The sequence below is a fragment of the Canis lupus genome, chromosome 16 (assembly GCF_003254725.2).
Source record: "Canis lupus dingo isolate Sandy chromosome 16, ASM325472v2, whole genome shotgun sequence".
NCBI classification, from domain to species: domain Eukaryota; kingdom Metazoa; phylum Chordata; class Mammalia; order Carnivora; family Canidae; genus Canis; species Canis lupus.
Window position 1 is genome coordinate 53,927,914 of NC_064258.1, and position 128,349 is coordinate 54,056,262.

Below are 128,349 nucleotides of genomic sequence, written 5' to 3' on the forward strand. Positions count from 1 at the left end.
GAAAGGATGGAAGGAAAGAAAAAAATTTCCATCAATCACTTTGGGCAATAAAATCCTTGGCTCAGATTCCAGAAATGCCATTTAAAAGACTAATGAGTCACGTTTCTAATACGTTAGTTTATTGTTGCAACAAAAAAATAGGCAGGAACCGAAAGTACTGCTGTACACGCTTATCCTCAGTTTTCAACGTATCCAAAATTGCATATATTTTCCCTACTTCCCTATTTTTTCAAATGGTTCTTCTGTCCTGACTACACCATATGAGGTGGTTAGAATAATGAGAAACTGACAGTCATATGAATTTTGAAGAACAGTGTAAACTCAAGCAAATTAACGTTTCTCATTCAGTTTCCTCGCTGAATGGTTAGGATAAAATGAGTTGATATTTGTGAAAACTCTTATTATCCTGCCTTTCACACGGTAAGTGTTCAGCAAATAAAAGAATCTTTACTTACTCTTTACAGTCATCGCCATGTTGGTTTTATTTTAAAGATTTTATTTGAGAGAAGGAGAGAGAGAAAGAGAGTGCGCACACAAGTGGGAGGGAGGAAAAGGCTCCTAGCTGAGCAGGGAGCCTGACACAAGGACCTGACACAGGACCCTGGGATCATAACCTGAGCCGAAGGCAGACACTTAACCAACTGAGCCACCCAGGCGTCCTGAACATATTATTTTTTAAGTTCAAAATGACATAATCTAGTTCCTTACCATCAGTCACCTACATCATTGGAAAAGTTTTTTATCCTGTTTCTCTACCTTCAATCTCATTTTCTCCCTCTCAACGCACCTTTATTCTAGCTGAATAATGATAAAAATTCATTCTCCCCAACACTACTCTCATGGCGTCAAACATCTCTGTTTAAAGCCTGTCAGTGGGTGGTCACTGCAATCAGATTAATAGCCAAATTTACATTGAATCTCAAATATATTTTCAGTTTCAGCTAACTCTAATCTGCCCTCCCCATTCTGCAATTCCATCTTACTTTTCTTCTATACACATCTCCATGTAGCTACCCCTGAACTCTTTCTTCTCCTTCCTATCCACATCTTCTAAAAGCATTTCTTATACTTGTGTCTATTTCCTTGTTTCCCCTTCTCTTCTCAGCCTATTGAAATACGACTTATGCTTCCAACACTATACCAAAATATTTTAATGAGGTCAGCAGTGTTCCAGTGAGTGTTCCTCAGAGCTCATTTTATTTACTTTCTTGGCAGGATTTGACACTGCTAGTAGATACCTCTATTGCAATATACTCTCCTCTCTTGACTTGACAATCCAGTTTCCTAGCTTCCTTTCTAATTTGTAGACCACTCCTCAAGTTCCTTACACCTAGTCCTATTCAGCATTCATATCTTGCTGAATAATACCATCATCAACCCAATGGTGAATGCCAAAATCTGAGATTTAGCCCCAAAACTTTCATTTTGTTCACCCAATGCTCAGTAAAACAGAAACTCTTGAATAAAACTCTTTTGAGTTGATCCACCTATTTCTGCTTCTAATGCTACTATCTTAGTTAAACTTATGGTCTTCTCTCTTTTTTTTAAAGATTTTATTTATTCATGAGAGACAGAGAGAGGCAGAGACAGGCAGAGGGAGAAGCAGGCTCCCTGTGGAGAGCCCGATGTGGGACTTGATCCCAGGACCCAGGATCATGACCTGAACCAAAGGGAGATGCTCAACCACTGAGCCACCCAGGCATCCCACTGATGGTCTTCTCTTGACTGAACTGTTATAATCCTACAGCCTCTTATTTGTTCATAAACTCTCCCATTCCATTTTCAGCACTGTAGTAAGGATATTAATTTAAAAGTCCATGAAGCCCAATATGGCATTATGTGATCTGGGTGGGGAAAGTCATAAGCCATCAGCTGGAAAGTAATGAATCCATGCAGTTCAAGAAACTGCAGGTATAACACCCCCACTGATACAAGGGGTTTCAAAAGAACCACAATATCCAAAAAGGTTCTCTCTTTATAATGTACAGCACAGGGAACATAGTCAATAGTAATAGTAATGTCTTCGTATGGTGACAGATGGTAACTAAACTTATCATGGGGACCATTTCAGATTGCATAAAAATATTTAATTGCTACGATGTACCCTTGAGCTAGAATATTGTATGTCAATTACACTTCAATAAAAATTGCAACATAAATAGGTACCCCTAAAAAATGACAAAAAGTTCCTCAACAACCAGAGACAGTTGGCTCTTAACATTCTCCAAGCGCAGAAAATCCTGAAAGTTGACCATCAGGACAGTAAGTCAAAAAACAATTTTTTTCATTCTATCTCCTTATCCTTTTACTTTCAGCTTTTCCTCTGTACTTCAAAGTATCAAAACTGCATCTAGCAAGAAGGATTAAAGGAATAACAAATGTAAAAGCAACTATAACCCCCTAACCCCCAGCCCAATATTGGCAGTAAGACTTTGATAAGACTAGTATGGAGTGCTGCAATTTTTAATAAAGACAGGGGTTCTCTGAATTGAAATAATAAATTACAGCATTCAGACTGTTTCTATTTATCACCTCATATAGATTCATATCATGTAAGAAAAATATATAGAGTTTTATATAGAGAGAGTTTTATATATATAGTTATATCTGCCATTTTTTAAGTAGATTGATGTATGTACCAGGAAAATCTAGGTTTACAACCATTGTTACAGTGTCATTGTTATTCAAACTAGTTTTACTCTCAAAAGAGTCTTATTTTGGGGATAATATATTACACGGCACACATAACTGAGATTGCAGATAGAAGGAAGAAAAGCTGATACAAGTGTAAGAGAGATGGGCAAACCCAGCTCGAGGTACAGTGTCCCTCTCTCAATAACCCAGAACATGTAGGCAAAAAGTCAGAAGGGATATAGGAGAACTGAAGAACACTATCAATCGGCCTGACCTAATTGACATTTATAGGAAATCCCACCCTGCAAACAAAAGAATATGCATTCTTTTCAAGTGCACGTGGAACATTTAGCAAGGTAGATCATATTCCAAGCATGAAAACAAGGCTTAATAAGTTTTAAAAGATTCAAATCATACCAACTACATTCTCTGATCACAACATAAATTAGGGATAACAGAAAAATCTCTGGAATATCTGCAAGTGTTTGGAACTTATATGACACAATTATAAATAACCTATAAGTCAAAGAAGAAATCAAAAGGCAAATCAGAAGATGCTTTTCCCTGAATGGAAATAAAAGTACATGTATCAAAATTTGTGGTATGCTGCTAAAGAAGTACTCAGAAATTTGTAGCACGAAAACTATACCATGAAAGGCAAAATGTCTCAAATCAATGGCATCTTCTATCTTAGGAACTTTTAAAAAATACACTAAACCCAGTCTAAACATAAGAAAATAATAAGGAGTAGAATCAATGAAATAGAAAACAAAGATTGAGAGAACTCCATGAAATAAAAAGTTGGTTCTTTGAAGAGATCAATGAAATTGATTAGCCTCTAGGCAGAGTGATCAGGAAAGAGAGGAAAACAGAGAGGAAGGATATAAGCCACTAATACTGAGAACAAGAGAGGTAACATCATGACCGACTCTACACAAACTCAAAGGAATGAGGAAATGTGAAAAATTTCATGCCAATGAATGTGACACAAACTCAAAGGAATGAGGAAATGCGAAAAATTTTCATGCCAATGAATGTGACAACTTAAAATGAAAGAAATCCTTGAAAGGTAAAACTACCAAAGTTCATCCAAGAATAAGCCAATAATCTAAATAGACCTATATACCTCTTGAAATTGAATTCACAGTTAAAAATCTGACCACAAAGAACACTCAAGGTCCAGATGGCTTCAACTGTGAATTCTACCAAACATTTAAAAAAGAAATAATACCTTTGCTCATTTGTTTTGTTTCTCAAGTTCCACATATATATTGTACACCTGAAACTAATATAACATTCTCAGTTAACTATACTGGAATTAAAATTCTAAACTTAATACAAAGTAAATAAATAAAAAGAAAAAATACCAAGTCTATGCAAACTCTTGGAATTATTCCAGCAAAAAATGTTGGTTTAATATTTGAAAATCATTCAGTATAATTCACCATATTAAAAAGCTAGAAACGAAAAAACATGATCAAGCTAGAAATGAAAAAACATGATCATCTCATGAAAGCTTTTGTCCTTTTGCCACATAAAGTTCTTTACAACAATGTTCATATAAACTTTGCTTGTAATAGCCAAAAAGCGGAACAATGTAAATGTTCATCAAGAGATGAACAGATAAACAAATTATGATATATCTATACAGTGGATACTAATCAGCAACAAAAAGGAGTGAACTTGTCATGCTGTCAATACATGGATGAATTTTAAAATAATTATTCTGGATAAAAGAGATCAGACCCCAAAAGAGTATATACTATATGGTTTCAGTTATATGAAATTATAGAAAATGTAAACTTATCTGTATGATAGGAAAAAGTTCACTGGTTACCCGGGCACAAAAGAGCAGAAGGGAGTGACGTGAGAAAACCTCTGAGAATGATAAATATATTCACAATCTTGATCGTGGTGATTATTTCATGGATGTGTAAATATGTCAAAATTTATCAAATTGCATATTTTAGGTATAAGCAGTTTATTGTACGTCAGTTATATTTTTTTAAGATTTTATTTATTTACTCATGAAAGATACACAGAGAGGCAGAGACATAGATAGAGAGAGAAGTAGGATCCTCACAGGAAGCCCAACGTAGGACTCGATCCCAGGACCCCAGGATCATGCCCTGAGCCGAAAGGAGATGCTCACAGGCTGAGCCACCCAGGCGTCCCTCAGATATACCTTTTGAAAGCAGTTACCATAATAAATGAATAAAGGTCTTATCTCAAATTCCTTGCTCACTTTTAATTAAATTCAATAAACTCTTGTGCTTGATGCTACAATAAAGACACTGATGAGTGAAATCCAATCCTTACGCAGAGAAGCTGGCTAGTGTTAAACACGTGGCTAACACAGGTGGTAAATATGATTTTTATCAGATTGTGATTTGGAGAAGGTTGGAGAGGAAGAATGGGAAGGAGGAAGAGAGGAGAAGGAAGAAGGAGAATGAGCCGAAGAAACATCTGTGCTTTGGTCAACCTGAGAAATAAGAGATTAGCTCATTGTCCAAGCATATACTAAGTATTTAGAAGATTCCAGGCACCATGCTTGTCACTGAGAAAATACCTTTAATAAGTAAGCATATGATGAGACAAAAAACGTTTAGATCATGAAATATACAAAAATAATGAAGCACAAGGTAGGAAAGAATTCATTCCGATGGATTAGAAAGGAATGTTTGACCATGATGATAAGGAAATAAACAAAAACAAAAATATTTCAATGAACATCAAGACTGGAAAGAATTGCTTCTCCTACCAAAACAGTATTAAAAATGTGCATTGGTAGATAGTTTATTTGGTGTGACTGAGGAACAAAAACCCCCTAGTGGGGTTGGCAAATAGGACACATAGTAGAAAAGTAATGGGGAATTAAGCTAGAAAGGTGGGGCTGTCACAATATTGTGAAAGAAACTGCATCCCATGGTAAGCACTTTGGAATCAATTCTGTATGCAAATGAATATTTAAAAACAACAGCATGACCACCAATTGTTGTAATCAGTTGAAATGGCTTACTAGTAATTTGTTAACTATAACAATTCTACCACTCATATTTATAAATAATGCAGTTTTAAAAAGTCGATCAAGATTTTTCCCTCTAAAAATATCATACTCAGTAACTGGCTTTCCAATATTCTTTTTTTAAAATATTTTATTTTTAAGAATTTACACCCAACGTGGGGCTTGAACTCAAAACCCCAAGACCAAAAATTGCATGCTTTACCGCCTGAGCCAGCCAGGTGGGCCTCCAATATTCTTTCTTGAATATGAGGGTTAGATGTGCAATCACAATTGGTTAAGGGGTAGAATTTAAATAATCCTTGAAATAATCACAGGAAAGTGTGAAAAAAAGTGAATTATGAAACATATATATTATGGCAGAAAAAATACATATGTTTATAAACACAGGGAGAAAGAAGAATCATTGATATGAACAATGGGGGGCAAGTTCAAAATAAGGGGGGAATTTTAGGAAAGGATAAACACATGGAGTGGAAAACAATAAAAGTTAACACAGAAAAATAAAGGTAGAATCTCAACATGTATACAAGACATTCTAGAAAAATATAGAGGAAAAAAACAGCTTGTATAAATTACTTAAAGACGTATGACCCATTATTTTGCAGAAATCACACCCACACACACACACAAATACAAACTCGGATTGAAAAAAAAAAAAACAAGGGTGCCAAAGAAGTTATAAATAAATAATTGTGGATATTTACAGGAACATTGAATAATAGCAAAGACAAAGGAGGCATTCCAAAATTTCCTAACAAGAAATGGCAGATCATGTAACAAGGAAAAGCATCACAGCAATATTCAAAAGGAGGCAGTAAGTAGGGGGCAGCAAGTGCTTCATCTCCTGGTCTGGAGCCACCTGCTTTGAATCCAGGGTCTGTCAAAAACTAGCTCTAACATTAAACAGGATATTCAGCTTCTCCATAGCTCAGTTTCCTCATTTATACGATACACATCATAATAATTTCCATGTCCTAAGATTGTTGGGAGCACTAAATACGATACTATATGTAAAGCCCATGAAAACACAAACACATAATAGACATTATATGGCTATAAACTATTATTGTTTTCAGATTTCTTGGTAGAAGTAGTTGATGGAGGAATGCAAGGAAATAACATTTTTTAAGTGCTCAAGAAAGTATGAGAACTTTATATCCACCTGAACAATTATTTAATTCTAAGGGTAAACAAATAGGAAAAATATAATAAATATAAGGAAGGAATAAAGAGTAATATACCAATGTATTAATAGCATACGATTAAAGGTTAATTCATAATCATTAGTCACTCTTTATCCAAAATTTATTCAGAGTATCATGTGCCAAGTATTATTTTAATTTTTTTTACCTATATTAACTAATTTTAATATTCACATAAACCCCATGTGGTGAAGAGAGGTTCACCAAAGGTCACTCAGGGTAGGTCTGATAGGCAATCAAGAGTATCTCCATACTAAGCCTTCTTTGTAAGGTCTGTAAATGTGAGACAGATCTTAAATACAAACCATCTGTTCCTTGTTCCCTTTCTGAGTCTTTCCTCCATGAAAGCTTGTTTACAGACGTTATCTCTAAGAAATGGTCCTTGAGTGTGGTTTCAGGGAGGCAGAAACCTTTCTTTCTAAGGAGTTTGGATTTTGGTTACCTGTCCTGTTGTGTTCTCTTCCACATAAAAAGCCAATTTGTGGTTGAGTCCAATTATGGATGAAACCAAGTATTTCATAACAAACGACTGGCACTAGCCAGTTGGCACTCATATGCAAATGTGTGCAAAACACAGAGCTCTATTGTTTTTTCTGGATAAATCATGCACACATTTCTCCCAGTTTTTGAGTCATAGCAAGGAATGACTAAGGGCAGAGAAAGCAATATTAGAGACCTTGACTTTTCACTGGTTAAGAAGTCACAGTCGTTGGTTACCTATCCAGCACCTTAAGCCTACAATCATAAAGGAAAATTGCTAAGAGGGAAAAGAAAACAAGCATACGGATTCCAGCATGGTCCCAGTCATCTAAATTGAGTTCTGTAGGTCTCTGCTGGAGGCTGGCCATGTCCTGTGGTTGCCATCTTGCTGTGTTGGCACAAAGCTCTGTAGTGGAAGTTCTGTCCACCAACAGACCAACTGCTTCTAAAGAATTCTTAAAAATTTCTAATTTCAAATTTCCTAAAGGAAAATCAATCCTGTTGTCAGTGGATTGTGTTTTTTGTTTGTTTGTTTGTTTTAGTTGGGATATAAGAATCTAAATATTGACTTTCTTGAGTTTAAGCGCTGATCTAGTGTCAAAAATTACTAGAGAGTTCCTATCCATTGTGGGTCCTTGGCATTTTTTATGGTGTCTTTTCCAGCTGACAGTCTGAGGTTTTTAGGTCACACAGAGGCCACTTGGGAGAAGATGAAGGAAATGCAACTCATTCCTGTTAGTACTAAGACTGATTAGACTGCCTGAGTCTCTTAAAGTGTTTTGTCACATCTGTCCAAAGTAGAGTCCAGAATTGGGGTAGAAATATGCACCCTGAAAGGGAGACCTCTTATGGGTTCTTAGGGTAAGAATCAATGAGTGCTCATTTGAGTTTAAAAATGCTACTCACCTTCTCTGTTTTTCATGAGGTTTGAGAATATCATGAACAATGCAATTTCGTAGTAAACATCAAGGCTTTGTAAAGTTCTCTAGCGACTATCCCAGTACATTAAGTGCCTCTGTTACTGGAGAAATAGGTTGGAATTCTCCAGATCGAAAACACAAGGTCAAATAATATTTTTGCTACTATACGAACTACACCTTTCCAGCAAACAAAAGTTTTCATTTCACCTTGAAAATTAGCAAATATTAACTGGGACACTCAAACTCCATCACAAGGTGTAATTGTATGAATCCACCTGTATGTATTCAAGGGTACCCTAAAATTTGGGTTCTTCCACGTTCCATCTTTATAGTTACACCACGATTAATCTGATACAGATGAGACATGCAACCAGACATGCTCAGCAACTGTAATAAAATTTTCTCACCAATGCTCATAAAAGTATAGTGATCAATTTGTTTTCCTTTGGAGTGAAAGTAATTTCCTGTTAAATGTTTGCAAGTTTCCATTTGAAGGCTTTTGGTGATGCCAAGCAGCCAAGGTGATAGAGATGACCCCCATGTTTATTTTCCCCCAAAAAATTCTTCATACTCTAAAACAGCTGTTGTGCCACAAAAAAATATTCCTCAGTAAGAGTCATTGGGAGTTCAAGGGCAAATGAGAAGTTGAGTGTTTGACCATCCTTTGTGGCAGCTTCACTGATTTGCTATTTCCTTTCTTCCCTTTAGTTTTACTCACAAGGGTTTAGAAGTCTAGCAACAGGACTATTTTCCATTCCAGTTTCTGCTTGCATACTAAATCCCCTATTTCTGACTTAAGGCCATTCAGTGAGGAATGAGCCATGGTCATATCTGCTCCAAGAGCTACACCTAAATGTTTTCCAGAGAGGTTAAAGAGCCTATTCCCAAAGTCTCCAATGTATTCATCTATTTATTTGTTTGTGGGCATGGTCTCCAAAATTTTTGTCTAATATTTATAGTTTTTCTAAGTTCCTCTAGTTTTATTATGGAATTTGGGGTGTATTCAATCAGAATATTCACAGTATCTTTCAGTACCCACCGAATTTTATTACATATGAGGTTCCTAATAACATATAAATCAATTGATACAGGTCTGGGAACCCTGAATTGAATGTTCTAAGGACCACTGCAAATTGCTCTGTAAATTTCCGCCTACCCTGCATAGGCTTTGGAAAGCCTTTGAAAATCGCTCTCAGCTCAAACCACAATCAGGGCTTAAGTTCGACCATAAGGGGCTTGTTCTGATCTGCTTAACTTTTAAGAGACAATTGAGCTTTCAGAGTGGCTGGCTGGCCAGCTGGAAAAGAGAGCTAGTCAGAGTGTTGGAGGCAGGGGATAATGGAGGGTTATAGGATAGAAGAAGAGTAAGATCAAAACTTTTAGGTTCAAGCTGTGGTTTGAGCAGATCTAAAAGAGAGATAGCCTTTCACATTTTTTCATTTGTTTCCTTCACAGAATTTAGAGAGGCAACTGGGGAATCTGGATTTCTCTAGCAAGCTTTTGCATACCAATAAAATATTACGAGTCATTAAATGTTTGCAGTTTTACTCCCTTCCCATTCTACGTTAAACTAGTGTTGGTAAAATTATGCCATTTAGGAGGCGACTCGCAAGTATTGGTTACAGTGTAAATATATGCGAGAGGCCTTCAGGAGACACACACTTGAGGTTAGGCTGAAACAAATGTGACAGTCAGGCAATGGTCAGTCACATCAGTGCTTTGTTGGCTTTATTATGTCCTGGGCACCCCAACCTAATGACTTAGGCAGCCTCCAATGGCCAACCTGGAAGATCTTGGAAGACCTATCATTGAGACATGAACTTCCCACTAACCATTAGCGACAGAAGATACTGAAAAGAGTAGCTACAAACAAGCCATGTTGCTAGGAATGAGGCAGCTTTCTTCCTGGGGTACACAGCTACAAATCTGATCAAATAAGCCAAGAATTCCTGAAAGGCAATCTTCCAGGACCAAATACACTCAGCATTTGATAGTGTGATGAAGAGAAACTGGGACTGAGATCTCATGTGAGACTTACCTCATCATTGCAGGCCACGGTGGCTCCCCATTTCTGAATTGAGGGTCTCGGGCTTTGGCACAAAGGGGATCTTCAATAGGGTCTCGGTGGGACTTCCAGGTTATTGAACTCCCCCAAATATCACCAGATAACCCTTTAATGAACAAAAGTTACACTTAGTAGAACTTATGGCAATAAGGGGGAACACCACTGTGACAGTTTTAGCAACGTCTCAGAAGGGGTAAGTCAGAAGTGGAATAATTGTAGGACTCTGGGGGCTAGACTCAAGTAGGTTAAGGTGGGCCTTTCAAAGGGGAGAGCTGGATAGGATTGGACAAAAATTGTGATGTCATAGTTTAGGATTGGTTGACACATGTAGGTGAGGGTCTTGACCATGCTGTTATTGATAAAAAGGCTTTTTGCCAGAGTGAGGTTATTGTCTTGAATATATCGATTTGTTGGCATTTCCTGAAGTAAACAGTGGATTTGATTACTGGTTTGCAGTATCTTTCCTAGGCTAAAGTTCCCTAGAAGAAATAACTAAATCACTTTGATATAAGTGGGTTTATGGTTTCCTACAACTCATGTTCACAGATGGTCTCAATTCTCAAAGACTCTGATTTTGATACCAATAAAGTAGAATTTAGAATAAAAACATCAGATGTCACAAAAATGGGCATACACCACTAAAGGAAAAATTCGATCAAGAAAAAATTATGAACATCTCATTTTAAAATTCATTCAAGACAAATATTACAATAAGCTCAAACTTAACATCCAACAAAAAGAGCACACATAGAATTGGTTCCAAAACTCAACCATGTACAAAGTCACCAAGAAAGCCTCAGTGCAGCTGTAAACTCAACATCATCTAGAGTACAACTAAGTATAATAAGATTAAAAGCTACTAGAAAAAAATTTCATACATCTTCCTCCAACCAAAAAAAAAAAAAAAGAGTAACTTCTCAACGAAAAAAGTCCCAAGAAAATTAAGATAAATTTACAAATGCTCACCAAAAAAAGCACAAGAGCCAAAAGTGGCAGATAAAGGTAGAGCAGAGAAATTCTCCTCTTTTACAGTGAAGACACTCCAACAACAAATGCAGGATGGTCTTCTGAGATTGCTTTTTTTTTTTCTCTCAACTATTCTTTTTGCCAGCATTTCCTTGACTTAAAATAATAAGTGGTAAAAACAATACCATTTTTGAGAGGGGGAAAAAAAGGCCTGTATGTGCTTATAGCTGTATTTCAAATAAAATAAATCAGTTAACACCATACAGTTTGATACATTTTGATTCTGTTGATTTGCAGTCTCCACTCTAAGCCAAGCCCTAGGAGTGTGGCAAATGCCTGAGACTCTCAATGGGGTTGCGTATTGGGGTCTGAAGTGCACATCTGACCCCCGGCCACTTAAACCAGAATCTTGATGGTGCACTCAAGCATGTGTTCTTGAAATTCCCTCTCCGTATCCGAAGTGCAAAGTTGAGAAGCACTATAGAAAGGAATGGTTAAAAAAGCAGCTCCATCTTCTTCAGTCCTACTAGTCTGGTCTTAGCTCTTCCCCTTTCACAGCTTTATCAGTATCTGAAGACAAATGTGGCAAACTGATGAAATATGAGCAGAAGGACAGCGAGAAGCATAATAGACCCGGAGCACCAGCATCCCAAAAACATCTCAACATGCTGTGATCTAGGGCCGACTCACTGGGTGGACAGACCTTAATAAAGATAAATAACAGAGCTCAGATCTTGGAAGCCCTAAGCCAACTTCACAAATGCTGGGTAATGTACATGTGACTGAACTGCAGTGCACATGAAAAATTCTTGAGGAATTTAGTTGATTTTAAGCGTCGTGTGAGTCAACACTCACTTGGCTGCCAGAAAATAAACTCCATTCGAGGCTGCATCAACAAATGCACAGTCTGGACGAGGACGACCCTTTCTATGTGCTTGTAGAACACTTTCAGGACTGCGTCTTGTTCCCAGCAGCATACTAGAGGAAGAACGTGGAAAATCAGACTAGGGTTGATGAGGGAACTTGGAGCTGTCCTTTCCGTTAAAAAAAAAAAAAAAAAAAAAAAAAGGATATTTAGCCGGCAGGAAAGCTAGCATAGGGGGAACACGACAGATGTTTTCAAAATATTCGGAGCACTCACATGTGGAAGTTAGATCAGATTTATTGTGTAAAGTCCAGAAGTCGAGAGCAATGGATACGTGGAAGGAAATGCTTTTCGGCGATGTTGATTTAAAAAAAAAGAAAGAAAGAAAGAAGAAAGAAAGAAAAAAAAGAAAGAAAAGCACAGAGGACTCCCTGTCCCTGGAGATATGAGCGCCTTCCAGTGCGTCCTGGGCGAGGGAAGCTCGAGAACTCAAAGAGAGGTGAATCTGAATCGGGCAATAAAGTGTCTTCTCGGTCAGAGATGCTAGGATCAGTGTGTTTAAAGGTAGCCCGGGTTTTTCACGTTCTGCACCCCGCGGACCCCCTGCGGCCTGCTCATCCGCAGGTCCCCCCAGTGCGCGCCAAGGAGGGCCACGCCCGGGCAGCGGGCGCCACGACGCGGTTTTCCAACCGGGGAGACGCGGGGACTCCCGTGCAAATGTCACTTTGCACAATGTGATGCACACACGTGTGTCTTTACCCCTCCCCCTCTCAGGCGAGCCCGACTTGCCCCGCAGAAACCGACCCCGTGTGTGTGTGTGTCCCGTCGTCGGTGCAGAGCTGGGCCCTGCATCCCCACCGGCCGGGGCCGCGTGCACCCCGCGCGCCCTGCACCCGGGGCTCCCGGGAGCGCTCGCTGCGCAGCCCGTTAGCGGGACGCGGGGCCACAGGGGACCCCGCCCGGGCGGCCGAGCTCCCCGCGGGCCTCCCGGGCTCCGGGGCCGCGCGCCCTGCAACCCCGGGCTCCCGGGGGCGCTCGCTGTGCGGCCCCCACCCCCACCCGCCCCGGCGGCCGAGCTCCCCGGGGGCCTCCCGGGCTCCGGAGCCGCGTGCACCCCGCGCGCCCTGCAGCCCGGGGCTCCCGGGAGCGCTCGCTGCGCAGCCCCCACCCCACCCACCCCACCCCCGCCTGGCGGCCGCGCTCCCCGGGGGCCTCCCGCGCTCCCTGCACCCGGGGCTCCCGGGAGCGCCGGCTGCGCAGCCCGTTAGCGGGACGCGGGGCCACAGGGCCCCCCCGCCCCGGCGGCCGAGCTCCCCGCGGGCCTCCCGGGCCCCGGGGCCGCGTGCACCCCTGGCGCGGGGCGCGGGCGAGGACAAAGGGTCGGCCTCCGGGCCCCGCCGCGCCTGCCCCGCGGGCCGCCTCCGGGGGCGGGGAGGGGCCGCGGGCGCCGGGGCGGAGGCGCGGGCCGCGGGGAGCGCGAGGAGCGCTTCCGAGGGAAAGTGAGAGGGGAGGGCGGCCGGGCTCGGCACGCTCCCTCCCTCGGCCGCTTTCTCTCACATAAGCGCAGGCAGAGGGCGCGTCAGCCATGCCCTGCCCCTGCGCCCGCCGCCGCCGCCGCTCGGGCCGCGCTCCGCAGCCGGCCGCCGCTCGCCGCGCCGGGCAGGGGAGGGGAGGGCGGAGCGGGCCGCGGGCCCGGGGCCGTCGGAGGGGCCGAGCAGCGCCCGGGGGCTCGGCCGTGCCCCCCTCCCGCCGGGGAGCGGCGCCCGAAAGGCGAGCGGAGGAGCCGTCCCCCCGCGCCCGCGCCCGCGCCCGCGCCTCACCTCGCCCGCCCCGCATGCGGACCGCCCGGGCGCCCGGCTCCCCGTGACGCTCCCACCTGCCCCGCGCCCCGCGCCCCCCGCGCCCCCCGCGCCCCGGCCCGGCCGGCGTCGAGCCGCGCGGGGAGCGTGGGCCGCCGCCCTCGGGGTCGCCCGCGGCTCTCGGCGCCGGGAGCGCAGCGCCCCCCGCCCCCGCCCCCGCCGCGCCCCCGCCGCGCCCGGCCGCGCGCCCCGCTCCTTCCACCATGCACTTGCTGGGCTTCTGGTCTCTGGCGTGTTCCCTGCTCGCCGCTGCGCTGCTGCCGGGGCCCCGCGACGCGCCCGCCGCCGCCGCCGCCTTCGAATCGGGACTCGGCTTCTCCGACGCGGAGCCCGACGCGGGCGAGGCCCAGGTAGGTGCGCGGCCGGGCTGGGGGTCGGGCTGGGCGCGGGGGGCTCCTGGAGGGCTCCTGGAGGGCTCCTGGGGGTGCTTGGAGGGGCTCCTGCGGGCTCCAGCGGGGCCGGACTGGGGGGCTCCTGCGGGGCTCCTTGGGGAGGGAGCTCCTGAAGGGCTCCTGCGGGGCTCCTGGGGGCTCCTGGGGGCTCCAGCGGGGCCGGACTGGGGGGCTCCTGCGGGACCCCTTGAGGGCTCCTCGAGCTCCTGGGTGGCTCCTGCGGGGCTTCTGCAGGGCTCCTGCAGGGCTCCTGCAGGGCTCCTGGGGGCTCCTGCGGGGCCGGCCTGGGGGGGCGCCTGCAGGGCTCCTGGGGGCTCCTGCGGGGCCGGGCTGGGCGCGCTGGGGCTCAAGTGTGCTGTGACTGTTTCACCTTCTGGACGTTGCATCCAGAGTTGACCGAGTAGACTGCGCGCTTTCTGGGAGAAAAGTTTTCTTTCTTTTTTTCTTTCTTTCTTTTTCTTTCTTTCTTTCTTTCTTTTATTTTTTTTTTTTATATATTTTTTTTCTTGCATAAAGTTGTTACCAAGTAGGAAAGCAAGTTAGGAGGGGAAGCAGGCTGGAAGGCGCCGCAGAGGGGGCTGGAGGTAGAGGTCGCTGAACCTGCTGAGAGCAGCCCCCGGTGCGCCCAGCGGGCTTGCACCCTGGAGGGGAGCGCGGCTGCGGGGCGGTGCCAGCAGGTTAGGGGGGCCGGGGCCGGCCCGTCGGCCCAGGTTCCTAGTTGCGGAGCTTTCCTCTAACTCGGAACCCTAGGCGATTTTAGGGAAAGTGGAAGAGGAATTTAGTCACAGGCTTGAGGGCTTAAGACCTGAGACTCACTTGGAGAAGTTGGCCACACTTGAGCTGCAACAGGATCTCATGGAGATCACTATCAGGCATGACTTTTCAGCTGCATCCACTTTGCCTTTCTGAAATCTGGTAAAATACCGAGAAGTAAGGTGGATTGTTTTATTAAATAACGAATGTTTTAACCCTTTGCGGGAAAATGTTGCCAAGACACTTCTGAGATATTCTGGTTTTCAAGAGGAGTAACTGTACTTGGACTGCTTCTGACTTGCTCTTCCAAAATGCGTCTCTAAAACATTCAGAGCTGACCTGAGAATGGATATAGGATGCTTAATAGAGTTTGGGAACTCCTGAAGAAGTTTTATATTCAGCTGACAATGAGACGCCTCCTTTGAAAGACTTGCAGGACCCCTGCCTGGGTACAGAATGCAATAGTGCTTTATTTCAGCCGGTGGCAAAGTGGAGAAGTGCCAGTGGTGGGTAACTGTCAAGTGTGAATTCACTTGATTAACATATGTTGAATGTATAGACATTGAATTGCCTTCACAGTTATATTTTGAAATACTTTTTACAATTGAGAAGGCTAAGTTTTTTTTTAAAAAAAAAAATTACCTTTAAATTTTGAATTTGGGGGAAAATTATTTTTAAAAAAGCCTCCCCCACCCCTGAATTTGTAATTCAGTATTTTCAACATAGGGGTCAAGGGAAAAAAAAAACCTTGTGAGTAAAAAAAAAAAAAAAAAAAAGTGTTAAATTGCAGAACACAGTGTATTATGTGATTTGCAAAGTACTTTTCAACACACATACTTACGTTAGTAGAACTAATATCACGAGAATGTGGCTTAAATGCCACAAATGTGTAGCATTAGACCCACTAACACTTCCTGTAATTTGAATTTCATGATATCTATTCACTTTCTGTTTCTGTGAAGTCAAATTATTAAAAGTATGACTTAGTAAGGCAACACCCAGAGAGGTGGCTGATGAAAGACATCACGTAACCTGTTTGAGAGCAGGTTATTGCCCATGATAACTTACTTGAGTTTACAGTAGGAAGTGTGAAGAAGGAAGTAAAATGAGAAGTCTTTCCTGATAAGCCAAAAGTCTGTATGAGAGTCACTTACTGCTGGGTCAGTTTTGAATGAATATGCCGAGGTGTGCGCATGTGTGCGTGCACGTGTGTGTGTGTGTGTGTGTGTGTGTGTTACGCATGAGTTTGCAGTTGGAGGTTAAAGTTAGTTTATTTTTAATCTTCAAAATCGCCTTTGTTGGTGATGTAATCAAATCTTCCCTTTGCTGTGAAATTCTTTACGTATTTTTATTTGCTTTTCATATCTGGCCATCTTTTATATCCTGTATGGTGAATATGAGTTGATATCCTCTATGTGATAGGGACTCTTTTTCACTTAATGAAGCATCATTTTAGGTGTCTGAGTTCCACAGCCCACAAGACAGTATATTATTTCTGTGCCAAAGAGTTCCTGATTGGTTGAGCTCGACAGGACAAATGTCATTAATGCCTTTAGTGAAATTGCTATGTCCTTGCCATGGGATTCCCAAGAGACATGGTCCAAAGACTCCATGTCTCTCCCTAGTGGCCTCAAGTGGCTCAAGTTGTGGAGGTAAAGCTTAGAGGGGAAGTAATTAATTTCCTGTGAACTACAAAACCCCAAAAAGAGATTTCAGAAGGTAAATAAAACACACTAGGTCTACAGAATCTTTGACAGATGAAAAGTTTTGGTAATTTACACTTAGGAAGTATTTCTATAATGTTTAAAATACATGAAACCGTCACAAACTATAAACCATGCTTAGCCATCCAATCCTTCACCCCACCCCAAAGCCATACTAAAGATACGAGGTAAAATCACAAACACAAACAAGATTTCTTTGTTCCTTGACTGATATTTGCATTTATTAGGTTCCTCTTTCTAATTATTCGTGGTTATGTGACTTACTAAAAGATTGCAGAATGTCTCCCTGAAGGATATTAGTACAAGCAAACCAACATTAGAAAAGTAAGGCAAGCAAAGTATTGCTATTATTTAGTTAAAATTAAGTAGACACGATGTGAAAAAGGAAATTTTAAAAATGATCATCCAACTAAAAAAAAAAATGCAAAACCTAGAAAGAGCACTAGATTGCTAAATGCCATTATTTGTCAGCATGAGATTATGTAGAGTTCACTCTGGTTGGTTGGAGTTGAGTTTGATTTTTAAAAGAAAAAGTTGGTTATAATAAAAAATGGAAGTATACTTTTAGTCCAAAAAATGGTTTAGCAGAGAGTATAAATACCTAGATCCTTATATATCTTAAAAGCAATGAATTTAAGGAGAGCATGTCTTATTTTGCAAAGGCCTGTGTTAAAGAGAAAAATCAACAGAAGAAAGCTTAAAGATTTATAATCTTGTATCAATTAAGTGAATTATCTAGAAGGTCAAATATTGAATGAGCAAATATAACTTGTTTTTCATTTTTTTAAGATTTTCTTTTTTCTTTATTTATTTGAGAGAGAGAAGAGTAGGGGGAGAGAGAGAAGCAGACTCCCCACTGAGCACGGAGCTGATGCCTGGATCATGGGATCATAACCTGAGCCTAAGGCAGAGGCTTAACTGACTGAGCCACCCAGGCGCCCATTTTCTGATTTACATAAATAACTTTAAATATCCCTACTTTGCAGTTTAAATGCAAAACAAAAACAAAACAAAACAAAAAACTAAAAAAAACGAGATTAGTTTAATAGTAACGCTAATTACTTAATTTTTTAAAATTTCTTTAAAAGATTTTATTTATTCATGAGAGACACAGAGAGAGAGAGGCAGAGACACAGGCAGAGGGAGAAGCAGGCTCCATGCAGGGAGCCCGATCTGGGACTTGATCCCACGTCTCCGGGATCATGCCCTGGGCTGAAGGCGGTGCTAAACCAATTGAGCCACCCAGGCTGCCCTAATGCTAATTACATTAATGAGAATTTCTATTTTATATTAAAGTAGCAAAAGCACATATAGTTTATAGTTACTATCACAAAAAAACTTTCTAATGACAGCAACTACTTTGCAACATGACAGATTTTCTTTCTCCGCCTTTATAATTCTGCATACTTTTGTACTTGTTTTATTTGTATTTACTGTTTCAAATTAATCGATGATGTTTTTCAAACTACGATCTGTGTGTTAACTGCATTAGAATTCCCTAGAGATCTTTAATTCCACCCCGCCCCTTACCTGAGACCAACCAAATCTCTGGGCTTGGGTCTAAGAATGTACATTGTCCTAAGTCATTCTCATGCACACTGTACAATATCCTAAGTCATTCTCAAGCACAATGACTGCTTTAGAGTCACCGATCTGTGTAACAATGACTAATTTAATTGGTTTAACCATCTTCATTATATAACTGAGCTTTTAAGGTAATCTGTTAGGCATGGGGCATCTTAAAAGACATAAGCCATTTTTCCTCTCTTCAAGGAGTTATACAACTCAGGTAGAAAATAATAAGGCTGAAGCACAAAAATACTGTGAGATATTAGGGGACTGGTATCAAAGCATTGTCTGTGTCCTGAAGTTTGTGCAAGAGAGTCAGCCATGTGGCCTCGTTGGTAGGAGTGCTTGACATAAGGCAGAACTTGGGCTGTAAATTGGGTGAGAATTTCCAGCAGATGACTAGACTATATCAAGCAGAGGAATCCCTTCCGTGTCACGGATGGGGTGAGAAGGTAAGATGGCAAGGGGTTATATAGAGTAACAGTGAAGAATCTTAACTATGAATAAGTTTTAAAAGACGGATGGGGTTGCACTGCATATGACCCAAGCCACTTCAGGGTGGGTTATGGAGGGTGATTCATGCTCTGGGCACCTGAAAGACACAGATAGTAAGAAAAATATTAAAATCATTTATGGGATTGATTAGAGGTCATAAAAACTTTTTGCTGGGGGTACAGTCTAGTGAAGAAGCAACAGCAATATTCTAAAAGGGAAGTGATGAATACCGCACAGCTTAGGCAGTGGGAACAGGAGCCAAAGCTGTCACAGAGGAAGAACCCATAGATTTGGTGACTAATAAATAAGAAAGATTAGGGAGTGGGAGGAATAAACCTTAGCATCAATGTTTTTATCATAGGACAAGTTGGTCCTACTTGTAGGATTAGGGTCTTGCTAAGAAGAGCAGAGACTGCTCTTGGTGGTTCATGGATCATTGGTGGATGATGATACATTATTCCATAAATCAACTTAAGATTTTACTAGTCTAAAAACTCTTCGGAGAAGCAAAATAAGCTTTACAAATTTACATCCCATTATAGGAAAATAATTGCCTAGGATCAACAGGACCTAAATTATGTAATATCCTTAAAGTATTTGAATTTGACAAGTACTATTACAATTCTGAAAGGAAAATTAACAGCCTGCATATCCTACTTTGCTGCATTAAGAATGGAGAGGTAAATTTTATTCCACTGAATTAGGCTATAAATGCAACTATAGTACCTAGTCACTGACTTGTGGCCTTTTCTGTGCTTCATGACATTTCTCTGATGTACTGCAAATACCCATACTTTTTGGCAGCACTCTTTAGAAAGGAGGTTCAGTGGTAGGGAAATATGAAATGTCCATGAAAGTGGAAACTTATGAACTCTCTTGTCTTCACCTCACTCAGCATCAATTTATGTCAGAGGCCCAGAGTTTCACTCCCTAAGAGCCCCTTTCTGAGGAGGGCAAAGGATACATAATGGAAGGATTGGATTCTTATCTCCTTTTCCCAAATACTTACTCTTTAATGGCAAGTCTACAGTTTTTATTGCTACAGAGCACCTTAGAGTGTATGGTTTTAAGTGTTTTGTAAGCCTCCTCTCTTATAAGAGATTTCTGCCCCAACTCTGAATGATGCCTGGGGATCTATGGTTTGGGACATTAAAAAGCTCAATTCATCCTTCATTTTGGTTTCACTTTGTATTCTTTCTTCTGAATTGTGGACACCTGACTTGCAGTCATTTGTTCAAGAATCAATTATCATCAAAATTTCTTTGTAGAAAGCAGTTACTGGTATCAGTGGCACAGCTTTAGGGCCAGTGTATGTGTATTCTTGTTTTAAAATTGATCTGAGAAGGTGGAGGGTGGTGGATTGGGAAGATTTCTTTTTGCCCTTCCAGTTCTGCAGGTCTCAAGATGGAGGTCCTGGTCTCTCCTTATCAACATGGGACCAACCAGGAGTTTTGTCTCATAGCTTTTTTAGGATATTTTGGGACTCAGACTGGTGGGAGAGGAAAGAAAGTTGCCTGTGCTGCTGGCATGGCTGTTGTCTGGCAGCTATAGGGGTATTCACAGGTTCAAATCACTCTGTGGGTACCATCCGTACCTCTGTATCTTGAGTAGGCATTCACATAATAATTAGGTCTCTTCTACAAAATCCTGAGCATCTGTGTGTGCCAGGCATTGTGCTGAGAGCTTAACAAGTCAAGTTTGCTTTTCATTACATCTTTCTGAGATGGACGTTATTATAATTCATTAAAGATAATAGACCCGAGACTCACATGACTTAGCAAGAAGCAAGGATAAAGCTTTTTTCTTTCATTTCTTTTTTAAAGAAAACTTTTGCAGCACATATTTTAGAAGAGTGTGATCATGGGTTTGGGCCTTCTGGGTTTGTGAAAGGCCTGTGATCATATATATTCCTTTCTTGCTGCAAGGTGTAGCTGTGTGCAAGGAGGAAGAGAAAAGAGGCCTACCCCATTACATTTATTTAAGTCCTAATTCCCTACAACTGGGCAACACTGAAATAGACTAGTCCTTTCTTCCAGGCCTAACCATATGGTGCCCCTCTGATGAAAGGATGATCCCAAATGGCCTAATCCATAGAATCCATAGCATTGCAAGAATGACTGCATAACAAGAACCTGAGCCAGAATTCCTGACACAGTTTTTCTGAGTTGCACTAGTATAACTTTAGTGAAAGATTATGGTCCTACCTATCTATATGCCCAGTAGCCTTTCAGGAATAATTGGATTTGGAAGAACAAACTGTGGTTGATAGAAGCATTATAGGTCCTCAGACTTACAGGCACACATCGTTTCAGCTTATACCAGTTACGCTATTTCAGGTAGATGTGCATTCTCTAAATACTAGGTAATCCTACATTTGTTGCAGAGTGCACGATTGTGTGTTCAGATCCATATAGATTGTGAATTAAGGTACCATTGATTTTTCACATTAGAAAAAAAATGATGTAGTAGAGAATTTTAAATGGGGTATGATAGTTTATTTAACAGAACACAATTCTAAAATTTATAATAAATTTAATAAAATATATATAAATTTTTGTATAATTTTTATATAATAAGATTTGTGTTAATTGTTTCTTCTGGAATTTACTTATATAAATTATTCAGGTGGTTCCTATTGTTCATGGATTTACTCTTTTTCAGAGTTTGTAGTTTAACTATTAGAGAAAGAAGACATTGTCTTTACCACTGGGCATCCATCATAGAGTCAATCGAATGGATGCCTTGAAATACCCTCCACTGGTAGATTCGTATTGTTTCCTGATACTGATTGTGCACTAGCGGCTTTCAAGTATGAGGAGGCATTCGTTGCAGTTCTGAAATCCAAAATTTCATTTTCATTAATTACTTGGTGCTATAACCCTGCTCTGCTCTAATGAAACCCTACTTAGAGTATTTATCCTCTAAATTTGAATATTCCTGAGTTTTATTAAAGAAAGGGGCATGTATTTACATAGGAGATGCTACCATCAGCCCTGCTAGGGGTTGGTTATATGTTGGCTACATATAAAATACATATGTATGCCCTGGGTTTCCTGAAGAATCCTGGGATCTGAAGTTAGCACAGTCCCCAGGGCATGGGTAGGGATTGGATTATAGGGTGATTCTTCTCCAGATGCTTCCACCAGCCTCCTGATCAGTCAGTGACCACCTGGAGGAGGCCTTGGTGATGCTGCTAACTCCGCTCACCTGTTCATATCAGGTTTATGGATTTCTTATGCCAAATCCTCCTACTTAAATCTACTTTAATTCAGAAACATTTTAATTAATTCTCACTCGTGGCAGCTTCAGCTCTAAGCAGGAAATGACAATGCGGTGAGTGATGCACCCAGTGTAGGGTGAGTGATTCCTGTCTATAACAAGCATGTGATCCTCTGTGAGGAACAAGAAGCTTACTCATTAGAAATACCAGGAATGGGTTACACTGGAAATGCAGACAGTGTAAGAGCTGTTGTAAGCAAGTCTCCTGATTTACCAGAAGTTGTTGGGTAACCCCTGGAGGCTGCATGGACAAGCATGGAAAGGCTGGATTGGTGTTAGTTCCACTGTTGACACTGGTTACACAAACAAAGGAGGGGGGATATTTTGGATATTGAAGTACAGAGGCAGTAAGGTCAATACAGTCAAGGTTGAGGGTGGGAGCGGGTTTGGGGAGTTGAGTGGGGGTAGAGTACTTTGGTTGAAGAGTCCAGAGCTCTAAGGGCAAGAGGGGAATCTTGTAGAAGGTGTAAGAAACCAAGGAGCAGGACCTAACTTTGGATCTTGGTTGAAAGCAACAGGAACTACTGAAGATTCTTGAGTGATAGGCTGCAATCGGTGTCTTAAGGAGCTTAACTCGACATCATTGTGTAGAAGTATCTAAAAAAAAAAAAAGAGAACTAGAAGCTGGCCACAGGCTTCCCCAAAGCCATTTGCAACTGCAGGCTTCCTTGAAGTGTCTGTTAGGGACAGCTCTTCTCAATCCATCGGCCACCCATATATGGTAGTTGAATTCCGCTATATGCTCCTGATTATTTCTGATGATGGTGGTGATGACCACTGCAGACTTATGTAAGCACCCATCACTGCACTGTCTGGAAACATTTATAGAATATATTAATAACAGACATTTTTTTCTATCATGGCTCACATTCCAAACAGAGCAAGCAGTGTAAACAGTGGTCATGCTTAGATACACACACATACACACACATACATACACACACACTGCCCCTGTCTTCCCCCTTTTTCCCCCCACTTTAATCATTCTTCAAACTGCCAGCCATAGCTTATGTATTCTTTCTTGCCTAGCCAAGTATTTTTGGACAATCCACTGAAAGAAAATATTTAAAAAGTCAGAGTATATGATATTATATTCTCTATAGCTTATACACTGATTTGCTCTTAAAGAGCAAGAAAGCAAGAGTGAGATAGAAACTGATAACCCTAAAGTGTGCTAGTAATTTCTTCTTGCTGTTCTTTTTTAAGAAGCCTCTATGCCCAACATGGGGCTTGAACTCAAGATCCTGAAATTAAGAGTTACACGCTCCACCAACTGATCCAGCCAGCAATTCCTTCTTCTTAAAATCTGCTTACACATATTCCTCCCACCAGTAAGACTAGCCAAGGGAGACAGAAGTGAGCAGCCATATTCTGTAAATTTTTGTTAAATAGATAGGTTTCATCTTCAGAAAAACATCATCATAGTCCTCATAAGGACTGTGGCCGTAGGCATTTGAAGTAACTGTGATATTCTTCAGAGTAATTCTTCAACACCTTCCACCTAACTTATTACATTTGTATTATAAGCTTACTGATGATTTTCTTCATTTCTAAAATACGGAAAGGGAAGGTAATGTTGATATTTGATTTTGAGAAACTTGGAGAAAATGCATGGTGTTTAGTCATTCAGTGTATGGAGGCTACGTATTTTAGATTGGATTATAATATGTTTCTACCTCTCCTGTGTGCCTGGTTTGTGTCTTTCCTTGAGTGTGACAGCTCTGGCCACAGATGACCAACCAAGTCAAGGAACAGGGGATGAGGTTCAACCCATGAAGTGCTCTGTACTTAAGTCATTGAATGAAAAGGATTTTGGTGCACATAGGAGTTTTAGAATGCCATTTAATTTCACATGAACTCATCCTGAATACTTCAAAGCTTAAATACTTTATTTTTTTTAAGATTTTAATTATTTATTTGAGAGAGAGTGAGTGCAAGAGAGAAAGCATGAGTAGGAGGAGGGACAGAGGGAAAAGGAGAAGCAGACTCCACGCTGAGCAGGGAGACCGATAATGGACTCCATCCCAGGGCCCTGGGATCACAACCTGAGCTGAAGGCAGATGCTTAACTGACTGAGCCACCCAGGTGCCCCAAAGCTTAAATACTTTAAAGTTTAAATCTCTATAAAAGAAACAGACTGATATAGCTACTTCAGTGTATAAACCTCTCAAGTCTGTATATTATTAATTGGCATAAGAGAAATAAAAATATACATTCTAAAGTTACAGGGAAACCATTCCAGAATATCTAAAATATTAAAAATATACTTTCAACAAAGAAAATGTGCAAGAGGTCAACTCATGTAAATCTGTCTAGAAAAATGTAATTGCTCTGGTTCTTTGGGGGCACTCTTCCAGAATGGGAACCAGCAAAGTCTGTCCCAACTGTGCTGTCGTTGAGATGAATCATGGAGTAGATACTTTACTTCTGGGGTAAGTCTGATTTACCTGAGTGCCCTAATTTGCTCACTGTAGTTGATCTTGTTTGATGGTTCTATTTGCTCATTTGCCAGATAGTCAGTAAACACTATGAATATCTCTGCGCAGAAACTTGATGGTGATGGAGATGGAGGATGTTGGAGGTACATGAGCAGACGAGGAAGAGGAAATTCAAAATAAGTGGCATTTACAGTTCCCAGCTCTTCAAGAGCTAACAATATATGTTTCTTCAGTAGCATCTTGAAAATTCACTTCCTTAGGATTTAAATACAGATATTAGTTGAAGTATTTTAGGAACTTTTGATCAGAAACTGTACTCCTTAACTGAGAATGTATTCCTGACTCAATCTGAACCAAAAGATTAGACAGACAGTAGATAGCCTGTTGTGAATAAAGAATTTGATAATACATTGTCTATGCAAATCCATACACATCCATGTAGATTATCTATACAAATCTATCTGCAGATACTGCTATCTTTTTTTAAAGTGGTTTTCCAAAAAAAAGTGGTTTTCCATATTTTTATTTCAAGACTAGAACTGTATGTAATGATATAAAATGCAGCTTTTATTTAAGTGCCATTATACTTCCAAATTTAAATTTTAATGTAATTTTCTTCACAATCATCTTTGACCTTATACTATTTTTTCTTTTTTTCTAAGATTTTATTTATTTATTCACGATTGACACACAGAGGGAGGCAGAGACACAGGCAGAGGGAGAAGCAGGCTCCCCGCCCGGGGGGGGGACACGAGACTGGATCCCAGGACCCCCGAATCATGCCCTGGGCGGACGGTAGATGCTCAACTGCTGAGCCACCCAGGCATCCCTATTTTTTTTCCTGTTAAAAGTGCTGTGCTTATATTTTTAGTTAGAAACAAGATTAAAATAACATTGCATATTTAATATTCATTTATATGGAGAGGAAGTGTTTGTGAGATTAATAATATTTTTGCTTCCAACTGGAAGTACTTGTAACAGACAAAAAAATGTCTAAAAAGAAAGAGCACACTTTGACACCGTGATTGTTCTGGAAGATTCCCAAATACATGACAATTCCCACATACATGGCACCCACACAGAAGGGCCACACTTTTGGGGACTACCTGGGAGCAGGGGAGGCTGACTGCAGCCAACTAGTGTTTAATGGTTTAAGGCTTTTTTTTTTCTGATGGCACAAATAATTATCTTACAAAAAAGGATGTATCGCTAAGAGCCCTATAACCCATTTCCTCAAGAAAATAGTGCATTTCTTCTCTTGCTTTACACTGTTACAAGGAGTCTTTTCTACCCATACTTACCTCTCTGCCCTCAAAACAAATTGTGGATAAACTTGACAAATTAAATCAGACTGGTCTTTTTTTTTTTTTTTTTTTTTTTTTTTAGATTCTATTTATTTATGAGAGAGATGGAGGAAGCACATAGAGGCAGTGGGAGAAGCAGATCCCCACTGAGCAGGGAGCCCGATGGAGGGCTCGATCCCAGGACCCTGGGATCATGACCTGAGCTGAAGGCAGATGCTTCACCTACTGAACCACCCAGGTGTCCCCAAATCAGACTGAAGTCTTATAGAAAGTGGCCCCGATGCTCTTTTAACCGGAGGGACCACACAGCTGCCCTGAATCCTATGCCTGAATTCCTATAATGTGGAAAACGGTTTGTTATGTCCTCGCACTCGGAGTTCCTTGGAAGTAGCCGGTTAATATCAAATACCAGATGTGAGGCTGTTTTAAACCACCGCGGTTTACTTTACTACAGTATCATTGCCTACATGGAATATTTTTAATTCTTTCTTTTTGTTTGCATCTGTTGTGTGTATTTAGTTACTTTATCCTTCTGAAAGTCCTCTTCCAAGTTTACATTTTGAAAAATGGAATACTTATTTAGATTCATGTTTGCTTACGGGTCGTGACACTTAAGACTTCCCTAAAAAACAAACTAATCCTTTTGTCTCAGGGCCAAATTTAAGTTTGGGGACGATAGTGAATCATTGTTTGTTCTCTTTGAATCCTACGGCTTTAAAAAAAGAAAATTTGGTGTCCCTCTATGCCAAATTAGAATTTTACCAAGGTCAAAATTACTCATGAGTCATGACCATTACACTTAAAATTGAGTAATTTGAAGCGGCTTTAGATACACAGATTAAGCGAATCATGATGTCATAAATTGTAGGGCAAATGATTTTTTTTTTCCCCTACCAAACATTGGAGGAGCAGGGCCTGCTCTGTTGGAGACCAATTCAGTCCTGCCTTAGAAAAACTCACCTTTGTGTCATGGCCACAGGAGCAGGGCATAATTATATGACTATTATATTGCATATGGTGACACCTACCTTAGTGATAAATGAAAATAATTTAAAATTGGTGTCGCCTTTCCATGTCATGCTTATTTGACCACACAGGCTGTTGTGCATCTGTAAACTAGCGCCAATGCTAGTGACTGCTTCAAATTTCCTCTAGCAGAACATAGCGAAAATTTTGCCTTCTTCTGTCAAGCTCTTTTTTTTTTTTCCTAAATAAAGCTGTCCTTGGCATTGATTTTAACTTTATTACCCCTCTGTAAAGTGTCTGTAGTATGGTAGGAATGAGAACAAATGTGCCTGATTTGCCTAAACTAGTAGCTGTGCCCCTGTCAGGGGTGATTGAGGGTTTTCTTCCTCCCAGGATTGTTATAGATAAATATAAATTTCACTTTCAGCCCCAAGATTAAAATGGTAACTTAAAAACTAATATATTTATGTGCAAAAATTAAATCTGCAATATTCAGGTGAACCGTAGGCTGTGTGCCGTATGCACTGTGTGTAGCACGTAAGCATCAAGTACTTGCTTAGTGAATGGGTTATAAACGAGTTTTAATAGGTATGTCTGCAAACTGAGGGTTGCTGGAGGTGAGGGGGCGGGGGAGGGGGGCACTGGGTGATGGGCACTAAAGAGGGCTTGTGATGTGATGAGCACTGGGTGTTACAGAAGACTGATGAATCACTGGCCTCTATCTCGGAAACCAATTATACATTATATGTTAATTAATTGCATTTATTTTTTTAATTAATTGCATTTAAATAAAATATAAAAATAAAAGCAAAGCAAAACAAAATAACAGATATGTTTAAGTGCCCCACCGTTGGTTGCCGTTAGTCTGAATTTTAAGCGTTCCAGTTAAATATTTACGTTTGAAATTTTTTGGTTTTTACCAGAGTGTCGCCAACCTATCATAAACATGGATTTCAGTACCTGTTGATGTGTCATTTAGACCTATCGGTACCCGACTCTCCGAAGCTGTGATTTCACGAGCACCTGCTGGAACATTGTTTTCCATACTTGAGTGTAGTCTTTTCCAAAACAGTTTCTGATTTTCTAAGCCTAAACGTAAACTATTACCATTTTAGTTAATTAAATCCTTTTTTTTTTTTTTTTTTTTCCTGTCTGGGTGCTCAGACCAACATGAGTTGGTCTGTCCTGTGTGCAGTAGGAAAGATGTGCAGTAATTTCAGGATCACGGTCTCCCTTGAAGGTTAACGAGACTCCTGATTTAGAGATTAGTATTTCAGCCCAATGCCAAGCATCCCATTTGATCATGTGCCCTTGGGTGCCAACAGACATAGTAACATTCCTTTATAAACCAAAATTTCAGACATAGGATACATACTCTTCCTGGTAAGTTACCCGATCCTTTCTTTTTCTTTATTCCATCTTTCTACTCTAGCATAATAGTTTGCAGTTAAATATTTTTAAACACACTTCAAACAACTTTTGCTCATTACAGAATGACTATGTCTACCCCCGCCAAGAGGGTTATTCATTGTTTATACCACCTTGTACGACAGTATATAAATGGCATTCTATAAAGAATGGTAAGGTTTTTAGTGAGGGTAGATTTGTCTTAGAGTCAATTTAAATTTAAGTTTAAATGATGTGGCAAACCAGGTTCCAGGCTCTGTCGTCTTTTTTTTTTTTTTTTTTTTGGCTCTGTCGTCTTTGCACCTCAACACATCTTCCCACGATCTTGATGCATAAATGATGCTTATACATCACAGTTCCTTCCATTTTAAGGTAATATTAGCTGGTTTGTGGCTTGGAAAACTTAGTACCTATACTGCATCCATAAATACAGAAGTATACACGGCACGTAGATGGCCTGTGCATTTAGCGTGAAGAACCAGAGTTGTTTCCAAACTTTCAGGGCTTTTTCTGCATGTGGCAACATGTATACATTGTGACAATTTTGTTAAAGCGATTTACGCTATTACTGCAATTTGAAATCAGAAAATTTTCGAGGATGTAGCTAGAGTTTTTAAGGACTGCAAGAATATTTGGACATGAGACACTCAGGAAATGGAGAAGGTAAGTTCCTACACATGTAGAGCTGAGGGTATTTGGATCAGACCAGATGTTTCCAGCAGGGAGTTGGAGCATGGTTAAAGTATATCTGGGCCATGTTTAATTATCAAAACTTGACTTCAATGAGACTGGTAATTAAAGATAAGTACAGTTTACATTAGCCTTTATAATGCTTTACTTGTTCAACAGAGTAACTTGCTTTCAGGGCCAGGTGATTTAGTCAAAATTATTTAATTAGGTAGTTCCTACTTGGAACTTAAATCTTAAGAACTTAGTCAACATTTGATTATAAAAAAAAATTTAAAAAAACATTTGATTATAATAGATGTCATAGCGCTAAATACTGGCTTAATGATTGTTAGAGAAAAAAAATACTTATTTTCTTTGGTTTAGGGTACCTTAAGGGAATAATTTTCCCTCTGGTAGCATTCTTTTCTAGAAGAGAGTCCTGTTCACTTGCTTTCTTCGGGTGTGTGTGTATCTGTGTGTGTGTGTGGGGGGGGGTTATTTGCCACTTTCTTTCTTGCTTCCAATTATAATTGTGAGCAAATATCACTAGAAATTCTTTGTAACCCAGCATGGCCTAGTCATCAAACTCACCAGCAGTTATGTCCGCTATGAGAAAACAGAGTGGCCGCAACTAGACAATCAGCATGTGAAGTCCTACTGTCCTCTGCTCCCACTCATTCTTTTTTTCTTATGTATGTACTACGCAGGTTAAAGTTCAGTATTTTGGTGATTATAATTCTGGGCAGAAGACAAATGTATTTTATTTTGAGCTATAACTGGAGAAGACCTCAAGTTCTTAGATTTGAAGAATTATTTAGAATATGATTGTAGGGCAGCCCCAGTGGCTCAGCCGTTTAGCGCCGCCTTCAGCCCAGGGCCTGATCCTGGAGTCCCGGGATCAAGTCCTGCGTCGGGCTCCCTGCATGGAGCCTGCTTCTCCCTCTTCCTATGGCTCTGCCTCTCTCTCTCTCTATGTCTCTCATGAATGAATGAATGAATGAATGAATGAATGAATGAATAAATAAATAAATAAATAAATAAATAAATAAATAGAATCTTAAAAAAAAGAATATGATTGTAACTTCAAGCAGAGTTAAGTCAAAGAACTAGATTTCTAGGCATATTCTGACCATAAAATGTATACTTACCGAGGGTAACATTTAGATCTGTATCGGCTTCTGTATGAAATTGATTAATTGATAATAATTGAAATACCTCCTTCATTAGTGCCTTCTGCGTGTCAGTGTTTAAGGTATTAAGTAAAAGCTGAGGAAAACAATTCTATAAAACTCTAAAATGTAAGCTTTTATATACTTAAAAGTTTCGTTTAGAATAGTGACTCATTTTTTATGGGACAGTTCTCATGTACTCAGTTAAGATTTATCAGCTTATTTCCTAGCTTTCTCTGCAGGGAATATTGCCTTAGGATAGTTCTGGCCAATGAAGTATAAGACAATCTAATAAAGACTTAGGGGAAAACTTTTACTTTTCTGGTAAGACACCGGTTTCCTTCCTGTTTTGTTTTCTTCCCTAGAAATAAGAAAAAAATCACATATAATTAAAAAAAAATACTGTAGGCTTATCAAAAGAACACTTTTAGTCTTATGTGGACTAAAATTTTTATGATTATTAATGTAAGCCTGTGGCTGTGGAGAGACTTTATATATTTGTATGAGGTCTTCAATCCGTTGCCCTTAGGGTTAAAATAATTTGTATCTTTATAGCCAACATTTTTTGCATGGCTGATGGATTACTTTAAAATGTTATTTATGTTCATATTTTGTAAATGCTTTAAGAAGCCATATTTCAAATAAATAAAAAATTCTGTCTTTGGAGAAATCTCCACATCTTGTCCCTTCTCATTCTCACTGTTAAAAATGTGTTGGGACGCTTGGGTGGCTCAGTGGTGGAGTGTCTGCCTTCGGCTCAGGGCGTGATCCTGGAGTCCCGGGATCGAGTCCCACGTTGGGCTCCCTGCAGGGAGCGTGCTTCTCCCTCTGCCTATGTCTCTGCCTGCCTCTCTCCGTGTCTCTCATGAATAAATAAATAAAATCTTTAAAGAATAAACTGTTAATAGCTTGTGAGTGACTCCTGACTAACTCTGTTTGCAAGATGGTAGCTAGAGAGAAGAGAGAGAGAAAATTCTCATGGGACTTAGAGAAAGTTGGATGCAAAGTCTCAGAAGTGACAGGAGAAAGTCTGCAAACAAGAAAATATATTCATATCTTCATTCAGATTAATAAATAATTAAACACCTGGACGGTGCAAAAATTGTGTTTGATTCTGGGCCTTTACAAGCCTGAATTTGTCATCACGGCATCAAGATGGGAAAATTAGGAAAGCATGCTAATTTAAATTTAAGGCAGTTGGAAATATAATACATGGCATAGAGGCCCATCTCATCTGTCAACAAGTGCTTACAGATACCACATGAACAGTTTTAACTGCAATTATAAAACTCAGTGGAATGTTTAGAGGTGATTCCAAGAATGTGATTGGCTAACGTACAGGGTACTCATTCTTAAGAAAATCTCTGTTCAACATAAATTTTAAATGTATACAGTCCCTTCTAGATGGATAAAGAGTTTCAGCTTAACATTTGGAGGGAAAAATGCCATCAAATAGCAATATATAACCTTAGTTTACTTCTCTAATAATACCTTATTTATAAACACAATACGGTTCTCTTTTGGTTAGGGTTTGTTTTTTTGTTTTTTTTGTTTTTTTTCCTTAGCTATAAAATTGTGGAGCTGGCCACAGACCAAGCTGTAGTAGTCTGCAATGATTAAAGATGTTATATTTGACAAGCCTTTCTCCCTGAAGGTTACTTGCTTCCCCTTAGAGCTGTGGATTTATTATCCTCCATTCCAGGATGGGTAAATGTCTTAAATTCACTTCTCCCACATTATTTGCCATCTGGGGGATTTGAGGCTGTGAGTTAGCTGTATTCATACAGTGGATTCCCTATTTATGCTCAAGGCCCTTTGACTGTATCTGGTCATTAAAATCTGATCAATCCTGGTTTTACTCTGAGGCTGGACCAATTGATTTCTAAGATATTCTTACCTTACAATCTAGAGAATACAAATCAAGACATGTCCTATGCAGGAAGCAGCAGTAAATAAAGCATGTGATCTCATGTATTCCTTCAAGACTTAATCTAGACCAGGAAGTATAGTTTTGCTTACCAAGTTTCTATTGGCATGTTGTTTTAATTTATAGAATTGGTCATATTTTTCCATTTCTTGCTTCTTTGATATTTAAATTTTTATATTTTACATGGTGTAGCCATTTTGCATCAGGAAAGATCTTCTTTTTTTTTTTTTTAACCACAAAAATAATTGTCTGACGCACCCCACCCATGTCAGGTACTGGCATAATTAGATACAGTTACTGAGTCACAAGCAAGAGTGATTTTTTTGATCTTGGTTTCTAAAGTTATTGACTGCATATTACTTTCTGGCATATTTAAAATGTAACACTTATAAAGTTAATTTTTCACAATTACTAGTGAATTTAATAATTCAAAATGTCGACCAGAATTCATATTTAACATTCAGCGTCATCCTATTTAAAATCATTTGATTAATTATGTAGTAAGTAGTCCTATGCCATAAATTATTCAAGAATTATAGCCAGTTGCAGGTCATAAATCAACTGTATATTATATAGGACTAATTTTATTTGTATTTTCTTTTTTCCTAGCAACATGCTGGGAACATGTAAATTCCATGAGTATATACACTTGTCAGCTATCCAGTATTGTAAAGAAATGAAGGTGTCCCCATAAGTGAATTTTCTGGACTCCTGCAAATTAGCACTTTTAAGTATAATACCTCATATTTTTATTGTGTTGATTTTTTTTATTGTGTTGATTAAAGCAGGTTAAATATAACCTCATTTTAATAATCCAGCTATAAAATAATTATGGCTACTACCCATGGCTCTTCCTGCCACCATTACTTACCACTCTTACCACTTCTATTTTCAGTGGTCTTTGTTTTTGTTTGTTTTTTAGAATTGTTTTGTTTGTTTGTTTGTTTCCTTCCCCTAAATACTTCTAAACTTCTGTTCTTTGATGCTAAGGAGGGTTTTTTTGGTTTGTTTTTTAGTTTTTATGTTTTTTTTTATTTTTTTTATTTTTTATTGCTGTGGCCACACCATAAAATAATTTTATTTCAGCCTCTGGTGATCTCACCAGCTACTTTAAGAGTATCAGTTAAAGTGGGATTTGGCTGAATGTAACAAAAATCTAACCACAATGGCTTGAGCAAATAGGAGTTTATTCTTCTCCCCAGTGGACAGTTAAGGGCTGGTACAACATAGAGTTCCATGATGCTATCAAAGTATCAGACTCTAGTGTTTTTCTCCACTCATAGCTGCAACCAAGCTGCTTCCTCTTCAGCATTATGTCTGATGTCCAGAAAGGAAGAATAAAGAGGCAGGATGTGGGTGCCTTAACAGGAAAGTGATAGCTTTCTCAGAAATCCCCAGGAGATTTGCATTTACGGGTAGTAGAATTCTTCTGGCCATGTCTAGCTGCAAGAGAGGCTGAGAAATAAAGCGTATGTGCCTTCAAATAATATCAGAACTCTCTTTCTAAGGAAGAAAAGTATGGATTTTGAGTAGCAGTGTTCGTAACATTGTGTCAATATGATTTGTAGATTTTTAACCCTCAAATTTTTCACTTTTGTCCCTCATGCCTACAAAGTTGTTGTGTCGCTTATAGACTTATCTGAAAGATTGATGTTATTGAAGTACTGATTTTTAAGTAATATGAATGTATCACCTAAGACCTTTTGACTCTTCAAAAGACTTAAAAGTCTAGTTTGGAGAGATAGTGCTTATATGAAATGTTTATAGAGTGTGAAAAATTAAACTTGCTAATTGTACTGTGTCAAAAGCAAGTGCCATAACAGAGAAGGGAAAAACTCAGAGAAGCTAGTGTTCTTGAAAAATCCTCCAGTAGTGTCGATTTAAGTATAAGACAAATAATATCACATTAAGTAAATATAACCTTTTCTATCTAAAATTTGTCTTTAATATATTAGTGGTGATCTTCCTTTTACTCTATTGCCTGTGACTTTGGATACAGAAAAATGTCAAATTTTACATGATTCAAGACTTAATCTCTCTTCTTTCTAATGGCATCATCATCTCTGTTGCTGAATGCATAAACATACTGTGTGTCCCTTCTTTCCCCTCCATTGAGCTGTACTTTTCATGACACCAGTTTGGTATTTTTTTTTTTAAGATTTTATTTATTTATTCATGATAGTCACAGAGAGAGAGAGAGAGAGGCAGAGACACAGGCAGAGGGAGAAGCAGGCTCCATGCACCGGGAGCCCGACGTGGGATTCAATCCCGGGTCTCCAGCATCACACCCCGGGCCAAAGGCAGGCGCCAAACCGCTGCGCCACCCAGGGATCCCAGCCAGTTTGGTATTGATGCTGTGATTTCTACTCTTCCTTTCCCTCCCATGAATCTGTTTGGAGAGTGGAGAGCAGCTATTGTCAGATGACAGGCTGCTCTGATAAGAGAATACCATAATCCCAACTTCACTGTGTTGATTTACAGATAACACACTCTGAGATAAGGCGTGTTATCTGCAAATCAGGGTGTGTGTCTCCAACCCTAAGATGGAGATGGATGATTCAGATTGCTTCCCATTACCAATAAAACACATGCAGATCCAGCTGTGTCATCCTCACAGAGGAAAAACAGCCATCCCTTCGCCCAGGTAAAGGGTGCACAGCATCACGACAGATAGGAGCATCTTCCAGAACGTTCTACACTGCTATTCTTGGATGGTGGAGGGGCAGTGAGAAAGTGCTCATTGAAGGAGAAAACAAGATTATATGATAGGCCTTCATGTGCACTACCTGAGATGGAAAGCCCACAGCTTTTAATTGAACTCTAAATCCTAATTGCTTTAAACCAACTCAAGAGAATCTGTTGCTAATGTAGGAGCCCAGTGATTTTTTCAGGGGCAGTAGTCCAGAGGACACCATAATAGGAGTAGGTCATTTCAAAGCTGAAAATATATTAGATAACATTATTATTCTGTTTGGAAAGTCTGCATTGAGACTTCATGCCATTCTCCTTTCTCAGGGAAATAGCCTATTCAGGTCACTGGAAATAACATGTCAGGGTTGAAAAGAGACTTCATCTGTGGCCAAATAAACCTGCTAAATATATTTAGAAAATTATTCTAGTGACTAATATATTAAACTTTTTCCACAATAATAATGTTGGTAATATTAGGATTGACCCTTTTTCATTGGAAATGACTTGTCACGCCCAGAAAGAGACTTTATGGGTAGCCAAATATACTTGCTCAATGTGTTCAGATAAGATTTTTACCAACATTTAAAAAATATATATAGCCTGTTAATTTGAAGCAGTAATACGGATTGAAGTCTTTGGGTACCTGAGCTTCTGTCAGTTGAACTTTTCTAAATATTTTCAGTTTAATGGGAAAAGAGGAATAAGATCTAGTTACAACTGGAAATTTGAATGTTCAAGCTAGTTGAATTTTGCTTTTCAGAATTAACCGTTTTCAAGATCATGAATAGTTATCAGATATTTTTTAAGTTGCCTGAAAACTTCTTGCTAATTAAGTAGATGTTTCTTCCCAAGCCTTGTAGGAATATGTTTTGTGGATATTTTTTAGCAGCGGTTACCAGAAAATAGTATTTGGGGAAGTACAGGGCCCCATATTCTCAGAGAAGTCAAGTGTGCCTTCTTTAATCATTTTATTTTGTTTTATTGTTGGAGGGTAATTGAAACAGCTTGGACTTTGGGATCAGAATTGATTAGAACTGTACTTTAGTAGTTGTATGATCTTAAGACTTCTGAGTCAGGTTCTCTACTATAAATTGACAGAAATAGTGTATACCTTACAGCATTGAAAAGAGCTCATTTAAAGCACTGCCTCATGTTAACTACTGATAAAACACTGGTTCCCTCTCAGGGCCTGTCAAAACCTTTACCTCCACTGTGATTCACACACTTGTCTTCAGCATCCTTAATTAAGGTTCTGTGATCAAAGGCCCACAAATGGAATAAAGTTCATCTAAATATCCATTTATTAATGTAAAATCTACTGGCTAAATACATATTAACTAAATATACATAATACATTGCTCTTTTCAAGATAGCAATGACCTCCAGGTTGCTAAAGCCAATGTACAATTATCAGAACTTTTTGTTCTGTGTTTTTTTTCTGTGATAGTCAGATGTGGCCACAGGAGGAGTCACAGGAGAAACACAATAAAACAAAATCTATCGTATCACAGGAAGAGGTCATTGCATGCTATGCTTGATCACAGGGTAAGATTTGAGGAGGTGGAAAGCAGGAGTGAGGGGAAAGTGGAGACTAAGACCCTTCACTTAGAGTTTCCAAAAGAAAGCCATGGCAGGGCAGAGTGAATGGGTTAGGATTGGCTGGACTCTATACTGGAGGGATGGTCCCTGCCTACCAGGTAACTGGCCGTGGCATCATGAAAGCAAAGAGGCAGTGCCTCAAGGGATGTAAGAACCAAATAGAGAAGATAGGGCTCTGGGCTTGTTAGTTGGCTAATCAAAAGCAGACTCTTTAAACCGCTAAGAAATGGCCAGCTGGGAGGGGCACTCCCTTCCTACCAGCCAGTACACAAGTGTGGAGAAGAGTTAGAACCTGAACTGCTGGCCATTCTTCATCCCAATTTTTTTTTCATCTTCTTAATTTTTAATTAATATTGAAGTGCCCACAGCTTCACCTCATGCCCTCTGTTCTGGTATCCACTCACTCTCTTGGTGATATAACCAGTCCCATGGTTCTAAATATCCCCCAATTTAATGTCTTTAGTCCAGATCCTCCTTTTTAACTCTAGAACATGACCAACTCTGTTTTCAACTCCCTGTTGACACCTCCACTCAGATAGATGAGAGACATTTCAAATATAACATATTTGGGGACCCAACTTCTGGTCTCCTTCACTCCGATCAGATTACTCTATCCACCACTTTCCCAAACTTAGTCAATGACAGCAAAATGCTTTAAGTTGGACAAGTCAAAATCCAGGGAATCATCCCTGACTTTTTTCCTACTGCATATCCAAATATATTTGGGAATCAAGTCTGTTGGGCTAACCCTTCAAAGTCTATCCAGAATCTAACAACCTCTTCTCACCACATCTGCTGTAACCTGTCTTGATCTGAGCCTCAGTTGTGTCTCACAGGGGTGACAGTAGTGGTATGCTCACTGATCACGTCAGTTGTACCCTTCACCCCCTCATAGAGTGTTTTCAACAGAGCAGAAGAAAATAATCCTTTTAGAAAGCAAGTCATACTGCAATCCTCTTCTGTTGAAGGCCCTAGAATAGCTCCCTGTTTCACACAAAGTAGAAACCAAATCTCTACAAAGGAATAGCAATCAGGATTCTGGAAATGTTCTAATCAAAAAGAATTTAATGATTGGTATATTTTATTTTTTTAAAGGTTTTATTTATTCATGAGAGACAGAGGCAGAGACATAGGCAGAGGGAGAAGCAGGCTCACTGCAGGGAGCCCTATGTGGGACTCGATCCCGTGACTCCAGGATCACACCCTGGGCCAAAGGCAGACGCTCAACTGCTGAGCCACCTAGGCATCCCAAGGTATATTTTAAAGAGGTGAGGGTGTTCATGAAACACCCAGGGACTTAGCCACAGTGGGAAGTCCTAACCACCTCCATCCAACAGGGTCGGAGGAGGGAATGGTGTCATCTGTCCTGGAAATTCTTGCCACTGTGACAGAGGGGCTTTCAACAGGATCCAGCATGAGGAATGGGTGTACTTTTATATGTATGATGAGGCAGGGGAGGGAGTGAAGAGAATAAATGGGCCAACCCATTTTTTTTTGTTGTTCATATCCCAATCAAACACTTGATATTGTCAGCCTTTTCCATTTTTACCATTCTGGTCATTACGTAAGAGTATTTCATTGTGGTTTTATTTTGCCTTTCCATGGAGACTATAATGAAGTTGGACACATTTTAATAAGATTTTGCCCATCTGGATAACCTCTTTGTAAAGTGCCTGCTCAAATATTTTGCTCAGTTTTCTTTCTGGCTATATATTTTTTTAAATCGATTTTTAGAATTTCTTTACCTGATTTGGATACTAGAGTTTTATAAGATATAGCAAGTATTTTCTTCCACCTACTACCAGCTTTTTTTCTTTTATTTAATGGCCACAGTTTTAAAGTTTTAATGTTGAGTGACTTTTCCTCTTTTTCGTTTATGGTTAGTGCTTTTGTCACGAGCACACTTGTGAAGGCGCACACACAAGTTGGGTCTTTGCACAAATCAGCTTATTCGGTCATAAAGCAGAGTTAATCACCATTATAAAGCAGGTCCATGATTCCAAACTAAATGACATTTCACCATATGATTAAAGTTGGCTTCTTACGCAGCACACAGAGTAGAACACAAGACAAACCACACAACAAACAGGAGAACAGAAGGGTGTAGGACGTTAATGTACCAAATGCAGAGCCAGTCTGTGGATGTGCAGTTGAGATAAAGCCTGGGTCTGGTCTAGTCAGCTCTCGAAACTTTCTGCTTATTATGTTCAAGCAGGGGAGGATCTCGATTCTGTTCGGAGATCCATCTGCAGAGCCTTCCATGGCACTGCCTTTTCTAAACAGACAGAGAGGGGTCGTATCTGAAGACTCTGACAGTTTGCTGCCCCAATCCTCCCCCCTTTAAAGGGATTTCATTGGTCCTGGGCCCCTGCAGACCCTCTCTGCTTCTGCTTGTTATCTGTTCTGGGGTGTCAGCTGATGCTGACCCCCGAGATATGTCATAGCTGCCGAACCGTTAACTGCTTGGTCATCGCTTGGACACAAGAGACTCAGTTTTGGTGTCTCCAGCTTTTCATATCTTAAGAAATCTTCATCTACCCAATGTCATGAAAGCGGTCTTCAGGAAGCTTTATTGTTTTACCTTTCACAGATCAATAATCAACCTGGAATTGATATTTGTATAGCAAGAGGAGTATGAACAAGGATAAATATGTTCTGTTTAGATATCTAGTTTTGTATTTATTGTTTCCTCACTGCTCCTCAGTGTTAACATTGCCATAAATGTTCTCTGTACATTTGCCAGTCTTTTCTGAATTGTCAGTTTTATTATTTTACTCTGACTTGTGTTAGTGTTATGTTGTCCTAAATTCTGTAGTTTCATAGAAGGATTTGGCACAGATACTCTGGTTTCTTCTTTCATATTGCCTGAGCTATATATATTGGGATGGCATTGAATTCAATGACTGATGAAAGGGAAACTGGCATATATTGAGCCTTCTGTTTAGATCTTTTTTTTTTTTTTTTTTTTTTTGTTTAGATCTTTTAAAGTATCTTTTAGTTACATAAAAACTTTTTTTGCTTTGGTGGAGAGGTCTTGCACATCTGCCTTATTGGTACCCAGAGATTTGGCTTTTTTTGTTTGTTTGTTTAAGATTTTATTTATTTATTTATTTATTTATTTATTTATTTATTTATTTATTTATTTATGAGAGACACAGAGAGAGGCAGAGACACAGGCAGAGGGATAAATAGGCTCCCTGTGGGGAACCCTGATGTGGGACTCAATCCCAGGACCCTGGGATCACAACCTGAGCCAAAGGCAGACAGCCAACCATGGAGCTACCCAGGCGTCCCAGATTTGATATTTTTGACACCATGCATTGTCTAACTTTTTTTCTGGGTATAGTATTCTAGGTTGGCATCTATTTTCTTTTCCATATTTTAAAGATTTTTTTTTTCCTCATCTTGTTCTGATTTTCATTGTTTCCAATGTCAATCTTATTATCACTCCTTTGAACAAGGAATGATTCTCCTTGTTGGTTTTTCAGGTTTTCTGTCTTTGGATTTCAGTAGTCCTGTTACACTTTAAGAGGTACTATCTTCCTTTGTGTTTAATATGCTTGGAGTCCATGGCAGTTCTTCAGTCCATAACTTGATTTATTTTTAAATTATTTTAGAAAATTCTAGATAATTTCCTCAAAATTCTTTCTGCCCTGTAGTCTGCATCTTCCAACTGAATGTATGTTAGACCTCCCTGTCTCCTCTCTGTGTCGCATCTCTATATCGTCTGTATCTGTTATGTTTTTCTTCTCGTTTCTTCTGGATGTTTTCTTCTGACCTATCTTCCAGTGCCCCAGTCCTCTCCTTTCTCTGTCTAATATCATTAATCCAGTCTATTGAGATCCCTATTTTCAGTTACCATGTTTTGCTGTTCTCAAATTTCTGGTTGTTGTTTTTTTAATACAATTTCCTCAGTAACATTCTTCATCTTGCCTTCTGCTTTCTTAAACATACCAGTCATAGCATATCACAATAGCTGTTTCAATATCTGGCTTCTCCTATTTTATTTTTATTGTCTAACTTTACTGTGTTTTTGTTTGGTTAGTCTGATTGAACTAACCAAAATACAGTTGAACATTTTTGATTAAATGCCTGACATAGTATATGGAAAATTATACCTGGGTTAGGCTTGTTCTGTCAGAAAGGGTTTACCTCATCCTCTGGTAGTCAGTTAAATGGAAACAGTCAGTCCAGTGCAATCAGAGTGTGACGGGTGTGTGGGTCAGGCTGCTCTGGTTCAACCTTGTTCCAGTGGAGTTCACTCAGGAGATTTATTGGAGAGCAATCCTTCCTCTTCAGTGGGTCCCAGACTCCACTTATGGTTTCCTCCATACCGTGATACTGCTAAGAACATCCTGTACTTTTCAGATTTTTGGTTGGCTACTTTGCTTCTTGCCCTGGACAATTTGAAAAGTTAGCAAGTGCAAGAGGAAAACTGTAAATGTCAGACTGTTTCTTTCATCTTACCTTCTCTCCAGAATCGGAGCCGTTCAAACCCTGGCTTCCCCTGCAGTCCCAAACTTCAATGTTTCATCTCTGAAACCCAACAGAATGCCAGAAGTCCCCACATTTAATCTCGGTTGTTTTTTGTCTGGATGCTCAACCTCTCACCCATTCAAGGACTGGCATATTCATCCAAAGGTAGTGCTCAAAATGTCAGCCCACCTTTCTGAGATTTTTCTACCCAAGATCTTGGCATCTGAAACCTTGGCTGCCTCTGCAGTTAGATATTCGAATAGGTGTTTGCTGTTTTAAATTTTGTGAGTTCTAGTTCTGAGCAGAAGCACTTTTTTTTGGTCACAAGCTGCCCCATCATGGTTAGCAGTGGCATTCACTAAGTAAGCCGTCTAAATAATTATCTGGTTAGGATGGCTTTAGTGATTAAGGGAACAAAGTGTTGGGTGGACTTGTGGTTTGAATTACGCTTACTCTGTTTGAAATACTTAACTACTGAAAACTCAGTTTTATCACCTGTAATTAGAAAATCAGACCTCTGTCATAAGATTTTTGTTCCCTTAACATCAGGCTCTGCAGTGCATCCACAATAATATTTTTGTAGCTGTAACTCCTTTATCCCTACCTCATTTTTCAACATAGTAAGATTGTATTATAAAAATATCCCAAAATATGTATTTTCCTATGAATGGAGATATGTTTTCTGATCTTTCACTTTGGACTCTCTTTTTTTGGAACCCTATTTAAGTGGATTGAGGATGAATTTCTATAGAGCAAATTTGCGTTAGGCACCTGCAGACTCCATAAGTACAGGCCAGTTTCAAAGTAATTTGGTTAAAGGCTGCTTGAATTGCACAGGTTGATTATTTCAGAACACAGACCAGGGTAAGAGCTTTTTTCGTGATTATCTCACAAGGAAGAAATTTCTTCCCCTCTTACACCCAGAACAAATGTTGAGGTGGCAATTCCTGGTGTCTCTGTGGACATAAGCTTTTTTCCAGTTTGCCCTTGTATTGAGAGGGTGCTATAGACTTTGGAGGGTCTAGCTTAGCGCCAGGATTTTCTATTAGACTCCCAACTCTGGGAGAATTCTGGGCTCTGTCTCCTGTGACCCAATCAGTTTCAAAGCCCAAGTTCACCACCCAAAGCACCTGTTTCCAGAATAAATATGGCTTACTTAGTCTGTGATTTATTTCCCTCTTTCACTTCATTTTTGGCTTCCTAGGAATCTTTATTTTCTTACCTGGTTTTCATTCTATATGCACACATACACACACACGTGCACTTTTATATGTACATATGTAGGTAGGTAGGTAAATAGCTAGATCAATAGATACCTTTTTAGAAATCTCTTCTACCAAACTGTTAGAAGTGACTAATCCATTTTTATAAAAGATTTTAGGATTGTCCATAACACTTGGTGATTTTAAGAGCTGTGTTCTGTGTCTGTATCTGATACCAACTTGCAGTGTGCCAGCTGCATAGCCATGGGCATCTTCTGTCACAGGTACAGGATAAAATAGATGATTTTCACTTCCTTCCTGAGCTTAGCTGGCATCAAGGCATGGGAAATTGCTTGGTCATAGTGAATAAATTTATTATTCTAAATAAAACTAACATATAGGTCAGAGACAGCTGGGTTTTCCTTACTATCATTTTCTTACCATTCTCTCTGACCAGATTTTATTCTCATGTTGATGATTTCTTCCAACTCTGAATTCTTGCACTTTCTGTCATCCTATTTATACTCCATGCCTTTCCCTCTTCCCTCTGATTTTTCTGTCTGCATATGATGAGCCTGCAAGTACTTCCTCTCTATCATTTGTGTGTGTCATAAGATATAATTACCATGAGTGCTAAGTATATGTTTTTTTTTTCTAGCATTACATCGGCATGTATATGATGTGCACAGGGAAGCTGTCTGACAAAGGTAGAGACCACACACACACACACACACACACACACACACACACACACATTAATTCATTGTTGTCCTTGATGCAGTACTCAATATTACACCTTCCTATAATCTTACTAACTCGGTGACATAGATGTTCTTGTTTTAAGGATCACCTATAAAAACTACGTATTTGTTCCCCCAGAAAACTCACATGTGTATATAGTCACTACAAATGGTATCAGCTGTTTTTATATTCACTGATACTAGGTTAAAGATACCTATATTAGAATGTTCACTGATATTTGAGGGAAAATCTGTACCAAGAGGAGGTAAATATATTTCCTTCTCAATATTGTTATTTAATTTCATAGCAAGTTTAGGACAATCCTATACAAGATCTGTAATTATACACTTTTTTTTTTCCTCAGAAATTGTCACTTGCTTTTGTTCTATAGCAGGAAAATATAGAACTTTTTCATCTTAGCGAACAGATCACTTTAAATTCCTGGGAGCCCTAGCCTTACTCACTGGCAGACTTGCAGCATGCCAAACTTGTTTATGCTGACTTTGACTGATTTTACCATGATCAAAACAACGATTGCTGGCACTGTGAGTCGTAATAAGCCTAGACAACATCCTAACTGAGATTGATGCCGTTTGGAGCTGACTCAATGTGGTGTTTGTTCAGTTCTTTAAAAAATAATTCTTTGTTTTGGAATCAGAAGATTGTTAATGAATGGCACATTTCTGGGAAATAAATGGGTCTTTTTCAAACCCTATGCATGGGAAAAAAAATTGGGTCGGAGAAACCGGCCAGACAAAATGAAACTCTTTCATTCTCTATTTCTCAGAGAACTTGAGGTTATATGAAAATAGTTCTGGAGTAGACTTCTGAGGATGAGTGTGGGCTAAGAAAAGGAAACAGTAAAAGCTTGTTACAGAGTAGAATTCTTGCCACATTCTCTACTTACCTGTAGCTCTGGAGGGTCTTCAGTTAGCAGGTTGACAAGTATTTGTTACAAATATGTAGATAGTAGAGCCAAAACATCTGAAAATATTTTAGCTACTCTTAATTGAGTCTGCTTAAACCCTCCAACCACTAAAAGATAGTTTTGCTTGGAGAATATTTTTTTATTCTTTGGGGATAAGTATGAAAGGAAAAACTATTGCTTAGTAACCTAATTGAAATGTATGAATAAAATTCAATTAAAAATAACCTCATATTTTGAATTGTTTCTCTAAATATATATTAGAACTTTGAAGGTGATTTTTAAAAATCAAAAATATATTATAATGACTATGTGTAACATTACTATCAGTGCTTACCATGTTTTGCTCTATATTTTCCCATGTTATATTTGAAAAAAAAATAAAACTGTGCTTAAAATATGACTTCATAGCGTAATTTTAAAATATAATATTCTCTATTTCTCATCTCATGAGCTATTCCATAAAAATATGATTTTAATGATTGCATTACCTCATTTTTTATTTGTTTTGGCTCTTCCTTGCTATTAACTATTTTCATTTTTCTGTGTAATAAACAAATACACAAGTACCTTTTTCATCCCACTCTCCTAAATGAATCAGTTCCACCTAAGAAATGCCAGATCTAAGAAGTCTTTTCAAAGGGAAGCCTATTAAATTTAATTTTTAATTATAAATTAAGAAAAATTTTATTCTGACAATTCTAAATTTTAGTAGATAGTATAGTTACTGAGTTTTTACTTTGGTCAGATACTATTGTAACTTCTTGTATATTTATGAATTTTTACGATTCATTTGTGACCTTTTCTCCTTTTTTTTGGAAGTTAGGAAATTCTCATGACAATGAAAATTGTCCTTCTGGGCAGCCCAAGTGGCTTAGCGGTTTAGCAGCACCTTTGGCCCAGGGTGTGATCCTGGAGACCCAGGATGGAATCCCGAGTCGGGCTCCCTGCATGGAGCCTGCTTCTCCCTCTGCCTGTGTCTCTGCGTCTCTCTCTCTCTCTCTCTTTCTCTCTCTCTCTCTCTGTGTGTCTCTCATAAATAAGTAAAATCTTTTTTTTAAGAAAACAAGTCTTCTGTTTTTTTCGATAGGAAACTCTTCTAGTACATTTAAAATATAATTCAATAGCAATGAACTAGAAGATTAGTGATCCTGGTTCGGCTATCCCTGGATGTGGATACAGTGGGATGAGCTCAGAAAGGTTGGGGTAACAGCCAGCAAATGCCAATAAAGACCAAATACATGAAAGAAACCACAGGTCTGTTCTTCTAGGAATGGCCATGTGATAGTATTAAGTGCAGAAAAGAGTTAGAAGCTGAGCATATAAGGAGAAAAGATATTGGCAGCTTGGATATAACTAATGTCTGGTATTTGAGCACAGCGTGGAGAATAGTGTGGACGTCATGGAGAGGTTTCAGACTTTGGATGCAAGACATAAACTGTACTACTAACAACCACGGTTTGAGAAGGAGCCCATTTTCTGGGGACGAGTTACACAGAACAAGAAAAAGAAATTCCAGAATGGTGTCTATTTGGGAAGCTACTTACTGATGTACTTTATATCCTCTCTGACATGGATCAAGATAGATAACCACATTTAATTCAACTTTAGTCAGCAACAAGGAGGTTTTCTAGCACTAGCTGCCAAGATTAAGAAGATGTGTGTGCGCTAGCACTACAAAGTGTCTGGTGTGATTGATGTGTGGTACTTGTTCATCTAAATATGAATTTACTACTGGGAAATACATTTAATTTCAGGATATTCATTCCGTATTCCAGATCATCAAGGTAACTAAAGTGTGGCATCTCAGAGTGATGAGGAATAAACCTTAGTGAGAAAAACGGAAGCAATTAAGCTTATCTGTCCTCTAAAAATGGGGCCTCAGCTATATAATGGGGTTTTATTTGCTGCTGGTAACCAATCTTTTCTTCCTTCTACTGATGGCTATTATTTGGGAATATTTTTTATTTTTTGGGAATATTTTTTATTTCTCATCTTAATAGGACCATGCCTAAATCATTTATTTGCCTCCCAGAGTTTATTTTTATTTTTTTTAATTTTTATTTATTTATGATAGTCACAGAGAGAGAGAGAGAGAGAGGGCCTCCCAGAGTTTAAAAACTAAGCTTTTGCACATGATTGAATGATCAACAAATATCTGTTATTGAATAAATGAGAAATTTACAAAAGATAGTTCTAAGACATAGGATATAGAATTTTATGAAATACAGAACATGTCCAGTGAAATCATGCTTTCATTTTTTTAAAAGATTTTATTTATTTATTCATGAGAGATACACAGTGAGAGAGAGGCAGAGACACAGGCAGAGGGAGAAGCAGGCTTCTCACAGGGAGTCTGATGTGGGACTCAGTCCCGGGACTCCAGGACCATGCCCTAGGCCAAAGGCAGGTGCTAAACTGCTGAGCCACTCAGGGATCCCCCATGCTTTCATTTTTATGGAAACTTAGGAAAATGCAATTATTTGAATACAATAAATTAATATTTCCCTTAAAAATACCAAATCCATAATTAGGCTAATTTTCAGGGAGAGCAACAATCGTCTTTGATCTCAGGAGTATACATGAATGAGACATATGAGAAAAGAATTGAAACCTGATGAAATACTTAATGTATTTTTTTTTCTTTTTTCCTTTTTTTTTTTTAAAGATTTTATTTATTCATGAGAGACAGAGAGAGACAGGGACATTGGCAGAGAGAGAAGCAGGCTGCCTGCGGTGAGCCTGATGTGGAACTCGATCCCAAAACCCTGGGATCATGCCCTGAGCCCAAGGCAGGCACTTAACTGCTGAGCCACCCAGGCATCCCTATATTTTCAACTAGGAGAAAGAATTTAAAAATTGAGCTCAAATGATGACTAATCATAGGGAATGTTAATAAAGAGCATAAAATATAAAGTATTAAATGAGGAAGTTTTTATTTAATATTCCATCAAGTCCTTTGGTCTTGTTAACACATACCTTAGAATTTATATTAGAGTGTAGCTAACTGTGATTTAACTCTGATAAAAGTATGAGTCTTACTTTCTATTATTGTCTATTTAAAATAGCTGTTAACACAGGGCATCTGGGTGGCTCAGTGGGTTAAGCACCTGGCTCTTGCTTTGGCTCAGGTCATGATCTCAGGGTCTTGCGAAGGAGCCTCATGTTGGGCTCCACTCTCAGCACAGAGTCTGCTTGAGATTCCTCTCACCCTCTGCCCCTTCCTCACACTTGTGTTCTCTTTCTCGCTCTCTCTAAAACAAATTTTAAAATCTTAAAAAAAAAAAAAAAAGGTTCTCAACAGATCAAACTGTCAATTACAATTGAATTTCTTGTGCATGGCATTGGGTGACTTAGAAGTAGGTAATATTATTTCTGTACTGAAATTCTGAGTTTATGTCACAGATGCAGAGATCCTCTATCTTCTGAACTCCTGTGTGGCCATCATTGCCTATTCCATTCATTTGCGTTTAATATATATTAACATCAAGACTGGTACCATATGCGTGTCCCTTTACAGCCCTTAAGATTCAGTATCTAGTTATGTGCGTGTGGATTATAAAATGGTGCTCAGAAAAAAAATGTCTATTGTTAATGAATAATTGATCTACACATATACTTATTTCTGCTTCCTGTTAACATACTCTTTCCATTTATATTCCTCATTTTACTGATTTAAATTTAAATTATTTTGTCTATCCGTCAAGCCTTATCATGTAGCTACCATTTACTGAGTGCTTAGTATGTGCTAGTCATCGAGCAAAGCACTTCATGTGTAATTTATTTTTTTATTGGAGTTCAATTTGCCAACATATAGCATAATACCCAGTGCTCATCCCGCCAAGTGTCCCCCTCTCATGTGTAACTTATATAATGAATCTGAGTAACATCCCAGATTTTTTCATTTTACCTCATTGTCTAAACTTCCAACAATCTATTAGCAACTCAAGGGTTCTCTTCTTCTAAAATACATCCCAAGTCCATCTATTTCTCTGCACTTCAGCCTCTATCGTGCTAACTTAAGCTGTCATTATCCCTTATTTAGATGATTGTAATAGAACCTAGTTGTCCTATGTCCACTCTCCATGTGCTTTGAATCTAATCTACCCTTGGCAGCTAAGGTGTTTTTAAAATTCTAAGGGAGATAATACCCTTCCTAAACCTCAACCCACCAATGACTTCTTCTCCTTACATTCAGCCTAAAATCCAAACTCCCTGCAGTGGGTGGACTATGAAATAAGACCTGGCCCCTGACTACCTCATCAACTTCACCCCTGCTACATTTTGTCACACCACCCCTTTTCAAACCCCCCCCCTTTTTTTTTATCTACCATGTAAACACATTCTTTCCATAGAGCCTGGAATGTTCTTCCCTAGAGAAGCATGGCTGGCTCTTTTGTTGTGGTTGAGGTTTCAACTTCAATACTGATTCTTTAGGAGTCCTCGTCCTGGTTTCTATCATGACATTCAGTTTACTGTCATCGCCATTTCATTTCCCTTTGTATTTATTGCTTTATTTCTTAATTGATTCTCTAGTGGAAACTCTAAGGGCTTTAGTGTTTTGTTCACAGATGCCTGGAACCTAGAATAATGTCTGGCATTCAAAAACTGTTTATAAGCATTTAGTACATTTTATTAAATAAGAAAATATAATCACACATAACTGAGATCATTATAAGTTTAATGCTGTTACTGCCATTTACGTTTTTAAAAGTCAAAGATTTTAGAGGTAAGTACCTTGCCCCCAGACATCCAGTAGGTTCAGTAGCAGAATCAGAATTTGAACTCGACTCTGCCAGACGTTAGAACTTTACCCGTATTCTTCACTCTCTATGCCATGTTATGCCCTTGTGCCAAATTATTTTCTTATGTTACAATATCAAAGAATGGATCTACAAAATAATCTTTGGCATAGGAATATAATCTTTATACACTAAATCATGCATAAATTAACTGGATACATATCTGTTTACTTGAAATTACCAAACTAAAAATATCAGACTGGCCTTGAAATAATGCAGTAATATGTTCATGATAAGGATATAAACTCATGGACTGGGAATTCATTGTTATATGACTATGAATATGTGTGTATCAATGGGATCATTAATTTGGATTTCCCTAGAAGTAGACTTTGAGATAGGGATTTGAGCAAGGAGTTTATTTGGGAGATGATTCCAGGGTACATGTACAAGGAAGAGATAAGATGGCACAGGATGAGAGAGGAGCCAATGAATGGTAACTTATCCTTATCAGGCAAGCTACTGCTGTAAGTATGAGTTTCATTCCACTGGGGAATTCTGGGAATCAGTGTAGGACATGCACCTCAGAGTTATCCCAGCCCAGGGGCAAGGGAACTGGGGCATTTATATTTGCACAGAACTTCTTGTTAATCTTTGGCTGAGGACTTCCCTGGGCAACATAATTCCCAGTATATCCTAACTGCCTTCAGTGGGCAGAATGAGTTCTGGCAGTAAAAGCAAGCACTCAGCAACAAAACACAGATGCAAATGGAAGTAGGACTGGTATTTATTGAAATAGCGAGGACATAGACATATAGGCAAGGTATTAACAGGGTCTTTTATAAACCACCCATATGCATATGGTGATTTCTATGCATTTGTGCGTGTATGTGTCTATGTGAATTGAGAACAAGAAAAGAGAAGTAGCTGAATGAAAACTAAAATATACGAATGACTTAGGTGTAATTGCAGAGATAGAATTTACAGATAATACTCTAGGTAAATTGGTTTCTCTCTCAATGTATATGCTGATGGAAACCATGTGACAGCCTATGTTTTAGGAATTGTTGGTATATTTCAGAACACTAAGTATTTATTTAATGTAGAACAGTCCTCTTTGGGATAAGGTATGTAGATAAACCTAAAAAACTTGTCAGCATTTCTCTATATATTTATCCACCCTCAAACCCCCAGTATAAATACATAGTTTTTTTGAGAACTCACACGTACCTCTGGTAGGCAGAATAATGTCTTCTGAAGATGCCTACATCCTAATTCCTGGAATTTTACTTTACATGGCAGCAGGGACTTTGCAGATTTGGTGAAGTTAAGGAACCTGAGATGGGAAGATTATTATCTGAGTGGGTCCATTGTAATCACAGTAGTCCTTCTAAGTGAAAGAAGGAGCCAGGAGGGTCAAATTCAGACTGATGTGGTGTGAAAAAGACTCTACTGACCATTGCTGTCTTTGAAGGTGGAATGAGGACGTGAGCCAAGGGATGTGGGCAGCTTCTGGAAGCTGGAAGAGGCAAGAAAATGAGTTTTCTTTTAGAGCTTCTTAAAAATAACCACAGCCCTTGACTGTAGCCCAGTGAGAACCACTTTGGACTTCCTATCCCCAGAACTATAAAATAATGCAGTTGCGTTGTAGTGACTTACTCTGGCAGCAGTGGGAAACTCACACACTACCTAACCAAATGCATAGATGTAAGTTCCCCTCAAGTAAGAAGAAGTGTTGACCTGTGTTTTGTAAATCATAGAAATTTTCATATAGGTAGATGGATGAAATGGTCAAAAGTGCTATCCTTTGAGTAAGGAAGATCAGGGATTAGTAGAAATAAGAGAAAGGCAGGTTTTCCATACATTTTAGTGTATATTTCAACCAAAGTATGAAAAGTACAAAATCTACCTAGTAATTTTTTTTCTGGTGTATTAAAAAGTATTTTAATCAGTGATGGCTTCGGGGTAGTAGATTGGTGTTTTATGTAGTAGGCGTTTCTCCCCTTCTGTGATCTCGTATCCTGCCGTGCTAGCTTCCATCACATGAATCCTGCTGCTAGGATTCAGAATACCACACTCCTTTTCCCTTTTGCTGAACAGGTGACAGTGGCTTCCAGCTCTTGCTGACACCTGGGTTACACATTCCCTGTTTGTCTTCATGACTGTTCCATTGTTTTTGTCAGCAGTGGCCACAAATTTAATTCCTTCTATGTAAACCATCTAGAGTGGATTTTTTTTTAAACTTATTCATGAGAGACACACACAGAGAGAGAGACAGGCAGAGACACAGGTAGAGGGAGAAGCAGGCTCCCTGCAGGGAGCTCGATGTGGGACTGGATCCCAGGACCCTGGGATCACGACCTGAGCCAAAGGCAGGCACTCAGCCACTGAACCACCCAGACGTCCCTAGAGTGGATTCCATTTTTGTGACTGGACCCTGACTCATACAATGACTTTTTGCATCTAAAGGCCTGGCTCAGTCGGTAGAGCATGTGCCTCTTGCTCTTGGGATTATGCGTTCAAGCCTCATGTTGGGTGTGGAGCATACATATATATATACATACATATATACATAAAATAAAAATAAAAACAAAAAAAGGAAAAAGGAATGCTGTGCTTTGAACATTGGAAAGAATTTGGAATTTGAAAAAAAGAAAACTGATTTGGAGTTTGCCTCATTATTCTCTATTTCAGTTAACATGAAGTTTGTCCTCTGGAATGTAGGGACAGTATTAACATTCTTCTTTCAGGAGTTTATTGAAAGATCAGTGTGGCTAATTTATGTAAAAGTACTTTCTAGACTACAAAATGGTATAGGCAGCCTCACTTGGCTTTGTTAGCAAATGTTAGTGCCAGAGAGTTCATCTCAGAAATCAAGGACTCAAAAATACAAAGTAAGCCACATAATTCTGGTCCACCTACAGATTTCTTAGCATTTCTGAATCAAATGAACAAGTATATGTATTTACAATCAACCGGTTAGAAGTCTGTGGTACATGATTGAGTACTTACTGGGAGTGACAATGTCCTCGTTATTTTTATCTTACATTTTAAGTTGCCTTTTTCCACCTCTCAACTAGAAAAGTGTCAAAATAGTTCACTTATGTGGGAATAAAACATTTCAGTGGACTGTCAGAGGTTGAACTGTGCCTCATCTCCTTCAGCATGGTTTATAAAACTGTGTTCTCGTGTTTCTAAAACTTTGGCAAAATAGTGTTTTCTGAGTCTTTCTTTGCATCTGTCTCAATATTAGCAAAGATCCTTTGGGGGCACAGAAAAGGACAAACCAGCTCTGATGAAAGGGTCATCCTTGCTGCAACCAGACGTGCTGCCTGCCGAGCAGGACGGCAGGTTGCCCTGGGCGCATGGGTGAGGAATCCACCCAGCTAATGAATTCCATAAGGTGGGGGTGCTGGCTTCTCTCTTCTTAAGCCCTAGAAGTGAAGCACTGGGGCGCGGGTTTTTTATCCTGCAGCCCATATATCATTCTTTGACACCCCCTGCCTTTTCCTGCCCCGACCAAAAATAAGCTTCAAGCCAAACAATAATAAACAGTTTGCTGTTTGGTTACAGATGGCACCACCATCAAACAGCCCTTGAGAATGTCACAGCTGCAACCTGTCAGCGTCTGAGCGGCATCAGCCCGGAGGTGGAAGAGAGGCAGGGAGGGTCCGGGTGTGTCACAGTTTCTCTTAGGGATTTCAGTCTGTTGCTGTCAATGCCAGCTAGTTGTTTTGGCCCTGTTTCTAGGCTCCTACTTCCCGCCCCCCATCAATAAACGGTAATGTGACCCACTTTGTGAACCAACCGTATGCTGTCACCTGTCGCTGTGGTCTTTAAAATAACATCAGACCAAAGGTATTAACGTTTTCACTTTGCAAGCGAGGAAGCCGAGGCCGCCAAGTCACCCCCGTAGCTGGTAAGCCGGAGCTCTCTTGCCATAAGACCTCGATTTTTATTGGCCGTGTTCCCATTCTCCTGCAGGGCAAGTCGTGTTTCCTAGTACTGTGTGAGAAGCACCCTTTCGGTTATGCAGCACATGCATGGTCCATCTTACATGGGCAGCTTTCACTGGAGGCTGTGCTCATCTTTGTAAGACCTTTGAACTGCCAAGAGACTCAGAGGAAATTTCCATCTTCATAGCGAGTAGAAGGAATGATTCATTTTGCATTTCATCCCTTCACAGCTAAATGCCTTTGTGCTGTCATAAAGTGGCAGGGTGAAGGCAAAGCTGATTGGGTTTGATTTGGTTTTGTTGGCAGTGGCATTAGTGTCTTCTGAGTCACAAGGTCTTGTCTCCTTTGCACTCAGGTTATGGAAAGTCAGCCCCCATTGCCCGTGCCAGTATGGGCTACGTGAAAGCCACGCCGCTGCTGGAAGAGGAGTTACTTGTCAGGCCTCTGTTTTCCACATAAATTGTGCCTGTGCTATCCTGGCACGCCCCAGCAAAGATCCAGTTCAAAAGTTTTAACGCAATTTAATGAAATTTTTCCCAAAATCACATTTTTATATTTGAAACAACCATTTTTAGTATCAAACTTTCTAGGAGGTAAATAGGGGTTATCTTTTTAATCTATTTTATAAATAATGGAAATTGACACAAAGAATTAACATGAGATGTGAAGTTATTCATCTACCTGTTTTCGCTTTCTCTCTCTTTCTCTCTTTTTTCTTTCTTTCGATCCACATGTATGCCATACATATCCAGCCACTGTACCAATTGCCTTTTTACCTTTAATTCACAAGCAACCAATTGCCTTTTTACCTTTAATTCACAAGCCAACCTTTAATTCTGTGTTCAAAGCTAATATATGGATATTATTGTTCACATTTTATAACTGAAGAAATGGAGACTTAATGAACTTAAGTAACAGCCAAATATAGATTTCATAGCAGTAACCTCTGAAATTTGGGTTCAGATATTTGTTTATTCTAGAACCAATGTACAACTTCTATGTTGATTTGCCTTGTATATTTTTTAATAGTAAAGTAATAATTCATCAGCAGTTATCTATGAGCTGTTATTGAAACACACACAAAAGATCTTCTCTTAGTTTAAAATTAATTCTACCTATGTCATCATATAGTAAAGTGACCCGTCACATAATAAAGGGATCCATTCAAAATCAGTCTGGTGCAGTCTTAACATAGTCTAAAATTCCCAGGATTTTTGACTCACATATTAAATGCCTCAACACATATTTAAAAAGCCTTTGCCAACCCCCAAGGAATCGTTTTAATTAATTAATTAATTAATTAATTAATTAATTTATGATAGACATAGAGAGAGGCAGAGACACAGGAGGAGGGGGAAGCAGGCTCCATGCCGGGAGCCTGACGTGGGACTAGATCCCGGGACTCCAGCATCGCACCCTGGGCCAAAGGAAGGCGCCAAATCGCTGAGCCACCCAGGGATTTATATTTTTAAATATAAATCGTTTTAATATTTTTTATAAAAATGAGGTTGAACTCCTGATATATCAAAGCCAAATAATGCTTGGTCTAAGCCAGCTTCTCCCTTCCTTCTGTCCCTCATGTCATCTTCCTTTATCATAAGCTGTTTAATAAAGGTTTATCATAAACTTTGCATGGTATACTTGTCCAATCTTTGCTTCTGTCCCAGAGTTTGCAGTCACATTCGTTATAGTTTTCAATGAATACTGACTGTGATATTTCATTTAAAAATAGTGGATTTGTTTTTGTCTAATTTAACTCTGCCTTTTTTTAAATAAATTTATTTTTATTGGTGTTCAATTTGTCAACATATAGAATAACATCCAGTGTTCATCCCTGTGAAGTGCCCACCTCTGCCTGTGTTTTTGCTAATTATTCAAAAAAAGATTGGCATCATTATTTATGCCTAAATAATTCAGTTTATTTTAATATAGCGCCCTAAAAGAAGAACATATTCAGTTCGTAACTTCAATTTGTATCCATCTTGATTGGTTTTTAAGTGCATCTCATTTCCCTTTGCTTCTGTTTTCAAAGCTTATATAACCATGCTGTTAGACTTTATGTACAATGTCACAAGATACAATCCCAGGACATACTTTCATGATGTCAAATCTTTGAATAATGAAATGAGACTCATGAACAGAAGTATACCGCTCATTCAGCACACGCTGTCACGCTGTCACGCAGCATGATGCAGAAAAGATGCTGTTTATCACCCTAGCCACATATTCCTAAAGTGCATGTCTCAGGGGTCCCAAAGCACTCAGGCAATAAGTAAATTTCTTAATCTAGTTAATAAATTAAGCAAACAAGAATTTATCAACATCTGCCATCTGCCTTACGTTAGTGGCTTTCTAAGAATAACTGATGCCTAGTGACCTTTGATAATTTTTGTGGTTACTTGAAATTTCAATAGTGGCTTAATGTTGTTTGTGTGCTATTATAAATGTTCATATCATGACCAGCTTCCTCAAAATTGCTTTACACTTCCTAGAATCACAGGATCAACCAACTAACATCTCTGGACTTTTCAGTTTTATAACATATACCTTAACTTGAAGAACCTTCCAAAATATAAGCACCAAGAGAATAAAAACAAAATATTCAGGAATTCTATTTTATGCTGTATTATTAGCAAGTAACAGACATGAACTCCTATAAACTTCTGATTTAAAATGGATTCTTTTTTCCTTAAAAAATAATACTGTTTCAGTACAGAGAACCAAGACCGCATAGCCAAGACTCTGGATGGTTCCTGGCTGGGTCTGGATCTCAGCACTAAAATTTCACATCTTCCTCTCAGACATATTTGCATTCAGGTGTCCAGTCCCAAAGATCAACTCTCTCTATATTTCATGAGTTTGGGATTCCCAGAAGAATGAACATTATTGGCCTCGAAAGGGTTGATTTTGTGTAGGCAGAGAGCACAAGAGTAGCACAGATATTATTAGTTGGGGGAAGGATGTTAGTTTTGTGAGCTGGAGACATGTTGCTTGTCTGTTTATATAAATGGTGAGGGAAAAAAAACCCTGGTAACTAATAAACAGAATTTTCTGTTTATTATTCTATGATACCCTCTGGTATCATCTTCTGGTGTCAGTATGTTCTCTGGCACCTCTGGCTAGGTACCTTCCATACACCATCCCTCACAAGTTACTTTGCTCCTGTTTGCTGTTGACCTCACTACTTTTCATTACAGGAAAGCTCTCCATCTTAGAAAATTATTTCTTAGGATGAACCAAGACTTTGCCTTTGCACACTGGTTCTAGCTCTGTTCCCTGGGTAACAGGGAAAATGCCTTCTGAATCTGAACACAATGAGTATTTGGAAAAAGATATATTTCCTTTGAATTTATATTCCCACCCTATTTATCTCCAGTGCTCCTAACAATCCCTTCTATGGACCAACTTTCAGTATTCTGTTTCTGTTGTCCTCATCTGGATCATCCTCTTCCATCTTGAAATGAGGTGCCTACAGTTGGAAACAATGCTCCAGCTGTGATCTGTAATCAAGCAGGCCTCTGTGCAACTTTAGTGAGATGTCACAGTTTTGGCTTGGGATGAACTTATAAATACCTGAAATACCCATACTTTTTTTTTTTTAAGGTTTTATTTATTTATTTATCCATGAGAGGCATAGAGGAGCAGAGACATAGGCAGAGGGAGAAGCAGGCTCCCTGCAGGTAGCCCAGTGTGGGACTTGATCCCAGGACCCTGAAATCACAACCTGAGCCGAAGGCAGATTCTCAACCACTGAGCCACCCAGGTGCCCTAGCCAGACTTTTTCACATGAGCTGTTAGGTGAGCATGTTTGCTGTATTATTTGAGACATGGTCTAATATGATAGCTCCTGGAACCAGATCTGGTTGCTTCTGAAGCCAGCCAGTGGAGAATTCAGCTAGCCCCACGGTTCCTGGCTGGTCAGACTGGCCACACCGTGCAGGGACCACTATTGGAAGAGTGGTCCAGGGAACCAAATCACATGTAGCAATTTCCAGTAATCGAGAACTAATAAAGCAGTAATCCTAGGAGGCAGACCCAGGAACTTATATTTTTAACAAAAAAGAAATATATATATATTTGTATATTCATTAGCGAATACTTTGGAATCAATGGTCGAGTGAGGGTGCAAGCAGTGGAAGTTCAAGCTAGTGCCCCCAAGCAACTGGGTGGCTTTGAGGCATTGACAAGTCTTCCCAAAGCACTCAAGGAAATGCCATCTGCAAGCATAAGTGGCTGCTGTCTGACTCAGGGCTATCTGTCTTTAAAACCTTGATCCTTGTTACTGACACGTATCAGAGTCGCTGTGTCTTCCACCAGCTGGCCTGGGACAAAAAGCTGGCTGTCAGGGGAAGGGTAAGAAAGGGTAAGACACACCCAATTCCCAAAGTGCACTATGACTGGGGAGTATAAAATTGTACAAATGTACAGATTGCTAGAATCGCAGAGAAATACTGACCCGTAGTGCAAATAACACAGGCTGTGATGTCATAGGCATATGGATTTAAATCTTGTCTTGCCTGCTTCCTGGCTACAAACCCTTCCTTGGCAAGTTATTTAACTTCTCTAAACTTCAGTTTCCAACTATAAAATAAGGTTAATATTCTGTACCTCGTAGAGAAGTGCTGTTACAGGAGAAGCAATAATGTTGTTTTTAAACAACTAGCACAGATTCTAGTCATTAACAATAAAAATGGTAATAATCCTTGCTGTTATAATAAGCTTATCCATGTTGATTATCCTCCTTCCTGTCTATCATCACTTGAGTATTACCAAAATAATGAGGTAGACATGCTGAAATCTCCCCTGCTAAACATCATATTTAATCCTAAGGCCCTAAAGAACTAGGTAATGTCTTACTGAACTTTGTACGTATAGGACTATTATATATGCACTCTAGGTTTTAAAGGGAATGGAAGGTTACCTTTTCATTTAGGAAAGAACCTTGATACTTCATAAGGAAATGTTTGCCTTGGCACTTAAGGCGACCTAAGGAAATAGGGTATTTCTGCTTCAGTTGTGTGTATGCTGCCCTGGATTCTCAACATGTTCTGAGCATTCTCTTTATTGTAGTTCAAAACCTCACTCATCACAGATTCCAATCACAATAAATTGTGTTTATAAAATAGAGGCTGGTATTATGCACCTTAGCTCACTGAAATAGTTATGTAACCAATGACTTTATGGCCAGAGAGAGTCCGTAAGTTCACAGAAATGACTATCCAGGATTGATCATGGACAAACATTTTCAACCTAAAGTGATTTTTCTTTCTTAGGATGAGAATTCTTACTACATTAACGTTTTCTTAATGCCGTAAGCGTGAAAAGTTTTGAGTCAGATAATGGCTTTGAGAATGGACAGCTAAAATTAAAATAGAAGAACAAAGGTTTCTTGAAACTGTGGCAAGTTTTTCCTTTCAGGATGGTGACCAGCATTTTTGGAAATCAAAATTTTGATAACTTTCTGTGGCCTTAAGTATGGGGTGGAGATTTGGAGTCATTGGTCAGAAACAGTATTTGCTGCATATTTATATTGTTGCTATATTAAGAAGTTTAGAATGGTGCTGTTACTTAGCTTACAGAGTAAATGTTTTAAAATCACTGAATAATATATATTATTAAATGCCTACACACGGGGATCCCTGGGTGGCTCAGCAGTTTCGCGCCTGCCTTTGGCCCAGGGTGCAATCCTGGAGTCCCAGGATCAAGTCCTGTGTCAGGCTCCTGGCATGGAGCCTGCTTCTCCCTCTGCCTGTCTCTCTCTCTCTCTATCATAAAATAAAAATAAATCTTTAAAAAAAAATAAATGCCTACACGCATTTGTCATTCATATGAATAAAATAATAGAAAGAAATGTAGAATCATATTCCATTGCTACTGGAAAGACCTTAGGAAGTATCCTTAGTAAGTAATCTCAACCCTAAGCATTATATTTATGTATATATATAAAATTATTATATATTACATGATTTTTACATTATTTATATATCATTGTAATATATATCACTTTGTATTTTTTGTATATTTTTTTATTGGAGTTCGATTTGCCAACATATAGCATAACACCTGGTGCTCATCCTGCCAAGTGCCCCCCTCAGTGCCCATCACTTTGTATATTATATATTTATACACATATTATTTATATATTTTATATAGAATACATGTATAGTGACTACATAATTGTGCATCCTACATCTTATTTCTAGTTTACTATCAGAGAAGGCTTTTAATCATTTACCTTCATTTTGTGATTCTATTGTATGATTTTTTTAATTGGATATCATTTTCATTTATTTAAATAATCAGGGCGTATCAAACAGCTACATATACAATTTATTACAGATTTGTATCTTAGTCCCAAATTATTTTCAGCATTTGTATTCTACTAATATGAATATAAATGAAAATAAGTAAATGAATAATAATGAAATAAAACGAATGAAAATAAGTACTTTGGAAACAAGCTCTTCTTGTCTGCTCTTGTCCAGAGTACTTTGAATTCACCTGGCCTTCTGAGGGACAGGAAGGAGAGAATATTTAATCAGAATGGGCAGCAGTGCTCAACAGGGTGTTTGCCCCAGAACCCATGTCTACCTTCTGAGTTCCTTCTTGAGTTCCCTCTACTCTTCTCATTTCCCTGAGTTGCTAGTCTTTCCCTGAATAGATCTGCCTTTGGTATCTGTTTCTTCCTCCTCCCTTGATCCAGCACCCAGATGGGCTTCCTGGCGTGGTTAGCTGACCGTTGTTGCTCTTGATGTCAGCATCGTTGCCATCACAAATTAGGAGATATTTTCCATGTGCCACTCTCTAGCACCTGGCCCATTTCTTGCCAAATATTTTTTGGGGGAATAAATTTAATTTCTGACCTTTCACATCATTATGGGCAAGAGTGACACCATCAATCGTAGAAGAATTTGATCAGAATTCACTCAGAATAGAGTTGTTTTAGGATTTTACAACTTAAAAATTGGTGCCAACAAAATGCATGAAGATGGTGATAACAGTTATCAAACACGTTGAGCATTTTTAATCTTCAAAATGACCCAAAAGATAGGTTAGTATGAAACACATTTGAACATAAGAAGATTGAGACACAGAATGATTATGAATGATTACTCAAAAGTAAGTCGAAAAGATATGTAGATGAACTAGGATTTGAACCAATATCTGTCTACTCAGGATCTTTCCTTAAACCATGAATTTAAACTATATGAAGAAAGAGAAGAAGAACACTTTACTAAATAAGAAAATTAACTTAGTACTATATCATGTATGGTTTTTCTTCTTAAGTGTGTGGTCACTGCCAAGAAAAAGCATAATCATTCTCACGCCCCTTTCCTTTCCCTAATGCAGATCTTGGGTATAGTCCAGAATATTTTTTCTTAATGAACAGCACAATCGATAAAGTAGCTCCGAATGGTTTAATTTAAAATATTCATTAAATGGTTTTTCAACTAAAGGTTACACTTTATCTTTTTTTTTTATCATTCACAGCATAATGTGTTTTAGGACATATGGGACACTATGTACTCTATTAGTTTAAAATTAGGAAGTAGAGATCTAAGACCTCACATACACAGCATAATTCAGTAGCAATTTGGCAGTTTCCCAATTGCTACAAAACTAAAGATAACCCTACCAGATAAATCAAGCCCCAGAGTAGACTCTGGCCTGGAGTTCTCACATTTTAAAGTGCCTACAGGGCATCCCAATATAATCTTCATCAATGTTTATTGTCCAGCTGACACAGCCCTGGGAACGAACACACATGAATTACATAAAATAAGTCATTATTCCAACAATTCAGCTGGAATTAGTGTAGTCTTTTTTTTTTCTGTTTCTTATATTAAGAATGTTTCCATGCTCAACAGTGTTAGGATTTAAAAATGTGAAACAAACACATTTCCTGTGTTATCTAACTTTTCACGTTACTATAAGATGATGATTTTTACGTAAAGACAAACCTTCAAAATGCAGCTTTAGCTTTGAAACTGAGCTCCATGTGGCGCGTACACACACACACATCCAATACAGAATATTGGACTGTGACATTGATAAATTAAGAATGTAAAGCTAAGTATTTATTCCATAGGTTTTTTGTTGGTGGTGTTGTTTTATCTCTCAGATTCAGGGAGTTCTCATTGACCTCATTAATTAATGGATTAACAGCTTTATATGACAAACATTTGTTGAGTCCTTGCTATTCATTTCAGTCAGTAAGTATTAATTGAGGTCATACTATATGTAAAGAACTGTTTGAGGTGCAATGGAAAAAAAATTACCTGAACTTGGACAAAGAAGTTTGCTTTTACTTAAGACATTTTGGGAATATTTACTTTTGTAAATGTCTCCATTACCTCTAGCAGGTTTTTTCTTCAGAACAATCTAAACAATTCCAAATATAGTAACAGCCAAAATCATTTGAGGCCAAGTTCTATAAACAATGTGAATATTCCAATTATTAGGGAAGGCTGGTTGTGGTCAAAGTAACTGTATAACTGTAAAAAGATGAGGGTTTTTGTTTTTTGTTTTTTGTTTTTTTCTTTTGTGTTCTAAAAACAGTTTCAAATCTGAAATCCGTGGTTTGGGCACATTCCTAACCCTTTCTACAGCCTCTGAACACAAAACCCCCAAGCACCTAATAAGCAGAAAAACATAGATCGCAACTGAAGGCTCGCTTATATTTTCCTGCACTTGATTAATTAGCTTTGAGGTTGATTTCTTTGAGGACCGACATAACCATCAACAAACCATAAGAATATGGTTAATACCCACAGTCAGTATGGAAACTACCAAGTCATCATGTCATGTTAATGTGGTTATTTACCAAATGGCTCTGGTCTGATTTGTTTTGATAAGGTGATCCACAAAGTGACTTTAAAGTCCTGAAGATTTGATTTCAGCTGCATGCTGAGGCACTCTGGCCCAAATGCAGACTTTGTGCAAAACCTCTCCTGGGTTACCTGTCCATCAAAAGTTACTGAAATCCCAAAACATAACCTCACTTTGGCCTGGCATCTAGATTTAAAAGCTTCAACCCATGATGTATCTTGTTTTATTTCTTTAAAAGTTTCAAAGCCTTTATCTCTGGATTTCAAGCTGTAGTTCGTTTCCACCTTTGCCCAGATCCAGCGTCTTAGTCTATCAAGTTGATATTTGAAAGATTTGTCTTCAATTTATTATCATCCCCCCCCCAACAATAGATTTTTATTCAGCAACTAAAGAAATGTCGAAAAGTATCTCTCAAGGTTTGCAAAACATATTCTGCTCATTTTGTGCTTTCTGCATCGGCAGCGTATAGAGCTATATATAAGTGTATTTTAAACTAAATCTGACATTACTTCTAATGGGAATCATGGGATATTTAATTAGCCACTAAAGAATAAAATATAAATTATGAAGAATTGGTGTGATTTTTCAAGGAGAGCTTAATTGGGGAAAAAAAGCAAAGTTGTACTATAAAAGTTTTATAACTGGATTATTTTTATGATTATTCTGTTTAAAACACTATATTATATGGGTATTTTTTTAATAAAATGAAGGAAGCTATTTCTTCTTTTCAGATAATTTTTAGCTATGAGCATTATATGAACTATATGAACACTGAAAGACAAACACTTTTTTAGAAACACTGAATAAATTCTGGATTTATCTCTAGTTTTTAATCTGAAAAACATCTCAAATATAACGGTTACATAACTTTTTTAGAATATTTTCAAACAAACTTGTAATAATTCCCCCCTTCTTTAATTAATGAATTTTTATGGTGGTTTACATTTCTTTTTCAGTGTTGGTTTACATTTTATTTTAGGGTGTTTATTAGTTAATACAACAAATTGGGTGGTCTCTTAATTAATATTACCACTCAGGTTTGTAAATAGTGCATGTTTTGTATAACTATTTAAAGTTTATACACTGATACATTCAATATTTTGTTTAAGAATGGTTTTAAAAAAACAATTATTCTCATTTGTTGAACTAGAAAGATCATTATTTTAAAATGCATCCTTAAAAATGAGTTATGTTCATCATGTGGCTCATTGATAAATATTTACTCCATAGTTTTCTTCTATCTCTATGTGTTTAGCTAAGAATTGTTTTTAATTTAGTGAACAGCACCCTGTTTAGGAATATGAAAAATGTTGACACAACTAGGAAATACTTAACAATTTTATAAAAGAGGAAATATTTTTAAAATCACTACAAGAGATATTCTCTTTTTTTTGTTACAAGTGTACAAGTGATATTCTCATTGAAATGAATATATAGATCCAAGACAGAGTCTTTCATTCTTTAACGTTAAAATGCATACTTTCTTGGAGCCTCAGAGAAAACAGTTTCACATTATGTGGTGTTCATTCTGTGTACCAGGAATTATACTGAATTCTGTATACATATCGTCTGTATTTTTTTTATTTGAGTATGGTTAGCACACAATGTCATGTTAGTTAGTTTCAGATGTACAGCATAATGATTGGACAAGTTTATACATTATGCTTTGTTCACCACAAGCGAAAATACCTTGTCCCAATACATGCTTATTACAATATCATAGACTGTGCTGTGCCTTTTATTCCTATGACTTACTCATCCCATAATGGAAGCCTGTTTTTCTCTCTTGTCTTCATTCATTTTGCCCAAATCCATACTTCTTTTCCCCTCTGGTTTTTTTTCCCCATCAGGTTTTTTTCCCTGTATTTATAGGTTTAATGCTTCTTTTTCTTTGTTTATTAATTTGCTCTTTTAGATTCCACTTATGAATGAAATCGTATGATATCTTTCTCAGTCTGACTTATTTCACTTGGCATAATACTGTCTACATCAAAATAGCTTCTGCACAAAAAAGGAAATCCTCAACAAAACAGAAAAGAACCTAATGAATAGGTGAAGATATTTGCAAATGACATATCCAATAAGGGGTTAATATCCAAAATATATAAAGAACTTATACAACTCAACACCAAAAGAAACAAATAACTGATTAAAAATGGGCAGAGGACCTGAACAGACATTTCTCCAAAGAAGACTTACAGATGGCCACCAGACACATGAAAAGATGATCAACATCAGTCATCAAGAAAATGCAAATCAAAACCACAATGAGATACCACCGCACACAAATCAGAGGGTTGAAATAACACATCATATCTTTTAATCATCGTAAGATTAGGGGAAGCTAAGTTTATTATATGTCCTTTACAATAAAATTAGTTGAAGCACAAAGAGACTAAATAAAGTGAGTTTGTAAACTCTGAGGCTAGATCGAGAGACTAGGTTCCTTTATATTAAGTGCATAGAAAGATTAATGGTTTTTAAAATTCTAAATCAAGAGAAAACACCACAAAATTTACCTACAGGATAATTAGCCATTATTGTCCAGAAGCATGCAAACTTTTATTTTTGTATTGGTGATTTAGGTGCACGTTATTCCAATATTTTCTGTCTTATTTAATAAATAAGCCTACAACCCCTACAGAATGTCTCTGGATATAAAAATTAAGGCAGAGTCTCCATGGAGGAGATGATGCTCCAAAGTGGAGATAGTGCCTTTTCTCTAGCAGGAAACAATGGATGTAAGACCAGTTTTAAATGAACAGGTACTTCTATTGCAATTAAGGCCAATTAGTTTCCAAAGTTTTTGCTATTTTAGATGCTACAGAAGGCTCAATGTATCAATTTACTTAAGATAGATTTCAAAATATTATGAGAATGTTACATACATCACTGAAACAATTTCATAGTCCTTTCAAATAGTCTTTGAAAATGATCCAGATGGCAGGCACTCCTCTGAAGCATTGTGTTGCTATTTGGTCCAGGGTCTCCTCACACTTGAAAGTCAGTGTTAGGTCATCCAAGATTAAATTTTGCCATGTTCTATTCAAAGTGTCACCATTCAGAAGCATGCATTTATAAGCACTTGAATATGCTGTTTCACAATCTCTTGCTCCATTGAATTCTTCCTACATAACCAAATAGGCAAAGATAAGAATTTTGTTTCTGGGAAGATTTCCTCTAAGGGCCTCTGTCCAAAACATCCAGTGCTGAAAAAAACAGAAGGTAGTGGTGGTATATAGCTCCTAATATTTTGTTTCTTTTTCTTTCCTGTTTTATAATATGTAAGGAATAGAACTGGGCCAAAAACCTGTGAGTCAGAATTCTATCTTTCTAGATCCAAAGTGGACAAATTTACACCATTTTGAATAATGAGTTACTTTATACTGTTAAAATTAAAATAACACACATAATTACTAATCTTACCATGATGAAATGCTTTGCAATCTTGTATTTTATCCTAAAAGTATAGGGAAAAGTGCTGGAAAAAAGAAAATGATGTTTGAAAAACATCTGAAGATAAAGAAGACAACCTTTCATTTGTACCTCAAAGACTAGTTTTGGGAAATGTTAATAGAATGTAAGGATTTAAAAGGTGTTTTTGAACGTATTTACAGTCAGTAAGTCATGTAGGAAGGAGCTCCAAGGGAAGAGAGAATTTATATGCCACAAGAAAAACAGATTCCCAGCAGATTGAGAGTAAACAATATTCCATTACAGAGAAATCCACTGGGAATGCTTTCTTTCAAACCAGGGAACGATTCCTTCAACAGCAAGAGATAACATCTTAAGCAAAATTAGAAAGAGTTGCCTTGCAGTCATTTAAGTTAAAAAGAAAATATTGGAACAACAATCAAGTGGGATTTATTCCAGGGATGTGAGGGTGGATTGTTTTTTTAAGATTTTATTTATTTATTCATGAGAGACATGGAGAGAGAGAGGCAAAGACATAGGCAGAGAGAGAAGCAGGCTCCCTGTGAGAAGCCCCATGAGGTACTCAATCCTGGGACACCCCCCCCCCCCCGCCCCGCCGCAGCCATGCCCTGAGCCAGCCAAAGGCAATTGCTCAACCACTGAGCCACCCTGGCATCCTGTGAGGGTGTATTAATGTTTGCAAATCAATCAGCATAATGCATCACACTGACAAGGGAAAGGATAAAAACAATATGATCATCTCAATAGATGCAGAAAAAGAATTTGACAAAATACGTCTATTCATGTTAAAAATTCTTAATAAAGTAGGTTTAGAGAGAACATACCTTAACATAACAAAGTTATGAAAAACCCACAGCTAACATCATACTCAAATGTGAAAAACCCATAGCCAACATCATACTCAAATGTGAAAAACTAGGAGCTTCTCTAAGATTAAGGCCAGGATGTCTGTTCTCACAAGTTGTATTCAACATAGTCCTGGAAGTCTTAGCATAATCATACAAAAAAGAAATAAAGGCATTCAAACTGGTAAGGAAGAAGTAAAACTCACTATTTGTGAAAGATAGGATACTATATATAGAAAACCCAAAATGCTTCACCAAAAAACTGCTAGAACTGATAATCAAGTCAAGACACAGTATACAAAATTAATTTACAAAAATATGTTGCATTTCTTTAATAATGAAAAAGAAATTAAGAAAACAATTCCATTTCCAACTGCACAAAAAATACCTATGAATAAACTTAACCAAGGATGTGAAAGACCTGCACTCTCAAAAGTACAAAACACCAATTGGAAAAAAAAAAAAAACTGAACATGGCATAAACAAATGGAAAAATATTCCATGCTCATGGATTGGAAGAATCAATATTGTTAAAATGTTCATACTTTGCATAACAGTGTACGGATTTAATGTAGTCCCTATCAAAATACCAATATTTTTCGCAGAACTAGAACTGATACTACTATAATTTGTATGGAACTACAAAGGACCCCAAACAGCCAAAGCAATCTAGAGAAAGAACAAAGCTGGAGTTATCACAATCACAGGTTTCAAGATATACTACAAAGCTGAAGTGATCAAAACAGTATGGTACTGGCACACACAAAAAATAGATGCATCGATCAATGGAACAGAATAGAGAGCTCAGAAGTACACCAACACCTACGTGGTCAATTCATCTACAACAAAGGAAGCAAAAATATGCAATGGAGAAAAAAAAATAGTTTCTTTAGAAATTGTATTGGGAAACTGGACATACAAAAGAACAAAACCAGGTCTGTTTCTTATACCTTACACAAAAATAAACTGGAAATTGATGAAAGACTTAAATTTGAGACCTGAAATCATAAAACTCCCAGAGGAAAACTTAAGCAGTAATTCCTTTGACATTGGCCATAGGAACATTTTTCTAGGTATGTATTCTCTGGCAAATTAAACTATTGGGACTATGTCAAAATAAAAAGCTTTTGCATTTGAAACCATCAGTAAAATGACAAGGCAATCTGCTGTGTAGAAGATGCTTGCAAATTATATGCCCAATAACAGGTTAATATGCCAAATATATAAAGAGTTCCTACAACTCAATGGCAAAAAGTAAATAACCCAATTAAAATGCACAGAAGACCTGAATAGACATTTTTCCAAAGAAGGCATACAAATAGACAACTGATGCATGAAAAGATCCTCAATATCATTCATTGTGAGGGAAATGCAAATCAAAACCACAATGAGATACCACCTCACACCTGTCAGAATGGCTAAAATCAAAAAGGTAAGAAATAACAAGTGTTGGTAGTTATGGCGGACAAAGACAAATACCATATTATTTCACTTATGTGTGAAATTTACAAAACAAAACACAGAATAAAGAAATAAAGACCAAAAAACATGCCGTTAAATACAGAGAACAAATAGTGGTGCCAGAGAGGAGGTTGGTGGGGAGATAGATGAAATATATAAAGGAGATTAAAGGTACACTTATGGTGAAGAGCAATGAATAATGGATAGAACTGAATCATTATATTATATACCTAAAGCTAACATAACACTGTATGTTAATTATATTTCAACAAAAATTTTAATTGACTGTTTTCAAATTACAATTTTTAAATTTCGATTTTAATATAGTCATAAAATTATCATTGTCTCTAATATTTTCTTTAAAAAATATTTTATTTATTTAGGAGAGACAGAGAGCCAGACATACACGCAGAGGGAGAAGCAGGCTCACTGCAGGGAGCCCCATGTGGGACTGGATCCCACAACTTCCAGACCACGCCCTGAGCCAAAGGCAGATGCTCAACGCTGAGCCACCCAGGCGTCCCTGTCTCTAATATTTTCTTAATATCATTATTATAAAACCACATACACAGAAGTTGGGTGAATATTTCTCCATAGCCATTTTATAAATGAAATCCTTCAGTTTGCAAATGAGTATATATTTTCATGAATATGTATACATACACACACATATTGATTCTAAACATTTTCTTTTCCAATACTTTTACATTCTTTTAGGTTTCTCCCCTTTAACTTTTGCCATCTTTACCAGTTTCTTAGAGTCTACAAATTTCTTTCGCTCAATTTTCCCCAAAGTAGTTAATCAATGCTACTTGTACATTAGGCTTTGGTAATCCATTAAAGTGGTTGTTTTTAGATTAAAAAAAATGTTCTAGAAATTCTTTTGTATTTTTTCTCTTATAAGTCTAAAGATGGATTTTCAAACGTAAAAATGGTAGCCCCTCCTGTTTATTGAGCACTTGCATAATTTATTACAATAACTGTTAAGTGTATTCTTTTAAATGTGTTTTTAATGATAAAACACTTGCTAAAAGGACAGATGATAATATACCAGACCACTCTGTAGATTCCAACTACACTTAAAGTAGATTATGACTTTCTTATTCAAATTTTATTTATTGTACAATATAAAACATAAAATAATAGGACAACTTTTTACACAGTTATTAAGATCGGCATCTTTTAAATGGGAAATTAAGACCCAGAGAATTCAGATTACTGTTCCAAAGTTGCTTAACCAGTAACAAGGAACAAACCCATCTGAGCCCAGATTACTGTCTTTAACATAATGCAGTATTGCTCCCAACTCAGAGTATAAGATCATACTATTTGAAAAGAAAAAAAAAAAAAAAGGAGAGAAAAATCTCATAAATCCTGTGTGTACTAAGCAGTTTACTTCTAGGAAAAAAAATCAAAATTGTATTTTTTGTTTAAATTCTTTTTATTGCTGAACAAATTGATAGTGTTAAGATCATGCTTCCCTTTTAAATCGACCTTTTTATTGATGCAAATATTTAGATGAAATGTAAAATTTTAGTCTTGTTTATATATATTTAAATTTTGTTAGATGTAGGATTCATTCTTTATAATTAAGGTATAATTATAATTATAATATTATCCCTTGTTAGCCCTTAGTACTGCATTTTGAATTTTATCCATTCTAATTGATGTGAAGTGGTATTGCATTAAATTTATAGTGAGCATTTCCCTAATAATAATGTCAGGCACTGTTTCATGTGCTTATTTGCCAACTGTTTTTCTTAGGTGAAGTATCTGATCAGGTCTTTAGCCCATTTTTGTTACTTTTTTAACATTGAGTTTTGAAAGTTCCTTTCTATTTTGGAAACAAGTCTTTATGAGATTCATGCTTTGTGACTATCTTCTCTCCGTGTGTGGCTTTTGTGTCTTTCTATAAGCAGGCCTTCCAATTTTCTTGAAATACAATTTGTATTTTATTTTATTTTATTTTATTTTACTTTATCTTAAGTATCCCGCTATTGGTATTAAATTTAAAAGCACTTTGCCTCATCTAAGAGCACAAAGATTGTCTTCTAGAAATTTAGGTCTCTGAGAACTTTTTTTTTTTTTTTTTTTTTTTTAATGTATGTGTTTTGTGTTTATTCTCTCCATACTTCACCTCCTGGCTATCCGAGCAATGTTGAAGCTATTTATGCCTAACTTTTCCTTCTACTTTCATGGATAGATTCCCCTAAAGATAAAGTGGTTTTGAAATTTATTCTCAAAAAGTGGTGAGTCACACATTTTGTGAGTGATTTTATTGGCTCCCCTAGAACCTAGAATTCCTCAAACCAACCCAAACCGCCAAACTTAAGCTTATTCTTTTAACAAATTAGCAAGAACTAGTTAGGAGAATTCCCATTCTCCTGGATAATTCATCCATCAATGAATCGACACCTTTTTTTATTTTTCTGCCAGTTTCCTGCTCTGCACTCAGTTAGAGATCACTGCCCTTGCTGGGGTCCTTTTGATGGTTTCAGTTGTCATCTTACAAAGTATGCAGAAGAATTTAACTTTCATTTTAAACCATTCTCTCCTTTCAGAAACACTCTCTTACCTTAAATTAAATTTCATGACACCAGCTCCTCCAAACTCTCCTTTTGCTGTTTCACTGGTTTGTGCTTGGAATCTGAATGTCTGGTTTTGTAGCTCCCCAGCCTAGGCTCTCCGTGGCTCTCTGCTCACTCTGTATCCTCTTCCAAGGCAATCTTGGCCACACACATGGCTTCATTTCCAACTAGGCACAGAGACAATTGTCATATTGCTGTTAACAGGATAGGCTGCTTCTGATGGGTAGTCACCATTCTACTGTCCACTCAGAATTTCCACATGGATGTCTTAAATGCTTCCCAACCGGATCATCCAAAATGAATCATTATTTGCCCCCCGCCAGATCTGGTCCTCCCAGAGTGTTCTCTAGTCACTTTTGTCACGCATGCCAGAAACTCTGTATTCACACGGACATTTCTCTCTCTCTCACGTTGCTAATATAAACCAAGCATTCTACATTTTAGCACTCAACAGCCCTCAAATCTGCTTACCAGCCTCCATGTCCACAAACAGAAGAGTTTTTCGTACACAAAGAGAACTCAGCAAACACAAGGACTACAGTTCCCCACGTTAAATGAGTGAATAATCAAGACCAGGATGTAAAGTTTGCTTAAATGGCTAAAGAAAAACTCAGGATGAAATTAGTACGTAAACGTGGCCTTGAACAACGGGTACCACTTTCATGGATGTGGAAAGGAAAGAAGTGATTGGAGGAGAGAGACTGCATTACAAAGCAGGTTACACCTGGGCACAGTGAAAATCGTTTGGTATAGATTCATGTTCAGGAACAGCAGGGAGAGTTGTGTGAAAAATTGCATGTGAATTATGAAGGATTTTAAAACTCCTTCACTGTTGTGAGATTCATGGGCTAAAAGACCAGGTTGTGCATTTCTACCAAATTCTTGAATGATTGCAAGTTTAACTTTTTATTAAATGGTACATGGGAATAGTTAACAGTAGATGGTATCACAGCTCTGCCAAATGAAAAAACTGTCCAGTGCCACAGACTTTCCATCCTTAAGTCCTGTTCTCTCGATACAACCTCTTTCACATCTTAATGGTTGCTCTTGGTAGGTACCTCCATATTCTGGTGCTCTCTCTTGATTTTTTGCATTTAGTTTTTATTTGCTGGCTTGTTTTTATAGAAGATAAGGATCTGGGCAGTATCCCTCTTTTTAACTACCTGCCACTCATTATCCTCTACGTCTCATCTGCACACTTCTTACCCATCCATCTTCTTAAAGGAGCTGCAGTATATCTGAATTTGGGGGAGAGACAGTCATTGTTTATTTTATCATGCACTATACTATTTACTTCTGAGTAACTGTTCTTCTTGTGCAAGTTTTTGGGAATTTTTAGAACTAATAATTACTTATTTGTTTGCTTGTCCCTGCCCTAAATCTTCTATAGACCTTCCAAGATAATTATAAAAGCCCGCTGAAAATTGGTAACAAAACATAGCAGTTAATTTAGGAATTCTCTCTCTCTGGTTTTTTTCTTCTCTCCTTGAGGCCTCCTTCTGCCTGGTTAGTTTCAAGTCCCATGTATAACTCTTCATGTTTTTACAGTATGAGAATGCTAATTTCTTGGATAGTATATCTTTTTCATGGCTTATTCCCTCATTTTGTTGAAGAATCTCATTTTTTAAGTTTTTATTTAAATTCCAGTTAGTTAATATACAGTGTAATATTGGTCTCCAGTGTACAATATAGTGATTCAACACCTCCATATAACATCCAGTGCTCATCACAAGTGGGGGGATTGAGAAGAATCTCAATTTTTAACAGCTTTACTGAAGTATAATTCACATACCATAAAATTTGCTGCCTGTAAATGGATAATGATTTATAGACATACTACAACCATCACAATCTAGTTTTATAGTATCTTTACTACCACACACACACACACAACAAAAACCTTGTGTTAAATCAATCCCAGCTCCCACTCCCAGGTTTAGGCAATCACCAATCTGTGTTCACTTTCTATAGTTTTGCAATTTCCAGAAATTCCTTATAAATGGGCTTATGATGCATAGTCTTTTGTGTCTGGCTCTTTTCACTTTGCATAATATCTTTGAGGTTCATCCATCTATCAATAGTTTATTCCTTTTAACTGCTAAGTAGTATTTATTCCGTTATATAATACAACGCATTTTACTCATGTTTAGCCATTTAATGGATTTGTAATTTTTTTTTCAGTTTTGGGCTATTATGAATAATGTGACTATGAACATTCACATGCAAATCTTTGTATGGACACTTCTCTAGTGGTGGAATTACTGGGCCATATAAGTATATATTTACTTATTTAAGAATCTGTCAGACTAGCTTCCAAAGTGTATATTTTACATTCATATGAACAAATGGGGGGTTGTAATTTCTACTTGTCCTCACCAGTACTTGGTATGTTATTCTTTTGGATTATAGCCAATCGGTTGGGTGTGTGTAATGATAATTTGTAGTTTATTTTGCATAATTTACCTTAATAACTAATGATGTTGAACATTTTTTCCTGTCACTATTAGCCATCTGAATATCATTTTTGGTAGAACATCTATTCAAGTCCTTTGCCTCCCACCTATTTAAACTTGAGTTATCTTTCTTTTCTTTTATTTGGAAGACTTCTTCATATATTCTGGATATAAATTCTTTATCAGATATATGATGTTCAAACATCTTACCTCTATGTTTGATTGTCCTTTAATTTTATTAATGGTATCTTTTGAAGAACAGAGGTTTCCATTTTGATGAAATCCAATCTCGCATTTTTTTTTAATAAATCATGTTTGTTATGTCCTAAGATACTGTAGCCTAATCCAGCTTCACAAACTTGAAACTATCTTTTGTTCGAAAAGGTTTGTAGTTTTAATGCATACCTTGAGGTATGCGATCTATTTTGTATTTGTGACTCTGGTGAAAAGGAAGAGTCTAATTGGTTTTCTTTTCTGGTTTTGGGTTTTTTTGGTTATTGTTTTGTTCTGTTTCTATTTTGGCATATAATTAACTGACTGTTCTAGAACCTTCTATTGAGTAGACTACCCCTTCTGCATTTATTTGCCTTGGCACCTTTATCAAAAATCTTTTTATCATCAGTATTATGTTTTTTTACTTGTTTCTGCTTTCTGTATTCTAATCTATTAGTCTGTTCTTATGCCAGTATCACACTGTCTTGATTACCGCACAGAGTTTGAGACCTGATAATCTGAGTCGTCCAACTTTGTTCTTTTTCTGAATAAAACTAGTTATTCTAGATTCTTTGCACACATTTTAATATCAGCTTCAAATTTCTACAAGAAACTCTCCTAGGACTGCATTGAATGATTATAGATCAATGTGGGGAGGATTGTCAACTTAATAATATTCAGTGTTCCAATCTGAGAACATGGTAGGTCTCTTCATTTATATAGATTTCTTTAATTTCTCTTAGCAAACACCATTCAGAGAGAATATGAGTTTCATACTGGAAGATGTTTACAATACACATATCTGACAAAGGACACTTATCCAGAGTACATTAAGAACTCTTACAAATCAATGACAAGACAGCTAACGGAAATGAATAAAAAGCTTTTAATTGGCAGTTTTTAAAAGAGGATAACCCAGTGCCCAAATAACATGAGAGTGCTCAATATCATTAGTCATCAAGGTGTACTACACGTTAAAACCATGAGTGTTATAACAACCCCATTAGAATGGCTAAAATTAAAAACCAAACATTCCTAGTCATTGGCAAAGATATGGAGTCAGGGATTCTTATATATAGCCCTCAGGAGTGCAAATTGATACAATTACTTTGTAAAATGTTTTCCAACATCTATAAGCTATAAATATATACATACCTCATGAACCACCAATTCTATTTATAATTATAGACCTCCCCCCAATTCATAGTACATCCATCAAAAGACATGCTGAGCATAGACTAGATTAATATATTGCAGTAGTTCATACAATGAGAAACAAGACAAGCAGGAAAACCAACTGCTTCAAAGAGACGAATGTCAGAAACCTAAGGTTGAAAAAAAAGATCCAACAGAAAATATTATATGGTCTTGGATACTTGTGTAAAATTTGAAAAAGACTAAAAACTATGATGGTCAAAAACAGAAATGCAGAAATGTAACAAAACGGCAAAATTTGGTAGAGTTATCACTGAGGAGAACAAAGGAAGTTTCTGGAATGTAATAGATGCTCTATATCTTAAATCTGGGTGCAATTACAGATGTGTGTTCAATTTGTAACAATTTATGAAACTGTGTACTTGAATTTTTTCATTTTCTCTGGTGAATATTATTCATTAATTAAGGATTTTTAAAGTATTATTAATATACTTCCAGAATTAAGTAGCATTAACATAAATTGGCCTTTTTAAGCAAAAAATTTACTGAAAAGAAATATTATAATAATCCATTATATTATTTATTTTCAAAATAACTTTATAAAAGAGCATCATTGAAAAAAATGTGCCAAATGATTTTGAAATTAGTTTATTCTTCAAAAGACAAAAAGTAATCAAGGGAAAATAATTTTGAAATGTTTTGAATTTATTTACAGAGGAAGACTATGTCTAAACTGCTGCATTCTCTTCTCCTTATGAAACAAAGGTGTTGAGAAATGCCTATGTAAAAAGAAAAATGATCTTACCCTGGGTGATAAAAAAAAAATGTATATCTCTAAAAATGTTATTGTTACTAAGTCCAACTGCTAGTGATATTTTAGATTCATTTATTTACTCATTCTGATACCTCTAGGGATTTTAGAAAGTAAAATTCATGCAAATTTTAACCTTCTGACATGTTCTTAAGAGGCCCAGTTACTCAGCTGCAGAGTTTCCCAACAGCAACACCAGTGAGTGTTGGCCTGGATAATTCTTTTTTTTTTTTTTTTTTTTTTGGTTGGGGGTCGGGGGGTAGGGAGATGTCTTGTGCATTTTAGAATGGTTGGCAGCATTCTTGGCCTTCACTTAACTAGTACCAGTAGCATCACCCCATAGTTCTGAAAAGTAAAACTGTCTGCAGATGTTGCCAGATAACCCTAGGAAAAAATAATCTCTGGTTTAGAACCTTTGATCTACAATATGTATCTATTGGAATATTACAGTAATAAGTTTTAGTTCCTTGGGATTTTCCTTTTTGTCAGTAAAAACATTCATTATTTTTGGCTCATCTGTCTGATGCTATTTTTGCCATCATACATGGACAAAGTTGGGAATAAATAGTTCTGAAATCATTTTGTCATTCTACAAGGAAGGAAAACCAATTCCATTCAAAAATAAGAAACAAGTGAGTGGTTTTCAGTGTTGAGTGCAAGAAATTAGTGTATATAGAGCTATCTTGGCCATTGTGTGGATTATGCAAATATAACTATCTACTTTGGCATTAAATTGGAAATTTATCTCAACAAGAACAATTGAAAGTGAATAGTTAAACAATTTTCTAAGAGTCTACTTAGGTAATGAAATAAGTATTTCATTTTTAATTTAATTCATAGATGTTGTAAACTAAGAAAGTGACTTTTTTGTAAACACAATTTATGCTACCAATAATAGACATAAAAAGATTCCATTCTTTATTATGGCCTTATATTAAAAGTTTACAATAAAACCTTTTGGGGGATTAGGCAAAAAATTGAATCTTAAAACTTCCAATAAAATACTTCCATTTTTAAACTGAAATGTAAGTGTCTGCATTCAGGGCTTACCTATCTGTGTCACACCAGGCTGATGTAGACATGGGTGATGGGGAACCTGTGGGAAAAAGAACCTGACTATGACACCTTCACTGAGACATTAGGTAAAATGATTTGCTAAGGTCATAGAAAACAGGTACAAGTTTCTATTCCTTAGAAGGATATCATTTGGTCTTACATATTTATTTATGACTCTCTACTAAAGGGTGATTTTAAAAATGAATTCTACAACTATGTCTTGGATGATTTTTCAAATCCCAAATCCTCTACATTCTATCACCTTGCCCAGATTTTGCTTTAAAAAGGTATTTTCATTAATCAAAATATACTTTTAAAATTTAGAAATTTGCCTAGCATGGGCAGTTATCTGAAGGAAACAGAACAAACCACCACAGTTCACCTATCATACAACTGCCACCGCTAAGTAAGTAGGACTGAATAAGCAGGTTCTGCTGCTGTGTTAGGGGAAGAATAATTTCAGCAACTACTTATTCTAATGATTGGATCTGACCCAAATATTTTCTAAAGAAGAAAGAAAGAAAACCCAATGGCAGTATAGAGTTATTGATCTTGAAAATTGCCTTATAATAGATTGATCCCTACTGATAATTTGGTTTCTTATGATAAAAGAATGATGTATAAAGATGAATAAGATGAAAAATATTTTCTTTTAAGCTTTTTAGTAAATTTCTTATAACTGATAATTTGACCGAATAGTTTTCTTTTTGCTTTATCAATGAAATTGTCCATGAAAATGTTCACTTTTCAAATATAAAATATTACTTGAGCCAGACTTTTAAAGATAGCATATACACAGTTTAAGAAAAAAATATAAACATCCCTTATTTTCCAGTTTAAACAAATTATTTACCTCCTCTCTCCCAAAAATATATATATATTGGACAACTAAAAAGATTTGCCCATGACATCTTTGGCCACTTCATGAAAATACAGTAGTGTGTTCAAACCTATCTTTGATAGACCCTTGCCCACTCTTTCAATTCTGATTTTACTATTTGATAACAGTATATGCTTTTATGTGAAAGAAAATTTTCCATAATTAAAGTATATGCATTTCCACATGAATTTTCAATTTTATAAAATTATCAGATGAGTGCCAAGTCTATATATAGCATAGCAATTAATTTAAGATTGTTGTTTGAAGAGATTATTGACATTGGATTTGTAGGGAGTTTTTAATATATTTATTTATTCATGAGAGGCACAGACTAAAGCAGAGACATAGTCACAGGGGGAAGCAAGTTCCCTGTGGAGAGCCTGATTCAGGATTAGATCCCAGGATCATGACCTGAGCCAAAGGCAGACACTCAACCACTGAGCCACTTAGGTGCCTCTGTAGGGTTATTTTAAAAACCTAACTTTCACTCATGGCAAATGCCAGCCCATTACTAATACTAATCCTAGATGACTTCCTACTTATCATTGACTCTCTAGGTATCACAGTTTAGGGCAGGAGGGACAACCTGTGGGGACTCGTGATTTTTCCCTAACAGGCATCTGAACAGCCCCTTCTAGTCAACAGAGAGAAGTAAGAGGAAATCGAGGTTTTGCAAGCTATGTGTTTAAAATGTAAAATGATTAGGAATCATAGTCAATGACCTCAAGTGTTCACTTTATGTTATGATTCTTCATAATTAGGGGAATTACAGATTGCAGGTGAATCCCCAAAGTTCTTTCTCATCATGTAACTTCTGGAATCGTCATTCTCCTGTTAGAGTAATAAGAGAATGTGTTCTAGGTACATGAATTATCAAGGAAGGAGTTTGTTCCTGATTATAGCTCCCTGCCTTTGACATTGCACACCCAACTTGGACTTCCATTGCACCTCAAAATCCTCACTGAATGTCACATAGGTTGCTGTTTGCAAATACGTACATGCTGAATGTTAAATAAGAGTCATCACTCGGGCAGCCCCGGTGGCGCAGCGGTTTAGTGCTGCCTGCAGCCCGGGGCGTGATCCTGGAGACCCTGGATCAAGTCCCACGTCGGGCTCTCTGCATGGAGCCTGCTTCTCCCTCTGCCTGTGTCTCTGCCTCTCATTCTCTCTCTGTGTCTCTATGAATAAATAAATAAAATATTTAAAAAAATATTTTAAAAAAAGTCATCACTGGAACCTCCTAAGGGATCCCTCCAAAGTACAGTACAGAATTAAATTCATTTTTAGATTACTTGAGGCTTTTTATTACATTTGAATATCCATTTTTAAGACACTTTCTATTGTAAGATGTACCATCCTTTTGGAAAATAAAAGGAATATATCAACATTTAAGCAAATGACTTCAACATGCTTCAAATTGGTAAATTTGAAGACTCAAGAAACATTTAGAGTGGACTTCTGGTATGATGTTAAACAGTCAACAAAATCAAAAGGCAGCCTACAAAATGGGAGAAGATATTTGCAAATGGCATATCAGAAAAGGTCTAGTATCCAGGGTCTAAAAAGAACTTATCAAACTCAATACCCAAAAAACAAATAACCCAGTCAAAAATGAGTAGAAGAAATGAACAGACATTTCTCCAAAGAAGAAGTATAAATGGCCAACAGACATGAAAAATTGTTACACATCACTTGGCATCAGGGAAATACAAATCAAAACTAAAATGAGATATCACCTCACACCAGTCAGAATGGCTATAATTAACAGGACAGGAAACAGCAAACGTTGGCGAGGATGCAGAGAAAGGAGAACCCTCTTACACTGTTGGCGGGAACTCAAGTTGGTGCAGCCACTGTGGAAAACAGTATGGAGGCTCCTCAAATAATTAAAATAAAAACACCATATAATCCAGTAATTCTTTACTTACCCAAAGAAAATGAAAACACTAATTTGAAAAGCTATAGGCACCCTTATGTTTCTTGCAGCATTATTTCCAATAGCTAAGATACAGATGTAACTCAAGTGTCCATCAATAGATAAGTGGATAAAGAAGATGTAGTGTGTGCATATATTGGTGCGTGTGTACATACACACATCCACACAGACATACACACAATGGAATATTCCTCAACCATTAAAAAGAATGAAATCTTGCCATTTGCAACAACATGGGTGGACCTAGAGGGTGTTGTGCTGCATGCAGTAAGTCAGAGAAAGACAAATACCATATGATTTCACATGTATGGAAATGTGGAATCTAAAAACCAAAACAAAGAGACCCTTAAATACAGAGAGGAAGCTGGTAGTTGCCAGAGGGGAGGTGGGTGCACAGATGGTTGAAATAGAAATGGGGATTAAGAGGTACAAACTTTCAGTTATGAAATAAGTAAGTCATGGAGATAGAAACTATAGTGTAGGGAATATAGTCAGTAATATTACAACAACATTGTACAGTGGCAGATGGTGACTAGATTTATTGTGGTGACCACTGAGAAATGTATAGAATTGTTGAATCAATATGTTGTACACCTGAAACCAGTATAACATTGGGAGTTAATTATATTGCAATTAAAAAAAAAAAAAGCTTAAAGAAGGGAGCTTTCATGTGGATACCAATTCTACTTGAAAGACTTGAATGTGTCCCTGGGTCAGAACTCATTCTAGGTTACTCGGACCCCCTTCTAATTCCTCATAAGTAGAGTATGAATGTGAACGAGCCATGGTTAACTGGTAATATCTATCCTTAAGATTTGAATCTTCTCTGGATTCACTCAATAGCTCTAACACTTAGCTGACAATGCTGATTTCCTAGGTTGCTGCTCATTTAGAACAAAAATGCAGAAGATGGATTCAAAGAAATATGGTCCCAGAACTGGTACAATACTGAGAGTTACAGTTTAAGACTGAGTAAAAAATTTCAATTTATCTAAAAAACAGTCTCTGTACTGTGTGTTTGCTCTCTAAAGATGTTATAATGACAAGTCATTCCACCCTTCCCTGTAAGGGAAGATTATGTAAGATTTATAACTTACTTCTTTATCAAGTGTCTGTTTGGATCAACACAAAGATTCTAAGAAAGATAATAGGATTCCCATTTTACAGAGTGAAGTGAGACTCAAAGAAATGAAATCTAATTTTACTCAATTAAATAAGGACTTTGGCCACGATGGAAATCTGGTCTTTCGATACTAAAGCTTCTTTTTCTTCCACAGCTATAATAAGTAAAGTCTAATGGGAATAAGTAAATTAATTGCTCAGTATCAAGCTAATTTAATACCATTTTGTCTATGATAGCTTCTGCTTTTGCCAGTAGTTGCTATAAATTAAGTAATATGTCAAAGGCATGTTCTATAGAGACGTAAGAAGAGTAAAGCAAATGAAGGCTGAAATAAGGGCCAATATACTCAGAGATGATTACTTTTACATTTTCATTCTGATAGCAAAGATTATATATGTGCATTATTTAAAATTTAAAGTACAGGGGCGCCTGGTGACTCAATGGGTTAAGTGCCTGACTTCAGGTCAGGTCATGATCTCAGGGTCCTGAAATCAAGCCCTGAATTGGGCTCCCTGCTCAGTGGGGAGTTTGCTTCTCCCTCTCCCCCTGACCCTTGCCCCACTCAGTGCGTGTGTTGTCTCTCTCTCTCTTTCAAATAAATAAAATCTTTCTTAAAATATAAAATTTAGGATACAAAAATGTGTAAAGAAGGACATAATAATTACCTTAATTCTGCACTTTGGAGAAGATACATATACATGGATAGATACATGTTGTTTTGCTGCCTTTTACTCTTTATACACAAATGCATTCATACAAGCTATATGTGAATTTGGTTTAGTGAAAAAATATGCTACATACATAAACATCGTGTGTGCTGTGTCTAAATTGTATACTTCTTCATAAAATATTTATGAACCTCTTTATATATCTCATTTATACATCTGATTCCTACATTTATGTTTATACTGTATGTTATTTGTTCTTTATTATTGTTTGTATAGATTGCTTTTTAAAGTCATTATGACAGCCCCATGATGAATTTGTACATGTATCTGGCATAATTATATTCTCACTTCTGTTGGATGGAAAATTTATTCCAAAGTGAATTTGCTGTCTAAAATGGAGTCTGTTTTTAAGTCTCCAGTTTGAAATAACACACTTGCCTTAAATAGCTTCACAAATTTATATTCCCACCAGGATTGAGAAAAATTGTGGTTCCCTTCACTTTTACCATCACCAAATACATACTAATATATTTATTCTCCGTGAATATTCAGTTTAAGATCTTTGTTCAAAAAAAAAAGATCTTTGTTCATTTTTCTATTGAAAAATGTTTATTTTTTATCATGTTCATGTGTTATTTTAAGAATATGAGTCCTTTTCCATCTGTCATGTTTCTTGCAAATAATTTTCCTACTTTATAGTCTTTTAGTTTATAGTATTTTCTACCAGTATAGTATTTTCTATAGTAAACTACCAGATAGTTTACATTTTGTCTGTATATTCACCTCCAGAAAAGCCTTTTTGACCCTAAAAGTATAAATATGACTTGTATTTTCTATTCCTGTGTTGTAGTTTAGCTTTGGCACTTTTTATTCCCCATTTTTTATATTGCATTTTTTTCTATTGTGAATTGTATGCTTGTATTTTTCTATTTATCTACTGAGCAACAGTGTTTTCTTTTTTATTTTATTTATTTATTCATGAGAGACACAGAGACAGAGGCAGAGACATAGGCAGAGAGAGAAGCAGGCTCCCTGCAGGAAGCCCGATGTAGAACTTGATCCCAGAACTCCAGGATCATGACCTGAGCTAAAGGCAGATAGCTCAACCACTGAGCCACCCAGGTGCCTCTACCAATGAACTTTTGTAGGCTTTCGCTCCAGTTGCAGTCCTTTTAGATTCTGAGACATTTTTGATTCTTGAATTTTATGTCATATATGAGGTTTTCCTGTGACAAATATTTCATAAGCAGTTGGGAAACTGTGTGAGGATATGTTGTCACTTTCATTTAAGCATCTCCATCCTCACCTGCCATCTATTCGAAGGAGTTGTATTTTATATAACTGTATGGCATATCAAGAATCACCCCACTTATTCTAGAGGGTAATTGGTTAATATCAATATTTTCAGAACACAGACCTAAAGATACTAAGGTATATGGCCCACTGACACAATAAATGAAGGAAAAGGAGGTCCTAAAATTAATAGCCAATTATATTATCCAAAAAAAGGAACACTTTTTATAATCTATCAGGCTCTAGAATCATAAAAAAAAAATTTCTCAAAGTACAAACAGCACCTACCACAGAATAACTTTGATTATTCAAAATCATGGTGAAAAGACTAAGTTAAATAGTATCTTGACTTTTAAAGCAAATATGTTAATTTTGTACATCAAAATTAGAAAAAAGAAAACTATAACTTGTTAGAATGTAGACTGTTCATCTCTGCCCAAGACCCCCAGGTAGGGGGTGGTTACTTCATTCAAATTCACCTTGTATATAAAGCTAAACAATGTCCCATTTTCCCTTAATTTCAAAGTATAATTTAGAAAACTATTTTTTGTAACTACGGTAACTGCCAGACTATAACTTGGGATGTTCTACTTAATTGCACACACTAATATAGACAGGTATTTATGAGCAGAATTAATATTCTCTGAAGCGTTTCATGTCTTTTTCATACCAAAATAAATCTTGGCAATCAAAGATTTTGGAAATACTTAGAGGTTCTGCCAAATATAAACCTAACTGTGATATTGTTGTTGAAATCCCATTCTTCGTGGAATTATTTACTCTAAAATACCTTCTAAAAAGCTAAGATTCCTAAGTTCAAGCATCTTGCTTAATTATGTTTATTGATGCTGATAACTAAAAGTGAAGCAAAGTGTTAGAATGGACTTCAGTTTATACATACTGAAGGCTAATACAAGCTTAAATATACTTTCAAACTGAAAAATTTGCCAATTATGCAAAACTATAAATCAAAGAAGCTACTTTAGAAATTACGTTTAAAATTATGTCTTTCCAATTTTTTGTCTTAAAGACCAAATATAGGGCAGCCCGGGTGACTCAGCGGTTTAGCACCGCCTTCAGCCCAGGGCGTGATCCTGGAGACCTGGGATCGAGTCCCACGTCGGGCTCCCTGCATGGAGCCTGCTTCTCCCTCTGCCTGTGTCTCTGCCTCTCTCTCTCTCTCTCTCTCTCTCTCTCTCTCTCTCTCTCTGTCTCTCATGAATGAATAAATAAAATACTTTAAAAAAAGACCAAATATATACTTTACGACTTTGGTTGTGGGCACTGAACTTCATTTTGAATCATGGTATTGAATCAAATTAAAATATGAATATGATTTTTCCAAGTTAGTAATTCGTGGATAATTAATAATATTTTAATCAGGATTTGGCATATATAACAGTAAATCTTTTTAGTACGTTTGTTTTCAAATCCCTTAATCTGATAAATGATTGATCTTGCATGTTTCTTCGATAGGCGTATGCAGGCAAAGATTTGGAGGAACAGTTGCGATCAGCGTCCAGTGTAGATGAACTCATGACCGTACTCTACCCAGAATATTGGAAAATGTACAAGTGTCAGTTAAGGAAAGGCGGCTGGCAGCGTAATAAAGAACAGCCCAACATCAGTGCAAGAACAGAAGAGACTATAAAATTTGCTGCAGCACATTATAATGCAGAGATCTTGAAAAGTAAGTATGGAAAAGAAAATATGTGATAAGCTTCATATAGTAACCCAGTGAAGGCTGCCAGCCTGGTTTTTTGTTGTTGTTGTTGTTGTTGTTGTTGTTTTCATCTGTTAAATTTCAGCATTTGTAACACTAAATCCCTTTAGGGCCCAAAGCAAACAAAGTAGGAATAAAGATTCTCAAAATATAGCATTTTATAACTTCACTGTGAGTGGTTAAGAGGATTTCTCAAAATACAAAGATAGAAAGGTACAGCTCTACCAACACATTTTTTTAAAAACTTAAGGCGATATCCCACTGCAAAACTTTAAAAACCTGAAGACATATTTCCCACACTGTGTCAGTTCAACCACTTCAGCATTCTATATCTTACAAAATAATTGCACATACATTTTTTTATTTGGATTCAGAAATGCTTAATTCCTAAATCACCCAAATCATCTTTTCAGAGACTTCTTAATGCCATGTTGTTTCGCAGGTAACTGGCTTGGGAGCTGGACTTTTGGAAAGCTACTATAAGATCTAGGAGAAAATGTCACAGAAAATTACAATGCTGAATAAAATGGCATAGTATAAATTGGTGAACTACTTTTTAAAAATAACTCCCTTCAGTTGTTAGATTATTAATCACTATCAAGGTTCAAGATACAAATTATTTTGAAAACAAGTGCAGGCAAAATCTGCGGTTTATATCCTTTTTTCCTAAAAATTTTACTTGAGGGAAAAGATGAAAAAAAAAGAAGCTAAAACATTTAAGAAGTACATCATCTAAAATGTAATCTTTAAAGAGTCCACAGTGCTGGAGAGCTAAACCCCTCAGTCACTGGAAACAGAATTCCAGGAGAGAACATAAAAGGAAGAGGATAATTGGACTTTCCTGGAGACACGTAGGTCAGGATCCATGTCCCAGCTGATGAAAAATACCCTTACATTTCAAGTGACATTACCTAAAGCTGCCAGATAGCCTGCCTGAAAGTGATCTTTGAATTCAGTCCAAACCCATAGCAATTTCCTCATTTACATTTCAGTTTAAAAAGAAAAATTAAATCGTGTTGTTTGTCTTTGCTCAGAGACCACAACAATAGTACGTACTGTAGCAAATGAGCGTGACTGTCTCTGCAGGTCCTGCAAACAGCTATCTGTTAAAATTTCATTTTCTTAAGCAAAGAAAACCACACAGAGGTGGACTGTAATAAAAGCTTTGGTATTTTAAGAAAGCATAATCCTGATTTAGCTTGGCACATGGCTACAGAAATTCGTTTTTAAAGAAAATATCCTTTGCTGCTCTATTAAATATTAAATAAATATTATATCTCATTCCAATTCACAGGGCAATTTAGGATCCTGTCAACGATTTCTCTTTTAACATTATGGGTTGTACTTAAATCTGAAAACCTGAAATCAAATGTGACTTCCAACTACTGTGGGCTTTTCTGCCTTGGTGGCTTCTGTGTAACTTACGGCTTCCCTATGACTCGACAGGTATTGATAATGAGTGGAGAAAAACTCAGTGCATACCACGTGAGGTGTGTATAGATGTGGGGAAGGAGTTTGGAGCAGCAACAAACACCTTCTTTAAACCTCCATGTGTGTCCGTCTACAGATGTGGTGGCTGCTGTAACAGCGAGGGCCTACAGTGTATGAACACCAGCACAAGCCACCTCAGCAAGACGGTAGGTGCCCTGCTCTGGCTCTGGCTTGAGCCCGCTCGGTCACTGGCCCCAGTGCCTGGCCCCTGCTCTGGTCCCTCTGCAGTAACGCCCCGTGGTTCTGAGCTGCTTAGACTGTCCTTTGGGGGATGAAGCTAATTTCCCAGTACTCTGTAACGTGGAGGATGTCATCTCCCAAAGACAGCAACTGATGCTTTATGAACTCTGTTCCTAGTAGTGGTGTCAAAGCCAAGGGAAGCCGGTAATAAATAGTATGAATGTGTGTCTGTGTGTGAGATCTAAACATTTACATTTGGCGATCAATTACTTTTAAATGGTTAAGTCTTCTGATTCCAGAGAGATGATCCAAATCACAGATTCAAAATGTATAATGCAATGTGTGTGTTCTGCGAAACAGTGGTGTAGTATTGAAATAAGCCAACAGTGCTCTGAACGTATCCATTGTGTCCATGTAGAAAGCAAAGAAAATATTCCAACGCTAAATCCCAGGACTTTACCTCTAAAGTCCCATCACATTAGATGTTAAGCTTTTAATTTCATAACCAAGAAACTTACTTTTAAGGTTTGGTCTGGATCCAGGATTTTCAGAGCAGATGCACTAGCCTGCATTGTAGGTCATCTATCAAAGGTCATGTTTTGAGCTGGTGAGAACCACAGAGTGTTATTTGAAGTGGTGTGTGCCACTGAGCTCGGCACAGAAATGTCTAGAGAAGCCCAGGTTCTGCGTTGGGCTGATGCAAACTTCCCGCAAGACAAAACTGTATTTGCCTGAAAGGCTTTTCCAGTGCGTTTTGAGAGTTGGAATAGGTAATGTGGCTACATTCAGAACTGTACTTTGACCTTCAAAAAATGAAAAAAAAAATTTTTAAATGTGATGTGAGGTTTGATGTATACCATATGGAATGACAACAAATTAACATTCTTAGGAAAATAATGTTTATACTTAGAATATATGTAATCAAAGCTGCTTCTCACAGAAACTTGAGCTGATCAAAAGCTTGGATCCCACTAATCTACTCTTATTTTAACATAACTAAGTAGAAATGAAAATTGGGATTATGAACTCAGTTTCTTCCAGTACACTTTCCCATCTAGTTGGAAATTTCTAAAATTTTTTACTGTGGTGACCATTTGGGCTCTGGGTTTAGAGACACTGTCCTATTATACAATCCAAACTGCTTTCTTTTAAAAAAAAAAAAAAAGAATTGTATTTCTTTATTTTGCTCATATGCCTAATGAAGAGGAAACAAAATGCAAGAGGAAACAAAAAAATAAATTATAAAACTGAATTTTTTCTTCAATTTACCTGTGCCTAAACTCTAAAGACTAAAAAAAAAAAAAAAAAAAAAAAGCACGCACATCATTAAAAGGTGATGCTTTGGGGCCTGTCATCATTCCTGTTATCATCATAGTTAAGCACAGCCAGAAGGAGTTTATTTATTCTTGCTTACCTTCTAGAATCCAGCACAATGATACAGCGTTCCTTCTGGCAAGCATTAGCAAGAGAAGCAGCATAATTCTAAATATATTCATGCGTTTAGAAACTTAATCAGTAGAATATATGTTTGTGGGTCATGGGATAACATTTCAGTGCTTGATAAAATTCTAACATTGTAGTATAATAACATACAATTATAGTGATTGAGCACAGCAAAATTCCTCCTCCATAGGCTTACCCCCCTTACCTTTCCATCTTTATCAAAGATGGAGATTACTAATTACTTTATCAGTAATTAGGAATGTGTTAGCTAAGAAACTGTAGATTTATGTACACTATTCTGAATAAAATACTCCTCTAATTTAGCACGTTTTACTGGATAATATGTTTGTATCCTATCTTAACCCTGAAGTAAAACAGGATTTTAAAAATCCTTTAATAATTGCTGGAACTAAATACATTTTTAAAAGTCAAAATAAATATTTATTCCAGCAGGATAGCCTCCAAAAAACCAACATTCATTTTTAAAAAGAAGTTACTATTAAAAATGTTGCTGCTTTTATATCTAAACCAAATTCCATGAAAGGATTTTTGGCCCTCTAAGTTTCTCGAAATGTCATTTTTTTTTAAGTTTGAGAAAATAAATGTGAGTGATTGAGGAAATTACATGTGTAGAATGCCTTTAATAGCATATGTTTTTAAATGTTTTGATTAAGCAATATGATATGTATCCTGGATTATATTATTATTATGGATTTGACTTAAATCAGTATCAGTTTAGTTGATCCTCAAAAGGTCTAGATATATCATTTGCATTTTCCAAAGACCAAAAGGCTATATATCTGTCTTAAACATGAGATGTATGAAATAGCCTCCAAAGACAGATCTTGAAGAATTATTTCACCAAATAAAATGTATCTTCTAAGGCCTCATTATTTATCATTTCAAAAATGCGTTACTGGATTTGGCTGCTAGATGAAACTTTATTTTCAAAGTGCTCATATTGTGAAAGTATAAAGTTGAGTAGTAACTGTTTTAGCATTGGGATTTTGTTCTGTTGGTTCAATTCTTGAAATTCCTGTCTTTTTAGAGTTAATTTATTTTCTTGGTGAAAATCAGTTGCCAGTTGACAATATGTAAAGCTGTTTTTCACTACTAATTTCTTCTTCGGATTCTTCTATTATGCCTTGTTGATAGAAAAAGATGTTTTAAGATGAATTTTCTTTAAAAAATGTCTCCTGGGGCAGCCCGGGTGGCTCAGCAATTTAGCACGGCCTTTAGTCCAGGGCGTGATCCTGGAGACTGGGGATCAAGTCCCACGTCAGGCTCCCTGCATGGAGCCTGCTTCTCCCTCTGCCTGTGTCTCTGCCTCTCTCTCTCTCTCTCTCTCTGTCTCTCATGAATAAATAAATAAAATCTTAAAAAATGTCTTCTGCTCTAAGGTGTAATAGTTATTATTTTAGTATATAAATTACGTATTTCAAAATATATTTTCTTTAGATATGGATGCTCAAATGTTTTGTGCAGTAATCATTTCTTAGACGAACTTTCCATCCCTAGCACCGCACTCAGCCCAAATAATACCCTAACCTTGTGGTTTTCCCTCTTGACATGTGACACCATCTCGAGTCAGAAACACAGGGGTCGTCCCTGACATTTCCCTTCTCAGGGGACATCCAGCCTGTCCCCAAGTCAAGTGTTTATTTATCCCCTAAGTATCTTGAGTCCCCATGTCTACCACCATCACTGTAGTCCACTGTAGATGCCTTTCATCTCTTTCCAGTTAATAAAAAGCCATGCCCTCTGCTCTCTTCCTTCCATTGTCCCTCATCCCCATGCATTCTCTTAATTGCCCCCAAATGTGATATTTTTAAAATACAAATCTGGGATGCCTGGGTGGCTCAGCAGTTGAGCGTCTGTCTTCAGCAGTTGAGCATCTGTCTTCAGCCCAGTCTGTCTTCACTTGTGATCCCGGGGTCCAGGGATCAAGTCCCACATCAGGCTCCCTGCATGGAGCCTGCTTCTCCCTCAGTCTGTGTGTGTGTGTGTGTGTGTGTGTGTGTGTGTGTGTGTGTGATGAATAAATAAATAACATCTTTTAAAAATAATAAAATAAAATAAAATAAGATAAAATAAAATAAATAAATAAAATAAAATAAAATCTGGTGGTGTCAGTCTCCAGCATGAAAACTCTCCAATGATCTCCCACTGCTCTTAGAATAAGACCAGAATCTTCATCACAGACCTCAGTGTCTGCCCATCTCCACAACATCATCTGACATAGGTGTCCCTTATCTTAAGTTTGTTCTTCTTAATGCGCTAGGCTTCCTTGAGTCCCTGGGAACCACCCTCCTCTCCAGCCCTACAATTTTACTCCCATCTTTAAGTCATCCTCACCTGTTAGCCTCCTCCCTGCTGAGGTACCACTTCTTTGAGTGTCAATCACGTGGCTCAAGAAGTCCTTGGAGATTTTTCTAACCTCCCTGGTTGGATCTTGTATTTCTTTAAAATGCTTAATCGTTTCCCATACTTTTCTTTCATAGCACTTACTACAGCTTATAATCACAGTTTATAACAATATAGTCATTATTATTTGATTAATGTCCATCTCCTCCATAAAGCCAAGAACAGATCTGTGTTGTTCATCGGTTCCCTGAGTGTCTGCCACAGAATTAACAACATTCCCTTTTGGAAGCACATTAAAAACGAGACCCTGGGATTCCTGGGTGGCTCAGCGGTTTAGCGCCTGCCTTCGGCCCAGGGCGTGATCCTGGAGACCCGGGATTGAGTACCGTATCAGGCTCCCTGCATGGAGCCTGCTTCTCCCTCTGCCTGTCTCTCTCTCTGTCTCTCATGAATAAGTAAATAAAATATTTTAAAAAATAAAATAAAAACAAGACCCTCTCACCAGAAAAATAATGAAGATATGGACACATCTCCAGTGCTTACCCCACCACTGTGAGGGGGTGTCCTTATCCTAGTCCTTACTCACTGAAGCAGATTTTAAAACTACTGCCTTGGGGATCCCTGGGTGGCGCAGCGGTTTGGCGCCTGCCTTTGGCCCAGGGCGCGATCCTGGAGACCCGGGATCGAATCCCACATCGGGCTCCCGGTGCATGGAGCCTGCTTCTCCCTCTGCCTGTGTCTCTGCCTCTCTCTCTCTCTCTCTCTCTCTCTCTCTCTCTGTGACTATCATAAATAAATTAAAAAAAGAATTAAAACTACTGCCTTGAAGGCTAATAATAATATAGCTGATTAACTCACTTGTGTAATTTTTAAATAAATGGATCTGATTGCCTAACCAAAGTTGTATGCTATAAATTTCAGATCCATCTTTTAAAAAGGTTTGTTCTTGAACAAATGAAAGAGAAAATGCTCCCCTTCTTTTCCCATTCATAGCTGATATGAGTAAAAGTCACCCTTCATTCTCTTCCTCTTACTATTGTCTTACTGAATACACACTTACTTTACACGTGTGCCAAAGAGATACTAGGAATGCCTTAGGTAAAATCTGAACTCAGCAGAAAATCATTGTTAGTAAACAAAATGAATGAACGGAGTCTTCTGTTCACCATTGGCAGTTTTTCTGTGACGACTGCATGCGTATTCCCTATAGTGGCCTGATTAGGTCCGTGTTGACCTAACAGGTGCCCGAGTGAGAGCATTTATTCAAGGGTAAGAGTGTATTCTAAACAGCACACAAACTTCTCTGTCAGGTGGAAGCCTCAGAAGGTTGCAGGCTTCAGAAAGTAAAAGGCTTCCAAGCTAAGAAGAGTATTTAGTGCTAAGTGTAAGGTATGTGTAGGTGAAACGGAATGTGGTCTGGTATCCTCACATAGGATATTTTTTCTCTAAGAAAATCAAGTCTAGATTATATGGAATCCATTCTCCCTGAATTGCATCCTCTTTCACAGCCAGCCTTCAGGGAATTTAGGATGACTTTTATAACAGATTTATGATGTTGAAATCTTTCATTTTGCCCACTTCCTCCCAGTCATCTGCTCATACAACAAATCAGAATTTACCTATAAAATTTTCGAGGTCCGGTTTCTTGTTGTCGGTTTGTGTTGTTTTCAAGTTTTGTTTTGATAGGCATGACATGTACAATAATCACAATTCTTGCAAATTTTGATTTGCGAAGCGGTAGTGTTTTTCATTATATGTATCCTTAGAACAGCAGAGTAGTTTCATCTTAGCACTTCAGTTTTCTAAAGATTAGCAGAGTTTGAATTAAAAATTTGAAGTGAACTGAAAATAAGGTACTCAGGTCTCAGTATGCTGTCCCAGCATGCCTTTTCTGACTCCACAGACTCTCTCTACGTGTCTTCATTAGCACTGTTTTGATTTTCGTGAGGATTACCCAAATCCTCATCTCCAGCTCAGATTTCTCTCGTGGTTCCCATACTCAAGGCTGTGACTTGGCTTCCATTCTCATAGGTCATGGTTCACGTGCACCACCCCAGCCACACAGATAGAAGAGCAAGTAACTAAACATTTGTCTCCTTCCGGTATTCTCTTAGTAAATGACACCACTCATCTTGTTGGTTAATCCAAGTTATTCTTCCTTTCACTCAAAACCCAATCAACAATTCCAGTTAAATCTCCCTTCCAAACATGGCTAGAATCCATCCATTGTCTTCATCTTGCTGATCTCATTTGATATAGGCCGCATTCATCAATCACCTGGGCCAGCCTAGTGACTGGTCCTGTATCTCCACTCTTACTTCCCTCCGATCCATTTGGCTACATTATACCACTGAGGTTTTTTCTTCTCTAAATGATAAGTCAGTTTCTGCCCAGGCTAGCATGGGTTCTGATGGATCAATGCAAACTTTATAAGCTGTTAAATATTTGGGGCGGCACTCTCCTTTTAGGTGACATCCTTCAACATGGTTTACTTAGGCCCTGTGATCTGGCTGCCACCTAACTCTGCAGCCTCAGTTGTCACTGCTTTTCCCCAAAACTACTTTCCACAAGGATCCAAATTCATTTACTTCTTAAATTATGACAATATCTCTTACCTCGGAGTCACTACAATACTCTGTGTCTGAACCATCTCCTTACATACTGTCCTGATATTCCTGCTCATCTAGCTAATTTCTGCTCATCTTTCGTTCTAGATATGAATTCACCTCTCGGGCATCCTGTTGTATGCTCCATAGCATTCTCTATTGCCCATAGTTTAGCCTCCTTACCTCATCTGTCAGACTGTTTAGTCTCTAAGCTCTAAAATCCATGAAAGCAGAGACTGGGTTTGGGTATTTCCCTGGAGCATAGCACAGTTATTGGCACATAGTAAACACTAGGCACTAAATTGAATAAAGAAAGGGAACGGATTTAGAGTCAAGGGTAGTCATGAATTTGTTGATTTTGAAAAATCTGAGTGATATTTAGGTGGACGTGCCAGAAGATAGGGCATGTGATTCTAAAATTCTACAGCAGTGACTGGATCCTTAGCTATAGATTTGAGAGGAAACATCATATTGATAAATGCTGTTTGAACCCTGGTGTACTTGTCACTAGCTAGATTGTTCACATGTCAGGAGAGAAGAGCAAAAGCCAATGCTAAGGGAAATCCAACATTGAATCATTGATAGTCCCATCCATTTCTCCTTTTGATTTCTTAATATCACACCCCCTCTCCCACCCGAAGAATCCACTCAGATTGTTTTTAATCATAAAAGCAATTATTTTAATTTATATTCAATTAAGCAAGTGTGATGAAGCACCTACTATATTGTGCTTTGTACTCTGCTATATAGTGAGTATACGGTGATGTACGGGTCCTGCAATAATGGAGCTTAGATTTTAGTGGGGAAAGTCAATCAACATTTATCAAGTTATAAAAGTAGTCTGAGTGTTGTGAAAAAGAAATGCAAGGGTTTATGAAAATGCGTATCAAGGACAGTGAGTTATGAAACTCCCAAAGGCAGTATTTTAACATGTATTTAACATTTTTGCTAATATTGCAACTTGTAAAAGCTTATACCTAAGCAATACCTTTTCAAAGTGTATTTTTTATTATATTTTCAATGTACTATAAATGGGAGCATGTGATGATCTCTTTCAAACATAAAAGGAAGTTTCTTACCGCTGTATTTTCTGAAGGGAAGAAAAAAAAAGAGTTTTTGTCTTGTTAAAGGAGTTCCAGACATATATTTTAGCAACAAAAGTCACCAACTAGAATCATATAAATTTTAAGGACAATGTACCTTAAGTAATTTAAAACCCAAGTTTTTTTTATAAAAACTTCCTAGAATTTTTTTATGGGGCTCAATGAAGGGCAGGTTACCAGAATGTGTGAGGAAGCCAGCCATTAGTTGAAAAGTGAAACCATATGCACTAAGCATTCCAAAGTGAACTAATAGGTCACAACTGCTTCAAAGTCCTCTTAGCTATCTGCTTCTAAGAAGTAGATTGGGTGTCTTTTTGACCTCTTTCATAAACATATGCTTTCAGTATATTTTCTTATGAGAAGTTGTATATTTAAGAGATAGAACCAAAAAGTAGAAAGCGAATTTTGCAAAAGATAAATTATTTGATGACTCAAGTAGAAGCAGAAGGAAGTCCTCTGCTTTTGAGCCAAACATTTGGACTAAAAAGTTATTTAAATGTTAGTATTTACCTTATGTAGGTTTACTGGAGATAGGAATGAGAAAGAAAAAAATACCAAGCCCATGGGGCTTCCGTAGAAATCTTGGGGTTGGAGCTGAAGAAAACACAGCTTCTTTGCTGTGTCCATGAGTGCCAGCTGTAGGACTTGGCTCAGTGTGGGAGCTGGGTCTCTTCTAGCTCATTCTGATGGACATGCACAGCAGTATTTAAAATTCTGTGTTGCCATTCCAAAAAATAAGCCAGTCTATTCTTTATTATAAAGAAATAATAAAAGCATATATTAGCAAAAACATGCCAGATTATATCTGAGTTGACCTGAGTGCTTCACAAAATTTTCCTTCTATAGCAGAATATATTTAAACCTAAGTAAAATGTACAACTATAGAATGAAACTTAGAGGTATTATTTTGCACTGCAGCAGTCTGAAAGATTACACTCATATGTACTCAACAAGCAGAATGTGATTTGTTTGAAATCTTTAGCTAATTAATATCTGGCAAACACAGTTGTGGGAAATCAGGTTTTATCCAGATGTGAGGGGAAAATACCAGTTATCAGAAGTTTAGGAAGAACATTTGCCTTAAGAAAAACAAAATGCATCTGCTAAAAATACTCCTTTCTTCCAACTCCAAGTATTGATCCTGTGCACAAATTTTATTCAGTATTTCTAAAACTCCCGAATTGGAGTTTTTAATTATAGCATTGTGTATGCATTTCACGTATAACAACATGTGAAAATTAAGTAAGTACAAAAGCACATCCGGTAGGATCTGCTATCCTGTGTTCTTCCCAGATCTGATTTCAGTTCTGTAGGCCCTTGAGAGTGAGCCACGTGTTGTATGCTCACTTGAGAAGCCGTCAGTGGACCTTTAATTTTCACCTTTTTCAATTTTTAGGGGTTGTTTCTTTAAATGCCACATAGTTCCTCTCTCTCATTTTGCAATTATTAACCATACTTTCCAGAAGCTATAAAGTGCTTCTATACTTAATTATATACTTAATTGATGACTCAAAGTTGGATTATTTAAATTAAATATGGCAATGAGATATGCTATAAAGAGAAACTGGTTATATTTCAGGGTGTAATAAAGGTGCTGTAAAGGGAGGCCATTTTTTTTTTTTTTTTTTTTTGATGATTGTTCCCACACAAACATTCCTTTTGAATGTAATACTAAACTGTAATCCAGGATCTCGTCAGTAAGGAAGTTCTACACCTTTTTCTTGAATAGCCTGCAAGATAAGTAGAAGTAGGAATTGTTGCTTTACAACTGTTGCTATGCTGGTGTAAACAATCTATTGTTTGAAAAGATGGCTTTATTCGAAGTCCATTCTTGTTGGTGAGAATCGACTATTTAGATATTCTTATTAAGGAATTCCAGTAGGTAACAAACAACTGGTAACCTCTCATTTGGAAATGCTTGGTTTCCTCTTATTTATTGCAATTTTGTAGAATACACATTTTTTTCTACTCCCCCCCCCCCCCCGTTCAAGCTTGTTTAAATGCCATCTTTATATAAACCTTTTGATCATCAAAACCAACAACTGTTCTAACAGGCATGTGCAGAGAGTGTACCATCAGTCTCCATTACGAACTTTATTACTACTTAGATCCTAAATTAGGTACAAGCTATTATCGTGTATTGTTCAAGAACAGTTCACTTGATAGCATAAAACTGTTTTAGGAAAATCATCATGTTTAGAATATCAAAGAATAAATGTCATCATCCTCAATTAGTACTGACTGGGCACACATATACATGGAATTATTAGCTAATGCTGAGCATAATACATGAACATTACACTCTATGAGCTTAATTCTAAAATAGAAAATACTACTGTGCACACATGAAGACACAAAACAGTTTAGTATAAGCATTCCTGTTTTATTAAAATATAAATAATTTATTTATTGTTTCAATAGTGATGTGCATGGATAGAACTTGACTCTTGAGGAAAAGTTATAGTTACTATGTTGGTTCAGATCTTTCTATAATGGCAAGCACAGATTTCTTGAGAGTTAAAATGCAGGCATGTTAAGAGAATTTGTTGAACTATTTGATATTTCAAAAATTCTAACATAGTATCTTTATAGATATGTACATGCATGCATGTATGTATGTGTGTGCATATATGTATGAGAGAGGGAGGGACAGAGAGTTGCATGAGGCAAGGGTCATTGATTGATGACTGTTATTTTGAGAAGCTAGCAGGTGCTTGGAGCTCTGTATCTCATAGGTACTCAATAAATAGTTACTGAAAACTAAAGAAGGTAAAAATTTAAGCAGAAATGTTATAATTCCTCAAATGAAGATTCAACTCCATTTTGAAGGAGAATCATCATCCAAAGAACTCCACTAGGAAATCACACCATTATTATCCCTATTTTATAGATAACAGAAGAGAGGCAAAAGGCAATTAGATCATTCTTCCCAGTCATAGAAGTAGTAAACTGCAGGTGCAGAACTCAAATACTTGTTTCTAAGACTCTGCTCTGGTTTATTCTTCTATCTCTAGTAAAGGAGGGAAATTGCTGGTTAATTTGGAAAGTTTATTTATTTGCAGGGGGCGTCTTGTGAGTTTATATGGTGATTCAAATTATTACTATTTTTAGTTCAAAAAAGTTTACATTTTCTAAGCATATACTATCTGATTAGGAAAAAAGGTCTGTGGACATTCTTAGTAATATAAGTAATTCAAAATTCACAAATTGGTCTGTAAGGAAGAAAACAGAATTTATCATACTTATTAAAAAGTTAGTAGAAACCTTACAGTCCTAAGTGAGAAAAGTCAATCAATATACACACCTAAGACCAGTACAGAAAGATATTGGAAAATGGAAGAGTCCCCTTCAAAAGAGCCACAATAGGTACAATTGTGCCCTAATACACACACATATGGCACACTCTCCTCATTTCTCCTTTTTTTTTTTTTTAGATTTTATTTATTTATTCATAGAGATGCAGAGAGAGAGAGAGAGAGAGAGAGGCAGAGACACAGGCAGAGGGAGAAGCAGGCTCCATGCAGAGAGCCTGACGTGGGACTGGATCCTGGGACTCCAGGATCATGCCCTCGGCTGCAGGCGGCGCTAAACCGCTGTGCCACCGGGGCTGCCCTCTCCTCATTTTTCTGAAGTTGATAGATTATAGAGGTTGGTAGTTGGTAGAAGTTAATAGAGGAAGACAAATTGATTACCAAGAACCTTTCTACGTTTATTATTGGTCAAGGCATCTTTCTCTGGATCCTTGAATTTTGTCCCCGCTGACACAGTCAAGCAGAGAATTAAAGAAACTAGATGAAAAATTCAGGTAAAAATTTGGAGGTGGAAGATGCATTTCAAGAGAAGGAAAGTTTTGGGTTGTTTTTTTTTTTTTTTTCCTTTGCTTTAAATTTTCAGCTTATTGAATCCTTTTGATCAAATTAACTGATTTCAGCTGGTCAATTGCCTACCTAGACTTAAATAAGAGAAATGAAACATCAGTAGTTAAAGTGTTGGGGTTTTATTTATACTATTAGTAAATTTTTCTCATATTGAACTGCAGGATTTTTTAAAGAATTTATTTATTAGATAGAGAGAATTAGAGGGGAAAAGGCAGAGGGAGAAGGAGAAGCAGACTCCCTGCTGAGGAGGGAGCCTGATGCAGGGCTCAATCCCAGAACCCTGGGATCATGACTTGAGCCCAAAGCAGACACTTAACTGAGTGAGCATAGTTTTCATGCTTATGAATGAGTTCAACTTCGAGGAAAGAATAGTTTTCTAAATAGTGATTTTTTTAGTGCCTCTTTTCTTGTCCCTTTATCCCTTTAGTCCATGTGTTCACGGATACAAATCTCTTCCACCCTTTGAAAATAGAGTCAGGCTTATTTTCAAGGAAGATGCTTTCGTGATGTTCACTTAAGTGTTCTCATCTCATTACAACGTTCTTCAAAGCCCCAGTTCCTAAGTATACAGGCAGGTCCTGATTGTGGTCCTCACAGGCAGGTCCTGATTGTGGACATTAACACCTCCACCCCCACCCCAAGCAGTGGCTGGAGACTGTTCCTCCTCACTGCCTCTCCATCCCTTCCTGCCCCTGCCCCCCACCCAAGCCCTACTGCTCCTGTCTCATAGCCTGGCCCCCCAGATCACCTAGGGCAGCTTTTGGTACCCATTTGTTCCCACTCTATCCTTACACTTTATTTCTCCGGGACATCACACCCATACCCACAGACACCTTTCTGAAGCTCTCCTCTTTCCTTTGGCTTCTTTTGGTTTAACAATAAACCCCTCTTGGTTCTCTGTCTTCACATCTTTCTTCTTCCCAGACATATTTACTACTTCATTTGCCTTTTTTTTCACTCCTTAAGTGTACCTGTTCTCCGGGTTTCTATTATGAGACATTTCTTCTTTTCATTCAAAATGATCTCGCCAAGTAATCTCCAAGTAATGTGCAAGACTTCAACTACAGCTTTAATATCGTTGGCTTTTAAATGGCTTGCCGAAGCTCTAGACACAAATCTAAATGCCTATTAGACATAAATTCTTAGGATTTTATAAGCAGATCTGTACATCTTCCTATCATTTCTACTAATATAGGGTTTAAATAATGGTCAAATTTTATACATACAAAAATCAAATAAGCAATTTATTAAATATTGCTTATTTTCTAAACCACTTTATGTTTCTTCTCTTACACTGGTTTTTAATGTAGGGTCCTGAAACGTCCTAAGAAGTAGATAAAATGCAGTATATTTAGACCCTGCAGAATTCTCTCTCTTAAAATAGTTTTACCTAGTGCAAAGGATTTCTATCAGTGACATTTTGTCCAATAGGAAGTTTCCCCCAAACTGCATAAACAAATGTCCTTCTAGGGAAGACACTGGTCAAAGTCGTAGTATCGGAATATGCTGAGATTATCTAGGTAGCATGGATAGTATTCTGGAGAAGATCCAGAATCTTGAGAATGTATTCAAATAAGAACACATCGTTCTGGCAATCGGTATGCGTATCACACTCATAGTCATTAGCTTGTGTAATTTTTATAAAGTCCCATGAGCAATGGGTCAAATGATTCCTCAGTTTACTGATTTTAAAGAAATTTATAGCTTAGATAAATTAAATGACTCTTTCAAGTTCACACAAATTACAAATGGGGTTGCTATTAAAAATGCCCTGTCAGGGTGTGACCCTGCACCTATTCTTCCTAAGGGACATATGCTAAGTAGCTGAATTTTTCAATGAATATATATGAATACCTTTCAAATGAAGAAAATGTACATTTTATAATTTAGGTATCTCTGTTTCATTATTCAAAATTCATTTCCTTGGATCTCCTGTAGGACTAAATTAGCAACTAATACAATTTCCTAAAGATTTTCAATGATCTTTAGGTGTTGGCATGAAATTATAGTGACGGGCCAAATCACAAGGGTCTGAAGTTTATCATCATTTTTAACTGTGCTCAGATTGCCTAAAAGGCACCAAATAACATCAGAACAGTTCAGCTACAGTTTTTGGACAACAAACTGATCTTATCAAGCAAGTAATGGCCAGGATTTCACTTTTACCATTATTATTGATAATTTAGATTTTAAGAACCTTGGGAATGTAAATCCACTTAGTTTTCTTAATTACTAATTTATTTGTATATTCAGTTTAAAATGTTGACTTTGAAGAAGGAAGAGGAGAATTAAAGTCCCCTATAGACAAGGCATTCAGAATAAGACTTTAAATCTTGAGACTCTAACCCACAAACATGCATAATGTCCTACTGTATTTTAAGCTTATTACTTTCATAATACCTTTGTCAAAATAGCAGAAACAAACCTCTATTCAGTGATGAATGTGTTTATTTTTCTTTCAAACATAAGAAACTCATAAGCTATCTTGGACAAATGTAAAACTACTTTGAGGTAGAAATTTAATTTGGAATAAAAATCAATTTTAAGTCTCTGTATTCAGTTTACATAGAATAGGACTTAACCAAACACTTCTAGGTTGTGTGGCCAATAGCTCTTTACTCTTATATCACAAAGATATTTATATCTGTGTGACTTTTTAGTAACCCTTGGAATAATCTAGGACTCTGAAAAATATTCTTTTTCCCTGAACATGGTGGTCTGTTGTGTCTCTGGTCTGTAATCATTAGCTGGTTATCAAAATTGTAATATGCTTTATAAGAGTGATATGAGATAAACATATGGACTATTTATTATTCTGATAAAGGATACAGATTAGAAGCAAAACAGTTTTTGCGATGTAATCATAAAAAACTTTTGCATCCTTGCATACATTATGCAGCACGGCCTCATCACAAAGAATTAATCTCACTCTTTTTGGATGCCAACATTTACCATAAGTGCTTTCTCGCATTGATATAATTTTTTCTTCTCTTTGTCCCTTCTCTGTAGTTGTTTGAAATTACAGTGCCTCTCTCTCAAGGCCCCAAACCAGTAACAATCAGTTTTGCCAATCACACTTCCTGCCGATGCATGTCTAAACTGGATGTTTACAGACAAGTTCATTCCATTATTAGACGTTCCCTGCCAGCAACACTACCACAGTGAGTATGAATTAAATCTTTTTTTTAAATCTTTTTTTTTCTTCATCTACTAATATAAAATTATTTTCAAGTAAACACAGTTTATTAAGAGAATTTTTGTGATGTTTGCTATAACATACTGCACCAAATACAAAAGAAGACATTAATTATTTGCACCACGAAAATAAAATTAGACTGAAACAGGAAAGCCCTGTAGTAGTAATTCATAATATAAGTAATATATAATATATGACAATATATAATAATATAAAACAAGTATTTCTGTGGAAGGACACACATCTCACCACTCTTCATATTATCAGTGATTTAGCCTAATCTGACATCCCTGAAATCAAGTGTGCAAAGTCATAGGTGATGTTACAGCTAAAAACATTTAAGCCTCAGTAAGATTTTTGGTCCAAAACAAAAACATTTAAAAAATTATTTTACATCTGTTAGCATTCAGTTGCCTTTCTTCAATCTCACTTATTTTTTTCTCTGTTAATATTTGTTGTTGCAGCAAGGAGTGAATACTGAAATATTGATGAATTACTTGACAGAATTTTTGCTATTATTTCATACTAACATTCAAAGTAACATTTGCTATTCAAGTTCCTTTCTCATATTTTTTAGTCTGGTAAATGGCAGCAGATGCTGCACTGGGTCACACAGGAGGACCTAGGACAGAGCATCAGGTATTGACTCTGGATAGGTTTTTTTTGTGTCTCAGGAAAAATGAGGCCTCCTCTCTGCCAACAAGTAAAGCAGTTATGGCAAAAACTAAGGATAACCTAATTTGAGTGAAGTCTGTCCCGAATGTGGGAACAAAAAGGCCTTACCAGCATCTGTGAGTAAACTGACACTGCTGCATAGTGGTACAAGTACCCCCCAAATTGTAAGTGCAAGTTTACTCACACAGCTCCTATCCCTACCACCTGTGGCAGCTCATCCATGCTGAGGGCTCCAGCCATTATCCCCATGCCGTTCCCAGAGTTAGGTTTCAGGTTGATTGAAAATATTACATCTAAATCTCTCATATTGCTGTGTTTATAATTATATTAGATAAAATAGGTACAAAAATTAAAGATTTATAATTCTGTTTATTTCTACATTATTCATAACACTTGGCTCTCATATTCTTTGAGACCTTGAAATCACATGGTTGTTATTTGTTACTTTTTTTCCCTTATGTCACAACCACAACACTATTGATTTTGGGGGGTGGACAGGAGAGATCTGCCCCAGTGTGTATCTCATTTCCATCACTGGCATCCTCGTCCACTCCATCTTGCATGTATGACTGATCTCATGTCATGGCATTCAGATCAGTTTTTTAGTATCAGATCTCTCTCCAGCTCCTGCATGATGTCACATGTAAGCTCTAAAAGGTACCACTTCATTCATCTGACCAGAAACTGTTGGTGGCTTTCAGCTACTCAAAGAACTGAATGCAAATTTGTCAACTCCTCATTCTGTGACTAACCTTCCATTCTTGTCTTGCTTCTCATTTCTCACCAAGTGTGGGTTTTATAAAGTCTCATTCCCTGAACACCAAGCTCATTTCCTGCTCTGTATCTTCTTTCTATTCTGGCCCTGGCTTAAAATAAGTTCTCCCTTCTTTTCTGCCTTCCTAAGCCCTCTCCACTTCTCAGAGTGCATGTAAAGGTCTCTGACTGGCATTTATCCTGTCCAAATACTGCTGCTATCTTTGCTTCTTGAATGCCCACAGCAATCACTGTATTTGCTTTCTCTTTGCATGAATTTGTCGGGGTCTATAAATGTGGCATGTACAACCAGACTGTGTCCATTTCAGGTACAGGTAGATTCATATCCTCCTCTATATACAGCTTATAATCAGGCTTGAAAATTATTGAGCCGTTATTATACTTTCAGCCCTTTACATTCACTGTTTCATTTAACCTGTCCCAAAAGCACTTATGAAGTTGGTGGTAGTTATTAGCCTTATTTTACAGATGAAGCAGCTAGTAACTCCAGTGTTGAGGCCAAACAATACACCACTGACCAACCAGTGCTTGTTAGATAAAATAACTTATTTCTCCACAGCATTTTGTAGGAATTGCATGTTTTCCCCAGATTTTTACCATTATTTATTCATAGAACTGCTGTACTATATACACAATCAAAGGCAAGAACAGACAAAAAGAGCAAAAGGAGCCTGTGCCTTTCAATGAGCCAGGTCTAAGCATAAATTCAGGTTTGCCACTAAGTCAGTGTTTAAGGTTGGGTATTCCATGTGTCTGAACTTCAGTTTGCTTATATGTAAAAGCACAAAGATGTAAAGAGGAATGCATGAAATACTGAATGCTTAGCACAGTACCTGGTGCGTAAGAGAGAGTCAGTAAAGAGACTTATTATTACCATTGAGATTCATATCTGATTCATTCATCTGTGTTTTTCAGTATTTTTTACCACTATCTACAATAAGAAATGCACCTCATATTCAAAGTCAGTATGCACTTGGGTCTGTGCAGGTGCAAGATCTATGTTTATATAATATGTGTATAGCATATCTAGTGTATAGATGTAAAGTAAATAAATATGTAACTTTATATGTAGTTAAAATCATATGGAACTATAAAGGTAAAACAAAATATTATTTTAGAACACTTTCCTTTACTGCAGTGCTATCCAGCCCTTTTTTCATTATCACCCCCTAAGGATCCTTTTATAGACCTTTTCCCTTATGGCCTCCCCCATAAAATCTTAATACCATAAACCTACTTATATTGGGGCTTTTTACATACAGAAAGTAATGCAATGGATTAAAAATGACAAAAATATTATAGTTAAAAGTCACATTAAAAATGTAAAAGCTGTTAACATTGAATATAATTTTATAACTACCGTATTTGCTAAGACACTTTTAAGGTAACTTATTTAGTGGTAATCAAATTCCATATGGAAAGTACCAATTAATATAAATATATAACCACATAAACATATTTTTAAAGAAGAGACATTCCACTCTTATTTTTCCAAAAAAAAAAGGAAGATAAGTTTTTAAATAGTTTCTGTAAAATCTTTTAGAGAACTTAACTTTTGCTTCATATGAGAAAACAACTTGTAACTTCTACAGCTGCTAGATATTCATTTAAATAGTGTCACCACTTCTTTCTTCTCAGCATTTGACATATTCTAATGGATTTGGTAGCTTCTGTAAAATTAAATAATAAAATATAAACTATTTTTACTTAATTCCCAAAGCTCACATCACACACCAAAGCACCAGGGATCAAGCGTAAGCAGCACCCACCAGGCAGCTACCAGGCACCTACCTGTCACTCTATGACTTTGAGATTGAGCACTTGGTCCAGAGAAAGTCCTTTAGTGACAGCCCTCTATTCACTATAATTTTATAGCCTCTATCTTTCATATGCTTTGGATATCCTTAATGCCAGTGCTACTCACATGATAGCCCATAAAACCCAATAGAAATTAAATGCGGATTCAAAAGCTATGGTTGGGTTTTGGAGAGCCAAAAACCCATTGGAAGATCTAAGACTTCTCCCCAGCACTCAATTTTTACTCCCTTACAGATGATAGTGTCCCCATCAGTGTATGCCTTTTTACACGTGTTGCCCTTAGATATGTTTTTTCTACTCTATTTTTTTTTTTGAATGTTGGTCTCCACTTATTGTGAATTGTGACCCACAATTTAATTAAAAACAACTGGGCAGCCTCGGTGGTGCAGCGGTTTAGCGCTGCCTGCAGCCCAGGGAGTGATACTGGAGCCCTGGGATTGCGTCCCACGTCGGGCTCCCTGCATGGGGCCTGCTTCTCCCTCTGCCTGTGTCTCTGCCTCTCTCCCTCTCTCTCTGTTTCTCATGAATAAATAAATAAAATTTTTAAAAAATAAAAAATAAAACCATTTGTTAAAAGGGAACAGCCGCCACAATGGCCAAAATTAAGAAATGACAAAAGCAAGGGCTGGAGAGGATGTGGTGCTGCTGGAATGCTCATATATCACTGATGGGAATGTGCAATGGTATGACCATTTGCAGAACATTTTGGCAGATTCTTATGAATTTGAATATATACTTACAAATGCAATCCATAAATTTCCTCCTAGGTATTTACCCTAGATAAATAAAAACACATTTCTCCACAATAACTTGCACACAAATGTTCACATAAGCGTTATTAGCCAATAACTAGAAACAACCCAAATGTCCATCAAAGGTGAATGCCTAAGTAAACTGCAATGTATCCATACAATAGAACATTACTGAGTAATATGAAAAAAATTAACTCTTGAGCTGTGAACTACATGAATGGCTTTCAAAACATTAAGCTGAGTGACAGAAGCTAACCTAAAAAATACATGTTAAAGGATTCAATTTACAAGAACTCTAGAAAAGACAAATACAATCTAAATTGAGAGAAAGCATTGCAGTAGTTGCCTGAAGATACAGATGGTGGGGCATTGCTGGAAGGTGCAAAGGGAAGTTCTGGGGGTGATAAAAATATTCTCTATTTTGATTGTGGTAATAGTAATGTGGGTGCATAAACTTGGGGGAAAAAGAGAGCGGATTTAAGATAGGAGCATTTTATCATAGGCAAAATATTTCTCCAAAAAAAAAAATGGATTTTTGAAAAGCCAAGAGAAACAGGTCCTTTTACTAATGATAATTTTGAAATTCATTTAGGTTTAAAATGGTAGATTGCTTAAAATCTTTATGGTAACTAGGTCAGATCTTTTAAGATTCTCATTATTTCCCCTGGGAAAATATGGGGAGAGCCTCCCAGCCCTCCTTTGTGTGGAATTTGCAATTTCTCAGCAGTGGCCCCAGCCCTCCCCAAGCTCTGTGGTGTCAGCAAAGCTTTCCCAAGTGCATGGCATTATGTCCCCATTATTATGAGGTTAAATAAGTAGTAGACCATCTATTTTACATTACTTATGAAGAAGTATAATTCAATAAATAAATGAATCGTTCATAAAATGAGTCATTCATAAAATAATTGTTGAGTCTCTAAAACGGGCAAAGAATGCTTCAAGGTAGTGTGAAAGAGGATAAGCATGAGGCTAGCTGCTTCTGGCCTCATAGCACTCACAGTCAAAGAGAGATGACACGTGTTATATCTGTAGTAGTAGTAGTAGTAGTAGTAGTAGTAGTAGTAGTAGTTCACTAAATATTACTATGCACAAGCATTGCCCGCACATTGCCTCATGCTCATCCTAGCCCTGTCAGGTGACTGCGCTGATGATTCACACCACAGAGCACAGGGCTGAAGGCTTTGCATACTACATGCAGCCTCCTGGTTAGAAAATTCATTTCCTGCTTTGAGTTTTCACTAGTTTCTGTAAACTTTTTGTGACTCATTTTCTTCATCTGCAAAAAATAAATAAATAAATCCAAATGTTATAAATAACAATGCAGCATAACATTTATAACCTAATCCTCATGATTAACACATTCAGTGACATTATACTGTATTACATATTAGTCTGATATTGTATAATGATGTAACAGGATAAGAGCAATAGTGCGAATGATGACAACACCTAACAAATAGGGATGTGGCAATGTTTATAATCTGTCATCCCTGGTCAACATTATCACAGTGCCTGACACCCGACAGTGAGTTTTCAATAAATTTTGGCTGAAGTTTTACAGACATTTTTACAAATGAGAAAATTGAGCACTAGAAATAGTTAATTAGCACAAACCTAATAGCTAAGAAAAGTGCCAGAAAAAATTAAAATTCAAGTCTTTTTAGCTCTTAAACCCATGTTTTCCCCCAATAGCTGATAGAATTTCTAATATTTACAAAACAAAAACCTTTCAAGTCTCAATACCAGCAGCACTAAAATAGATCAGAAATTCCAGAGACAGAAGAGATTATCTCTAGAAGCAGTTAGATATCAATATTCTTATTGATGTTCTCACAGATTTTTCTCTCTCCTTCCATTTATTTCCTCTTATATTTTCCTTCAGCTTGAACACCATGGATTCCCATGACCCCTTACATGGAGGGCCTCTTTTCTGGAGGGAGTCATTTGTGAATAAGAAGTGATGCCCTAGATTTTGTTAGTTGGTAGAAGTAGTATTCATTCACTCATGAAATTTTTAGGTTGAGTCTTACATATGTGTTACACCATCCTAAGAGATGTAGGACATTTAAAAAAATAGATAATAGAATTCCTTAACTAAAGCAGCTCATGTGCCAGAGTATAAACACAAGTATATCTCATATAATAAGTACATAAAACACATGCTCTGATTTATTGAGTCATTCATCAAACAGTTTCTGTGTGTCTACGTGGTATTGCTATGATGCTAGGCTGAAAAGAATGGTAGACAGGATCGCTCCTCTAGAGAAATCTCATAAGCAACTCAGACCTGTGAACACGGAACTGGACTAGGGTTGCAGAAGAAGTATGTATGCAGGATGCATGCCTACCATCGAGCAAGAGACAGCGTGGACCTGCCTGAGTCTGCAGAACTACACAGAATTGCATCTGCCATGCCAAAGGTGGACTTTTTCTTCAAGTCTCTCAAGAACCATTAGAAGGTACATGTAGGACTCGTGGTATTTACATTGTATATTATAGAAAGAACAACTTGTCCTGAAGGCAGTATAGTAGGTGGGTTGGAGGAGCAAAACAGGAAGTGGAAAAATTGAAGAAGCTTCTGAAATAATCTGATACAGAAATAACAAGGGTGGGAGCCACAGCAGTAGAAATGGGGATGGAGAGGAAAGAGGCGGAAAGACGTTTTTCAGAAAACCCACCACTTGGGAGCTACATGCGTGGGACAACACAGAGGCAGGAGTTGAGGATGAAAGTATACACAGATGATACAAACACGGAATATGTGCTCACAGGAAGGATGGATTGGAAAAGGAGAACATGGGTTGGATATGCACATTGGTATTTGTGGTCTCTGTAAGAAATCACGCCGAAATGATTGGTAAGCAGTGGGATCTGGAGCTGGGAGGACACGAAGATGGGCATACTTCTTTGGTACTACCAGCATGAAGCTGGTGGAGCATGGAAGAGATGAACCCAACCAAGGAAAATACCGTAAAAGGAGAAGCAGCAGCTGACATCATGAGAATTATCAATATTTTGGAAGCTGGGCGAAACAATGGTCTGTGCAGGAGACTAAGAACAGTCAGAAAAAATAAGATTAAAAACTGGTTATTACAAAATCCAAAGGATACTGCAAAACCAACAAGAATTCAAGGAAAGAAGTGATGAGATGACCAAGTATTAGGTAATGCTCAAGAATGACAAGGACTGACCCATTATCTGAAGGACACAGAATGGAGATAGCCTGTTTATTTATTCATAACCTACATTGCATAAGGACCTTGAGAACAAAGCAGAGGAAACAAGAGGGTGAAATTCTCAATTACACATGAGAAACTAAATCAGAGGGATTAAGCCATTTTCCCCACCATCTCACAGCTGAGAGGAGCAAACCAGGGATTTGGAATTGATCCATTCCTTTGGGGACGTAGTCTTACTGCATTTTTAACTTCTTTAAATTAAAAAAAAAAAATCAATCTTCAAACATAATAAAGTCCAAAAAAAAAAAAAAAAACCATCCCAATATATCTCTCCAATCTGATTTGAAATTCAACTGTGTCATATTCACTTAACATACAACCCAAAGCCCCAGTCATTATTCTTCATTCTTATTCATGCTCTTCCATATGTATGGCACACGAATGTGTTAACATATGACAGAAGAAGTAGTACAGCTTGTGGTTAAAATATTTGTGTTAAAATGGTGACTTTATTTTTATCTCTCTACAGTATGTTTTAGACATGTAATCATTTTGAGGTCTGTAGGCCTGGTTCAGTAAATACCTGTATAGCATTCCATTATATGAATGAATGAATGAATGAATGAATGAATGAATGAATGTTCATGCTTATTCTATGATACTCTATGGGAGGCACTCTACTACATATTAGGAAGAGAGTAAAATCAAAGGAGAGGGAGGTCACATTTGAAAGGCAAGTGTCTTGAAGTGAATTTTACCCAGTGGTCAATTTATTGGTCACTTGGTTCTCATTGACAATGTCCCTATAGGATTCCTAAGGGAAACAACATATTCTGGGGACAATGAATAGACCAGAATAACTTAATTGAATGTTAATCAGTGAAGGCCATAGGAGATTAAATTAAAAGGCAATGCTAAGGCTGTGCTTTAGAAGCTTTGGGCACTGGCCTGGAGAGTCTCACCTTTTCTGTAGAGGTATTGGGGTAGCCTGAGGAGTCTTTTTGTAGAGGAATGATGAAACCATGTTCAGCAGAGCCAGGGAACCTTGAATTTTTTTTTTAATGAGTGCCAAAAATAGGTGATTTCAACCTCATAAAGAGGTTCTGTCAGTCTTTGGGGGAGAATCTTGGTGTGGTGAGAGAGGAAAAGAAGGGTGAAAAAATGAGAAAATGGAAAAATCTAGCCTGAAGGCTCATTGTTTTTATTTGTTTACTGGTTTTCATTTCTTTTTTTAAAAAAATGTCAACATTGCTTACCAAGACACTAGATAAAACATACTTGCTTCTAAGAAGTTAGAGTTATTTGGGCTTATTAAGGAAAATTTCATTCTTGTGAGAACTCATCTCTTCTCTAAGGAACAGAGTAAATTTATAGCCCTGGCAACCTTTGATGTAGAACTTGAGTGCTCACTGTCTTTGTTAATCTATAACAGATCCTCGGTCTGAATGCTCAGAAGTTTCAATATCCATGAAGGTTTTTTCTCATTTTAATTGTTCCTTTCCTTTTCATTTCAAAATCATACATAGTTGCTTCACCAAAAATAGAGATAAACAGAACAGCATGATGCATTTAACAAACTGCATCAGAGCAGAAATGCAGAGATAACACATCTGCCAACTAAACTGGGACACAGTCTTGCACCCAATGATTAGAAACTACTTTTCCAGTGTTTTAAAACACACATCTGTGTTCTGGCTTAAAAATATCCTCTTTCTAGGTTTAAAACCCTCATGATAATATGCAATTATTTTTTAAATCTTAATTCACATGTCTCTTCATCCTTTAAAAAAAAAAACTCTTTTTTATCCAAATATTGTCTAACATCTTCAAGTGAGCGCCTATTGATAGGAATTGATTGATCCATGGAACTCAAGTAAGAGTCTCTAGACCCTGGAACATGTTTTTTTCTAAAAGGAAGCTAATTGTGCTGTGCAGAGTACCCACCTTTTGGACTATCTGGTTTCTGCCTTCTAAAAGCTAGCAGTTGGAAGCACAGCATTCCTATGGCTTGCTGACTGATTGGTAGAAATTTTAGCAAAAGGTGGGAAATATTCCATCAGTATATCCTCTGCACTGAGGTTGTCATTGTCATGTTACCCAAAGGTGGGAACTATTAGATCAAAGAGTTTCTCAACTTAATGTCAAGTTCAATTAAAACACACTGATGATTATTTTTAATAACTATCTACATTAGACCAAATCTATCATTTTCTAAATATTTTTGCTAGACCTCTTTTAAGCAGTTTTAGGCTCACAGAAAAATTGAACAAAAAGTACAAAGAATTCCCATATACCTCTTACCCTCCTTCCCCAGATTCCTCCAACACCTTGCATTACATAGTCAAGTATATTCAAGGGCCATGCATGAGGACTCAAAGTAAACACAACAATTCAACGTCTTTGGGAATAAAACTGTTGAAGTACTTTACCCAGGGCTCTGTGGCTCTAATAATGAAAGAAAAGAGTTGCCCTTCCTGCTGCTATTCTGACAAGCAGTCTTGGGCCAGAGGGTCTGGACAGATATTCTTTCAAAGGATAATTACAGATTTGAGTGATTGTTAATCACAGTGGGTGAAGTTCAGATGACATCAGCAGTTGGCATTTAGGGAATCAAAACTGTATTTGGATATTTATCAAAATTATTAACATGGTCAGAGTCCCCCCCCCCCCCGCCCTGCTCCATATGTTTTCATAATACAATACAGAGCATCTTACTGAATAGATATAAAGATGCTTAGAAGGAATGTATGAGAGCTCACAATACCATGCTTTCAACCTAATGTTACTGGATCACATTCCACATTTAATAAGACTTTAGGCAGGATAGCTGTTTGAGAAACATGATTGTGTACTATAGGTACCACATGATCAGCAGAATTTTAATCACTTGGGTTGTTGTAAAGACACTTTATGAAAAGAGATGCCTTTGAGAATATTTGATTAATATCACAGTTAATGTCCACAGAAAGAATTTGCTTTTCTAAAAAGTCATTGAGTGCTACAAGTTGAATTGGTATTCGGTTAATGTTGACATTCATATTGGATGATCTATGTAATATTTTAAGAGATATTTGGTAAATTGGATCAAAAGTAGTTTAAATAAATCAAGATGCAGGATTTTTTCACTTAGAAATATGTTACAAAATATATTACATTCAGCTCAGTTCTCCCTAATACCAAACAAAAGGTGGTAGTGTGTCTGCATTCCTTAAATATGGATATTTGGGGAGTCAGGGAATTTCCCAGTATACAGACACTCTAGTGCCAAAAGTATAGAGAAGATGAAAGAACCCAATCAGTGGTATGCACAAAACAGCCTACTACAGTGTCCAAAGCATGAGAGCTAGCAACTATTACCCAAGATGTAGGATTTAATCTCACAGAACATACTAGTCATAAAATTTCAAAAGAGAGATAAATGATAAGAATAATTTAATCATTAAATACATTGTTTTTGAACACATATATACCCTTAAATTTTTGTCCTCTGATTTTAACTAGCAACAGCTACTTAATTAGCTGAGTGAGTTAATGAAATCATTCTTAGAAAAGCATCTTTTTCCTTCATAACTATTATAAACAGGATTGTGGTTGTGTTTATGGGGCGTGGGGGCGGGCTGAGAAAGGCAAAGTAGGAAAGTTAATTTATTTACGTGTGATTCTCAGCATCGACCTGCTTTATAAATAATTGCATAATCTTCTGCTTTGTAGACAAATTGTGTCTTTAAATCAATGTTTTATAAATACAGTATAAAAATTATTTAAATTTGTTACTGTATTTTACACACGTTGGCCTTCAGAACTTGGAGAAAATTTTCAATAGGATAAAAATGCTTTGGAGATGAAGATATGTAGGAGATAAGTAAATTGTGCTAACTTCTATCCTCATCAAAAACATTTTCTTTCACTCTAAGATAATGTTTGGCAATTGTGTCTCCCTTGTTTTCCACACTAGAAGCTTTAAATGCCAAGAACTTACCATTCACTTTTAGGGTAGGGAACCTCATTTAGTAATTATGAAAATGCATCCAATGCAAATATATGTATCTTTAATTAAATGGTATCTAACAGGAATCCAAAGTTCAACATTAAAATACGTTAACATTGATAAGTAGTATTAGTTTCTTATTTTTGGCAAAGGTTCTAAAGTGATATTTTTCTAGAAATTTAAATTAAGTTGTAAGACTATTGGAAATTAAAATATTTAATTCACCTTGAGCAAAGCATAATTAGTCCACAATATAAAGTGTATGTCGGCAAAAACACTTAAGTTATAACATAATTGAAATTGTTATTCTGAAGGCCATATTTCTATTTATCATGAATGTGCAAAACCAAAAGGGTTAGTGTAGCCAGATTATATGAAATTAGTCAATGTTGTAAAACTAGACACTAGACACCTTGTTGTTTTGTCTGACATTTTCAGAAATACATTCCTACATTTGTTTCTACAAACGGTCCATGGTTTTGAATTTATATTTTTAAAGATGTGAAATATTCAAGAGGAAACTCTTTTCCCTCACCACATGAAAAATAGGAAATGTTTTATTTTCCTATCCTGTTAGGGTGAACAATTTTGTATACCTACTTTAACTTCAGCACAGATACTTTAGTGCATTCCCCTGCAGTTGAAGACCTCTCCTGGACCAGTCCCACTGAGGCTAGTGACTGAGCTCATTCTTGACACTTTTCCCCATAGAAATAAATAGCTCAGATGCGTTTATCGCCTTTAATGACCGTAACTAAAAAACGAATACACTGGACTTTGCTACCATATACACACATACACATACACCACACGTGGGAGAGGGGGAGGTTATATATTTGAGGGAGTGTACATGCATATTTACATATGCATATAACAAAATATATGCATGTAGAGAACTGAAATATAGTTGCAGAAAGAAGTCTTTATCACATGCATTCTAATAGTATTTTATTACGTATCCTTCTTTTACCTTACAAATGCATTTTCCAACCCTTATAATTGATTTCATAACCCACTGATGGATTATAACTAACAACTGGAAGAACACTGGCTTAGGTAATAGCAGTATAAATCACGTATTGGCAAAATGATAATGTCTTTCTACTGCAACCACCATAGCACTGTGCCCTCTTGATACCAACATGGGAGTGTGTTCCTTAAATCATGTATATGTCAACATGGAAGCAACACAGCCAAAATGGATTACCTTCATTTATAGAAGAGTGGTCTGAGTTTCATTCAGCCAGGATTTATTGCATTACTATTCTATAACTAAACGTAGGAGCATCTTACTTGATGGAAGGGACTAAAGCTTTGGAGAGGAGGTAAATGAAAAAACAATGATATTGTTTTGGAAAATGGAGAAATACTGTTCAAATATTTTTGTGGGACAATGTACAACCATGATTAACCAAGAAAATAGTAATGACAAAAATATGTGCTAAATGAAGACTTGCTCTTGGGAACACATAAAGTTATTAGGAACGTATAGGGTTCGCCAAGGCATGCAGCTAACTGAAAAAGCAAGGTTTCGAATAGCATGTAAGCTTCTGTATAGCAGAATGGGAAAAATATAGCAGAATGGGAAAAAATACATACATATACATTTTATTTTATTTATAAAAAGAACCACTGAAAACATAAACCAAAACTACAAAAAGGATCAGCATGCTGAGGACATGGATCAGAATCCTCTGAATATCTATTTTTCTCATAATTTTAACAGGAAACACACAAATTTTCAAAAACTTAAATTATAAAGAAAAAGGCATATAGTATATGCAGGATAAGGCAAATATCTTACTTTTATACACACACACACACACACACATATATATATATTGTATATACCTAAGCAAATATGAAGATTGTTAGGAACAAAACTTTTAATGGAAGTTATTAGTATGAGGTCAAGAGGTAAATTTAAAAACCAGTAATGTTAAATCATATTTGGAAATAACACTAAGACTGTTTTTTTTTTCCTTAAAACTACCTACAGGTATCTTTTACTTAAGAGCAATAACCTATTTCCAAAAATATATATTGCAAACAAATTTTTATTGTGTTAAACGGGAGGAATTAAGCCCCACACATACCTAATTTCCTACAAAGAACTTAAAGATAATACCTGTAGAAAAGTAACACCCTATCTTGATAGGATCTGAAATGCTCAAACATGGTTTCCTTGACATCCAACAATTGTTATGGTTGTCAACACGTGGCTTCCTTATATGTGATTACCTGGGTTATTTGCATGCTGAATGAGAAATTATTAGCCCATGTTATGGGACAGCGGATAACACACAGCGTTCAAAAACTTTTTAAAAATCAAAAATAAATTCAAGATAACTTTCCATCATAGATGGTTTTCATTAAGCTGGAGACATGGCCCTTGAAGGAGGTTACAAGGGAGGAGGATAAGGGTAAGACAGTCATTGCCATTTGAGGTTGTGTCAAGAGGTGTGCGGAGAGGGTTTTAGGCAGACTGCCTCACGGAATGGAGCAGATAGAGATCCTCTGGGTCTTGGAGCTGCTGTAGAGACTCCTGGGTGGGAGAGATGCCGTGTATCCTCAGAGGTGGTTGTTGAGGAAAAATGCATTAACAAAGCAGATGTGCTTACACGGTTCAAAAAGTCCTTCCTGAGGTGCTAAATGAGACATCAGGCTGTCTTTTCAAGAAAGGCGTATCGCTGTATCATCACACAGTAGGGCCCTGAAACTTTTCTTAGCAATATCCAAAGCACATGACCTGTGTGTTTACACTCGGTGCACCTGTTAAGATATCTACGCAGGACTGTCATGTTCTATCAGCCTGGAATGTAACTCAACACTCTTCTATCACATATTGTTCACGATATTGAATGTGAAAGATCATTATTTCCCCTGCACTGACCTCAGCTGAAAAGTAAGGTAGTGAGGGGTTTATAGACACTCCCTAAGTTAGGATATTAAGAGCCAAGAATCCTTCTAATGGGTGAACATTAACTAAGGAGACATTCTGTGGGGTATGCGTGCACTTCCTAGCTCCGCACCCTGAAAAGTCAAGAAGTGATGTAACCTGATGGCACCCAACAGACCGGTTCCCACATGCCATTTCTCAACAAACAGAATTGGGCTCCTTGAAGGAACGGCCGTTTCTAGGTGTGGGGGAGACAGTGGGCAAGAAGAGCTTGTGACTTCTGTTTGTCTCAGAGAACAGAGAAGCCCCCCACTGCCCGGCTCATTTCAGCCAGGCGCCAACATGAAGGAGTCCCAGTTAACCAGCAGTCAGACAGCTGGAGCAGAGGAGCACTCCGTGGGCTTGATTGAAGCCCGTATGTTCGTAATTTTTACTGAAAGAAGTAGTGAGGACATAAGAGGAGAGACGGAGGGAGGGAGCGAGGAAAAACTAAAACAGCAGCAACAACGACGGCAAACATGGTCTTCGATGCCTTCCCGGTGGAGTGTAGAGAGGAAATTTTGGATTCATAGACCCTTTACAAGTATCTGTGTTTCAGAAATAAGTCATAAAGGTCAACATGTGAAGATGTTTCCTGTGGAATTGTTTGAAAAAGCCACAAATTGGAAGTATTTAAATAATTCCCAAGAGATTAATCGTAGTGCTCATGCATTTTATGGACCACTGTGTAGCCACTAACAGAACATTTTGGAATGACCTACGAAGATATGCACAATATACTGTTCAGTGGAAGTGGAAGAAGGCAGTTGCAGAGTGATATGAGAGCTTTATCCCCTTTTTACACACATAAAACCACCATGCGATTATACAAATAAACATATTTGCCTTATCAAGATAAAGGTCTGGAGGGTTAGAAGACGGGACCACTAAGTGGTCAGCTCTGGGTTAGAATTTGACTGCATATGTAGGGGCAGGCGGGGGGGCAGTTTGAGAAGGAACTTCCACATCTCATTTCATATATCCTGACGTCCTTCCACAGCTTCCTCTCAAGCATGCGCCGGCTTTGTGATGCACGGGTAAGAGATGCTCCCTTCTGTGTCCCAGGTAGACCATTCTTGCTTAACTCGTCTGTCTCTCCCACAGGTGCCAAGCTGCAAACAAGACTTGCCCCACAAATTACATCTGGAATAATCATCTCTGCAGATGCCTGGCTCAGCAAGATTTTATTTTTGCCTCAAATTCTGGAGATGGTAAGCAGAACGATGTTTTAAAGACTAAATGCCACGTGTCTCTGGTTTGATTCACAAATAATTTAATATTGCTAAAATCACCTGCACAACCTTCAGGTTTTCATACTCTGAAGTAAGCGGCTGTAAAACGGGATGCTTTCCACTTGACATTGGTACTGTTTTGAACTCCCTTGTAAAGGAGCGTACTCATGTTTGTGCATCACCCTCTAATGAAAAACATAAAGAGAGGCTTCTAAATGCTTTTAATTGTCTCAGGCCACACCCGAATGAAGTAAGGTGTAGTAAAGATGTCTGACTGTGTTTGTCTAGACTCTACAGATGGATTCCATGACATCTGTGGACCTAACAAGGAGCTAGATGAAGAAACGTGTCAGTGTGTCTGCAGAGGGGGGCTCCGGCCTTCCAGCTGTGGACCCCACAAGGAACTAGACAGAAACTCCTGCCAGTGTGTCTGTAAAAACAAACTGTTACCCAACTCGTGTGGGGCCAACAGAGAATTTGATGAAAACACGTGCCAGTGCGTATGTAAAAGAACCTGCCCAAGAAATCAACCCCTAAACCCTGGAAAATGTGCCTGTGAGTGTACAGAAAATTCACAGAAATGCTTCTTAAAAGGAAAGAAATTTCAACATCAAACATGCAGGTAAGAAATCTCCAGGGGCACCCCAGGTGGCTCAGTGGTTTAGCGCCACCTTCAGCCCAGGGCATGAACCTGGAGTCCCTGGATGGAGTCCCGCGTTGGGCTCCCTGCATGGAGCCTGCTTCTCCCTCTGTCTGTGTCTCTGCCCCCCCCCCCCCCCCCCCCGTCTCTCGTGAATAAATAAATAAAATCTTAAAAAAGAAAAAAAAGAAGAAATCTCCATGAACAGTGTTTGTTTCTCTTACTGGGAAGAGTCTTCTCAACCAAAATAGCAGGTGCTTTTTAGAATGAGACCAGTAAGTTCCGGAAGACAAGTTCTGTTATTTTCTAACTGATGCTTGACTTTGACTGAGACTGTGTTTACTCCTGAAAAAGAAAAAAAAAAAAAAAAAAAAAAAGTAAGACCAGAGCCCTGAGACCCAAAACCAGAGCTGAGCTCAGAATGCACTCCTCCTGCTTGGCCCGAGGGCTAGGGCTGAGGCCGTGGTGCTGAGCGCAGGCTGGGAGACAGATGCACAGGAGAGTCACTTGAGGAGCATTTCCAGAACATCCAAACACCCACACCTGTCCCCTGCCCAAATTCTGACACCTAATGGAGGACAGCTGCTCCAGGTGCAGAAAATCTCAGGCAAAATTTACAAAGGATAGGATCACGCCACTAAATGTAGAATTGTATCTAGAAAAATACTTAAGCTAAGTATTTAGTGGAATTGGAGAAATAAATTCTATTGTTAAAGATCACTCAAGGCTCACTCCTTGAACATTGATTCCCCTTCTTCACCAAGAACAACAAAATAAGACTTAGACTCAAACAGCACCCTGAACTACTTACTTCCTCTTTAACCTCAGGGTAAGTGGAGTCGGGGTGGGGGAAGGTTACTCTTTTAGCCAGATCTGTGTTTTTGGCATTTCCTTCAACACTGCTCCACCAGACGGGTCTTCTCTCTTCCCTGTGTTTGACATCTTTGACTTCTTTTCTTTCCCCTGGGTTTCTGAGAGTTCCCAAGCCTCTTCTATATTTTTAGCATCTTACTGTGATGCTGAGCACACTTTAGCAGTGAAGCTCTGTCCTCTTCAAAGTTGCTCCAAGACCTAGGCATTTAGGATTTGCCTTCACCTCTTTCATCTCTCATCTGTTCAACCAACTGTAACCCAGGGTATGCCCCAGAGCGCCATGAGGAAGTTCTGTTTGAGGTCCCAATAGACTCGACTGCTAAATCCAGTGGACAAGTTGGTCTTCGTGTAACCTGTCTTCTCTGTACCTTTTTCTTGAAGCACCCCTCTTTTGGCCGCCATAACATTTTACTTCCATCACCTCCACTGGGTTCTCTTCTTCCAACCTACTCTTTAGAGGTGCCAGTAATGCGCAGACAACAGATGATCACTCACGTGACTTAAATCTTAAATTTCATTTATTTATCATTTCACATCGGCACTAATGTTCATTACCTTTCCCCAGTAAATAAAACGTCCATCTTTTTTAATCCTCATGAGTTTTGTGCTCCCATTTGAATTTATATTTCTAGTGATCTATCCACACTAACATTTTAGCTACCACTTAAGGGAACTTCAGTGAATCTAGGTAACTCTTGGATGATATTTTATCTTCCATTATTGCTTTAGAGTGCCTTATGGGGATGCTTTTGTTTCATTTTTAGAATATTTTGAGCAATAACTGTATTTCAGTTTTACTTGCAGATCCCCTACTATATCAGAGGATAGTTCCAAAAAATGCAGAATAATATATAGATACTAAAGATTATTAAACCATCTTGTATATTGAACCCTTCTGAGTGAACCCTAGCATGCTTGCCAAACCTAACTTTGTTTACAGAAGACTAACCAGCCATCATATTTTTCTATAGAATTCTTATATTAACTTAGGAGAAAGATTTCTACCTTTGTATTTCTTCTAATAGTATACTGTTTCATGAAGATTTTCTATTTACTGAAACCTTCAAGTGTTCATTTTTCTAAGGCTATACTTTCAGGTTTTATGTATATATTGAAGCAAAAAAAAAGGTAATTTAACATCTTGAAAATATGTACATTCATTTTCTCTTAATATTTATTCCAAAAGTGAGGGGGGTGCAGAGTATATATTTTTTGCCCACTGCCTTAAATCAGCAACTTTCACTAATTATTGAGAACTGAATCTCTTTAGTAAAGGAATACCAGAAGTCTTGTAAAAATTCATTTGTGCTTAGAAGTAAAATAATAATAATATCTTAATTAGGTATGCTTTCTTTTCTACTAGAGCCCAAGAAATGAAACTTCAGACTCACATTTGCAGTCTCCCTGTAGTGTGCGCTTTTGATTCCCCTGCCAGGTCACCTTGCATTGCTCCCTGGACACCCAGCCCTTTCTCGCAGTGGACACTCACACTCCCACGGCCTCTTCAGAGGCAGCTCCCATTTGCTGGAGCACCAGGGCCCTTTGATCATCTGCCCTTTCACCACTGCTGGAAACCAGGAAGTCTAGGGTAGGAAGAGAGAGGGTGCCCCTAGCAAGCACTGTCCTGCTCCCCCTGCCCCAGACCACCCCCTTCCCACCTGGAGCCCAGGCGGCTTAGACAGAGACATGGAGTGAGGTTGGGGCTCCCCACTGAGGACCACGGTCCTGCCAATGTGGCTGCAGTTAATCCCTTCCAAGTCTGGGTTCCATATAAGTCCCAGACTCTTGTGAACTGTGCCACGCTTCTTTGCTCACACCACATCGACAGACCTGAATCCCTCACTTTCACGGTTTCTGGGTTAGGTTCCTTTCATCCGGGGACGCAGAGAGCACTTCAAAAGAACCAACACTCACATCATCTCGCTCTCCCATCTGTTCTAGCAGCAAGACTGCTTTAGGCTTTTCTATTCTTCCTCAGTTTCTGTTAAGTCTCAGCACAAACTTCAATAAGATGTAAACCTAAGAATAATTTTATGATAAAATGGGTAACTTTGTGCTCATTTTAAATCTAGAGAAACCACCATGTCTGTCACATAATGAATTCGTTGCTTTGGTCTTTAACAAAAATGTGTTCCTCCTTGTTTTTCTAGCTGTTACAGAAGACCGTGTACAAACCGACTGAGGCATTGTGAGCAAGGACTTATATTTAGTGAAGAAGTATGTCGCTGTGTCCCTTCATACTGGAAAAGACCACAGATGAACTAAGACTGTACTGTTTTCCAGTTTGCCATTTCTTTATCTTGGAAAACCGTGTTGCCACATTAGAACTATCTGTGAACACAGAGACCTTGGTGGGACCATGGAGACAGAGACAGAAGTCAGTGTTTGCTGACCTGTGTGGATAACTTTACAGAAACGGACTGGAGCTCATCTGCAAAAGACCTCTTTTAATGACTGGTTTTTCTGCCAATGACCAGACAGCTGAGGTTTTTCTCTTGTGATTAAAAAAAAAAAATAATGACTATATAATTTATTTCCACTAAAAATATTGTTTCTGCATTCATGTTTATAGCAATAACAATTGGTAAAGCTCACTGTGATCAATATTTTTATATCATGCAAAATATGTTTAAAATAAAATGAAAATTGTATTATAAACTGGAAAGTTCAGTCCGTTACTATCAAACACAATAAGCAAAACTTGATGATAGGAAAACATTCAAACATTCCTGCTCTTTCTCTTTTCCTCCAGCCAGATGTCAGATTTTGACTATTATGAAAATGTGTGATCCTAGAAAAGAAAGTTCCAGAGAGACAACAGTTGCTATTACATTTTATTTGAATTCATCTCTCACTATACGTCATGATTATGTTTTAGCATATGACATTTTTAAATTTATAACCAAGTGAGTCGATATGCTGCTTAGCATGTCCATGTGATGGAAGCTATTCGGTGCACTGGGATCATTCAGACTCTTCACTTGCTTTATTATCCCCCGGTATGTATTCAAATGGCTTTTAAATATTTTACTCAAAAAGAATCTTGCCCAGATATTTAACTCCTCCTGACCAACTAAAACGCTTTTTGTGAGCTGAAATGCTCCTCTCTGGCACATATAGACTGGAGATCATGTTTAAATACTCTTATATATTAAAAAGGAGACATTTCAATAACACAATTGAAGTACTTGTCTCATGTTTAAGAGGACATCATGCTAAAATACTTTTCTCTGGGAACAAATATTTTGCCTACATAAACACAACCATATGACTAGTTCACTTATTGACAGAGGATTATTTGCTGGTCAGATAGAGCTGCTAGCAAAGAATAAAACATAACTGCTAGCAATACATAAAAAGATAAGGCTATAGCAATACATAAAAACAGTAATCCTGAAAGGAGAAGAAAATTCTATCAAGCTATATAAATATAAGCTTCCTAAAGCTTGCAAATTTAACAAAAATGTTTCAAAATGGCGTAGGCAACAACTCAAAATATCATCCTCTGTGTTTTGCCATAAAATAGTTTTCTTTAAAAGTATTTCAACAGACTGATGCGTTAAACATGTTCTGAGTATTTTCAGTATTGACTTTTAAAATAATGTTACGTGTAATGTTTAGAAAAGTCCAGTTACGTGCTCTGCATAACTTAAACATAGAGTTTATAAGGCCGATTTTTTCATGTATTGGGGAAAAAAATGCTCTTCTGAAATTCTCTCATTATATACATTTATGGACCATCTTATTTTTTAGTGAGGATGGCTGAAGCCTTAAGGGACAAAATCTATCCATTATACATCCTTATGTTCAAACCACAGTCCAAGTCATTTTCAAACACGAGAACAGTAGAAGACAATAATAATAACTAATAATACAAAAGAAAAAGCTAATTAAATTTGACTAAAGCTATAGTTTCCATCAATATTGCTCAATAAGAACAAGCTCAGAAAAAAAAAAAAAAAAAAACAAGCTCAGGGATGACTACCAATGGAAATGTGGAATCAAATAAATAACATCTTTCCACCTAATGGGGAGGCATAGTTGGTGTCTAGTCCATAAACTGGTCACCATCTATGAAATTCAACTGACGTTCAATTCAATCATTTTTTTATCACACTTGAGCCAAGAATGTAAGCAAACAAACATTATGTAATCTATTATGGCAATCTGGCTAATTGTTTCTAGTTTTGATACATTTAAAATATATTGAATGTTTAGCAGATTTAGGGGAAAAATGTAATCTAAGTTCAAATGAACCCCCTGAGGCCATGTAAAGAATGAGAGCCTGGTACAATGGCTACTATCAGCTTTAAAAAATCTAAAGTATGTGTTGACAATTAGTTTCTCAGAATATTATGGGTAAGCCAAAAAAAAATCACTAGACCAAAAATTAAAACATGAAGCATGCCAGAAAAATAGCACTTAATTTGTCCCTGGAGATGTAATAATTTTGGCCAAAATCAAAAGTAACATGAGCAAAAACAATACATTGCCAGAGATACTTGCAAACAATTTTATGTAGACCATAAAAATCTCACTTCACTAAATAATAAGAATCGAGATTTTGTGGTACCAGTTTAGACTAGAGATAAGGCTAAATAATTATTTAGAATGTTAGCAAGCATGATTCAGCAAAAAGCTGAAGAAAAAAAATACTGAGAATGTAAACTCTCCAAGAGTCTCGAGATACCAACCCAGCCAAATCTCAAGGATAAGGATGATGAGAAAACACTGGAAGCTTGCAGGGACAGTTAATACATATATTCAAATCTTAAAAGTTTATACACAGAATTTCATGTCTAGGAACCAAATACTGTACTTTCAGTTTAAAAGACTAATGGGAAGGGGTACCTGGCTGGCTCAGTCAGTAGAGCATGAGACTCTTGATCTTGGAGTTGTAAATCTGAGCCCCATGTTGGCTACGGAGATTACTTAAAAATTAAAAAAAAAAAAAAGCAATTGTATAACATTTAGCTTCCAGGGTTTTTGTTTTGTTTTGTTTTGAAAGGTGTTTTAATTTGCTCACTGCTTAAGTGAAATCTATTCCATTATTAGACTTTCTAAAAATAATCTGTCCTCCACCTGCACTCACTGGCCTACCCAGAATGCACTTCTGTAACACAAGGAGAAAGGGTCACAGGCTCCCTCCTCACCTGTTTCCCTGGGTCTCTGCTCTGCTCACAGTGGGAGAGAAAAAGCAGACAGAGCAGGTCAGAGAGCTCACACCACAGCCTTCTTCAGCATGTGGCCAAAGGCCAAAATCCTTCTTCAGATAACTTGGCATGTTTACCAACCAGAGTAGGTGCTGGGCAGCGAGCTCACCTTACTTCATCACCACCCTGTCCCCCCAGATCTGAGCTTTCTCTGGCAGACTTTTCAAAGGATGCTTTTTTAGGGACTTTACCTTTGGAACTGCAAACGAAAAAGTGATTAAAAAAAATTATTGCACTCTGCCACAGTGGGAGAGCATTTGTCTGATTCTTATAGAGATGAATTCTAGAAAGTTCTGAACAAATCCAGTATCATTTCCCAAAAAGACATAGAGGACACTCAGAGAACAATTTAAGGAAGCCGAGGACATGTTTCACAAAGTAATTCCTACTTTTTCTGTTCATGTTTGAAGTGTTAGTATATAGTAAGGATATTTTTTCAGTGTGGAACCTGGTAACTTGTAGAAATGCAAATGGTGTCTGATGGTTTAAACCTAAGTTTTACGTGTTTGATTTTTTTTTTCTTTGTTCCATAGCTCATGATTCATTACTTTAAAAAGCATGCTATAACAGAAGGAGCTCTGGATTGGGAATTATGTGCCAGGTTTTTAATCTTGACTTTTGTACTATGCCCCTGAGCAAATCACCAAAACCCTCTGAGTCTCAACCTCTCTTACTCTGTGGAAGGAGGGAGCTGAATTAAAATTGTGTATGAAGTCCCACCTCTGAAGTTGCAAAGTTTATAGTAAACTCCATACAGAGAGAGGGAAAGCACACATACACAGAACCTTTCTAAGAACTTCAAGGAAGCCCAATTCTTTTTTTTTTTTAATTTTTTTTTAATTTATTTATGATAGTCACAGAGAGAGAGAGAGAGAGAGAGGCAGAGACATAGGCAGAGGGAGAAGCAGGCTCCATGCACCGGGAGCCCGACGTGGGATTCGATCCCGGGTCTCCAGGATCGCGCCTTGGGCCAAAGGCGGGCGCTAAACTGCTGCGCCACCCAGGGATCCCATGGAAGCCCAATTCTTGAGATTAGTGACCCCATTAGTAGGAAATTTTTTTAATGTTTTTTAAAAATCTTTTTTTAATGCTTAGAAAGCTCAGTTCTTGAAACTAGTGACCCCCCCCCTTTAAGAGGAAATGTTTTTTAAATGTCTCATATTAAGAAATTATACATGAAAAATCCTGTCTCCTCATACCATAAATCTTATTCAACTACTTAAATCCTAACTACTTTAGATAGCTCAGAGCATCATTCCCCTGATTCCTTCATATCAAAGGTGGTCACACCTTTGAGATTGTGGAAAGTCTCAACTGTTGGAAAGAGTTATTATAAAAAACAAAACTGAGCAATTTTCCCCAAGAAACCAAAACTTAAAACTCCCGGTGTGCTGTTTGCAAACCTCCATCAGATACACATACACTCTATTTCATCCAGGCAAAGCCATTGAAGGAGAGGTTGACTTCAAACGTTGTTGCCATCTGGAATTCTGTACCACCAGGACCTGGTATCTACATTCTCGACAAGTACGTGGGTCAAAATTCTCAGATGATGCTCCTGGGCTCACCCACCAGGGCTGATTATACATCAGGCTCCATGAGCTATGATTGTCCACATAGGCAGCAACAAGGGTCTTGGTCTCATACATACAACTGTGAAGCACCATTCGGAACTTCTTTAAAATCCACCAAATAATGACTAACTGGGTGAGAATGTAAAACAGTCTCAATAAGAAATAATTTTACAAATAAGATTTATAAATATTTTTTAAAGATTTTATTTATTTGAGAGAGAGAGAGTGTGTGTGTGTATGTGCAGGATAGAGAACAAGAGAGGCAGGGGGTTGGGGGATGGAGAAGCTGAGCAGGGAGCCCGACATGGGGCTCGATCCCAGGATTTGAGATCATGACCTGAGCTGAAGGCAGATGCTTAACCGACTGAGCTACACATTTATAAGGTGCCCCAGATTTATAAATACTTTTAAAGGTGCCCCAGATTTATAAATATTTTAAAAGAAAAAGATGTTTCCTGTATATTCAACACTACTTCGTGTGATTTTATAATAATATTTGTAGTGTGCTGTTACAATCATGGAAATTTTCATCATTTTAAGGCAGCTGCACATATTCCTCATCTTTTTAAAAATCAGTCTTTCTGGAGCCCCTGTGTGGTTCAGTTGGTTAAGCCTCTGCCTTCTGCTCGGGTCAGGATCCCAGGATCCTGGGATGGAGCCCCACATTCAGGCTCCCCGCTTAGTGGGGGTCTGCTTCTCCCTCTGTCCCTCCTCCCTGCTCATGCTCTCGCTCTCTGTCTTCCTCTCTCTAAAATGAATAAATATAGAATCTTCAAGAAAAAAATCATCTTCTTTATATTCAAATTTATGTGCTTAAATTCAGTGGAAATTTGAGATTATCATCACACCTCCACAAATAAAACTATGTAGCTGACATGTTCAGGTTAAAAACAAACTTTTTTGAGGTACCTCGGTGGCTCAGTGGTTGAGCATCTGCTTTTGGCTTAGGGCGTGATCCCAGAGTCCTGGGATCGAGTCCCACGTCCAGCTCCCCATAGGGAGCCTGCTCCTCCCTCTGCCTGTGTCTCTGCCTCTCTCTGTGTGTCTCATGAATAAATAAATAAATAAATAAATAAATAAATAAATAAATAAATAAATAAAGTCTTTAAAAAACACACAAACTTTTCTTCAGTACTTGTGTCATATCGAGATTTCTTGCCACCAAGATTTCTGAGTCCTCCCTGCTGTGTGACATGTCCTCTAATCGGCCCTAGTCTTTATACTTCTTATCTCCTTTCTAGGACAGATTTTTTTTTTCAATGTACTACTTTGTTCCCTTTTTTTTTTTTTTTGTTCCCTTTATCTCCTACTCATCTTAATCATAGACCTGAACTCCTGATTACTCCTTTCCTCATTCCCATCCAGACATTTGTACTCCACACGTTTTCGGCAGTGGCTGCCCAGTGGAAGTATCGCAGCAGGAGAAAGCACACAGGGATTAGACAGGCTGCGGGTATGTCCTATCGAACTTTCCCAGCTTCCTCTGACTCTACCCCAAGGGTTGGATAGACAGGTGTCAAAGGTAAGAGACACTAACTTCAAACGGATGTTTGTGAACTTATGCTCCTCATAGATACACAGTAAAGCAAGGACCAGAGACTAGCGTTTGGAATTGCTAACAAGAGAGGATGGGGAAGGGAGGACGGAGATGAAGGAAAGGTGAACACAGAAAGGAAAAACAGAAGAAAAATGAGAAATGGTCAGAAGGGGAAAAAAAAGAAGGCCCACTAGAATTTCAAGGAAAAAAAGGAAGAGGTCTCCTGAGCTGTTGGTGGGGACCCTGATAGGAAATGTGGGGTAGATTCCTGAAATGTGTCGGAAAAATTTCTGTGATGGGTGAACAGGATGGCAAAGGCAAAATCCATGATCTGCGGGAGAGTTCTTGAACTGGCTTATGGTGTTGCTGAGTAGATGTGATGGACACCACGACAGTCATCTGATCATCTTACTGCTGCAAGTCTGACGAAAGCCGCCGCATGAGATGACATGAGATAGGGTCCATGTTGGCTTGCGCACATGGCTGCCCTGCTGGTGCATGGCTCATCTAATGGGGAGATGCTCCTGGTAAGGTCTTGGGGACACAAAGAACTTCCTCATCTCTGGATTTAAAACCGGTGTTTCTGCATGAATCTCAGATCACATGAGAATTTCGTTGTGATTTCTCTTAAATAACACGTCCCATGCCTGGTTTGGCCTGTGTATGGGAGCGAAGCTGACAGACAAGCTCAGCTGTCCCCATCATGAGTCACCTCACAGGGCACACACTAGGGAAGTCTTCCACGGAAGGCGTGGGGGCGCACGTTCCCCATTAGGCCGCAGAGATATTGGAGGTTGCAAAGTTCTCTTGAACAAACCACAGTCTCTGCTGCATCTGAGAGAATTCCAGAATTTGAATTAGACCCAGAAGAAGAGGTTCTCAGCTATTGTAGGAGTCAATCCCTCAGTTTTGCAAATGTGGTGCCTGTGGGCCTTCCCCTGATGCAGACTCCTCAGGAGACACGCAGTGGAACGGCAGGGTCCACATGAGCACAGGGGCCAGCGATGGTCGGCAGGGACGGTCGGTGTCTGTGCGGCCCCCGGCCGAGGCTGGGCGCCAGGCCTCCACTCCTCTTTCCGCCAGAGCAGCCTGGCTTCTGTCTGTTTGACATCGAGGTGTTGAGGGCGAAAGATTTCATTTTTCAAAAGGTCCTTCACAGATTCTTTTTTTTTTTTTTTCTTTTCAAATTACTGCTCTAAAATCTGAGGCTTACCTTATTGAATTACCTGCACCGCCTCCGGTTCCCTGCCAAGGCCGTCATCTCTCACAGGTGCAGCTGCAGCGGAAGCTGTGCCAAAATTCTGTAGCGTTAAAGCTCCTCTCCTGGATGGGGAGGCAAGTGTGCTCAGAACACCGAGCAAGGTCACCATGCTCTCATCAGGAGAGGGGAAAAAAAGCTCTTAACCCCTGTGTAAGATGTCCCAGCCCAAATAAAACGAAATAGGATTTAGGGGATAAGGTTTCAATTCAGATTTTTTTTTTTAATTTTCTTATTTAAGAGGCACCTGCATGACTCAGTCAGTTAAGCATCCAACTCTTGATTTCTGCTCTGGTCAAGACCTCAGGGGCATGAATTTTAGCCCCAGTTGGCTCTGTGCTGGGGTGAAGACTTCTTAAGATTCTCTCTCTCCCTTTGCCCCTCCACCCCCCTCCCCACAATTATTTGACAGCCTTACACCAAAGCACAGACTCAATGCAACATGAACTGAGTGGGAACATCCTCCAGGCTGGGGTTATCATCAATGCTTCTCCTTCAACCGTGAGCCTCTATCCTTGGACCCACTCCGTATGTCTTGGATTCTCTCTTGGATCCACCTCATATGTCTTGATTCTCTCTTGGATCCACCTCATATGTCTTGATTCTCTCTTGGATCCACCTCATATGTCTTGATTCTCTCTTGGACCCACTTCATATATCTCTTGATTCTCTCTTGGATCCACTTCATAGCTCTTGATTCTCTCTTCTCTTATGAAGAGTAGCTTTACCCGAGACTTTGAATCTGCAAACAGAAGACTCATCTAGGCAAGCCTAATTTTTGTCCAGAGCCTGGTATGAACTCAGCTCATTTGAAACACACTTCACCCTATCATCATCTGGTCAGCTGCTAGAACAGAAAAGTGTGGCTGGCTTACACAACAGAAATTTGTTTCCTCACATTTTGGAGGCAGAAAGTCTCAGGTCAAGGGGCCATCAACGTTGTTTCTAGAAGTTTCTGGTGAAAACTCCCTTCCTACCTTGAAGACAGACACTTTGTCTCTTTCTCGTTGTACTCACATCGTCTTTCCTCTGTGCACATGTAGGGGAAACAAGATCTCCGGTATCTCTTCTAACAAGGTCACCAGCCTTAGCAGACCAGAGCCCTACTTTTTCAACCTCTTTTACCCTGAATTACCACCCTAAGGCTTTATCTTCAAACGCAGTAACATTGGGAGTTTGTACTCCAACAGACACATTTGGAAGGGACATAATTCACTCCACTGCAACTCCTCTTTATGTGCAAATTTTAATTGGCAGAAAAGAGTTGAATATGAATCAAATATTTTGAGACCAAGAAAGTTTGTATTTCGAGGCAGAGTGCCTGAATAGTGTTGGGTGTTGGTATGCAAGAGAAGTAAACAAGATCTTCAGAAAGAATAACTAATTCAAGAATGTCCAAGCTATTCTTGAACTTCCACCTGAGAGGGATTTTTAATTTAAATTCAATTAATTAACATATAATGTACTATTGGTTTCAGGGGTAGAGGTCAGTGATTCATCAGTTGCATATAACACCCAGTGCTCATTCCATCATGTGACCTCCTTAATGCCCATCATCCAGTCACCCCCTCCCCAACCCCTTCCCCTCCAGTGACCTTCAGTTTGTTTCCTATGATTAAGAATCTCTTATGCTTTGTCTCCTCTCTGATTTCATCTCGCTTTATTTTTTTTTAATTTTTCCCCCGCTAATAGCTCCACTGAGTCATAAGTAAAACTGATAAAATACTTGTATTTATACTTGTACATATAAGTATGTGATATACTTCTACGCATTTTGCTCCCAACATGGGTCTTAAATTTATTTACCTACATAGTTGACACATCAAGATGCCTCATACTGTAATGAGCTTATACTGAAACGCCTGCTGCTTTCATATATTGCTAATACAGTTATTAAATTGGCAGAAGGAACTCTAGAAGTAGCTGTGGCAGTCTATAAATGATTTTCCAAGCAAAAGATACAAGCTCATGACCTCATTCAGTACTGGGACCAAGAATTAAGGCCACAGTTGTTGATTTCAAAGAGAAATTCTTTAATTCCTTGATTGCTGGCTGCAAAACTGTCAAATATGTTCAAGTTTAGACTATGCTTGATCCACAAAAAGCCCTCAGTAAGTAATTTCCATAATCTTTGGAAGTTCCAAATGCCAAATCCTTTTTAATCAGAATTAAAGTGTCCAGAAATTCAGCCTCATTTACAAATTACAACAAAGTTCTAAGAGAGAAAAATGAGAAAATGTCAGGATTCAGCTAAATATCAAATTTTAGACCTCTAATTTGTCACCACTTTAATTATATAAACCAATGTTGTAATGCATTTTGGAATTCAATCATACTTTTGTCCAATTAGGTCGTGAAGCTTCGTACTTCACATATACCAATTCCAACTCTTTCCCCTTCAGTATATAAAGGGCACACAAAGTCCAGAGGCTATGAAAGATCAAGATAAATATTCTGAAAATGAGGGACAGTTTTAACTTAATTTTAAGAATTTATGATACAGAAAGAGGAAACAAATGTGAAAAAAAAAACTTAAAAAGCATCTAAATATTTATGGCTTCAGGTTGGAAATAGACTTGGAATTCAAGTTTCTACTTGATTAAGAATTTCTCCTATCCTTTTGGTATGAATTTCCTTCATGGTTAAGAAAATGCACTTTCCTCATAAGCCTTAGAAATTCAGTTTAAATCAGCACTTTTCAAATTTTAACTAGGAGAGAATTCTTACT

At 37.8% G+C, this 128,349-nt stretch overlaps 1 protein-coding gene across 1 annotated transcript; it reads left to right on the forward strand.

The window, feature by feature from the left end:
• Positions 1-14,191: 14,191 nt before the first annotated feature.
• Positions 14,192-118,697, forward strand: VEGFC (vascular endothelial growth factor C). The gene is made up of 7 exons (XM_025434044.3): positions 14,192-14,366; positions 82,663-82,876; positions 84,356-84,546; positions 98,984-99,135; positions 114,399-114,505; positions 114,815-115,148; positions 118,190-118,697. The coding sequence occupies exons 1-7, from the start codon at positions 14,220-14,222 to the stop codon at positions 118,302-118,304; spliced, it is 1,260 nt and encodes a 419-aa protein (XP_025289829.1). The 5' UTR covers positions 14,192-14,219; the 3' UTR covers positions 118,305-118,697.
• The last annotated feature ends 9,652 nt before the right edge of the window (positions 118,698-128,349 follow it).

Bases quoted from the DNA above. Each gene is read 5' to 3' on its own strand.
- VEGFC (XM_025434044.3), top strand. From the start codon at position 14,220: ATGCACTTGCTGGGCTTCTGGTCTCTGGCGTGTTCCCTGCTCGCCGCT. The intron at 84,547-98,983 runs GTAGGTGCCCTG...CCTTCTCTGTAG, and splicing joins CAAGCCACCTCAGCAAGACG to TTGTTTGAAATTACAGTGCC. The intron at 114,506-114,814 runs GTAAGCAGAACG...GTGTTTGTCTAG, and splicing joins TGCCTCAAATTCTGGAGATG to ACTCTACAGATGGATTCCAT.